Here is a 144,179-nt window from a genome sequence, read left to right as displayed (position 1 = left end):
AATACACTAGCCCTCCTAAGAGCAATTCTGTATTTTGTTTATATAGATGTATAAATCAACCTTAACGTGTGCACGCATGTGGACACAAGCACATAGACAGACACACACCAGGGGTGTTATCACTCACTGTCCCAGCTGCAAATGAAATCTCATTCTCTCTAACAATCTGAGAGGCCCACTCTAAAACATCTCTCTCTTCTGTCTCCCTGCCCCCCCTCCTCTTCTTCTTCTCAGTCTTCACTAAATCACACCTACTTTTTCTTTACCAATCTGCACACCTGTTAAATATATTTATAGAAAACAGATGCTGAGCAGCAACCCTCACACACATGACCACATGACCTGCACTCGTGCACTTTGTGTTTTCTTCAGTTTCATCAAATATTTATTTATCCCTACATTTTGCACACAGGTTAACACTAAGCTGCCCTATCACTGAGCTTTGTCCTGCATCCACGCATGTAACAATAACAGCTGCTGCTCTCGGGTTGTAACGTTTCCTCCCTTGCATTGTTGTCTTCCTCTCATCATATTACTCCACATCACCTGCTTGCATAGCCTGGAACCTCGCCCAGGAAACTGGGGAAGTGGGAAGTGATTTGGAAAAATGAGGGCAATAAAAAAAATACAGGGATGAATGGAGAAATGTGATATAAGATAATATGCTAACCCAATCAGCAGGCTGCTGTTTGCCGACAGTATAATCAACATATCGGCCTAATGTCATTACTGCTATATGAGAAATAATATTGCGTGAAATGATATTGCGCAGCGCGTGCATGCTTGTGCGGTGCACACATGAGCAAGCTCATACGTCCAAATGTATGTATTCCCCTACTACTTTCCCAGCACAGGCAGGCCTGCACACACATATACACACATATACACAAGGGGGACAAAGATTCAAAATACTGCATAGATGCACACACAAAAATAAATTACACTATTATTCATGTATAAAGACTTTCAGTTTTATTTTGCTTACATTGTAAAAAAAAAAAAAATAATTATAATAATAAAGAGTAAAGTAAAAAAGTCAAATAGGTTGAGAGGATTTCACTCGCTTATAGGAGGATTAATTGATTAGTTATTTGATTGGATAAGAAAAGTAATCCAGGTCATCTGTTTTAAGATAAAGTAAAACTAGATTTACTGTGATGTGTTATTGGTTACATCATTTAAAATTGATACTTTTCACTCCTCTGCACATGCACACACATACATCTGCATATTCACACACACACACACACACAAATGGCCCAATGGCTCTGACACAAGAGGATATTAGTTAGTGTGTGACTTCCATATCCTGAATGCATAAGGCTGTTGATGGCCTCTGTTGATGGACACTGGCGTGAAGCCATCACTCAAGTTATGGAGCTTTAATTGGAGACAGCATAAAACGATAAACCAAGAAACATGCATGGCTGAACAGCCCAATGTAAACCATTAATCATAGCACAGGCAAAGACAAGTGGCTGCCACATACACAAGAGGGTGCACACAGCTGCAGAACCACACACATGCTGCCCTTGCACCACACACCTTGCATTTGTGTGCATATTTGCACACACGCACACGCACGCACTCACACACATAACACTGTGCATGGTAGAGACAAGCGTCCCAGTCACATATTCTCATGATAGATGACCCATTTAACTTTGATTTCTGAGAGAAATGAGCTTGCCAGTGATACAGGGTTACCACACACCCATACACTTACACATACACACATACTTACTGACTCATTCGTAACACACATATAGGTGCTATAAATGGGCTACATATATGAACTCACAGAGTGCATTTAGTTTATATGTAAATAACAGCTTGCATTATTTTGTAGACACATGTATTCATGCCCCCTCTCTCTCTCTCTTCCTCCCTCACACTCCTTCTTACATACACACACCCAGACACACACAAACATTGCCACTTATTTGCATGAGAAGGGTTATAATATGGGAATGATTTGTGATATAAGCAATCAGAAGTGAAGTAATTCATCAGTAGCTGTGTCTAACACACATCTCCACTGGTCATAAATACAAATCTACACACACGCGCGCGCACACACATACACTCAACACACACACATACACCTGCTTGTAAAATCTGTGCAATCCCACAGAGGAGAGAATAAATCAGAAGCACAAAAAGTTGGCATGAAGGAAAAGCCGTTAATAACACAAATGCACACAAATGTGCTCCCACACACATCACGTCCTGCTAAAATACTTGGAATAAAAAAACCTGAGAGGTATAATATGATATATGCTTTTTGGAAAGTTGGAGTCTGTGTAGCCCACTTCAGTTCTGTCTGGAAAATGACTCATAGTTGCCAATATGAATTTGTTTTACATGTTGTCACACAACTGTTGGTGTGCCTTGATTAAGTTACAGTGATTTTTGTAAATGCTTGTATCGCATTCTGTTGCTTGAATACTGTATGTTATAAATGGTGACACTGAAGTATAAAATTCAGCGGTGCATACACAGTCGAGTAGATAAAAGAAAGGTTTACCCCGTGGCCTGAAAATTATTGAGAGACAAGATCATATCATGTTATGTCTGCGATGGCACGTAAGCTGTAAACGGCGGTTAAATGCTCAACAAAACGCGGGGAAATCCGAGGTAAGGGGAGAACTTTGTTTATTAGATGGCAAATAAAGTAGATAGAGATGTGATTGATTTGGAGAGAAGAAGCTGCTGTGAGGAATTTCTTGAAAAGATGAATACTCTCAATAAAAGGGAAGATGAGAAGAGAAGTGACTGCTGCTCAGATTCTTTTCCAATGGCAAGTGGGCAGAAGAGCTGAGAAAGGTCAAAATCTCAGTGACAATGAGTTAAGGTAGGCTGGCATGAGACCATAGCATAAAAAACAGAAATCATACTGTATGCATTTCTGCTTATTTTCTGTTCTGTGCTGCTGCCAAATACACTAATATTTTTAATGATTTAGCTTTAGTGCAAAGAGCAATTAATTTTGTGGAGTGATAATGTTGTGGTCCAGGCCTTTACCGTGTTTGGCCCTTCATTGTAAATGTTAATGCCCAACAACCAACTGCACCCCATCACAGTCACTGTCCAGTGACATATGAAACAGTGTTGATATTTAGACAGATGGGCGGTGCATTAGAAGGACAAAAAATCTTCCAATTACACACAAAAACGTACAACATGCACACACACACGTTCCATACAGCGGTTGCAGCCCCTCAGCGCTCCTCTGTCCTCACATGCTTGGTTTCCCCATCTAATTGCTGCCATTCGTCAGTGTGCGTGTGTCTGCGCGGGTGTGTGTGTCTGTCTGCGCGTTTGCGTGGTGTGTGTATGTCTGTCTGTATGTTGAGCGCTCCTGTACTTTGTGTTTTTGTCCTTCTTTCGTGATTCTGTCACTGTGCATTTACAAACAACTGTGGTGAAATGAGAGAGAAAGTAACAAATAATCAGACAGACAGGTAAGAGTGGGAAGAGTAAGAGACAGGGGGACAGAAAGATGCGGAGACAGACGCAAACGCATACACACAGACACACACACTCACTCACAGAGCTGTCACAGTGCCATAGGGCATACTAAACCTGTCAGCATTTAAACCTGCTGGCTTGTACTCTGACTTGCCAAGTGGAATTAGTCTCACATAATATGCCAGACTCTTTATTGAAAACAACAAACACCTACTTTGGTGATTGTGTTTCACTCTATCAGTGTAACAGTTTCAATCAAAATACCCCAATCTCTTCACCTGTATAATGAAAGTCTCTTGTTATTCAGTCATGCTCCCTGTGGTGCGGTTATTATGGATGTGATTATCAGAGAAGGGGTTAAATATCAGGTACTGTGAACAGCGAGTAGGCGTGTCCAAAAAACATATATATCCCTGATGACTGGCGCAGCAGACACCTTTAAATAATTCCTCATCATGGAGTAAATGAAAATTCTAAACTCATAAAGCGAGTTAATTGCAACTTGACTTATATCTGATATAGAATATGTAAACAAATGAGACTGATTACACTTCCGCTGGGCAATCATGAAAATGTGACCGTGCTGATGAGAAAAGCTCTAAGTTCTTTGTGGTTGGTGTGTGTCTGCTCAATTACATTTATATGAAGGTGTGTCTGTGTGTATTTAATAAGAGCGACCATGTTATTACTTTTTTTTTTTTTTAATTCATGTGTGTGTGTGTGCGCGTCTGTGCATGTGTGTGTGTGTTCAACATGATAATTTGTCAGTTTATGTTGTGAGGGGGCTAAACAGATAAACAGATAAGCAATCCACAGCTCAATCCTTCATCCTGCTCTGATTATAAATCAGCTGGAGCTCTCAGAAGCAATCAGCAAGAGCAATCTGCAGTCGGCACAGACACCCTATCAATCAGAGGGGACCATCACACTGTCACACACACATATACACATATTCTTAAGAAATACACACTCGCATATTTGCGCGGTCCTGCACACACACACACCCGCATGCACACACCCTTACTTACAGAGAAGCAGGTATGTCGCAATTGTTATTCTATATTCCCGCCCTGCAGCCTCTTTCTTCCTTTTAAAACTTCCTTCTCTTCTCTTTTCTTTTTTTTTTTTTTTGTCTTGTGAAACAGGATCACACCAAAGTCACAACAACAGTTTCATCCAGCTAGCTGCCTGGCGGCCATGGAACAGCGCAGAGCGAGACACATCACTCCTAATTACAGTCTGATATTAATAACAGAGAAAAATATTAATCTTGGAGGTAAACACTAAGCCGCTTAAAGGAAAATTGCAAATAAATCAGATTATCTTATAGGAATATCCTCTGAATGGGCCGAGGGGGTAATGAGAAACCTGGGCCCAACCTATCTCTATCTCTCTCCCTCTCTCTCTTGCTCCTTCTCTTCCTCTCCCTCTCTGTCATTTCCCACTCCCCGTTCTACTGCAGGATTGAAAAAGGTGTGACTGTGTGTACATGTCTGGGTGTGTGTTTGTGAGCACATCTGTGTATTTATAAAAACTGCAGTGTGAACCCCCCTCCCTCCGCCTCCACCGGCATTACCTCCCTCCTTCTCTCTCTCTCTCTCTCTCTCTGCTGCTGTATTCATTTTTCACCTCCAATTTTATTTTTTCATCAGTCGGGGGGGCGCCGCCGAGCAGATTCAATTAGGTTCTGTGATTGGGCCGCTGGCATTCACCGGGGTCATGGAAAGGTTAAAGAATTCAGTGGCACAAACATGATTATGGCTCTGTAGCATTTGATCAGAAGTAAGGTTTGTCACGGCAAAGTGGAGCCCCTCTGTTTCTTACAACGGGACCACCGGTTTGGCCTGAGTGTGATGTGAGGTGTTCCACGTGTTGGTTTAGTTGATTCTTCCATTGAATGGCAATTACATGCTGAAGATACAGCAGCCATGGAAAGATATACAGAGATATGCACAAGTGCATGTGTGTGCACAGGTGAGGCATGTTGCTACAGCAGCGAGCATGAAAACCCACAAATATATATGCACAGAAACATTAATTCTCCCTCACCTCCTCTCTCGCTCTCCCATCCACACGCGCATACACACTCTCGCATACACACATTCGGAGAGTAGCAGAGTAATAAAGCCCACCCTTGCAGTGAAATTAAAGCTAGTCAATGACACTGCGTGCTGAGCACACACTAAATCATTTTTATACCCAGATGAAACAGCCAACATAATACCAGCTCTGCACATGTATCCAATATCACCTGGAGACCATGGGAAAAAAACAACAACTAATCAAATATCATATTGGAAGTGTCAGATTCATGTCAGAACAAGAGATTAATACTAAATATAGAAAATATGGTACAATAACAGTGTGAGATCTTTTTATATTCAAAATGACCAGGCAGAGTGCACATTATGAGATATTGGATTGATAAACAGGCTGGGATGCTGTTGTTCGGTGAGTATAATAGAACAATAACGTTGCTCCTGGGTTAGCAAAGATTGCATTATGATTTTAATGTGCTTTACAGACACGAGCCCTTCACTGAGAGGAAATGATGTCAATAAATAAGCTGCCTCACATTTTAAAACAAAGAGAATCACGCTTTGTGGGGGGAAAAATGTGCAAATACACAATGATGTTTGGTTACTATCAAATATCTTACATGACACAGCCATACATACTCGCACACTATTGTATTCTGTGAGTTAATAAACATAGCTGCAGGTTCTGCCTGGCTTCCTCTTGAACAAACTGTTTTCATTTTTTTGTTTGTGTGTATTTCTACAGATGAATGTGTGGATGTTCAGTTCAGTTCAGTATATGAAATATTACAAATACTTAGACAGGTTGCATGTGAAATCTTTACTGGTCAGCATCTCAGCATTATATATCACCAAGGCTATAATGTTTAACCCATATCTCTGCGTATTTGTGCGCACACATTTCATACTTACACCTGCATTCGCCCATGAGCAGATTCATTCTGACAGTGCATGTCAATCATCTCATTTTGGGAGTGCCTGTCACTCATCTCCTTCCCTCAAATCACCAGAAGCCATAGCCATCAGGGAGCATTTCCATCTGCCACTATCTGCCTCCTCAGGTGTGGAACACCAGCAACCAGTCAATAGAGCTGTTCGCTGCTCCGGTCCCTCGCTGCGATCTAATTGCCGGTGCAACACTCAAATATGTCCTACACTTCCCCGATTCTTGTGAAGCTCATCCCCGCCACCACCTCCACCAAGCAATCCCCATTCCATACTCAAGATGGGTATTTACATGCCCCACACCGCAGAGAGCAAACAAGCTCATTTAAAAGTTCATATGCTAATGTGTGACATTTAATCCAAACTTTACACGGGGAAAAGGACACGCAACAATAGATTTTGATTCCTTTCTTGTCCATGAATCTCATCATTCCTCGCCTTCCATATTTATGAGTTGAAAAGGGGGGACACCTTAGAGGGGTGTGAGGGAAAGGGACAGGGAGTTTACTATTTGAAAATTGGGCTGATATTTGCACTCATTCTTTGTTGATATTGTTGATATTCGCAAATTGCTGACTATTCCTTTCATCTGCAGCCACATGGCAGAAATCCACTAAATAGTTAGCCCACTTCAAATGTGGTATTTATTGACTATGATATCATCAATTTATTGTCTACTTTAAACAAATGCAGACTTCTCATTTTCAGCTGGCGACTGTCGGTTACCACAGCTGAAATGACAACTGTCTGCAATATCAGATGTAGCTAATTAGTGTAGTTAATTCCATGAGTTGGCCAAAACCACAAAGTGAAACTCTGAGGAGCAGTCTGGTAAATGTACGCTCAAAGGCAGTGGCTGCACACTCGGCCAAAGACAATTTCCTAGAGATACACCACGCGAGATCGTTTTGATGTTTCAGAGGAGTGGAAAGAATGGAAAGTGGAAAAACCGAAAAGTCAGCCAAAGGGGTTGTGGTTGGGCAGGGTTGTTGGCTCTGTGTGTGTGTGTGTGTGTGTGTGTGTGTGTGTGTGTGTGTGTGTGTGTGTGTGTGTGTGTGTGTGTGTGTGTGTGTGTGTGTGTGTGTGTGTGTGTGTGTGTGTGTGTGTGTGTGTACTGGCTGACACAGACACATGCACTGCACTGCATATAATATTCCTGTGCAGATTTATGTTTAATCTAGATGTTATTTGTAGGTGCTGGGTATCAGGGGTAATTTTGTTTCTTAAATCCTCACTCCTGGGTTACTTGTATGATCACTTCCAGTAAGTATTTCTGGTGTATATGTTTTATTTTGTAATTTATTTCCCTGTTGGATGTGGTCTGGTGGGAATGCAGTCAGTGTTTTTTATTTTATTTTTGTCTTGTGTTTTATGTACCTCAGAGGGAAACATCTCCTCCTTCGGGTAAAACTGTGACAGCTCCCTGCTCTGTCTCCAACCACAGAGTGCAAAAGGAAACAGCTCTATTATAGTAATAATGATAATAACAATAATAATAATAATAATATGTTTTAAAAATTCCATATTCAGCATACTTTTAACCTTAATTAGATGCAGGCTGGGTACATCTCCCATCTGTCTACTAATAGTGAATTTCATATAACGTATAAATATTCATAAGAAAACGTATATTCTGTGGCACATGTGGAGATTTGATCAAAGATCAAATGGTGGCTAATTAAAGTTGGGTTGGAGTTGGAATAGAAAGACAGAGAAACACAAAACTAGTGCCACAGTGTGAATTTTTGTGCCAAGGAAAAAAAGGTTTGAATGAATAGACAGGGGTTTTTTTTCTCTTTTTCTCTCTCTCTTTCACACACACGCACTCGCTCACTCACTCGCTCACATGCACCCTCACAGATCGACCAGGACAGGCCAGGGATGAGCACACCCCATCTGATCTGTGGCCCGTTCATTCATTAGACCCATGCTCTCCCCTATTGATTTCAGCTTAAGTAATGAGAAAGCTTATCCAAAAATCTTTAGCATTTGGGCTCCAACTTAAGGGAATCGATGGGGCCATTTCCCATTTTGAACAGCACATATGCAGGGGTTTTATGTACAGTGAACGGGACAAATCCCGATGCTGATAAATCAATAGGCCTTTTTGTCGATGGACAGGCACGCTTGCACACACACACACATATGCGCACATGGACACACATGGCTGATAAATGGTATTTTTGAGGCAATTAAAGTGAGCTGTAAACATATGAAGGCCAATCAATTGGTCAGTGAGGTCTATTATCAAGGCTTTAACACTGATTTAGAAGGGGCTTTAAGGAGGCAGCGGCTTTAAGTGTGGCACAGTCACTTATGCAGATCAGCAGCAGCTAGAGACCTGAACAGATCAGTGCTACACTGTGCAAAGCTGCTCACACAACAAGATAGTATAGCATGTCACCACTACGAAGCCTGAGATCTGCTGCATGCATTGAAATATGGAGGCCTTTTATAACTGTTGGCACTGAGTGACATGTGAAATGAAAAAAAGAAATTTGTTTATGTTAGGTTCAAATGTTCTATTATTCAACCAAGCTTCATATAGAAAAAAAAAGAAAAAAAACGTACACGTTCGTGCAAACAATTCATAAATGATGTTCTTGTTGTTTTTCAGATCTAAAAGAAAAAAAAAACACAGACAACACCATGGAGCACGGTGCCAATAATAACTCCCACTTAGCCATAGGCATTGTTAAAGAATTGTATTTAGGTGAAAAAGGCAGAATGGGGGTGGGGAGGTGCTGCATGGTGGACATTTCTATTTTAGCAGGCGCAGACAAGCTTGTTAAGACAGAAACGAATACATCAGTGCAACCACTTCCCAGGACCCCCCACCTACTGACCTACTGCTTCCACTTTGCTAAAGTGAGACGCATGCATTAGCAGTGCTAACCTACAGACAACATCTCCCTCAGGTAATTGGTTCTGCATTAATATTCATCTGATTCTGCATTCGGCTGCTATGACAAGCCGCTCTGCTTTGATGCTTTGCGCTATAAGGTCCTCCCTGTCCTACACATAATGTTAACCCTGTAACTTTAACTTCAGATATAAATACGCAGACACTTATTGAAACAACCTTTTCTCACTAAGTGAAAGTACAGTGATAAAAAAAAAAGAAGAAAAAACTCAATCAAAACCTTTCTCCCCTCTAAGTGTGTTACTTTTGTCTCTGGTTTCTTTCAGTCAGACTTGTACAATGTGCCCTGCTCTTTCATCCCACAGCTTCAGTCTGGTTGATCTGGTGCGTGTGCATGTGTGTTGCTGAGGCATGACATTTCAATTGTGCGTCCAATCAAATTGGCAGAGAGGCAGTAAGGAAGGCCGGGGAGTGATGAGGGGAGTGGGGGTGTTCTGAGGGTTGCCGACTAACCGTTACCATGGTGAACCACTTCTGTCAAAACCACCAAGGTCACAACAGCTGACCTGCAGTGTTATCAGACTTCTGAATAGCGTACTGTATATGGACATGAGGATTTCTCTTTTTTTTTTTTTTCCTCATTTCTTTTTTCTTTGCACGCTTTTACCCTTTGCTCTCTATATTTCGCTTCTGTCCTCATACTTGTGATCATTTTTCTCCACTCATCTTTGTTTATTTCCTTCCTTTTTGCTTTTCTTCCCCTCCGTGTATAATCACATTCCCTTCATTTGGCCTTTCACTCTTTCTTTCATATTTAAGATGACTAATTGTACCATTATGAGGCCTGTGGTGTTGCTGAATCCATTATGTAGGCCTGTTCTGGCAGTGAGTCTGAACACAGCCTGTTTTGAGTCATTATAATTCAGTTTGCTAACACACAGCCATTGTGTTAGTGTGGGGTTAGGGGAGATGGTATGATAAAATATTGAGGGCGAGCAAGGCAGCTGCAGATGCTAGCTGTCATGTGTGAGCGAATGAATGTTATGACAAGCATGTTTAAACATTCATGCGGGGAGGAGAGTTTAGGAGGGCTTTTCATTAACACCAATCTGTCTTCGTCTCCCTGGTGCAGACACTACTGGTGGAAGCATGACAACAACAGGGAGGAGAGGAATTAACATCTCGAGAGGAAACTGTCACAGATACACACGTGGAGAGAGGTAGAAACTATCAATCCTTTGCATGAGCACACACAAATGTATACATTTTACATTGGCTGAATGCTCTCTTCAGTACTTCGCGCCCAACATGAAAAGAGCTAAGTGAAATTGACACTTCACTTTCAAACTCCAACAGACAGCAAAACAACTTTCTCTTGTTTACCAGGGAAAAAAACTATCTGAAAGTGTAACATCGTGTTCTGAGCTGATCAAATATCTCACAGCAGAACTGAGCAACGCATTCAAAGAGGAAGAAACAAGAGTGCAATGGGTTCTCACATCAACCACAACAATGACATAATAGAAATGATTTTTCAAAGGAAGAATAGGGATGTGGGAGGTTTCTAGGACAAACGTATATCACCCACCATGCTGTTAGGTTGCCAGGAGATTTGACCTGGTAGCAACAGTGCAATCTCTTGACAAGTACACTTTCTGGAGACTATAGAGAAGAAGTAGCTATTTGTGGCATTTGTTGGGAGCAGAGCAATGGCCAATCTGTTTATATAACCTTGACAAAGCAAGATGAAGAGAGACTTTAACAGGCTGGCATAACAGCGTCGTGGTAAATGGATAAACACTGCGCTCACGTAAAGATGCTCACATTCTTTTAATCCCTTACCTAAGTATTACCGACATTTGTGTACCTGTACTTTAGAAGGAAAAGTACATGACATCCCCATTACAGTAGCGCGATAACGGAAAGATACACTAAGAACAAGGTGTACACATTTTATCTCACTAAAACCTCAGCGCAAAATCGATACCTACTGTACAGTATGCTGATGTTCTCACGAAGTCGACAAGGCAAAGGAGAAAAAAGGAGCATCAAGTATTCTCAACGTAAGTGGCTCTGACTTGCTAAATGTGTTTGAATAACATGAGCTTTAGCTAATGTCATAAATGGCTTTAAATGCTTTAAGGTGCATTAAAAAAATATGCCCAGTCATCTGTTTTACCTACACCTTGATGCAAACATTTTGAATTAATCTAGTTTTCACTGGTCAAGCAATTCCATTTTGATATTCAAATTTGGTGTGTATGTGTGTATGCATGCCGGTGCACGATCGCGCAAGACTGATCTAATCAGTCTTAAATCAGTTAATAAGCCAAGGACACAGAGGAGATGACTCAGCTGATGTGAGCATGAGCTAATATTAGCATCTCACTCATTCAAGACCTGTTCCGCACAGAGTAGCATCAAGTCTTCCCATTACAAAAGTGCAGGCCTTGGACGTTAAGCCCCGCAGATTAGCTCACCACAGTGAATTCCATTAGCACATTAGTAAAGGTGTCATGACCTAATGCTAATGTTGGGTGCAGCATTTTATACTGTATTCATTTCTTAAGTCAATTTAAGGGTAGCCCTTCAGATTCTTCTTCTAAAAAAAAAAAAAACCAAGTGTCATCTAAATGACGGCATGGTTGTCACTCGTTAGGCACTTGTGTGTCTAACACATTGTCTAACACATTGTAAATTATCATCATGACAAATCATAGTGACAAATGTGTTTTAATTGAAGCTCTCCCACTGTCAGCAATGCAGTCCAAACCAGAGGACTAAGATGACTACTCCCCTGTCAAAACTAATTCTCATCTACAAACTGTGCATGATAAACTGCATGTCTAAATGTTGCAAGCACAGGCACATGGGATCATCCCACTGAGGCAAACAGATACACAAATTAATGAATAGTCAATACACGCAAACATACACTTGAGCGCGCACACAGAAACTTAAACAGGCTGGTAATTAAAAGCCAGAGCATGCCGTTGACTGGGGTTGGGCGGTTGGGAACACCACAACTCTAGAAGACTTCCTGTAAGACATAAATCTGTTGTGTTCTCTCTCTCGCTCGCTCTCCCTCTGTTGCACAGGCCCAACAAAGACAGTCTTGTATAGATGTCTCCCTCCCTCCTCTCCTCGCCATTCATTAGAAGCACAAGCAGCTGTGGTCAGGTTCAAAGACAATCTACATTCTCTCTCTTCCAGTCACTCATTCATTCCCACTGTCTTTTACTTTCTGGTTTGCTCTCACTTTTATTCCCCCACCCTGCCGTGTCCCTCCAAGTCTCTCTCTTTCTCTCTCTTCTCTAAACACTGTCTCTTCCACATGGCCCGGATAATGAGTGGTGAAGCTAAATGAGAGGAAACACGGCTCACTATTAGGAGGGGAACGCTGACTGAAGGCTTTAAATAAACGGAGAGAACTTGAGGCCAAATTGTATTTCCAAGGACATAAACTAATGGAACAGGCAGACATTCTCTGAACAAATACACACTCTGTTTAAACTACTATAATAGTTGTGAAAATATACATGTCCGTGTGGATCTAACTGAGACACAGACTAGACGAAGGCAGACAGAAAGACGTGTAAATGCATTTATCCTCACATATGCAAGGGAAGACTGTTTGCATGGTTTCAATACCTCTTATTCCCTTTGCTGTGAAAAAGCCTATTACCTTGCATTCAAAGGCAGAACAATACAGACATGAAAAAAACATAAATGCTTGTCTTAGTCATTGGAAACTAATTAGGCAAATGTGTTTTCTTAAGTGTCTCTGATACGCTCTCAGGCATAAAAATCCACACCCACATATAAACACACAGAGGAGCCCCCCCCCCCCTCCCTACGCCTCTCTTGATGAGGTTAATTGGGTTATCTAGGATGATTAGCATAACTAATTAGGAAGCTTGTTAACGGATAAGTATTATTTATGCAATTAGCGCTCTGTGTGTACGTATGAGGCTCTGCATGTGTACAGATCCCCTTCATCATTGGCACAAGTTCAAATGAAAATGTAGCAAAGCTAAGTGGGCATGAAGTGAGACCTGTGGGTGTCTGCGTGTGTGTTCACTTCATCATTTATCTGCTCAACACACACACAGATGTTCACCATCAGGTGCCAGACACCCCACCCTCACACCCCTCGTCAGGGTAACGCACACACACACACACGCACACACGCACGTACGCGCACACAAGCTGGCTATGCCGTAGCTCTTAAATCCCTCACCATCATCATTAGTCTGCTCATTTGCATAATTAGCATTGTTAACCACACAAGCTAAGTCGAGCCAGGCTGTGCCAGTCACAACAGCTGACTTGTGTCACCCTCCGGGCACCTTTCCAAGCTGTTGAAGAGCATACTTGTCCCCATCAGGTGGGTTTGTGGCACATTTGCATATTTTCACTGATTGCTGACTGTTAATGTAGCAGCTGATGGTCACAGAGCGTTCTGATGCAATAAGTGCAAAAATGTCCAAAAGGTGCTTTCTTTTCTTGTCTTTTCTTTTTTTTTTAAGGCAAGCAGCTTGTAAAGTGACACAGCTCCTGCAGTTATATCAGCTAATAGAACAATACTGAGCTCATCTCACCAATTTATTCATTCATGTTTGCAAATGCAGATCGCTGCCTTTTGTTTGTGATGCTTAACATGTGCTTCAAGCTGACAGTAAACATGAAAAAAGCAAATCAACAACACTCCTCTGGTCTTCAGCTCGCAAGTGAAAACTCACAAACACACTCACAAATAACCAGAGAGGGAAAATGAAAGAGAGAGAAAGAGAGGGAGCGCTACATTTACTGAAATTAAACATTTTCTCATCAGCCTGAGGGTGCAGCAGGCCCACTAATGTATTATTCATCCCCACTTCACAAAGGAACATTAATCAATTATGAAGATATGAGGATCTTAAAGTATAGAGGAGAGACGAAGAGCGGCCCGTTCGTATTAATATGCGGCCGCAATCGTGTGCCCCCACCCCCCCACCCCCTTGCTCCTCAAATCAATATTTTGCAGATTAATTTGGAGCGGTTGTGGCGAGATGACAGGATGGAAGGAAGGAGGAGGTGGGGGGGTAGAGGGGAGGAGAGTGTCTGAGGTCTGAATTAAGGTGAAGTGCTTTGTTGTTGTTTTTTTTTACGAGTCTGTGTAAGTGCACGGACATGCACGCATGTAAATATGTTGTCAACCGCACTGCTGGAAGTAAACATAACCACTCGCTTATGGAACTCGTTATGACTTAAAGTTGACTGAGTTGAGCTCTATGAAGACAAAAAAGATATTAAAAGTATAAAAAAAAAGAAGGATTATCATTTTACTCATGTGACCTGTGTGAATAATTAATTGTGGATGGAGGTGTTATTGTGTGTAATAGTTTGACTTGATATTTGAATCCATGATGAGTTCTCTTGGTTTTGCAAATTGTTTTTGTTTGTTTTTTTAATTGGATAGAATTATCCATTTCTCCTTCAGTTTCTATTGCAGTTAGTTATTTTTACGATTTTCAAAAGAAGCATAATTTCACACAAGATAATTAAAATGAGGGAGCACAATGGAGAGAATGAATTCTCTTATTGGCAGCCTAGTTTACACATAATCACCCATTGTTGAGTTGTCTGGTTAGATACAATAGACCTTCTTAGTGCGTTAATACACTCACCTCAGAACTCAAAATATTTGCACTTTTCCTAACAGCATGAGCTTGGTCTTTTCTCTCCTCAATCCTTCTCTTCCACTCCTCTTCTCCTCCTCCACTCCCCTAACTCACTCTTCTTCTGTTGCTCCTGCCTTCTCCTCTCCTCTCCTGCTCCTGTTTATATTTCCTCTTTCTCTTCTTTGCCCCCATTCCTCCTCTTTTCTCATCAACTCCTCCTGTAGCTCCCTCACTCCCACATTCAACTGCTGAAGTCAGACAGAAGAAAGGGGACACATGTAAGTGGTCACATCCCTGCACTCTGTGAAACAAATGACATAACAGTCGCCTAATCTAAAAGCTAATGTGAAAAATCAAAAGGCCCCAAGGCAGCATCCTGTGAGGAGAAAATAGGTTACGGGAAAGATGTTTGAAGCAACTCACAGTGAGTGAGTGTATTCATGCCTGCATTATTAGCTATTTCCACATCTGCAGTATCTACTGCACAGTGTGCAAATTCAAGTCTCTGCACACCTGAGCATGTGTCTGTGCTGTTTGGTTGCAGCAGCTGAACATCAGCTTGCAGCTTGGTGATCCAGGTGTCTTTCTCAGTGTCTCGGCAACATGTTTCATATCATATCATATCATATCATCTTTGTGGATCTGCTGCAGACCAGTCAGCACACTGCAGGTGTCTGAGACAAATTTGGAAAACTTAGGGGTATAAAGTCATTTGAGAGTGATACTTGTTTTCAGAAATATTGTTGATTATCTCCTCACAAATTACGTTCAATAATCTAAAACATATACATTTTTATGTGGATCATTAATACCCGAGATGCAAATCTAGATTCAATACCTATAAGATTTTAATGTTTTGAAGCTGATGTCAAACTGTAAAAAGCAGAGCAATTCAAAGCACAGACTGCTAAATAATCTTTGATATATGGATCATGTAAATGAAACACTACAACCGTGTTAGCAATCCACATGAAAACCTTCTACACTGACAGATACAAAAAGAATGTAATGTATACATGCATATTTCATTGTTAAGGATGTACAGTTGTTTTAATTGGGCCTCACAGGCATCAGATTCCAGTAACGTGTTCAGTTCATACAGATACTGGCTTATTGCTACCAAAGAACTGCAAGGCAATCACCTTTGTGCATGTGTATATGAGTTTGTGTCAATAGATCTATCCATGCATCTGCATTGCAGCCATACCAGAACAGAAACACAAGCAGAATTAAAAAATATATCAACATTTGTTCAAAATATGATTAACAGAGCAAGCTCCAGTTACTCCACTTGTTCCTCTAAGGCTCTGTAATCACACAAACCACTAATTAGCTGCAGTGCAAATGAGTCAACTCACAAGCAGCATAAACAAACAGTAACCAGCCAACACACACATAAACAACCAACAAGTCTGGGTTTACCACAAGCACAAATGTATGGTGTGTGTGTGTGTGTGTCTGTGCTCTGCTGCTAGCCTGTGTGTGTTTACGTGTGTCTTAACCATAAGCCACAGAAGACAGTAAAACAGCAGTGGGTATAATTTAGTGACACCCTGTAAGGAGGTGTGGGGAGACCGTAAAAAACTCTCCCTTTTAATCCCGACCGGCATCGCCATGTTTGTTACCAAGGGCTCTGAGATATGCTGGTAATTCATCACACACGCCTCGGCTTCCTGTTAAACCTGGCTGCACATGGAGAGCTTCTCGCACAGCTGCCAGAGCAATATCGTAAAAAAAAAAAAAAAAAAAAAAAAAAAAAAGAAGAATTTCTCCTCCTCTCAGACAGGCTTCTAAACAATAACAAGCACGCTGCAGAAATTCACCTTAACAAGTTATTTAATTATGTAGGTTTTCTTAGTACTGTTGTGAAAACATGAGATTCAGCTTCCTTTTTGCACATTGCAGGTTTAATTATTTCAGGAATTGCCTTGAAACCTGTGACAAGACCTTGGAATAAAACATGCCAATCCAAATGTATGTAGATTGTATTCAATTTACTGCATTCTGTGAAACATGAGAAAGAGTTACAATTTTCAAAGGATGAAATTATCTCAACCAACAGGTAGTCAAGTTCACAAATAAGCTTTGCTTGGGTATAATACCTTAACAACCGTGTTTGTCACACAATTCTGTATTTTGATTCTTTTCCAGATCAGAACAAGTTGAATCAACCTTTTGCTTTTTAATTCTCTCTGGGCTCCCTCTCAAGATCTGAGATGACCATCAATGTCATATTTTGGTTTGCAAGTGGATTTTCACGTCTTCAGTCGGGACCAATGCAACAGGGGGAGGAGACAGCGAGACAGAAGACGTGGAGTTTCACGAAAAGTGGTGAAATGTAAACTGCTGAGAGTAAAACAAACTTGTGGAATCAAAGTGTACAACTGGGCAGGTTGTGATATGTGTTATATGTCCTCTTGTTTCAGGAATTGTAATATTTCAGTACATAAGTCGTAATTAGTAGTATAAATTCCAGTATGTGTGATCTGAATCAGAGTGGGGACGGACTAATGGTCATTATGGCAGCTAACCCTGATGAAAACATATTATGAAATCTTAACACAGTACATTCAGCATCAGTCTTTGCACCTGGTTACTGTATTACATAAAATTATGTAAATGTGACAAATGACAAACATTGACCGCAAATTAACCTAATCAAATCAACGTAAGGTTTCTGTAAAATATGAAATTAATTTCTAAGCAATATGAGTATATCATGCAATGTGTGTATCAAGTGTAATATGTGATTCATAAAAAGCGGCAAAGAGTTGCTGAGCCTGGTGAAATTTGAGTTAGGTGACAGCAACTGGAGCTGATGTGTCTGTGTGTGTGTGTTTGTTTCCCAGCGGTGAAAATACGTTAGCTCTGCCCAGACACCTCTCTGAGTCACCAGTGACAGCTGTCACACACCCAAGATGGAAGGAGAGAGAGACAGAAAAAAAATCAGATCACACAGTATTGTGCAGTACTGTTCACAAATACACAGGCACGTACAAACACACACACAATTTCATATTTACCAGCCTCATGAGATGAGTTATTCTGATGAAACTTTGCGCAGATTAAAAATGTTAAACTCACATTTGATCAAGCGTGTCTAACACATTCACACCAAGCAGGGGAGGAAAGGCAAGACTTGACAAAAGTGACATGTGAGTGGATAGAGAATGCTGAGAGTTAAATCTTTCACTTCACAAAAAAACAACTTTTCAGTCAAATGGAGTAAAAGCCACAGAGGAGTGAGGAAAAACTGACTTTAAATTATAGTCTGTTTCTGTCTCTAGAAGAAAATGGGGGAAATGTGTGAGCTGCTGTGCTATTAATTCATTTGATTCTTTTATACCACCCAAACCACGGTGTTGCCTTTGCTGTGAATTATCACTTAACTGAGCATTTCCCAACAAATATTTGTTTAAAAAAAGAATTTACAAAAACTCTATGTGCACCTAACGATGCACAGATGCCTAGTCACACAAAGACTGTAAGAAAAAGATATGCGCACATTTCAATCCTCAACTTTTACAAAGGACAAAACCCTCAACTGCTGCATTATAACATGATTTTTCCAATTATTTTAGGGCCTTTTAGAAAGAGGGCAAAAGCTTGGTCTAAATATTAGCAATTTCTAAACTTATTTCCCTATCAGTATGGTGGAAAAATACTTAAATAACCCCAAATTTAGGAGAGACACTTTAGAGACGAATAGCCCGAAATGGGAACAAGTTGAAAATCGAAAGAGGGTTTTGAATGAAAAGTAACTGCAGCCAATTTCATCCCTATTTTCACCTGCACAGTAGGGTGGTAGGCTTAGAGTGCTCTCTCTGTCTCTGTGTGTGTGCGTACATGTATCTGTGTACAATAGAAAACACTCACTGGCTGTGACCAGGAACATCATTTTGTCTTAGCCAAGGATTCCTTTTGAAAAAAAAACACACACACACCCACACCAGGCTAATATGCAGTCAACAAAGGAGGCAAAATAAAACAAGTGTAGTTTGCACTAATGGTACATAAGGTTTTATTTTATGCACTATTAATGGATGAAGTGAAATTTAATACAGTAGAAGCCCTGTTTTGTACTTTTTGCGTCTATTTATCATTACAAATATGAAAACATTCAACACATTCTGATCTGCAACAAGTCAAATATTCATGCGATCCACAGTGTGTGTGCGCGCGCTTGTGTGTGTGTGTGTCATTATAGGTCATGATTATGCATATAATAAATGAGGCTATATGATGTACTATATTGTTATATACAATAAAATAATTGTGCTAAACAAATGATACGATGTCAAACCAACAGATGAACAAGGAATTCCTATTTAGAGCCCTAAGTGTTGTTATGATTACTGTGTGGACAGAGAGAGCAGGGTGAATGAATGTGAGTGAAGAGGGTGTGTGTGTGCGTGCACCACCGTGAGTGTGTGTGTGATATGGAAGCAGCCTCTCGATTTCTCAAGCTGTCACTCAGGCCTATTAGGCAAGGCTAACAAAATTAGTCATGAATATGCAGTAATAACATGCAAATTGCCACCCCGTCCCCCTGCCCCGTGTGCGTGTGCATGCATGTGTGTGTGTGTGTGTGTGTTTGCCCTCAGGACTATAGACATTGGCTCTGTAAACCTAATTCTTTCTACATCATTACAGAAACAAGGCATAATTCATAAGAATAATACAAACATGCATGTAGCGTGGCATACATGCACGAGCACACACACACACACACACACACGCACAGACAAGACAAGGTCCTCCAACACCATGAACCCCTCTTTGAATTACGGGCTATTTTCAAACAATTTTTGTGCTCTGAAAAAAAGTTTTGGTGTTTACGGTGCCACGTTTTATGCTTAAATACACACATTTGTGCGTGTGCATACACAAACATGTAGGCCGTCTGTTGCCTCCATGTCCCCAGGGTGATGTTTGACACAGCCTGGGTGCTGCCACAGCAATTAACCTCTCTGTTAATGAGAAGAGCTCTGTCAAGCAGCCAGATGGCACCACCTGGCATGCTGCCATGTGCTGCCACACACACACACACATACACACATGTGCATTGATACAGACGTTCACGGAGACACACACACACACACACAAATACACATTTATTCACATGCACACTCACAATCCCGCCTCATGCTGCTGTACACCTAACTGTTGCTGGTTGTCAGCACCCCTCGCCCCTCCCATGGACAACCCCTCCCTTGTCACTCCTCTCCTGCATTGTCCTCTATAGCTCTCCATCCTCTCTCTCTTCCCTCCCTCCCTCCCTCCTCCCTCCCTCTCTTCCCTCCCTCCCTCACTCCGTCTCTGGCAGCTGCTTATCCATGTCGCAGTACTGCAGATGTCACAACTCACCAGCTGGGAAAACAGCAGGGGAGGAGAAGAGAGGAAAAGATTGGAGAGGAGAGGAGGAGTTTGTTGGATCTCTGTATTTGACAGCAAAACAACCAAGTGGATGAGGTTTTATAGTTTCATGCATGCATGATTGATTGATTGATTGATTGATTGACTAACTAATTGATTGACATAAGTATTAGATTAGTGGGTCATGATTTGCCAGTTTTTGTTACACATTATGTTAGTTATGTTTCTAGCCAGTTGCATCACTATAAATAAACACAGTATACAATTATGAGCATTTGAGATTGGGTAGACAAGTGTTTGCACTACTGCTCTCTTTTTGTATGTGTGTGTGTTTGTTTGTGTGTGTGTGTGTGTCACTGGGCCATGGCACGGCCTGCTGCATGTGCCTGTCTGCATGTCCACACAGCAGCCCACCAGACCCGTGTATTGATCAGTTAGCTTGGCCTAATAGGAGAAGAGGAGCCTGACCTGGAAAGTCAATATGGAGAAAAAGAGACATATCCTCCTCCAGTCCTGAGAGAGACGCGGGAGAGAGAGGGAGGGAGAGAAAGAAAGAGAGAGGGGAGCGTGAGAGAGAGAGACAGAGACAGAGAGATGGAAAGTAATGCATCTACTACTGTCCTTGCAGAGAAGAAAATGTTATGGGGAGAGTCAGGAGACTGTCAGGGAAACAGCTGGACAATAGCAAAACAAGCCGAGCCGTGAGGAAAATAATAATGTAAGAATAATGAAGCTCCAGTCTCCTAAGCCTAAATGTCTTATCACTTTTGTTAACAAAGAAAAGTTTGGAGTTTTGAATTAGAACACTTACACTGAGGGATAGTGTCAGAGTTAAGTTCCTACCTTTCCCAAATGAGAATCAGGATATTCTGTCAAAGCTTTTTTTTTTTTTTTTACCTAACTAACTTTCAGCATTTGACTGCTTTTGGCAAAGAAAAACAGCACTCAAACTAACTGTAACTCAAGTGTAAAAAAAAAAAAAAAAAAAAAAAAAAACTCTGCAGGAGATTATACCAAGGGAAAATAATTAAAAAATTGGAGGGAGATGGAAAATAAAAAAACTGACACCCACTCACACATCAATACATCGATAGATCAATGTGTGTGTGTGTGTGTGTGTGTGTGTGTGTGTTCTGTACACCATTTCAGCAGAAATATATAAATAAATCTGTAGATAAACAAAAAACCAGAGGAAATGGAAAAGTAGATAAAAGACTTAGGTTTCACCATGCACACGCATATACACACACACACCCACACTCATACACACACACACCTGGCTGAGTGATGCTACCCTGGAGGGTGGCTTCAATCTGATGTGTTTAATGTTGACGCTGGTGGCAAGAAACGCACACACTCACCCGCTGTTTCAACCTGCCTGTCATTTCATTTCATGAGACCTGATTTACTCATTTCATTTATTTCATTTTTTTATTATCATATGTGCAGCCATTTAAAATGCTCAAGGTGTGATGCAAATCCCTGCATCTCTGACAGCGAGTAGATGGCTGTGACTGAGGATCCATCATACCCCTCCGTGTGTTTCGCGGGGAATGGCAAAGAAACCCTGTGCAGCCACAAACTCAATTGTGCCACAATGTGCCAGACCACCGATTCCTGCTTGGCTGGCTGCTTTAATTGGCTGCACAGCGGGCTGTCAAACTACTGACTGGTTACTTCCAACCATATTTGGATGTGTTCTTATTTTTCTTATGACAACTTCTGTGGGGGGAAAAAAACAAATATTGACTGAATATTATCCTTGTGTGTGGAAATCAGTTGATTTGTTTGATAGCATCACAGTAAACATTACAATGTCAAATTCTATAAAGTATTTGACAGATTTGTGTTTCTGGTCAGCACAAGTAGACGTTTGAAAATTGACGTGAAGGAGCTGTATTACAGTGTGTGGTAGTTTAAGAAGGCCAATTTATTTTAAACATTTATTTGCAAGGCATTTTTTACTGAGAAAGAAAACACAGGAGGTGTCTGATTCTGTCTGAGCTACAAACACACTTACTACACAACCAAAGCTAAACATAATACTGAAAACTGCCGCTAGGTGACTTTGGCTTCAGCACATGATGGATAATCAAACCTCACCCTGGTCTGGTGAGTTCAGGTGTCTTACTAGTGATAAAAAAAAAAAACCTCTGGAAAATGTATGAGCATGAAGATATAGATTCAGAAAATAATACTTTCATTAGTTTTGTTAAAAGGTATAAAAACTTGAAATGACAAGAGATGTCTTTCCCAAATGGGCTTTAGTAGTCTTCAGGGGTTTTGGGAGCACTGCATGGTGGGAAATATCATATAGGGATTTGCATATTGCCATGGGGACAGTGGTGTTGCGACGACTCCCTGAGGAGAGCAACCTCCCTGAGGAGAGACAGCATCCCCGAGGCCAACTCTACCTTACCGTTACCTTTTTCTAAACGGGCAGACCTGTGTACGCGGATGAGTGTGTGTGGTCGATTCATTTAAGACAAAGTTATTAGCTGTCTGAGTCAAGAGTAAACTTTTCCTTCGATAAAGCTGCTTTGTTGATAAAGGAAGCTGAGTAACTAATCATTAGACTTAGTCATACAGCATGTATACATATACCTGGGTATTATATTCTGATTATTTAGTCACATGGGGAATTTTTTGCAGTGATTTGTTATGGCAGAGAGGAGACGTGTGTTATTTGCACCTGGAAGTGAATAACTATTAATCTTCATTACATAATAAAATAGTCTTTTAATTGATAAGAATAGCACTGAGAGAACACTTGAAATAACTACCTGACATTGAAAGAGCTCATTTTCACCTCATACAACTGTGACTTCTATTTATTAATGAGACGCTGCTTCATAGAGAGAAAGTTATGGAAAGTGATTTTTTTTTCCTGCTGCTGTAAACCCTGATCAAGGTTGACAGCACACAGAAACAGACGTGTGAAGTCTGTCACCTTAGAATTTGCATCTCGATGACCATGGCAGCATGACGATAGTGTCATGGGGAGAGAAAAAAATGGAAATGAAATTAAAAGACAAAGTGTAAACTGTGTAAACCAGAAAGGAAAAAAGAGAAAAAATCTCTTCTTTCTGATTTGCTCATTTTCAAAACAAGGCCAGCGAAACACAAATCACCTAAATTAAATCACAAAAGCTGACAAAATCAAATATAGAGGGAAGAATTGAAGCTGAAATGTGAAATATGATTACTCTAATACCTTCATAATTTGGCTTTCCTCTTTGGGGATTTAAGAAGGAAAAAAAAAAAGAATTTGACGCAATAGTAGCACAGGAAGCCTTTTGCTGGAAAAAGGAGGACACCGAGTTGAAGAAACAGTACATTCATAGATGAAAGTGTGCACACAAGACACAAACAGAAACAGTCCTCTGTTCATTCTCAGATACAGTGCAACTCCTTGGACTCAAATGACCCCAGCCATTAGGGGGGTCTGTCTGCCTGCCTCTGCCTGTCTCCTTTTCTAACTGAACACTGGTCTGTATGAGGACGGCTGGGAAATAAGTGTCAGCATTGTTGTTGTGAGGTCAATTCACACTGCATGCACAAAAAGGGAAGATAAAGAAAAACACAAATGAACTGAGCTCTAAAGCAAAGTCACAGTAAACGGAGAAGTAACATTGGCCCAGCTTTTTAATTACGCATGACTTAAAAAGAGGAAAAATTAACACATGGGCCAAAGGAAAAGAAGGATGAACAAGGAGCTGAGAAGAGAAATCGAGGTAGTAGAGAGAGAGGTAAAGGAAAATACTTCAAGAAAGAGAGTGGGACAGGGGGGCTAACTGGAGACCCAGCAGTACTGGTGAAATATCGGCCACTCTATCGCTTTGGTGACAGGGGTCACTCTGGGAAAAGGAAATCAATGATGACAGCGATGACTCACAGGTCAACACATAGCCCTGTGTGTGTGAGCGTATGTGCATCTGTTTGCGTCTGTGCTTTTAGTATGAGCGTGTGTGTGTGTTTCAATTATGCATATGCTCATGTTAAGTACGTGCGCAACTGTGTGTTTGTGCCTATGCAGATAGTGGGTAGTGAAATACTAATCAAAATATACTCACACGGACACATGCAGGCATTCAAGAGAGGAGGTGGTGTGGACCAAACAGATGAGATTCAACCCATTAAATGTGAAGTTTATATTTAATGCAAGATGCAGGCAGACATGAATGACTGCTACATTGCACACGTTATAATATTGTAAACAACAAATAATATGCACAGCCAGACTTGCTACCTCACTCCACTGTATAATGAACTTAATAAAAACCCATCTATTTTGTATTTAAGCCTCTTAAACTGTATCTTTAATGAATAAGAGAAAAAGTGTTTAATCATTTGTTATATCACCAATTTGCTAATTTACTAACTCAATTAAATAAACCAATTTTAGTATGAAGATTATTTTTTAAACAGTAATTTGTACAGCACACTGGATTTTTTTCTTCCTCTCTATGAAAAGAAATATTAAAAGCCAAAGTAAGAGTGAGCATGGACCAGTTGTGTGTCTATCAATCTGGTCACTGAGCAAAGATGCACAATAAAAAACAAAAAGACAAACAACAATTTCTCCTCCAATCATAAAGCATTCATGAAGTAATGCAACTGCAATGTGACAATGAGAACACCTGGCACACATAGAGGTCAGAAGCTAATATAGGTAGGCTGTGTGTGTGTGTGTTTGGGAGTCCCAGAGTGTGTGTGCATGCCTTATATACCCTTGGGTTAGCAGGAGCTACGACCTGCTTACATTATTAAGGTGAGTAGTAGGCCGTGTTATGTATGCCTAAACAGCCAGTCAATTCATTACAGATGCAATCCCCTAAGTACATGAATAAGCACATGGCTTCCTCTCATTCTCTGCCTCTCTGAACTGTAAAGGAGAGAAAATACTGGTGTGCTGCCGAACGCTTTAGATAAATCAAAAACAGGAGCAAATTAATAATAAGGAATAAAACAACATTAGCTGATTAAGTATGTATGGCAGAGTGGCAGCTGTAATTTACAGGCAGCGGGGTTGGGTGTCCGGAATAAGGTCTCATTACGGATCACAATATGTGTGTGTGTGTATTTGTGTATGTGTCCGACCTGTTAGTAATCCGTCACCAGTGGTCTCAGCTTTATGAAAAGACCTGCAATCTATGATAATGAGCCCTGTGAAGGTTATGACCACGGTAAACTCATTTGTTAGAACGAGGGCTTAGCTTTAGTGTGTGTAACTTTCTCCCTGTCTTTGTGTGTGTGTGTTACATGCAATACGATCACACCATTAAAGCGTGGTGAGAAAATACAGTGTTAAAGTGGTAATGGACAAAATCAGCAGAGTGCATGAGTGAGAGAAGCAGGAGAGTGAGAGAAACAGAGAGCACATTACATGGATGTTGCATCACATCAGTTAGCTTTTTCACTCCGTTTTAGGACAAACAGAACAAGCATATGTTACACACTCTCGTAGAAGGTGCTCTGTCTATAACAAGCAAGTACTGACGCTTCCGAACTGATCGCATCTCAGTCTCCAGTGGAGAAGGCAAGGAGGAGGATAACAGTCAAACAAATCCAGTCGCTGGGGATGTGTTCACTATTAGACACCAGGAAGAAGACAGTAATAGCATATATTGTATAGTGGTCATTATCAGTAGATGGAGACATAGCAGTAATGGTAATATTAAAAGTAGAAATAGAAGGACTTCCAATGTGAGAAAGAAAAAAACTTATTAAGGCAAAAGTCATTCATAGAATCTGTTCACTCCTCCCCTACTCTGTCCCTGTTCCCCTCTCTCTCTCTCTTTCTCTCACTCTCTTTCCTTTCCCCTCTTTTTCTTTTCTTTTGTTTCCAGCCTCCAACCTCATCACATTCTCTTGTCTCCCTCTGTCTCATTCACTTGCCCCTCACCCACGTCTCCTCTTCCCTGCTCTTTTTTTCTTCCTCACTCACTTTCCCTTTTCTTGTTTCTTTTCTATCTGAAAATAGCCATCCATTTACGCAATCATTACATTTTTCCACTACCCTCCATTCCTTTTGTCTGGAGCTAGGTCAACTGAAAGCAACAGAGGAGAAAAAACAAAAGCAGGAATGTGTGTGCGTGAGTCACCAGATCACAACAGTATAAGCGAGGGATGGGAAAAAAAAATAGGATAATGCAACTCATGGTGACGGTGACTGGAAGGGACACAACAGTGTCTTGTTTTACCATGTCAAAGCCTACATGTTTAGAGTGAATGTGTACTAAAAAAGTGGACTTTAATTTTGTCCAGAGTGAGCTTGATGTAAGTGTAAAGTGATGCAACTATGATGATAGCCTACAGGAGAAAAAAACAAACAACCGCTGCATTACATTCAGGGCTTTCTTGAGCGCTACATTAAAAAGATACTATACGGCATCAAATGTACGGGATGAGTCTATATATAAATCTACAGCAGAGAAGGTCATTCCATTTTTAATTTAGCAATCTCCCACTTTCTTATGATATCTTCTGGGGATCTATTTGTCCCGTCCACTCTGTACAGTCTACAGAGCAAGTGTCATATTTACAGCAGTAATGTTAGACTTGATTATACCGGGACATAAGTGGTCATCATGTTTCCAATTCTATTGGCAGCAGCTTTGAAAATATAAAATTTACTATTGCTCCAATATATTGCAGGATGATAGTGAGGATGTATATAAACCTTACTTATGACCTACCCCACTGTGGCATACGCTGGCTGGTTTAGAGATTATGCAAAACATTCGCAAAATGATGTGTTTTTTATGAACTTTATATGAGCTCAATGTCTATTGGTAGAGGAAGCATTTTTACACTCTGCAAATGGTACTTGGTACTCAGTTCACGGGATATTGCACAATGCTTAAAACGTTCACATGATAATAACTGGCAAATATCTTTAATATTTTCATGATCAATTACCTTAGAATGTACCCAGTGGAAAATACCTAACACGATTTTGCTGCTCTTGTTTAGTTGTAATTATGTCAAATCAACAGTCCATATCAAATATTCAGATTTAAAACAGAGGAAAGCTGCAAATCCTCACAAATTCCGGGTTAAATGTAAATACATTTTATGTCATTTGAGTAAACAACTAATTGCTTAATCGACTAACTGCTTCAATTCTACACTGGAGCAAATCTAACTGATCACAGATGGTGCGTTTCATTTTTCTGTTAAAGTTCTGTCCACTTTACTTTTGTGTTCCTAAAATTAAACAAAATGATTACCATACAGGTTTGTGAGCCTCTGTAATCCCAGCGTATCAGATGGACTGGTTACAGTTCCATCCTGTGGCTGATATATTAACAAAGGTTTACAAGGGCAGAGCACTACATATGTAAGTTTGGCCTTATGGCTGACCTTACAATGCACTTAGTATCCTGCACAGGGAGTAATGCTGCAGCCACTCCTACAAGCCATTTATTCCAGCTAACGACCGTCAAGCACTCATAAATCAGCATTAGGAACCTCTTTGGCCCTCTCTCTCTCATTTAGTTTCTTTGGCTCCCTCCTTTCCTCTGATATTTTTTCTCTCTTTGTCTCGTGCCTTCTTGTCTTTGCCCTTGTCCACCAATTTTTACATTTTACCCCTGACATTTTACAATCTTTAAACTTACAGTTGCTCTCGTCCCAACTTACTCCCTCCATCTGTTTGTATGAACCCATCTCCCTCTATTTCTGTTGGTTTCATTGCGTTTGAAAAAAGAGGTTTTAAAGTTTCCTTTTCTTCTGTTTCTTCCCTTTCATTGCTTACCCTCACTCTTTTTCCACCCTTCCCTCTCCTCTAACCCCCTGCCATCCATCCTCTCTCACTCTCTACTGAAAATTCCTTTGCCTGCAGATAGAGACCGTGTCCCTGAAATGTCTAACCTGGTATTGGCACCTCTATTGATTTTAATTAAGCTAATTAGTTCATTATTCCAAGGATCAAACGGGGGCATCCATTACTGCATAGAGGGAGACTGGGGGCTCGGTGGGGGTATAGGATGGGTGGGGGCAGTGGAGTTAATATGGTAATGAAGACGATCAATTATCACTCACAGCAAAGTCATTAACAACAGCATTAGCATAGTCAACCATCGCAACCCTCTGACCTCCCTGCACTCTCTTTCTCACACTCCCGCTCTCCCTCCAAGCAGCTGCTACACAAGCAAATGTGAGTGTGAGCAAGGGAGGGAGAGGGGGAAAGAGAGGGAGAGGTCGCAAAGTTCAGAGATGGTTTTAATGCAGACCCACATTGAGTTTACACATTTCCTCACTGACCAGAAGACTCACTACAGAGGGTCATGCAGGTTTGCCTAATTATGTCAAAAACATGGACTTAGTCAGGAATACCAAACAACTTTTATGAATAATGCAATTGCTAAGAAGATAGATAAACATGTATTTTAGGGATGCAAATCATTGCGCTTAAACTTAAATCATGCAATAAAATGTACAAAAGAACATTGCTACACGCCTACCCCAACCTCAACTGGGCCTTGTCTGCCTCACTAATGTTCTGCATGCCGGACAAGAGTCACACAGAGTCTCTTTCTCATCAAGGATTAGCTTGTGTGGTAATCGTGGTAATGCGGTCACAAAATACTTTCATGAAAATAATATGCAAAAATAGATAGATAGCTTAGATTTTAAATGTTCAAACATACAGTACATGTTCAAAAGAAAGTCAAGCTATTCATCTTTATGAATTCACAAAGTTTTGGTCATTTTCAAAAGGGGGCTGTTTAATCCAAAATGTGTCTCTTGCATATCAAGAGGTTTTCATCCAACAGCTACAACATGACTTACACACTTCCTCTTTTATGTACTGTACTGTACTGTTTTGCTAAACTACAGTCAGGGAGGCGAAATGGGTCTTCAGAGTGCTACTACAGAGGGTGCTCCACATGACAGAAAAAATTATGTTCTTATTAGCATGAATTAAGTCATGAGACCAATTTTCTCATTTGGTTCCCGAGCCTTAAGATTTTAATAGCCTCTGCTTTGTGGTTTATGGGGAACGTCATAAATAGTCGCTGGAATCACACAAAAAATTTAGACTCTTCACAGCTGGAGACATTCCCAGTATTCAGTTTGCAAATTTGTAGTTTGACACTTGTTGTAACCTATTTGTTCTTTTCTCAGATATAAATAAAACAAAATAAATTAGGTCTTATTGCTCAGTCTTTTCTAAGGATAGCTAACAAGCATAGCAAACGGGATATTTCCACTTTAATGCGCAGCACAGCAGATTAACACATCTCTCAAAAATATGTTTACCAATCTGCGGTTGTTTTGACTACACCAAGTATGGTAATGATTTGAAAATTGTGTGGGAATGGTGAGATGACAGGTCGAGTGGATCAAAGAGAAGGTCAGTGATCCCAAATGATCCCTACTGATCTGTTCTGATCTACACTGATCCCCCTCAGGCCTTCACAGTCCCCGTACTGCCCTGCAGGCCAGGGGCTAAACTCTTGGAATTAAACCATGTACCGCATAGACAAACACAAAGATTTACACAGTATGCATATAATGCATGAACAAAGTGTACCAAATTGCTCATTAAAGACAGATCAACTGAAGAGAGACAAAGTCACGACAGCAGAAAAAAAGGAATAAGCCTCAAATCCAGGCTGTAAATGCGTCCAGTTTGCTGGTTGAGCTGTGTAAAGAGGTTCATGTCTCTCTGTTGATTAGGGTCCTGAAGAAATCATTGAGAGACAATAAATTAGAGCCACGGGACTGACAATGAGGGAAAAATGAGAAAAAAGATCAAATCCATGAATCCATTTTATCCTCCACTCTGCCTTAAAAGACTTAAGGCTCGGTTATAAAACCTGATTGGTATTCATTTTTTCAGAAAGCTTGATCTGTTATCTTTTGATCTAATAGACAAAAGGTCAGGCTGTGACTAAAAAACTGAATTCATTACAGGAGGCCAAAATAGTGTGCAAATTCCTTAGTTGAGAAATCTTGGACTCTGGACAAACTCTAATCTGTGCAACTATTGAGCAATCTATCCATACCATCAGCAGCCTACAATAAGTGGAGCAAAATACGGTGAGATAAACTGACAGCAGTTTGACCCTGGTCATTTGCGTTTTCCTAATTATATGTCTCAAATTAAGAGTAAGTGCTATATCCATCCTCCAACTGTCATTGAAACCTAAAATTGGCAACCATCTACTTAATAAAAGTGTTTTTAAGCAAGATACTGAAACCCTGCCAGCTCGAGAAGTTGTTCTATAGCTGCCCTTGTGCCTTTGACCTGCCTGGAATAAAGCTAGAGGAAAAAAACATTTCTACAGGGATCAATAAAGTGCCAGTTTTATTGCATTATATGATTACTAATCCTTATGCTGCCAAAAGCTGCCAAAATGACTGTCCAACAAGCGTATCACCCAGAAGATTGAAGGAAATGACTAAATAGGAAGTTTCCCCTTAAGTTTTCCAAACAGTCCTCACTGCTAGTAATAATGCTTTTTATTGTAACTGAATGACACAAAGAAAGTTCAGCATTTTCCATAATTTTTTTTCCTCCTCGCTGAAAATCTAGCTAACCATAGAAAACTCATGCTGGCAGAGCACCCAAGGACTGGGAGTCTCCATCTAAATACAGATTCTCAATATTGTCCATCCTCCACTGGAACAACTAAATATACAGTATGGCTACGTACTTCAGTGTCCATAATAACCATCGTCAGTGAACACTACTACTAGTAGAGAGGAGAAAATAGAGCTTGCTGCTGCAACTTACTGAATATCTATATAAAGACCTTGGCCATGAAGTATCTGTACAGTATAAATGCAAGCTTTAACCTGGATGGAATATCTGGAGCTCCAACTCACTGAAGTTGGCCAAGTAAGGTCAATGATGTCACATGAGTTATTGATAGTACAGAGTGTAAAGGGATTCATACATTTTTCTCAAAAGAGAGTGCTTACCTTCATGTGTTAAAGAACTTGTCCTATAACCGACTTAAAGGGCACTGCATTTTGAGACAGATGTTCTGTCTCATTGAGAGTACTGTTTGATCACATGACGTCTGGATGACAAATAGAAAACAGGCTAATTGCAGCAGTCTACAACAGAGAAAACAAGCCTTGGATTTCATGACATTATGACCACAAAACTAACTCTGTTTAGTGTCCATTACAGTTCAACCCTATTGTGCATCAACAAGGCCATACACTACGATTCAATCAGACGTTAGCCAAGCTCCCATTACAGAGCTCACTGCATCGTTTACATGGTGGAACGGTCCATAAGTAGTTCTAAATGCTCTTCATTTGATTGGATTTCACATTATGGACATCAGAGCAGAAACACACTATTGTCCCCTGACTACTCTAATAGACTGTTGAGTGAGGCAGCCCATTTGTTTGTATTTGTTTACCAATCTGGACCTTGAAAACATACAAAGTAGCATAAACAGATATTGAGAGCATCGTTCAAGAAGGGTGAAAATGGAGATTCGAAAGCTCAGAAGATGGGTCAATAGCACGGCAGCAAACTATTATGTTCCGTAATGTTGTGTCTCTTTGGCTGCAAAAAGAAGTTGCTGTCATCACGAAGGGTTAGTCAGTTTGACAAATCCTTTGTCACCTATTTCTCTTCAACTTATTATAACACAAATGAAAACTGATGAAAAACTGGCCCTGGATCTTTTTTCAGCAGGCATTTAACATATAGCTAAAAAGTAAAAACATATATAATATATATGTATATTGCACAGCCTCAATAAAGGCATCTCAGAGAGCAGTGTGGAGGAGAAAGTGTGGAGGTGCTGGTATTTTTGTTGCTAAGGCGATGCCACTGCCAGGAAAATTTTGAATTGATGAAAAGTTAAAAATGGATAGCTTTTAACGGTGAGAAATGCAAAGTATTGTATTGCAATGACCTTTGTGACCTGAGTAGAGAGCACACAAAACTAACCCTCTGACCTTACCCATAATAGCAGATAAGTACTTTGATGTATAATGTGGGATAATTACTTTTCTGTGTGCAGAACCCACTCAGAAGAAAGCATATTGATAGAAGCCTGGCTGGAACTGAAATGGAACAATACCTTAAGGTCACTACATCAAGTGGTGATGATGTCTTTATTATCCTGCCTTGCACTTATTCAAACTTGGGAAGAAAAAAAACACTTTGTTGGAGGATTTTCACTCACAGCTTTCCACTTCCAGTCTATAAAGATGAGTCCTAATTTGTAGGTTCCTCTAGAAAACGTTTGGTGCCAAAAACTTAAAAAGATAATTACAGTGGACGTTCTCTACTCCCTACTCCTTTTTCAGTTTACTATCCTGAAGACTTCACTGTACAGTATATTTTAGGTCTTCTGAAAGAAACCGATCCACAACAGAGCGATATTATTCTGTCTAAGCAATGAATTACGTTTCATTGACTTAACTGTTGCCCATGTTCAGTGTGATATCAACTGATTAGATTCTATAAAGTTGAAGAGACCTTGGCAGTGAGTACTGTACACATATAAAGGATTCTGGAGACAATGGCCCTGCAGTATGGAGAAGTAGTATAGCAGTATATCTGTCTTTATTTTGCTCTTGTTTTCTCACTTTTGAAAAAGTGATTACCACTGTTGCATTCATGTTTGGTTGATGTTTGTTTAGAGTCTTTATGTTTGGACATTTCATTCCATTGATATGTGCTGCGTCACCTATTATAGAGCGCTGAATACATGTCCCTGGTTCAACAGCAAGGAAATATGAAGGCATGCATGTAATTATATAAATTCAAAAGAAAATAAGGCTTCAAATCTTTTATGAGCATCACCTGTATACAGCCTGGTTTTTGTTTTTGTTTGTTCTTATACATTTACTTTCATGTATACACAGGAGGAGCAATTATATTCCCGCAGATGTATTGTATGTATTACAATAAGAAATTTGTTTTATCAGCCACGATTTCAAAATCATGTTTTTCCTGCATGTAACACTTTTTCCATGGCGGGTATATTGTGAAATATGTCACTCAAAATATTCTACGTTTCTTTATGTACTGAAAACCATTGTCATGAGACTTTTTTCTGAACACACAAATGTCGATGTTTATATGAAGGAAATTAATACTATAAAGACAAGTCAATTTGTTTAAAATATAGAAATAACAAATGAAACGATGACAGTGTATCTAGGCTAACAATCTGACTAAAGGGAAATACTATGAAAACATTTACAAAACCTTACATCCACGGTGCAATCCGAAGTATGTAGCTTCATTCCCAGTTTGTGGTCAACTTCCATCTGTAGATCCTCAATGGTCTGAACCAGGACCTGGTTCTGGTCTGTGAGGTCATTCACATAAGACCACAGGAAATCCTCTTTCTTCTGAAAGAATAACAACACAGCAGGATCAAACAGTGGTTTATTTGCTGTGTTTTAACAAGACGACAGTCAAACCAAGCAGTGTTTTTCTCTGATACAAATTGTTTTTCTGTGTTAAGTCAGTCAAATAAATGAAAATCAAAATCCATGTTTAAAGCGAAAGCGAAGTAGACACATAATTTGTGCATCACAAATTATGTTCAATCATATGGGCCACTGACTGACAAAAAACAGTTGTTTTTCTTAATGATTGCATTTATATACAACTGTTTTGCATTAGTTTGATATGCTTTGAGGGAAACATAATTACATTTTGTATTAACGTATCAACAGAATATTAAAAGGAAACATATCTGTAAAATGATTGCAGACAAAGTTTTCCTGTTTGTTTTTCACAGCAACTAGATCACGATAGATCATGATGATACCAATTTATAGCTATGTTTGTGCATTTTTAATACAGTATGATTATTAATTCAAAAAATAATCTTAATTTAGAGCATAGTAGACACACAAATCTGAGACAACATTGTTTGAAGTGAACCAGTGTATAAACACACCATCCCACTGCCTCCTAACTTCCTCCCTGCAATCTTTCAGTGCACAATCATTCTTCTGCTTGTATCATGACCAAAATTATGGGGGATCACAATCTCTATTGCAAATTAATTGCAGTATAAACACAGTTCATTAGAGATTAAGATGCAAAGGCAGTATGTCATCTTCTCTGACCTATGGATGTAGTACTCCTACCAGCAAATCACTGACTGAATGAAGAGAAAAACAGGGAGTTAAACGCTTCTAATGATGGCCTCACAAGGGAAACATGACAGATCCCTTGACCATCGGGATAATAGAATGTGATAATCTCTGTTTTCTTACATTGGGAGGAGAGTCGATATAGTCCACAGCGCAGGTTGTGATTCTTTTACTGTGGGACAAAAATACACATCTAGGCAGACCGAGCTGTAATTGTGGTGGTGAAATTCACTAACAGCTGATCATACATCAAATTTACCCCAGCTTTATTGTCTGTCACTCGCTCTATTACCATTTAGTTAATTACACACTATTATAACCATAGGTTTATTCTTGACTTCAATTTCGTGTGTAAATCACTGAGGGATGATGAAATGGTTTTGAAATTGAAAATATTGTTTTACTTTCCAAAACCCTGATCTTGCCAGACGAGGAGATCAGATACTCTTGGCTTTCCACATTGCAGTCCACCTGGGATTCACAGCAGATGACCTCTGAACTGAATTATTAGAGAAGAATTCTTCATGAGCAGGAAAGTGTGGGTAGCTTGTCAGGGGTTAGGACCAGCTTGCTTTGTGGTTGGAAGAATGTATGTATTTCTTAGTTCAAATGTTTTGTTCAAATGTAGTTCAGGTCATCTAAACATGCTCCACTGCTGACATGTATATATCAAATCCTTTCGGTACAGTCTCTCGGGTCAGTGTTTCATCTCAATTAAAAAAAAACATGTTTGTGTTTTTGTTCCTTTAAAAAAAAAAGGGTTATACAGTTAGCCACATACCCAACACATGCAATGTGCATCTTTCTTAAAGGGAAGAGCCATCGAAATTTCTGAATTCTTTTGTTTTGGAAAAGCACCTCTGCATCTGTGTTCATGAACAGCTGTCCCCTAAAGCCAGAAAAAGTCAACGAGCAGCTTATACCATCCCCTGACACACAATATAACACCACTGTATAGCTTCAGGGAGAGTAAGCTTGCAAAGATGGTAGACGTGACAGTATCTAAGACAAAATTCCAGAGTTAATTTTTTTTTATTTTAAGACATCTAAAACTGAAAATTTAATCTTGCCATTATATTAAACTCAATGTTGGTTTAATATTTTGTAGCTTTTGAACAAAAAGGAATTCCTGTTCATGGTCACTACACCAAGACAGTAGACAAAAAAATATTTGTATGATGTCCTTAATTGGGAGCTTGTTTGAGTGTTTTAACATCATAAACCCAGAGAGGGTTCATGGATGAATGGGCACCGTGTATTCAATGGACAAGCTTTATGATTAACTGTCCACATCAACCTTTTGGACTTGGGAGCTCCTGGGTTCTAAACACATAACCTTATTAAGCGGTACCTCAACTGGGGCTGGCTAACTGAAACCCATCTCCGAAACCTTGTTACACTTGCTTTGATGCAAAGCTCAGCTCACACAGGCTACATTCTGTGCCTAAATGATGTCACATGACAATCCCGATGATTAGAAACCTCTCTTTTTTAAATATGAGTGTGGATCTGTGTTCCTGATCTCTGCCGCTCAGATGGAAACATAATGCAATTTGCCACCTGTTACAAGTGCTGCGGCTTTATGAAAGCACCCCTGTGCTTCCTACTGTCATTTGTCTGACAGGACAGAGGTCATCTTCTGATGCCGGAGTCACATTGAACAGGATGCTCTTTGATTTGTATTGGATGGATGTTAACCTAATGACAATAGATGTCCGTAGAAGACTACACATCCTGTAAAGACTTTGGATCTAAATGCGTTCCTCAATAATGCAGTTTTTTTTTTTTTTTAAGATTTATGTTGTTGACTGCACCCATGAATGCAGTCTAGGATCTGAAACCCTGTAGAGTTTTCTAACAGAGGCTGCAGTTTTCCCAATAAAACCGTCTTTGATCTCAGTGTTATTTTAGTCACTACGAGATACAGTATTTTTATTTGATCATGTGACTTGATAATTCAAGTCACTGAACATGACCTTAATGGGAACAGACATAAGAAGAATACAGTGTTTCCCACTGGTTTGGGAATTCACTTATGCTGATGAGTGGCCCAGCATGTAGCCTATATGCAGCCTATATGCAAGCAGAGACCACAGACCTTAAATAAAGATGGACGTAGCCTCTGCGGCATTACCCATAGGTTTCTGAAGAGCGGTTTTGAGGCTAAGAGTTAGCTGCTCCGCCATCTCCATCTTGGCAATGCCTGTCTCTTTGGTCCATGCTAGTTTAGTAACTGTGGTAAGAATTTGCTCCCTTTAGTTATCTAACCCGAGGATGATTTATTTGCTTTCCTTAAATAAATAAATGTAAAGCAGTTGGATATTAGCTACAGAGACCGGGCCATCCTTTGTTGCAGGCTGTTATGGTGATTTTGTTTTACTCTTTTTTGAGGCTATTTTCTGTATTTGCCAATGCTCTCTAACCTCCCTCTGCACACAGAAGCATTTTCTCCCAAGCACACAGCTCAAACAGGTGTTTGAAAGAGCGTGTATTTGTGAGCGAATGTAAGATTTTATAATGGTCAAAGCATATTTCTTCACCTCCCTCTACACCATAGACTGTAAAAAGAAGCTCTACACAAGTAAAGGCTATGTAAGGGAAATGCAGAGGTTAGATCAACGTTACTATGTGGACATGGCTGTTTACAAAGGTCACACGTTGGGGTTACACAGGGTCAGAGAGACGTTTCAATGTTTTTGATTCGGTAAATTACAGTTTTAGCTATAATGGCAGCGGTGGGATTCGAACCCACGCCTCCAGAGAGACTGGAGCCTAAATCCAGCGCCTTAGACCGCTCGGCCACGCTACCGTGGAAACATGTACACAGTCCGCACTGCTTTTCCTCACCCGCAGTTGCTCTTCTCGGGTCATTCTGGGGTCCAGCTCCAGCCATCTCAGCCTCTGCTCGTACAGTCCGTTGAACTCGTTCAGGAGCTGTTTCATGTTGCATGCGTCAGCCCCAGGACTCCGGGAGGTTTCCCTCTGCTCTGTCTCTCCTGAGGGAAATGGCAGGTTCAAAGTTTCACTTCCCTGTCCCGTCTGCTTCCAGTTTCCCTCCGGCTCTGGCGTTGTAGTGCTCTGGTGGTGCATACTTGCATCGTATGTGAATATTCAGCATTAAACTGCCTGAATTAAGTGCTGGCGCCGTTTATGAAAACAAACAGCAGAACTGACAAGCTAGCTAAGACACTCATAATCACAGCTCTCCACTCTGGTTGAACTTTCCCACAGCCCTGTTGTTTACATTATCAGCCGGGGACAGAACTGTGCAGCAACCCGCACAGAGTCCATGTGTAGCATCTTGGTTGCATGTAAGGCGTTGTCTGTGTTACTTCGTGTGAATTACCGTAGCTCCACCGATAATTTGGTCGCTATGTACCGTTACTACAACGGAGGATTGTGATGCCATTACTTCCAGACGTTTGACTCTGCAGTTTCGCGCGGCTTCGGCGCTGCGAGATCCCATTGGCTAAATCTGACCACATGTGTCGTCATCGTGACGTTACCGCACGCCATTTGTGGGTTTTCCGTAGGAGGCGGGACGGAGTGTTACAACCCGGAAATAATGTTTGTTGTCGTTGCATCAGGGAGGACTGGGTTGCATTGAATTCGCCTCTCCCCTGAAAAGCAATGGGTAAATATCTATTCATCGCGTTGCCTAGAAAACATTAATGTTTATTTTATTTTCTGCCACACACTCGTGTTTCTGCAGTAAGCTCAAACGCGGCACGGCTGCTTCGTTTAAACGGTGTAAGCTTCATTTCATCACCTCCTCGCTTGTGTGACTGTCAGTGCTGCTCTTCTAAAGCGCTGTCTGTTCATTTTCCCCCTGCACGTTTCTATTTAGAATCAACTCTATCACTGATGTTTATCGATGTGCATGGTGGGTACAGTTCAAACGACCAGCTAGCTACTGTAAATTAGTATTCAACGTGAGTCTGGTCCAGATATATTTACCAACTGCAAGTTTAGACGGTAACCTTGTGGCTGTGTGTTGCTTCAAGAGTATGTTCCACTGCTCTGCACATAATTCCATTATTCCCCTAAATAATCAGTGCCAGAGATCAAAACCTTCCACACTGAGATTCAAGGCAAAGTTGATCTTATTGATTTTCAAGTGACTACTCACTTCATTTCTCTCATCCCAATCATACCCCCTGTTCTCTTATCTGCCTCTTGGTTATATCTCTCTTTTCCAGTGGCTTTGACTGCAGCGCTTTCACACACTCTGCCAAAACCTAATCCCCACTGTGATTATCACATAATGCTCTTGCCTTATTATCAAAATGGAGCAGATTTGGGGGTTTGTTGTTGTTAAAAGACTGATGGGCACAAGCTAAAAAATTAAGAGACAAATGCATTATGAAGAGATCGTAGACCATCTGATTGCATGAGATTGAAGTGTAGTCATGTGCATCTGGAGCGAAACACTTAGTGTAATGAGTATGTTTTTAAGGGAGTCACTGAAGTTAGATTGGGCTGTGATGTCACTCTGGGGTCATAAGGTCATTTTATACAGTTTCCAGATGAAGGCGAGCGATAAAGGCAGAGGGGTTATCTGTACACTCAGAAAGAATTCCAGCCCCGGGCTGCCACTAAGTGTTTTTCTTTTCTTTCCATCAATGTCAAAGATATTCAGCTTGAATTGAAAATTATCTAATATATTGGAGATTGTGTTTCCGTTGTTGTTGTTTTTTTGTGTATTCTCTTTTTATTTAGTTGCCAGGTCAGATAATCTACTGGAACTGGCAGACATAAAACTGTTAAACGGATGGGCACTGTAACATATTTGTTGAGCATCTAGTATGCAAAATTAATTTTGATAAAGTACACACATCATGTACATGTTTTCTCTCTAGAATCACTGTTTTTTTCCATGTTTGTGTTGGACTAGCTGTACTTTGCCAGAAGGCACATTATTTTCTTTTTCTTTTTTTACAGGAAATCAATGCATTAAACTTCCAAATTAAGATGAAAGTATAACATGTCAAAAATGTCATTAGGGCTACAATTTGCAGCAGTCCAGTTCTTCAAATTGATTCACAGATGTATATCAAAGAGAAATTCCTAAAACTAGCATCAGTGGATTTTATCTGTTCTAGCAAATGCTTAAATCTCTCATCCTACATGTTCTCACATATTTTGTAGGGAACAAAAAAGCAGCATAGTTTTGAATTTGCCACCTATGCACACAATTTAATTGCTACACAGATTTAAAAAAAAAAAAAAAAGAGCAGACAAAATGTTTCCTCTTTTATTAACGCTATGTTATTCATGCATAAAGAAAAGCGAAGAAATGTGCTGATCAAATATTCCTGCAGGATAACACATTTTATTTGCATGAGGTGAGGCCCCAGTGCTTTCTCATTGACTCCTAAGAAAGACACAACTTCAGTTCTCTCATTTATTAGTTCCGCTTTTTATTCCACGTTCATTGTGCCTCTCTGGCCTCTAAATGTTTCATGACTTTTTAAGTTGTTTTTTGCAAACCCCTGTACTTATTACTTATACAGCCTTAGCATACTCAACCTTCGTACTCATGAAATCAATTAATTCTCTTAAATAATTTACCTTCTGAGCAAACCAGATTAAGCAGAGCAGATTTTTGTGTGTCACATGTGGTGTTCTAACTGATGTGTATTTTTTTTTTTTTTTTTTTTTTTTTTTTGTTCAGGCATTAACTTGGCCCTTACCCCATGGCTCGGAGGAGTCTTGGGTGATTAGAGAGAGAGGAGAGCCTTGATAAAGCATTAGTGTGTGACACACATACACACACACAGCCTGAAGACCCCTCTGTGCATTTGCACACATTCATTTTTCATGAAACAGACTCATAACAATTAGTCTGGTTACCGCCTGGGTAATCTTAGCGTCCCTGTAATGCCTGTGGTCTGCTGTATGACATCACTGTCTTAAAAGTTCTAAATCTGACATTCTCATCCGTTTTCATGGTGAGGACATTAGCAGGCCTTGGCTAATAGGCTCGCACTCGTTCCAGGCGAAAGAAGGGCAATAAAGTGAGGGGGCGGAAGAGAGAAAAAAACTAGACTGGACCGCTCAGAGAAATAGGTTTTATCCACCACAGCTTTTACACAAATTAATTTACATGAGCAAGAGAAGAAAATGTAAAGTTGTAATCCAGCATGCTTTGCCAGTGCATTGCCCATTTCTCACTACAAGCATCATAGAAACCCAAGTGAACGTTTATGCATTATTTCAGCAAATATATTATGCTAACTACCATAGATAAGTGCTCAGGAATTTGAGCGCTACACCATGCCAGGAGCTAAATCGAGACTTTTTTTGCAACACAGTATCCAACTGCCAACTTCCAATAGCGTGGCGAGCAGCTTCAGAGCATTTCTCCGCAGCAGAAAAAGCAAAATGCAATCCCCCAGAGACGGTCCACCTTTGCTGCATCCCCCAGTCTTTAGTCCCTTGCCCGAAACACCTTCATCCCATCCCTAGACACCAAAGCCAAGGTCAAGAAGACAGTGCAGCCTTCGTCTGTCTATTCTATAGGCTATTCCCTGGATGCCCGCACCTCAGTATAGCTGAGACGCGTATGCTTCAGGAATGTTCCCTCCTCCTTTACTGTGACCGTTAGTCTGAAGGTCAGTTCCTAGGGAGAGGTTTGTGCTTATCTGTTTTTTCCCTTCCTGCATTTTTTTTTTCTCGGCAGCTATCTTTGCCCCCTAGTATTTTTCCCTCACTGTATCAGTAGACAGTAGCTCAGAGCTCCTAGCTGGGGGCTTCATGACGTGTCGTCTGACGTGTCTGCCTTCTTTTTGTCGGACCGTCTTTCTATTGAGTGGTTGCCGTTACAGCCCCTTATTCTAGTTTTCAGACGACCCGGTACAGCTGCAAGGCTTCAGCCTGATGCTCTGTATACTTTTTGTTGCCTCGTCTCCTCTTTCTCACACTGGTCATGGCCCCCATTTGCCTTGAAGCAATGTAACAGTGTGTTCCCACTTAGATTGGATATTGTTGTTGTCGTTGTCGTTGTCATTGTTGTTGTTGTTGTTGTAGTCTGTAAGCTGTGGCAGTCAGCCTTGAGTCAGTGTGCTATCTTTGTCTGAACAAGATGCACAGGTTAAAGGAACAAGGGGACGGAGAAAAAAAAAACGTATCTGACCTGAATCAAAATACCCTTTAATATTCCAAGGAAGATGTTTTTAAACTATTTTATACAGTTCTGCTTGAAAAGCAAGACCCTAGATATTTCAGGTGGATTTTCTGTTGATTTTCAGTGAACTCCTCTAACCTGCTTTCTGCCTCTGTTAGTTGTCACTTGGCCGATTCGCCAAGAGAGGGCATTTGGTCTCTGGGTCAGTCGGTTGGCTGACCCATGAGAGAATTATCAAGTCAGTGTATGAGGTGTCAGTGTGCGTGTCTGTGTGTGTGCGTGTGCATACATCAGAGAAACCCTTGGTCTGCCTGTATCTCTCTATACATTTTGTGTGTAAATGCTACACTGTCTGTCCTCAGACACACACCATGTCAGTACTCTGTAAACACTGGCATTGACTGTGACTTTTGACTATTACATAAGAAACATGGATTTCCAGCTGTCCACGGTAAAAGCCCTGTAAATTCAAATGCTTAATTTTTATAGGCAGCCCAGCATTGACTGAAGTGTCTGCTTGTTATATATTTGCCAAGTGCTGCAAGTCTGAAGGGAAGCTGTCAATAGCAATCCCAGCTATTGATATGGCAGTGGGCAGGAGATGTTACTTGGCCCCCGACTCCGGCATCCCTCTGATCCCTCTACATCATAATTACATTAATATTGACAGACCCTTGACAATAGTCACATTACTATTGATAGGTGGCTGTCAATACTGTGTTTGCCCAAATAAAACATATTCATTCATAACTTGTAAACTGCTCGATAAAAGGCTTTGAAAAGAATATTGGACCCGGCCGGGTTTACTTTCCCGAGAGGGCTGCTGCTGTGACGGGGATTTCCACCACCTGGCTGTATGTGTGTGCGTGTATGTGTGTGTGTGTGTGACTATGGACTGATAGATTAACTTAGCTCTGTATTAGAGCTCTGCATAGATCAAGGCTACCCTTGACATACACAGAGTCGCACACACACACACACTCAGAAACACATACACCCTCACACAGGCACATAATCTGCACATTTTCTCCCATCAAGTAAAAACTTTCAGATTAAGCTAAACAAATGGAGCCTGTTTATTGGTTAGCATACACATTTCGACTACCTCTCTCTCTTTTTTTTAAAATCCAAACTCTACTTCCATCACAGGCGAGGTTCTAGTCACTAAACATGGCAGCATTTCAAATGCAGCTCAATGAATTTGTCACACCTGCTTACTTCGGCGTGAATTCACTCTTTTTTCATTCATTTGCTAATTCTAACTTAGTTGGTCGGTGTACCCTGGCTCTATTGAAACATCATGAATACACAGATGGTCCTGTGCACCACAATAAGCCCAAGCACCGCCACCATATATATATTAGAATGTTTTTTTTTCTACCTCCTCGAGAAACGTCTGAAGTGACCATCATCTTTCTCTCTTTATGTCAAAACTGCCATATTTACCAAGCTGAAATCTCTTTTAAAGCCTCGTGACAAATCCTGTTCAGCGAGACACTCAAGCCACTGTCAAAATAGGGCCTCTCTGTGGCCCTCTTGCTCTGTCTCTCCTTGTGTTAGTTAGTCTTCCCACTTCTTAAGCGTTTCATTTGAGGAAAGGGCAGATAAAACTGGGGGAACTGTGAGCAGTTTTGGAAAACGTATGCGGCACAAAATAGTCCAGACGTCGCAATGGTGAGATCTCATATGTAGTCAACTCTGGGGGGGAAAGAAAATTGTTCCACATTTGGCAGATGTTTACGGTGTTCCAGAGACTGTGCCGTTAGCCTAATCCCTAGTGATGTGATTTGTACACACACCCCTATCTCCAGAGGGAGCAGGCACCAAGAGCCCCTGGGCTTCGCCTCCTCTCAGTGTGTGTGTGTGTGTGTGTCTGTGTGTGTTGGATTGTGTGTGTTTATACACTGGAGAGAGCAGTCTAAGACCCCCTGCTCCTCTGCATTGCGCCGCTCAAAGGTTGCATTAAGGACGGGTTTTACATGTGAAAAGTGATTTCCGTTCCTATGTATAAAGAAAAAATAACCTTCCTAACAGGATGGGCTTCACCTCCAGGGCCCCATTCCTCCAACAACCAAGCTGTCCTTTTAATGGCTCTGCCTCTGTCTACATTTTGCTAATGTTCATAACTTTATAGGCAAAGTTGCCTATGTTTTAATCAAACTTTTATCTTATATTGCCTGTTTTATCATTTAAAACTTGTCTCAGTTGTGCACTGGAGGTTGTTTTTTTAATCAACATAGAGAAAAATAAGATTTAGTCTGTAAGAGGCGCTCTGTGGCTTTTTGTCTGTGCATAATATATAAACGAAAATTAATGCATACATTTTTTTATATTTTTCCAGCAGGTTTGGAAAAGCAGGACAACCAAAAGGGAATAGCCAAACGTGCCAGTCCAGACCCCGATGCAGCGCTGCAGACCCCGGTGCTGCGCATCAGCCAGCTGGACGCCCTGGAGCTGGACTCGGCCCTGGAGCAGCTGGTATGGACCCAGTTCTCCCAGTGCTTCCAGAACTGCCGCCCCGGTTTCCTCACTCCTCTGGAGCCTGAGCTGAGGGCGCTGCTCCAGCTGCTTCTGTGGAGGTTCACACTCTATTCCAGCAGCGCCACAGTGGGCCAGTCATTACTGAGCCTGCGCTACCACAACACTCTGACCTCCTCTCCCCGTTACAGAGCTCTGTCCCGCAGGCAGAAGTTGGGACTGGCCCTGCTCACCACAGGCCCACGCTGGCTCCAGGAGCGTTCCCATAGCCTGCTTCTGTGCTTAGGTCTAAGTACAGGAGGGCCAGCGTCTGAAGGAGACAGTGGTTTGCTCCAAAAGAGCGTCCGTAGTTGCCTCAACCTCGTTTCTTGTGTTGCCCAGCCCGCCAGTCTCATCAACTTCCTCGTGTTCCTAAGGAAAGGTCGCCACCCTGTCGTGGCTGAAAGGATTGTGGGAGCTCAGGCAGTTTTCAGCAAGCCGAATGTGGTGCGGGACATAACTTACCAGTACATGAACCGGGAGCTGCTGTGGCACGGCTTTGCAGAGTTCCTCATCTTCCTGTTACCACTGATCAATACGAGGAAACTGAAGGCGACAGTGTGTTCGATTGTTTTTGGGGGAGGAAGAGCTGCTGGGGAGGGAGGGACGGACGTGCACGGGCTGTGGAAGGAGTGCGGGCTGTGCGGAGAGTGGCCGACCATGCCTCACGCGGTCGGTTGCCAACATGTTTTCTGCTACTACTGCATCAAAAGCTACAGCATTGCAGACGCTTGCCTCACCTGTCCCAAATGCGGCGCGGAGGCAGGACAACCTGAGCCAGTCAAGATGGATGTGGAGCTGATTGGCAGGCGATGATACGAAGAAGTGACTGAGTTCATTTTGAAATTGCACGGACTTGTTGTAATTAAAGCGGAGGTTTATAATTTTATAGCTGTACAAATTGAACACAAGCAGTGAGAGATCATGCTCATGACTAACCACTCATGTTATTATGCTAATTTATTTATGCTAATTTTGATAAATTAATCACAGGACAGGAAGATATAAAAACACGAAGAGGAGGATTTAACAGTGCCTGTGTGGTGAGCAGCCCTCCTTTTTGAGGAGACTGCTGTGTGAGTTTATGACTGGACTTCAGTCTTTATGATGTCTGTGTCTTTTCTGAACACACATCGACCTGCTATGTTTAATGTATGTGCACATATATTGACAATCCTCTGCCCCTTCTGTTTCTCCAGCTGGACTTTGGACAGAACTATTTGTCTTTGGTGCACTGGACAGACTACAGAGAACCACACAGAGCATATATTTGATGAGCGAACGTGTTGATTTATGCTTCAAATTGGCTCTGTGTTAGCGCGTGTATGTGTGTGTGTGTTTGTTGAAATGGGAATATTTGTTCTGATGAAAAATGCAGAAAGTCAGCTGAATAAATAATGGGAGGAATTTCTGATGCCTCTCATCATTGCCAAATTAGCATTTGTTGTGTATTTTGTGCCTAAATTGTATTTCAACATCATTAAAATTGATAGAGTGCTACCTCTTGGGTGTTTATTTAGTTAAGTGGAGGAGAGAGATGAGGGAAAGTTATAACAATCAGCACACTTCTCTCTAGACAGGCCTGGTCGTTCTAACTCCCATTATCCATTTTCACAGCACCCCAACATGCTCAAGATCAAGGGGGCAGCCGGGGGCTTGGATTGACTCACACACACACGCACAGACTTGACAGCCAGCCTCTCTTTTCCCTTGGCCTTTCTCTCTTTTGCTGCCTTTCCATCTCTCTCCCTCTGTAATCTCTAGGGCCCTCGCCCCTATAAGACTGTAGTAAACTGTACCAAAACCCTGGCAGTCGTCTCCTTCCTCGCAGGCGAATTACTCTCTAATCCCTGTAATGAGTCCAAAGATGCTTATTTATGCTGGAGTTAACCTCCACCAGTGAGCCCAGCCCCAGGCCAAACACACCCCAGCTGAGTGAAGCCTTTCCTGGGCTGACAAGAGAGGAGCGGGGTAGGGTGGGGGCGGGGGTGGGCTACCTCCCACCTCTCCTCCCCTCCCCCTTCCACCCCTCTCCCGCTCTCATCACTAGGGTTTAATTGCTGATTGCTGAGACGATCAATCGGAACTGCAGGCGTGATAGAAAGCCTATTGCGGAGAGCCGGTCTCAGATCTACTGGCTCAGAAAGACATGCACACGTTTTCACTCAAGACGAGGTTAATGTTTCCGTTGAGCAGAGAGAGAGGATAAAGCATGAAATATTTGTCCTCATTAGGTGCACGAATGCCCTGAAGAATACTGGGTAGTTGGACTGGCAGAGCTGACCGTTGTTATCTTTATTTCTCCAACAACTTCCACAGGTCTGCAAAGTATATGTGCAAGATTATATGCCCTTGGAGGTAATGTTAAAGTTCAGAACTGATGAATTGCATGGTTTAAAGCACATAAAGAAATACTGAATCAACCCTTAGTTGGATTAAAATAAATATACACCTTCTGGTGGAGTTTTCAGTCCGAGATGATGATGGGTTTGACGTTTCGTAAAAAAAAAAACACAAAGCTGATCACGTGTATAGTCAGAGCTCCTCTCTCACACCAAGGACATTTTGACTAATGAATCCCAGAGCAATGCATATAAAGGCTGAGATGGAAAAGACTGGTTGTCAATATTTTATGCACTACATTACATTAATGTACGGTGAGTCACATAAAGCAAGATTAAGGAGATGTTTGAGATTAGGGATGCATATATGATCAACCTTAATGCCACCAGGACATGTCATTGTCTTAACATTCAGACAGACTTACAATCCCAACCTTTCTGCAGATATTACTCGACAACCTCCGTCCCCAATCCCCATGAAAGAGAATAGATAAAGAAGAAACAGTGCATTAAAGTCTATTAATTGAGTTAGGCCATGGATTGAATTAGTTGGAAGTTGGAACAGGGCTGTGGACTTAAGGAAGGTAGCTAGGGCTCCGTTAAGCCTATCTGTCTTTGGATCTTTTCTAATTCACTGGCTCCGTGTGGAGAAGAAAAAGAGGAAGAAGCCCAGATTCCCAGCGGCTATGCAAAGCAATCTGCACATTCACACGCAGCCATTTAGGGAGCAAATTGGCCCTGTGCCCCCTCTGACGAAGGTTTTAAGAGAAAGGGAATTAGGGCGTTGAATCCCTAACTAGATCTCCTTCTTTGATGAGCCTCTTTATCCGCCTGTCCCTCATCTCCATTTCTTTGATGTGAGGCATTGATTTTCCTGATTAAATAGTTTTTAAAGTAAAAAGCTCTTCTCTGGGCTCTGTAATACTGGGTACTTTACTGTACCTATTGTAGGTTCGTTTGTGTGCATGCTTGTTGAATAGTCCATCTGTAGTATTCTTTAATTGGAACAGAGCCTTTGGCTTGCAGATACTAATAAGGATAGTACAATAGCTTTGATTCGTATATGCATATTTTTTCTCTGAGAAAGAATGTTATCATTTAAGCTTATGCCTGGCTTTTACCTCTTCATTTGAAATGGCTAGAAGGACACAGGAAGCCCTGTGCATCTCTAATGAAATTAAAGAGTAAAAACACCCATTTCACTTCACTCTCTGGTACCTGCTCTGCTGTTCGGGTGTAAGCTTTTACCTACTTTTCAACAGGTAAGGGAATTGTATCCCTCTTGTAATGGGAGATATTTCCAACAACTGACATCACTTTCAAAGAGCGAATGACATTATTTTCATGCCAAGAAAACATGAAACAAAAAATGCACCAGCTATTTGTTGACACCTCAGAGGATTTTTGACACCTGTACATGTTTTTCTTGTGGCATGTCCAATATGTCAATAGGAGTTACAAGTATCTCTCATATTTCATCTATTCAATAAAAAATGTGCCAAACACAAAACACCAAAATTCCTCCAAGGTAGTGAAATCCTAGGTGTGCTTGAGTTCAGGGCTGCAGCCTCTGCAGGTACCTGCGTTATGAGAGTTCTTTCAACACCTGCCGGGCTTTGGATACCACCGGGCCCAATTATCTTAGTCTGCCTCCTCTTTTTAACCACCTCTTCAGTCTAACAGGTCAGGGGGACAATCAATCACACCTAAAATAAGGAAGTAATTTCCTGAGATTTTATCATGGTGTTGAGGTTTTGTCTGGTTGCATTTCACAACTTGAGAAAGATGAAGCGACACCAGTTTGGGAATTTTTGGCCTTTTCTTTTTTGTTCTCTAGACCCAGAATAATTTGAGATCTATGTGATCTACAGTCTGTGTGCACCTCGATACATGTAGTTTGAAAGAGAAAATACAAAGATCAAGACAATGCACACAAAAAAGTCCTATTTGCTTTCACTTTATAGCCTAAATAGGTTTCAGTGTTGGCTGTATCCTTTTCACATATAATGTGTATACTCTATATCTGGTATTTATCCATATTGAAACCAGTGTCAAAATTTGCTTCTTTTTTTTAAACATACAAGAGTTAATCCAATTTGAAAAGGTTTACATATGGGTGTTTCTATTGGATGCATTTTAAATCTACCTGGTCTGAACAGTCCATTACATTTTTTTCGCCCTGAAGCAACTTGAACACAGTTTTTTTTATTTTATGCCAGGATCCCAAGAATGTACTCTGACTGAACAATAAATTGCGGTGTTGTTTTGCAAGTGTGCTTTTCCGTCATCTTTTATATTTCACATTCTCTCACTTTAGCACAGGGCTAAAGAGTTGGAAGCAAACTTTACCTGACCTGTCCTCTGATTGGTTGAGCCAGGACAGGAGTAGCGAGGGCATGATGGGGGATTATATACAGGTGTGTTGTGGTGTGCCTGAGGTAAGATCGACCAAAGCCAAGCCTGTTTGTGTGTGCGCATCTTCCAGTCTGTGCGTGTGTTTAGCAATCTCAGTCCTCTTCCTACTGATGTCTAGAACAGACTAAATGAGCAATAATCTGCACACATCCCTCCAGATGTCCCAGTGAATTTCCTGTGGCTTAAGGCGCCAGCTGAGCTCTTTGAAAGTTTTGATAACTTCTGCAAATGTGATTGAACCTCTGCTTGTTCAGGAATGTCGTGCAGGACACAATGTGCTTATTCCTATTTCCCCTCAAAGAGATGAAAAGTGAGGCACGCGCGTTCTCCGGTACTTGTGCACCTACTGGTACAATACAGTCATATGCACTTTTTAAGATGAATGTTAGAAAAATGTGTTTTATGTGTGGTTTAAAAGCTGAGAATTAAAATTTTAATAGCATTATTCTGATACTTTTTTTTTTGTTGCACCACCTTATTCAGCTTTGGTCATTGTCTATTCAAGGTTACTAAAAGATGAACGTGCCAGTGTGGTTTGTATCCAATTTTATGAAGCACAAATTAGATGTGCCGTTCAAAAAATAAATAAACAAATAAACGAAAGAAATGATTATTTTGTTTAGCTCTTTCCGTACAAACAATATGGTGCATAGATGTTTAGTCTTTTATTATTGCAGCTGAGGCCACAGCACAGACGCACGGACTCATTTCTAAAAATATGGTTCTGATCATTGTGCAATCAAGCAGAAGTTGTCAGTAACAACAGAGGAAGACAGTGGAGTAGAACAGAGCCTTATTCCCCCTCATCTGTCAATCAATGCTACTACAAGGCCCTCAATCCACACAAGCAACCAAATACAAGCAGGAGCACATGTAAAGTGTCATGAATATTTGATAACGTCCTGCCAATCCGAGTGCCATTATTTCAATTCATTGACAAAATCTAATATAATCAAATCTCAGAGCCAAGCTGAGAACAAAAAAAATATGTAAGAATGTAAAACACAAATGTAATAATGGCCATGGATGGAATTTTCAATAAAGCAGCCTCTCATGGGCATCGACAGAAGTATCAACCTTGTATGTAAGGATAATATAGACTTTCTGTCTGGAAAATGTAACAAGAGGAATTTCTAAATTACATGTGTAGGCAACACACGGAACAATGAGAACAGCAGGCAGAAAAAGCCTAACCCTGTTAAGTATGAGGCTGCCGGGTAATGACAATGTATTTGTGCATTTCAGCATCTTGGAATCTATGGCTTGCCGGGGAAGGAATAAACATATTTTTTTGTGGTTGCCATGGCTACCTGTCTGTGAAGGTTTTGCTGTGAGTCTCGACTCCTCTAGGAGATCAGTGAACCGCATGTGTCAACCAACATTAACCTGCTCAGTCCAACAGATGCGCAGAGACACACATGCACAAGAAAGAATAATAAGTACACACAAACATAGACATTAACCTCCTCATGTCAACATGGAGTACTACAGTGCAAACTGAACGCCGGCTTCTGAACACACAAATGCACAGTTGCGAGCAGAGTTATGCATCGTCAGAGCTGATACACTCCTGAGTAAACATGGAGCTGCAATCTGAAGGAAAACTTTCTTCTGTTCGTGAGGTTTAAACACGGTATAGACTCTGTACCCGGTGTGGTGGGCTGGCTCCTGAATTTTCCCAATGTTTTTTTTTTTTTTTTTTTTTAACCTTGCTTGCTCTCTCTGCCAATTGATATGTGGCACTTTTACCTTAACATGCAGAGTATGCCCTCATGGTTATATAATTGTTCCTGCTGGGACCATATCAACTACATTATTCATTTATATTCCTTCAGCACCAACAAATTAATATATATGCATACTATAACTGACCCTGTTATAGAGCAGGGTCAAGTATAATGTGGCAAAATATAGAAAACACAGCCTGTGCCAGTGTCTGTCTCCCATTATTGTACGATATAGTATCTTTTTTTTTCTTTACATAACTTCAACCAAATCATAGAAATAAAACCAATTTCTGTAAAGATCAGTTTTCCAAGATTAAAACTTCTGTGGTTTGGCCACAGCGCAACGCCCTCCTCTGGGAAGTCATGCTAGACTATTTAATAACTAGAGACATTTATAGAAAAAAAGAGGACATAAATTGGGGCCCCAGATTTTCTGAAATTCTAATTTAGAATCAGCTCTCTGGCATTTTCAGTGTCTCTGTTTTCATCCTCTTCACAAACATGCCAGACTTTTCTCTGTAGGGCCCCTAACTGACACTCTGGGCTCGCTGTCAAGTATTATGTTCTCAAGTGTTTGTGCTTGTCTTCTGCGCCAAGCTGCTGGAGTCCTCTCTGCCCCATCCACAAAGGCTTACACAACATTCAGCAGTCATATCTCTGATTGTCTATCTAGGAGCCCGGCGTGTTTTCTCTCAAAGTCAAATTAAAAAGGTATGCCAGAAAAGAGACTGTATCTGCAATTCAGAACACATTTTTCTATCAGACAGGAGATATATTGCCGGCTAAGTATTGTCAGATGTTGGCAAATTCCACATATTTTTCATATCCGGCCCCCTGAAACTTGGGGCCGCTTCAAGACTCAAGGCACATCATCGACAAAGACTCTGTTTGACCTTAGGAGCACAGGCAGAAATGAACCAAATATCCATTCTGTTTTCTACAAAAATATTTTCTCTGATATAAATGCAATATCACTGGCTATAAATCATTTAGTAAATCATTTGAAAATCATTTGAAAAACACATTTATTTGGGGGGTGTTCATCAATAAATGTGGCTCCTGTGGAAGGTTTTATTTATATATTCATGCATTCAATAGATTCAGTTATTCATGTATTCACTCATTCACAAGGCCTAGTCAGTGGCTATGCGTCAGGCCCCTGTGTGTGCGCGCGTGTGTGTGTGTGTGTGTGTGTGTGACCTGCGGCGTAGCCCTGCTATGCTGCGGGCTAGTGCTGTTCCCCAGGGGGCTCTCATCTTTTACTGAGCCCTGACAGAAGATGGAGGCTGGGAGAGGGGTCCGCTGCATTAAAAAGCCTTTACCTAGCTCTGATTTATCACCCCTGCCTCACACATACACACCAGCACTCACACACACACACACACACACACACACACAACACACAAACCTGCCTGCCAACTCTACGCCATCTCGCCATTCCTCGCCGCAGCTAGACTCTACACTCTATCAAACACACAGACATATAGATGCATGCGTGCGCACACACACATGGAATCAAATGGACACACATTCACACACCATCAAACACATACTCGTTCCATCATAAGATGGCTGCCTCAGAGAAAGAGTGAGGGAGCGAGGTGCCGCACTCTGCACCACAGTGGTGATTTTGCATTTTAATGGCACCTCTCCTCCGCTCTCCTTCCTTTAGCCCTGATTCTGGTGAGCAGCGAGCAGCAGGTCACCTGCAAATGGCTGCGTTTGAATTTACCAGCCACTGTGAAGGTGAGGTGTCATTATGCCACAACAAGCTGCATGGTGTGTTAAGGACGGCCTCTAAACACACTCTGGTTGAACCTCTAATTGCACATGAACACCTACATACACTCACGCACACACACAAGCAAGTAAAAGTACATCAAAATTCAAATTTTTCAAAGCCAAATGCATTCACCCTAAACTGAGACATGGACAAAGGTGAACATTGGTTCTAAAATGCGCTACAACAAACACAAGATACACACGTACAAATAGACTCGGGCACACACACACACTTACACACATAAGACTTTGTCCTTGAGAGGGTCCAAGACTTAGTAATCATATTCATTCATTCATTCATACATATGGGTGGAATACATTTGCTCCATCTCCGCTCGAGTTATTGCATGAGCGCTGATAAAAACTGGGAACAAAAAAAAAAAAAAAATAGAAAAGAAACAGAGGGAATGAATTTAATCTCTGAATAAAACCCCTTTTCCCCACCACACATTAATACAAGTTGACTGCACAAGACGTTATCTGCATTAGTTATTAGCATTACTAATTTTTGTGATTTTTTTTCAACCATTGTCCAGCGTTGTCCAGGTAAAGTCAAGAATCTCTTTCAATACTCCTTCACTTTAGAGGCCGACCAAAACAAAACACAACTTTATCACAGGAATATTCATTCATATTTTTCTCTTATGTTATATGTCTGTGTATCATCTTATATTATGCTACGCTCAGACCAACAGACATTGTAAAACTAACAAAATTAAACTTTAACCACAGGACAACCTTAATTTCAACACCCAAACCGGTTTATAGCATTTTCTCCATTACACTGCAAGCTTTGTTGTGTTCACTTTATTACCCCTATGTATATCATTATTACAGGCATTTATATGGCATTTGTAAAAAAAGAAGAAAAAAAATCAATGATTTTGTGCTTTTGATGTGTGTATCAGTGCTGAAGGGCATCAATTTTCTTTGGAGAGCAATAACCAGAGCAGTACATAAAACATTTGGGGAATTGCAAAGCAGTGACGGGGTCAGGAGAGAGCACTGCAACATAAAAACAGAAATGGCAAAAATGAAATCTTCTCTATTTTCTCGCAAGTTTGGTCTTGTAGATGCTTGTAAATTAGTGGAGAGTGTCTCTTACAGTTTATGTGCATGTGCATGTGATAGAAGCCGGCATCTGAAATCTAAACCTTTTGTGTGTGCATGTTAGCCAGTGCTACCTTAGATGTTGGAAAGAATAATAAGAGTGCTTCTCCTCCATCATTCACAGTATGTGTGTGTGCGAAGCCCTGAATGTGTGTGTTTGTGAAAGAGGAAGAGGAGGAGGAGGAGGAGGAGGAGGAGAGATCGCTGGTAATGGAATAATTTCTCACTTGTTGTAAAGAAGATTGCTGGTGTTAAAGAAATAGTGATAATAACACTGTTCAGGCTGAAAATGGGGATAAATCTTTCATTTAACTTCTAATTCTATTTCTTTTTTTCTTTGAAACAGTGCATTTTCAAAACAGGTGAACACAGACACATACAGAGACACTCAAATTCAAAAATCCTTTTTCTATTGTCCTAAAGATTACTACCATGTAATCCATGATGAGATGATACAGGTGTTTTAACTTGTGTTAGTTATTTTTGTGTGTTTTTGTGCTTGTGTATTACAGCAGGAGAAATTCACAGTTGCAGATCAGCTGCCTGTCACCACCACTCACGAGTGTACAGTTAGATGTTCATGATCTGTGGTGTGTGTGTGTATGGCTGTGCTGAATTTGTCACCATAAGTCATTTGTTCTTAAGAGCAGTAACATTTTGCTGCTAATGTGTGTGTTTGCTTGTGTGTGCATGTGTTGTGGAAATGGGCGGGTGAGAGGAAGGATGCTGCAGCTGTTGCCTCCAAATCCATAATTTATTGTTGGGAATGCCACAATCTAGATTACATATCTTGCATCTTAAAAGTGTATTTTCCCATATACAGCAATCTGAAGCTCATCAAAATTCATTCTGCTTCAGCATAAACAATCCTCCTGTCCTCTTACCCCTGCATGTGTGCGTGTGTGTGACTGTGTGTGTGTGTATACATGTATTTGTCCGTATGGCATAAACAATCCCCTACTCCTGTCAGGAACACAGAGTGATCCATCAGTTTCTCCACAGAAAACCAATTTCACTGGAGATGTTCAGTTTTTCACAGACACAAACCACCTCTCCTTGCAGAGAGAGCAAAAGGGGGAAAAGAGAGAAAGACACACACATACAAAGAATAGAGGGAGATAAAGAAAGGGGGAAAAGAATGGCAAAGGAAAAGAACAGGGAAGCGAAGGAGATGTGGAGCAAAATTGAAAGAGAAAGATGGGAAGAATAAGAGGAAATAAAAAAGGACCAATCTTGCTATGTTTAATAGGACACACTGTTATTTGCTATCTCATCAGTTCAATATAGTACGTAAAAACCGTTCATCTGTTGCCCCATGCTCATATGCATTGGGAGTTGACACATAGCGCCTGTCAAGTAGGCTTTATGTGACTGCTCGAAAAAAAAAAAGAGCCACAGTTCCAGTCTCTACACAGTGGTGTTTGTAATAAAAAAAGAAGGAATAAAGATGAAAGACTGAAAGAAAAAAAAGAGAATTTCTCGCTTTTGACCGTTAAAGCTTGAAGTGTGGAATTATGAGCGAGGAGCAAAGCATGCCGTGGCGGCCCAGTTTTGCCGTGTTGAAGCGGGCAGATGACAACATAATTACAGATTCATCTTATAACACGTGATTAAACAAACAATGCATGTCGTCTCCTCCTAAGGTCCCCATTTCCAGCATCTTTTATTTTCATGCATGTGTTTGCTGAATAGTGGCATTGTATGTGTTGGCTCACAGGACGGAGAAGAAGAAAAAAAGGAGGTGAATCCATGCATATTTGTGAACATACATGGGCACCCCCAGACATAGCCAGACGGGAATATTGTATGCAGACAAACAGGCAATGGACAGCAGGCTAATGTATCTTTGTTGTAATGGGCTTAAGTTAAAACAAGATGAGAAAGGCCTTCATTTTAGAGGAGCTGCGTTGCTACTAATGACTAGAGGGCCCCCAACTGCCATCTCAGCCTATTATAACTTCGAGATAGCTCTTCTGTGTTTTTAAAGATGAATGCAAATTAAAAAGCATTAGGCTACATTCATTTGCAGTCTTTGGCATATAGGCCACTTTTGGTCTGAGGGCCACTTAAGACTGCCTTATTTCTTCAAATGACCTTGAAATCAAAGAAAGAGCAAGTTTTAATGATTTAGAGGGCTCTTAAAGACTCGAAAGGAAAAGCAACACAGGGCCTCATTAAAATTTTCATTTAAACATTAAAAAAGCTTTTTGTTACAAATGTTCCTGCCAGGATGCTGAGTTGATATACAAAGAAAACCATAAGAAGGCTGGGCATCTGAGCCAATTTGATGCCAGTGCATCTCCTCATCCCTTCATCAGTGATTCTATAAATTACAAGGCATACTTATTTGGCTGCTTTATAATTTTCTTTGTGAGACTCGGGCCTGTGTGTATGATAAACGACGATCTGTGGAGTGTTGTGATTTGGTGCAGGGCCTGTGAATGACCTAGGGAATGCATCGTGTCACTTTATATTTAGCTTCTATTTCCTCACAGCCTGGTCTTCTGCTACACATGGTATGATTTCAGTTTGTGAGTGTATGTGTGTGTGTATGTGAACAAAGAGTGAGACATATCCCATCACCCCCTAAAATTCCTTCATTCCCTCCTCCATTGCTTCTTTATTTCCCCAACGACTCAACTTGCCTTGTAAAAACCTTAGCCTGGCTGCTCAGCGCCCTTTAAAATGTAAAGCAATATTAGTGCCTGACACGTTGATCTCTGTTACTATGGTATTGTTTCAGGAGTCCAGTGAATGTAAAAGAAGCTGTGACGGTTCAGACCGGAGTGGGTGGGTGTGAAAATGTTCACTTTAAATCCTGTTTTCGCTCTGGAGTAAGATATGTAAGAAGCTGATGAGAGCGCTGTAACGCCGTGTGTTTGTTACAGGTGGTGAGGTATCAGAAATGCCAAAGGAGAGAAAATGTGCCAAATATTTCCCAGTTTTTTTGGCATGTGGAGCCAGCCCCTCCATAACTTCACCTCTCGCACGTTTAGTTATTTACAGCCCTGACAACAAAAAAAGCATTGAACTGTTCAGCAAACTACACAGCACCCTTTGTGTCACAGGCAAAACAGGAAATCAGGCTTTTGTCCGCTCAAGATGGCATCAAAAAACACCGTGTTTCATCTGTCTTAAGCAATCCCATCTTGACGACTTCACACGTCCCCATGCGGGGCTGTGCTGCTCCTCAGAACAGATTGGGAAACAGCACAAACGATCTGCCGGGGAAGTCCCAGCGGGCTGCCATAACATGCTCGTTTGCCGACGTACCTCTGTTGCACAGAGCCTATGTTTGATTCCTCTCAGGTTGCCCCTCCCTTTCTTTCTCACTCTCACTTCACTTCTATCACTTGCTCATTTCGCTGTCTGTATCACCTACTTCCTTTCTTTCTCTCTTTCACTCTGTCCCTGACACTGAGTCTCTGTCAGCCTGTTGGCCTGTCTGTCTGCGTCTCCTTTTTCTTTTCCTCTCGGGCCTCCCTCCCTCCCTCCCTCTCTCCCATCACACCTCCTCCTCCTTCTCTTTTTGCTTTAAAATATGTGTTAGTTGGCTGTGCGTCATGTAGAAATGCCAGCAGTGATTGTATCCTTCATCCACAATGCAGTAATGAGGCAGGTGTACCTCCCCCTCCATTTCCCTCACCTTCCTCCCTTCTTTTTGTACCTCAGAAATGAAACGTCTTGCAGCGGTAAATACTCAAAGCAGGAAGGCCGAGAGAAAGATATATTTTTTTTAAAAAAAGAAAGAAAAGAAGATAAGATCGCCTTTTCATATGTTAGACTGTGTGCAGCTTTTATTGACACTTGAGTTAATACACAGAAACGGCTGTTAATGTCTATTTTCCATCTGAAAGGACGAATCACAACAAGAATCGCGTTTCTCACTGCCTACATGTCCTCATGCAGCACTTGTGCTTGTGTAAAGTGCTGCACAAACAACATTCATCTCCTCATTTACTAAAAAAGCACACTGAATGTAATCCTGAGGGGAAAAAAAGTTTTACAGAAATCAGTTGTTGGATGAGTCTAAAAGTTGCATTACACCTGTTAGCGGAAAAACAACAGGTTCTGTTTTGGTGCATACCTCCAAATACAGCCAGCAATAAATAATAAGATTTCATGTTGAGTATTTGTTCACGGGGGACAATGGCTTCCTGATTTCTCAGGTGTAATGCTTTGGTGGATGAAACACAGGTGTAGGAGATACCGTGTGGTGGATGGAACCCAGGTGCCGGAGTTATTTGCAGTCTCTGCCGTTAATCACCAGGCTGACGGTGAAATATGGCTTGCAATTTAGTGGTTTTAAAATAGAGTTCCCTTGACTGAATATACTTAGGTTGGGAAATAATAACAAGGGCAAGATAAAGTCAAGAGACTGTGAGAATGTTTCTTATGAACGCGTGCCGCAAAATCCGTTGCGTTTTATCAGCAAACGTGGGCACAAAGTCTGGGGGATAATAGAAACTAAAAAGGATCTGATGCTGTGTGACTGATAACAATAATTTGACAGTTTCAATTCCTATAGAGCATCGCATCTTTGATGTAAGGAGCTGATTAATAACTAACTTCCCCAATCCTTGTTAAAGGATTTTGTGTGCAAATGCAGCCCTCTAAATAAGAAGAACAAATTAGCAACAACATGTCAATTCTTTTTTTTTTTTTTGTTGGGCCACGAAAATAAACAACATAGAAACATGGAGAGTGTGTATTTGCACCTGCGCTATTGATTTGAATTCCATAGATGAACCCACATTTGAACGAATCGTCAATAAACACAACACAAGACTATGGGTGCATTTGTTTTAAAATGAGCTCTCTCTCTTCCTTTTTTGTCCTGTTCCTGTTCTCTTATGGCTTGTGCAGGAGTCAGAAAGTGACAAAGGTTTACATCAGAGACAGACTGTCTAAATATCTGATTATAAGCTGTTTATCCTCGTTAAACGATGACAACATAGTAACGCCAATACGCAAGAGGCCTCAGATGTGAAGCTGGTCAATATCTATTGACAGACAAATCATTGTTGTTGTTCTTTCGTTTTGTCATTGTCCAGGCCCAATGCATGCGGGGCTAAACTGGGAGTGAATGTGATTGGATTTTCAGTCTCCGTCATTAAATTCCCATGCGGGGAATACTAATTCCAGTATTTAGTGCGGTGATGCTAGGGCTTGCTTTCATCTTAAACTGATTCCAGTCTAATTAGATTGGGCATGTGGGGGGTGGTGGATGTACGTCTGGACTAATCCCTGCCTCTCTCTCCCAAACATTGTATTATCCAGAGAAAATCCATTGGCTGCAGGCTATTCAAAGCCAGATCTGCCTCCACTGCAGCCTCTGTACTGTATCATCTGGAAAGCTGTGGCTAGAAGGGTGCACGGAGCAGTGAGGGTGGAACCTAATGGTCATGAGTGATGTATGGGTTGCAGAAAACGCCATTTAGAATTTACAGTAAACCTTTTATCGTGTATTCAGGGCAAGACCGCTCACTGCTGTGGCCTCTTTAGCAAAGCTGTGTCTGAACTACTATGAACTACTCTTCTCTTCAGAGGGCCCTTTTTTATTCTAGGACAGTGCAGTTAAGTAGTGGAATTGCGTGGCCACCAAAATAACATCAAAATGGTTCTTTCTTTTTAAGGTTATATATTTTATTCAAACCCTAAACAGTAATTTCAGAACATATGAGTCAGAATTGGCAAACAATACCCTTGCACACGCACTTTTTGTGGACAGATCAGCCTGTCACCCTGCTTGTGAATTACTGACTGACTACAGTGAATACACAGTGTAAAGAGCTCCTTCTTCTAAGCGCTGAGAAGGCCAGAAAAATGAAAGGCCTTCAGCCATTATTCTCCACAAAGGTCAAGCGCAATTCAATCCCATAGTATGGTTTGGGAGGGAGGGGGGGGCTACCTCGGCAACCGCCTACACTTTAAGGGTGAGCAACAGGAAAGGACAATTCAGCAGCACATTTGTCAAGGGCGAGGGGTGAAGTCAGAAGGGGGGGGAAAGCTGTTTTTGTGGCTTTTACATGTCGCGGCTGTTTCACTCCACGCTCAAGTGTTTGAGCAAAACAATAAAGGCCGCAACCAATTCTGGCAGAGTGAAAAGATCCTCATCTCTCCCCTTCGTTTTTGATGTCCTTGTGAAATTTCATTAGGTGGGTTTAACGACTGGAGAATGTTGGCTTTCTCCGTGACCCTGACACTGGTGGCGGACATGTCTCGCTGGCAGGGTGATGTATTGTGCTGAGGTCTTCCTGAGGTGCAATTTTTGATGTGACAGCATCTGTTAACCTCAGATCTTAAAAGTCACCCTGCTGTCTCACATTCACATCAATTATCTATCTATCTATCTATCTATCTATCTATCTATCTATCTATCTATCTATCTATCTATCTATCTATCTATCTATCTATCTATCTATGTAACTAATTCATTATTGTGGACTTTTCTGTTATAATGGGACGGGTCTAGAGCTGCACCTGATCAGATCCAGATTAGCAGACACTTCCAGACATAATCCCAGCATCGGTTTAGAGTCAGATTACCACAAATAGCATAATGACAGGAAACACCCATTATATGATTTGGAATTTTACTCTGTCAGTGTCTGGCATGATAATTATCAGAAGGATGTTGACACAATACATATCATGTTAACAGTGTGACATAGGTCTACCTTAGAATTTGGGAAAACGCTGTGCCTTAATTTAAGTGTAATGATAGTGGAAACCATATTAAAAAAAACCTAAACATAAGACTTTTTTCAAAATGTGTGGTGCTGTCCAGTTCAACATGCTACACTCATCTAGACCTGAAATTTCAGTGACACCCTAATATAATATAATGAAACAACGATAATATTTATGGACATGAAAATGTAAAGCATTGCATTGTGTGTAGATGTGGTGGTTTTGGTTTTGTATACAATTTAACATGATGCAAATAATTATGAATGAGATGTATGGCAAAACAAGCTGATGAAACGTCTTCCCAGTAAGATAAAATGAAGGTTAAAGACTGAAAATGAAATAAAGAACATTTGATGCGACCAAACTGGTTTGCAGATACAGTTTTTAATGTATCACAACAATGAGCAACAAACATACTTGATGAACTATTTCCAGAAGTTGTTCAAATACCATCTACAATAAACGTCATTTCAACTATGACAACAGGTCTGTGACAAAATAAAAAAACGGTTTCAAAACCATGTTATTACCGTGATACGGTACAGTTGAGACCTCAAACAGTACAGTAACAAAAACTAATGCGACTACTCTCTATATATAAAACATCAATAACATTTTTGGTTTAGTTTATTTAAAGTTTTAGCCATAGGGGCTTCTTCTTATTAAAACCTCAGGGTGCATTTCCTATGTAACCCAGATGTTGAAGAGTACATATTGTGTAGGATATGATTGCGCCATGAAAATCCCTTTGACATCCAGAAGAACAATTCCAATTTCAACCTTTTGAAGGCTGTCCCCATAAACATGACACAATCCATCCATTTGTTTTTAAAAAGTTCTTTTTTTTTTCTTTTTGGCTGCTGTGCAGTTGCAATATCTATGTACAGTTATATTGTTGGACCATCCTTTTTGTTGGTTTGTTAGCTTTTACCAGTCCTTGGTGTGGAAAGCGTCCTGTCTGATGCTAACATCTTAGCACATGATGCTAGCTGACAGTTCAGTCTTATAATGCTGAGCCACAGAGTGGGGAAAGGCAAAAAGCCAGAGTTGTGAAAGCCTTTGGAATCAGGACAGTCGCTCATGTTTGTACAATGGCAGAATTGCACCTTGGGAGGCCAGGATGTCTCTTATGAAACACAATCGAAAAGTGTCTTCAGGATTAAAGTAAATGTTGAAATACTAAAAATCCAAAAAATGACATTTAAAAAGCTCACGCAGAAAATTAAAAACTGACATTGCGTTAAAACTTTGAGGAAAAAAAACCACCTTTACAATAATAAAACATAAAAGGAAATGTTACTTGATTTCATTGTTTGAAACAATAACTAAGCATGATTTGATTTAACCTGTCAAACAGTTGCATTACATGCTACTTGCTCATCTCAGAATAGGAAATACCAAAAGCAATACATTTTTGCATTTCTTCATATTAATAAATTTGTACCATGCACAGCCAACTACGAATATGTACAACAGCTTAGCTTTCTTTGTTCACAAGCCTTTTCTTTCATACAAATAGCCTTCTGTTACTTTGGAATGAATCACGTTGGTTTCAATTACCAAACTAGAAAGTGATTCGTAAAAAATTGAACACCCTTTGACAGCTTTCACATTCTTAGTTCCACAGCAAAATAACAAAATAACATAAAATAAAAAGTAGCAAAGCAAAGCAATTAATGGATCAGTATTTTGTCTGGTAGAAAGTTGAGAGAATTTATGGCAAGCAAAATAACATTACACAGTAGCAGCAAACTTTGTAAGGTAATACTTTGCAATGTTGAAATCACTAAATGTGGAAAATCAAAATATTGACTTTAACTGTAGATCATCAGAAGTGCCCAGAGAATTGATGGGAGGACGTCAACCTATGCAATAAATGGCTGCGTATACGTGTAACACTGTTTTAAGTCCTACAAGTACATGAAAATGTTTTAATATACAACACAAATGCTGTTGTCCCCCTTTTAAAGCAGCATATTTGCAAACGTATAGCAAATGATCATACCTTTTTTAACAATGTGACCAACTTGTACCTTAACAGTTTCAAGTATACAGTACTGCTTTCATGGATGCACCAATTCTTAAATAGGTCTCTAGATTGTTAGGCATCAATCCTGTAACAAATATGGACCAATATGCTGCTGCAATAGACACAAATAATAATTAAAATACAAACATACATACATACAAACAGAAAAAAATTCTATTAAATTAACAAATGGGCTACTCAAATAATAAAAAGACAAACAAAAACAAAATAAGTGCACTATAGTCCAGACACAAGCAGGTACCGTAACAGTACAGCAATTCACAAATGAAAAATGTTATATTCACATAATCCGAGAGAGTCTATCAAAACTAGAGTTATTACCTCTTCAGAAAAGGGTGTGAGCAGAGGTAAAAGTGAGAAGGTAAGAGTTGGCACAGATTAGTATATACTACAAGAAAAAAAGGAAAAAAGGGGGTGGGAAATAGATACAGCTTGTTGTAATACAAACTGGCAAACACAGGGGCATCATACACATTTATTTCACCATTCTAAATTCCCTCAGTGGCAAAACCATACTGTCTTTGTAGGGCAAAACTAAAAGGATATGCACATCGTCCATTGTAACAGTAATATTGTCTCTTGGTACTCTATACACATCAAGGAAATGCGTCCGATAAAGCTTGACATGTTTTGGTTATAAGCCAAGTGTACCCAGGCTTGTTGCTGCTTTAACAAATGAGAAATGTTATGTTCTGACCTGAGAATTTAAAGCTACTGAATTACACCTATCTAAACTAAGAGAGATTCTCTTTGAGGGTTCTGGATCGTCATCCCATACAGTACATGCTAGCATTTGGAAAACAATCCAGCTGAGGTGCAATTTGCTATCGTGAGAGTTTTTGGCTTGAAACAAGCCCCCCCAAGGGAGCCTGTGGGATTTTTTCCTACTCCATGTTTTTGTATACAATATAAGCTCAGTCAAGCATCTGCAACAGTTCTGTCCATAACAAAAATCAATCAATATCTTGCCAGCATATCAATATGGGAAAAACAATCCTGAGTCAATCATTTGGTACTGTAATTTTTTGGGTTAAGAGAGACTTTGGAACTGCAGTTTAAAAAGTCTTATTTTTTTCTTTAAGCAAGGGATCCTTTTGTCACTCCTACACACTGAACATATCCATTCTCATACTACTGAAGCTCGCGTCTAGGCCAGAGGCCGGCTTAGCCTTGACTTCCAACGCGTTTTCTAAATCATCCAGCTTCTGGCTTAGCTCATTGTCAGACTCATCTGAACAACTCTCGGTGGGTAGTGAGGTTGGAACCCCTGAGGTGCTGCAGGAAGTTGAGGTAACCGTTGAAGGTGAGGAGAGGGGAGGGGGAGGAGAGGCAGACGGGGAGGAGGAAGCAGCTTTCCGGGCTGTGGTGGCCTGGAACAGGACATTTGGCCAGGACTTCATGGACAAGCGAGAGAGATGAGGAAAGGTGTTATTAGAAGAAGCTGCAGACTGCGAGGTAGATGTGGTGTTAGGAGTAGGGGAGCAGACAGAGTGAGGTAATAATCTAGTATGCTCTTTGGCATTTCTCATTGCTTGTTTGATTGTTTTCTCTTTGTGCAAGCTCGACTGAAGGTGTTGGCCAAGCGCTTCATTCCCATTAACAACCACATTGCAGACAACACAAGTGTAGTTGCTCACTGCCTTTCGAAGCACTGTCTCTTGCGGGTCAGTAAAAGGATGTCCGAAGTAACAGAAGGACTTCTGATGATGTACCACTGAATCTTCGTCAGCAAAAATCATCTGGCACTTCCTGCATATAAACTCATGCTTGACGGACGGTACAATAAAAGCGTCTGGAAAATCCATGGTACTTTTGGTATCTGTTTTGGGTTCTTCTTTTGTGCTTTCTGTTGAAGAGCCTTTGTTGGTGTCATCCTTAGCATCCATAGCATCTTTTGGTTTGAACGAGTTGGTGGTCGTGCTCTGTATGCTCTGGGGTGTCTTCACAGGGGTTGGTTTCTGTTGCTGCTGCTGCTGCTGCTGCTGCTGTTGTTGTTGTTGTTGTCTCTGCTGTTTCTCAAATTGCTTCAACTGCTGCTGTTGTTGCTTCTGCAGTGAATCCTGGAGCGACTGCTGGTACTGCTGGTACTGCTGCAGGAGGGCAGTTGGGGAGAGGCCAGTTGCCATAGCAGCTTGTGGGACTGCTGCTGGGCCATATGGAAACAGGTTTTCCATTCCACACAGTGGTGGGAAGTAGCCCCCTGGCTGGACCCCTCTCGGAAGCTGGGGTGAGAAGCAATTGGGAAATCCAGGAAGGAAGTAGGGCAGGAACTGCCCCCCCAAGAAAGAGGTGGGATCACTTGCCGCTAGAGCATTCTGGAGTGCCTGAAGCTGTGCGGCGTCCAGTTGAGTCTCATTTCCTTGTTTCCCTGGAGTTGGACTTGGTTTCTCCCTTTTCTTGGCCAAACTGGGGGTTTCAGGGCGTGAACTGCTCTCATTTTCCCGTTCCTTCACCTTCATCTGAGGTGGCTTGTCTCCTGGTTTCTTGCTGCTGTCTCTCTCGGAGTCTTTGCCTCGCTGCTCTGTATGATTTACTGCTGCCAAGGGTGTGGAGGGAACAGGAGGAGGAGGAGGAGGTGGAGGAGGAGGAGGAGGAGGAGTCTGCAGAAGAGTCTTGGTTGGGGTAGTGTTGAGAGACATGGCAGGAGAGGGGGTGGCTGGTGTAGGGAACCCAAGCATGCCAGCACCGGGAGACGCTAAAGCTGAAATACAGTGGTATATAAATATGGAAATATTCAATATTTATATATTCAATCCCAAATCACTATGGAAATTTTGACAAGATAAAGATGCTTAATTTGTCACTGGCTGACATTTTCATTAAGATTTTGTTATGGATCAAAACTGTCACATGCGCTCTATGATAATTTCAACCTGCCAATATATTACGATATAAATATACCAAACATACATTAAGGGGAAAAACAAACACAAACAAAAGCCATGATATAGATACATTTGTTGTAAAAAAATCTCTGAATTATCAATTAGCAGGTCAACTCTGATGCTGACATTATGCATGCACTAACTCCCACCATTTTTTATTTTAAAATAGTTTTAAAAAATAAGACTTTTTGACAAACACCACTGTGATACAGAATAACCAGTAGTATAGTAGAATAAAATAGTGCATGATAAAGCTCAGTTCATAAAGCTTCTAGTCAATTAAATTTTTTTCATTGTTCGTCATACTAACTCACCAGGTGTGTTGGGTGGGAAAACAGGAAGTGACGATGGCCCGTTAACCCCAGGAAGTAGCACCGGCGGAAGGCCAGATAGCCCTGGGTAGCCTGAGGGTAGGCTGAGACCATGAAGTGCATTATTGTTGTCCATTGCAGTCTGTTGCTGCTGGCCAGGCAGACCGAGTCCCTCACCAACTTTCTTCATGCGGTCCAGCTCTTGCTGGGCCATCAGCTGACGGACAGTGGTCGGTGCTAGGTAGTCCTTTTCTCTATCCACCTGGTTACCCAGGGTTTCTTGCACTTTGGCGATGTGCTGTCTGGAGAAAATGTGGTCTCGGACGGACATCCGGGCAGTGTACTTTACACCACACAAAGTACACTCAGGCCTGGGCCCCTCTGGTGAACCTTGACTTATCATGAATGGCTTTCCAATGTTAATCTTGAACTTCTTTTCTTTAGCTCGGGCGTTCTGGAACCAAACCTGGACAACACGCTTGGGGAGTCCAATCTCATTGCCAAGCATCTCACACTCTTGCATTGTAGGAGTGCGGTAGTCACTAAAACAGGCTTTGAGGACTTTCAGTTGCAGGTTACTCATCTGGGTCCTGAATCGCTTGTGGCCTGGCCTGTCCCCAGAATTGCTACCTTTTCCAGACTTGGAGAAAGGGTTGCCTGCCCCAAAGGGACTAGGGGAACTGGGATCAGCTAGACTTGATGATTCACTCCTGTCGTATTCATCCATGTCATCATCTCTGGAGCTATAATAAGAGTCACAGTCTTTTCCAGAGAAGCTGAGTGCAGGGCTCACCATGCTGAATTGGAACCTTTCGTTTCCCACTTCAGAATTTGCCCCCATCAGGCCACTCTTGTCGCTCATCTTGTCGCCTCCATTGGCAGTGAGGTTCTCAACCTCATTGTTATTACCCTCATCTCCGGTTGTAGCATCACTAATGGCTGTGTTAATTGATGATGTCTCATCAAAGTCCATTTTAGTGAGATCGTAAGATGAAGCTTCTGCTGAATTCATATTGGGCCCGTCAGTTTCATCACAGTTTTCAGCTTTTAAGGATGAAGGGCTTAAGAAGTTTTTTATCTGGGCCTCTGTTGGTTTGAGTGGAGTTGAGGATGCAGCAGGCAGCTCGTACTCATTTGGCTCAGTCTTGGTAGGCAGCTGTGGGAAGTCAAAAAAATTATACTTATTTGGACTTTCTCCTCTTTCATTGTCTTGATTCATCATTGGGCTTGGTGGCAAGCTAAAGCCTGCCTGCTTAGCCTCATGCCAGTGTCTGGATCGTATGTGGCTATCTAAAGCCGATTTAGCCTTAAACAGTGCTCTGCAAAAGGGACATTTCTTGTGGGACTGAGAGGGCCCAATAGCCCTAAACTGTCCCTTTCTCTCTCTTGCACGAGTGTTTTGGAACCAAACTTGCACAACTCTCTTCTTCAAGCCAACCTCTCGTGCAATGTGGTCTAACATCTTCCTTGTTGGGTTAGAGTCAAGTAGGTATTTGTCATAGAGAATCTCCAGTTGTTCTGGTGTAATTGTGGTTCGCAAACGTTTATCTCTATGTTGCTCTTCACTACTGTTTCCACCATCTTTATCATTAACACTTTCATCCTTGTCATCCAGTTTCCTCTTCATTGATCCAGAGCCTGCTGCTGAGGCCAAACCAGAGCTACCCTGAGAGGGGATTTGAGAAAGGCCTCCAGATAACAGCTGGCTTGCCATTAGGGGGTTGTTGGGGTCAAATATCATATAGGGCATATCAATGGGCCTTTCAAGAAACTGAGAGTGAAGGAATTGGTTTTGGGCAGCCAAGAAATGCATGTGCTGGTGCTCCTGCCATAGCTCCACAGTGGGGAATGCAATCTTACACTGGTCACACTGGTACTGAAGCATTTGGTGGGGAAGGCTGTTTGTGAGTGAGGAAAGGGCCAAAGACAGTGGGCTTGAGGGCACTGTGGCTGCCTGTGGCTGGGAATGGGGTCTTGACATTTGTGGCTGGGGAGCTTTCTGGGGAGGTGGCTGAGGTGTGCAAGCCTTAGATGGTCTGGGTTCTGGTAGTGTCTTGATCACTGGTGAGGGGGCAGTCTCAGTTTGTTTAACTTCAGTTTCAGGGCCAATTTCTGGCTTGGGGGAGGTTTTACCCATGCTGGCACGAGGGGAGGCCATCACAGGGGAGCTTGAGCCAGAACTGGTTGCAGTTCCTGGTTGGGATTGTTTAGGTGGCTCCATAGGTTGATGGATAATCCTAGCTGGAATTTGCTCACAAGATTCGTAGTCCTCGTTGTTTTCGTCATTAATCTCCTCATCTTCATCCTTATAACACAGCTTTTTCTGGTGAGTGATAAGGTCAAAGATGCGTGGGAACACAATGTTGCACTTCTTACACTGGTACTGCATGTTGCTGGTTCTGATGTATCTCTCGTTGGTCAGTTCTTTTTTCTCGCTGTCTTTACAATCTGCCTGGTTCTCATAGCTCTTGCGAGCTTTCTGGCGGGCATTCTGGAACCACACCACAATCACTCGGCTTGGTAGGTTGAGCACGGTGGAGAGCTGCTCAATCTCATCATCCTTCGGATAAGCATTAGTGTCGAAGAAATCTTGAAGTACTCTTAACTGGTAATCAGTGAATCTGGTCCTGGAGGACCTCTTGTTCATGGCTGACTCAGTTCTGTAGTATTCATGTGCACTGAGTTGGGGCTCCATTCGAATATCTTCCAATGTAGTGATAGGAGGAATATTAAAATTGTAGGGAGAATCTTTACTCCTCTGCCTCTCTTTGAAGAGAGTGTTACGGAACCAGTGCTTTATGACTTTTTGAGGCAAGCCAGACTTCTCTGACATCTCTTGGATTTGCTCTTCGTTGGGGGAATTGTTGATGTCAAAGTTGGCACGGAGGATCTTCAGCTGGTCATCAGTGATACGAGTGCGAGGCCGCTTAAACTGAGACTGGCGGAGGAAGTTTGGATCAAGACCCAGTTGTTGCTGACAGAGCTGTGTAAGATCTGTGGAAAGTGAATCCATAGAGGGCAGTTGGAGGGCAAGCTGAGGGGGCAGGCCTGGGTGCTGGACGGACTGCATCATTAGAGGTGGGAAAAGGGGCAGATCCAAGGGAACAGGAAGCTGCACTTGGGGTGGTGCAGGAGGGGCAGACGGTGGTGGAGGAGGGGGTGGTGGCTGGGTTGGTGGTGCCTGGTGAGAGGGTTGGTGTGGGGCCTGATGGGTAACAGGAACTGGAGGAGGTACTGGTGTTTGAGGCTTAGCCATTGATGTAGAGGGGGGCTGAGGAGCTGTGACTGGGGCTGGGGCAGGAGGGGGCGGAGGAGGCGGAGGGGGTGGTGGTGGAGTCTCAGGTGAAGCCGGGTTAATTGGATAGAGTTTGTCATAGGCCTCTCTGTATTGCTGGGCAAACTTCTCAAGCTCCACATATGGGAAAAAGTGGCTGTGCACATGCTCCTGGTGGCTCTTGAGAATAAGCATGTTGGAGAAGAGCTTTCCACACATCCCACACTCAAGTTTATCTGTGCTCATTTCCACTTGTTCGATTCCTTCTTTGTTTTTCTTTTGGTTTTTCTGTCTGTTTTCATTATATTGGATAACTAATTCAAATCCAAAGTTCTCTAGCAGTGCTTTGGCTGCATTGCCCCTTGCTCCTGACACAATACGTGGAGGGGGAATCAATGGCTCTGAGAACTTGGACTTTTTAGAGTCTTTGTTGTCTTTTCCTCCATCACTTAAAGCATCACCTCCATTTTCCATCTTTGCTCTGTTTTCTTGTTTTTCTAAGTGGTTCTCTGCCTCTCTTGACATCTGAATTTCTGAAACCGACACAGTGTTGGACTCCATTTTAGGTTTGTGATTCTGCATTTGCTGGTTTTTCTGTTGCTGAATTTGTGACTGTGTCTGGGAGGCTTGTTGCTGCTGCTGCTGCTGCTGTTGCTGTGCCTGTTGCTGAGCCTGAGCCTGCTGCAGCTGGTGCTGCTGTTGCATCTGCTGCTTCAGGTCCTCTAGGAATGATCCAGTAAGGCCAGGCATTCCAAAAGCTGCTGCTGAGTGCAGAGCAAGCTCTGGGCTGAGGTTAAACTCAGCTCCTGGGATGTAGAAGGGGAAGAGGAACTGTGGCTGTTGAAACTGCAGCAGTGCTTCTGGGGTCATTGGAAAATGGGGGAAAAAAGCTGGATTAAGAAATTGAGGCTGGAAGAAGGCAGCTTGTTGCTGGAGTTCATGTTGAAGCTGCAACTGCAATTGGGCCGAGGACTGGGCTGACTGGTGGCTGCTAGCCTGTGCTGAAACATGGTCAGTAGTTGTTTGCTTTGAATTGTTGCCACTGGTAGCTTCTTTGGGTTCCACAGTGTTTTCTTTGTTAGCAGAGGGCGTTCCACTTCTAGCAGTGTCTGAGTTACTGTTGTTCCCTTGTGTGCTTGGTGCTGGACTTTTTGCAGCTACTGGACCACTAGTTCCAGAGACACTGCTGCTGCTGCTTCCGCTGCTGCTGCCCATTTCAGATTTGGCTGTTCTTGCTTTGGTCTGGTGGAGTACTGACCTCATGTGAATTTCAAGTGTTGAACTTTGGCTGTAAGCAACATTGCAAATATTGCATTTGAATGGTTTGTTGTCAGTGCTGTTGCTTGTCTCCTGTGGGACTGGGCTTGATGCTTCTTGAAGGACCTTCTTCAATTTATGCAAGTGGGAAACTGAATTATAGTGGACTAGTAAGATGTTCTTCTGGGTGAAGGACTCCTTACATACTGTGCACTTGTAAGGCCGAGAGGGGTCCAAAAATTTCTCCATTGTAAAGTTGGGCCCTTTCCTAAATGGTAGGGTCCGTTTTGGCTCTGCTCCCATATCATCAAGGAGAGAGCTGCTGTCACTTCCTGTAGGACTGGGTTTCTCTTCCTGGTCCATCTCATCATCTTTGTCCAAGTCATGTTCAAAGGCCTGAGCTTCCTCCAAGGCCCTGGCCTCACTCTCAGTGATATCGCCATTCATTGGGAGATTTCCTATGAGTTGCTGCACCTCAGCTTCACTTAGTTCAGGATGTCCATTTTCCAAATGCTTCCTGAGGGCCAGGAATGTCCTGAAGCTGCGCTGGCAAAGGCTGCACATTGTGGCTGCTCTGATGGCATGGTACTGGGAATGTATCTGAAGCTTCTGCATTGTCTTGAAGGCCAGGCTGCAGTGGTTGCAACGATACTTGTAGACATGACGATCAGATACTGAGAGCTGCTGTTGCTGCTGCTGGAGCCTTTGGAGCTCACTGAGATGGTCCTGTAGAGTATCAGGGGACTTTCTATCATGTCCTAATCCACTGGCTCTCTTCCAGTCAGGGGCCTCTGAGGCCTCCTTTGGGGGCTTGAGCTCATCACCCTGTGGATCCAATTCCATCTTCTCTTGACTGGTCAGCTCATCCTTTGAGATGTTTCCTAGACAAATTTGAAGAATAGAAATACAAATTGAAGAATAATGCAGTGCATCATTTGCTATTGACTGATAAATGACCAACAATCATGATAAATACATCTAGGAATGTAGACTGTATACAGCCATATAAAATTATTCCTGACTTCTGACAACAAATTTATGTCTGTACAAATTAAGTATATTCTGCTCACCTTGAGATTTCCCAGACCCATCAGAAAGAGAGGTAGTGGAATCCATTACAGATAGACCTTTGTCTTGTCCAGTTTGTGGATGCATTATATTATTTGGTGTTGCTGTGTCAGGTCCAACAACCTATCAAAGACCAAAACAATTTCCTCATTATTATATCAATTTCCAAAAAAAGTAAAACATGTTGAGGAAGTATTTAATGCTTATTCTAAAGAGCAGAGGGAGAACTGGGTAGTTGTGATGAATGATTCCCATTTTTGTTTGTATCTATCATGTAAAATTATAACATTCTATAGTTGCATTAAGTCATTGCAAATTGCTTGAATTAAACGCATATTATTTGCTGACACACACACAATTCTTATTCATGATGATTACATCAACATACAGTCAGAATCAGCTTTTCCACGCAGTCCGGCGCCACACTATGAAGGTGTGTGAGATGCAGCTGCAGGTGAATCTTGTTGCTCAGGACATCCTGGCACAGAGGGCAGCGGATCACAGGCTGCATGGAATGCTGGGACATCACATGGAGCTGCATGCGGTTGGCATCTTTACTGCTGTAGTTGCAGTATGGACACTGCTGAACCTAAAAGAAAAACAAAAAATGATTTGATATAATAACTATCTGGCTGTGAGTAGAGAAATAATTAAACGATATTCAATAAGTATGGCATCCTTTGCAATGTAGAAATTCAGGGCAGGAATATTTTTTCTACTCCTTAGTGGGTATCATTCTTGCTCTCCACAGTCATTAGCATTACCTGCTGTTCACTGTCTGCCTCACCAAAGATACAGCCAGACATCACTTAATAAAAACAAACAAGGGTTTGATGGAAACCTGCAAAAAGCATCCCTCCTGCACTGTTTGGGGTGAAAATAATTGCATATTTGAAAATTCAAATCGAACCTTTACAGGGTTTTTCTACTCTTCACTGCCCACTCACCTCATCTCACCACATTCACCTCTCCCCACCTACCCACATGTCCACCTTAAACAGAAAATGTAGATCAACCATGTTTCATGTAATTCACTTAAGTCTCTCAACTCTGCAATTTTATTAGCAGAAAACACGATTGGCCAGAATTTCTAATCAGGAGATTACAGATGACAAAGGTGTGTACTCTCCCAAGCTATGCCTTGCCCTCATTATAGGGAGTACTCTGAACATAGCTGCCTCCCCACCACCTGTCTTAATAGAATCCATTTCTGAAATGACTAAGTCCTCCCTCCTTGCAGGGCCCAGAACCAGACAAGCTAATACTTCATAATCTAATTTAAAAACACATATAATTTAAAGAGATGCAAAAGGGGGGAAAAGCAAGGGAGGGAGGCCTAAGGCTAGTGCAGGTATTCCACTTAAGAACACAAAGACTGGCCTCCTGTGCTTGATGCTAAAAAGCTCTGTCAGGGAGGGAATGGTGGGCTGCCTGCATTTAACCCTTTGATAGAAAGCTGGCGCCAGCAATTGCTTAATGCTTAGCTTAGCATTTCTGCTTCTTACAGTTCATAAGTATCTTCCCATTAGCTCATCCCACAGTGACAGTGAAGGTTAGATTTCATTAGTGCTTATGACGGAGAACTTGCCTCATTAGCCATTAGCCTCCTGTACATCTAACAACAAATTCAAACATGTATCATGGAATATGAATTACCAGATGTACATCATAAATACACGCCGAAATAAGGTCCAAAATCTATAAATGGATTTTCCTGTGCAAGGTAAAAACAGTTAGTGGTCCATTTTTTAACCCTCCGTCAGTGCACCTCTAACACTTCCAGGGTCAGCCACCTACTCTCAGTTGCTGGGAACTACATCAGTAACACTTTCAGAATTGTTGCTACCACAGCACAATTGGCAGCTTTCTTTTGATATACTGCAAACCCTTACCTGCTCATTGGCAGAGGTCTTCCCTTCAGCAGACTTCGGCCTTTTTGGTGGGCTCTCTATCTGTCGATCCGGCAGGAGGGAATGTTTAACCATAGCATTCGGTCCGGCAACCTCTTTGGATATGGCATTCACTCCTTGCAGGCGGATGGAGAGAAGAGAAAAGACAAAGGATGTTAACCACTGAAAATGAGCACTTATGTGTCTTCAATTAATCATGTATCATTTCTATTTCTATCATAATTTGGTATTTATTGAAAGAAATGTGAATTTATATAATAGATCTCATTTTAGAACAAAGTGCTTCACAATTTGCAATTCTAGCAAAAAGCAAGAATGTAGCAAAATTACAAAATGATTGATGCCTAAACAATAGATTTATCTTGTTTTAAATGAAAGCAGAGCAGTGAAGCAGAATGACATATTAAACAAAAAAGTGAAAACAGAGTAAGAGTAAGAGCGCCCCATGTCATGTTGATATATAGTATCCCATAGATCACACATCCATGCTGTATGGGAAATTGGAATATTAATCTAGAATATACGAAGTATATAAAACTGTCACAAATGAGTAAATAAACTGAACCGTCTGACATCTGGTGGCTCTGATAGATCACACAACTACTGATACACATACGTCATGAGTGATAAACACATGTAACTGATTAATATTCAGCGGGTCAAAGGTGATGATCTGAAAAATGATTTTACAACAGGACAACATGAGCGTGGATGCATGGCCTGTATTATTCACATTCATATACACTGATGTGTTTCTGCCCTGAGGACATTTGAAATGGGGAAAACTCAGGCAGGCTCATTATCACAGCACGACATACATTAAATGTTATGGTAATATTATACACTTCATTAGTTCATATACATTTCCCCAGCTGCCTCAACAACTCCTCTGTCTGTACAAGATGCTAAATTTTCAGGGCTTGGTCACGGCTGGTGGTACAGTAGCAGCACTACTTGTGTGTGTCTGTTTGTATGTATGCGTGTAAGCGTGTGTGACGTTAACAGCAGGGCTCAATGTGGAGAGATCAGCCTCTGGTTGTATAAATGCTGCAGCCGCTGATAAATCTTTCATTAGCCTCATCCTAAGATACAGGCCATGCAGGCCCTGCTTTACTCTGCCACTGCAATTTACCACCAAACACAAAGACACAGCAACAGCAACTCTCCCTCCCTCCTTCCCCTCCTGCGCCCTTGCTCTCTTCCTCCCTCTCTCCCTAAGCCATCACTCCCCCCCCAACCCCTCTTTCGCCCCCCCTTCCCTCTCTTGCCTCCCCTCCCTTGTCTGGTCACTCAAGGCAATATGTGAGCCTCACTCTTGCGAATCAACGCTTCACGCTAGATGCACAAATGGAAAAAAAGGGAAATCAAAGCACTGATACATGGAGAGGGGGTTGAAAAAAACATTTTGTATTTCATATTATTCCGTGGCTCGTGTTTGTATTGGGCGCATATCAATTCCTCCGGCCCGTTCATGCATTTTAATTCTGTTGCATTAAGTAGGCGTTCCACTTATTTTATTTGTAATCCCCTATATCTGGAGCCTGAAATATTGGCCTGTCAAGAAAAGTGACAAGAGAGAGGGAGGGAGGGAAGAAAGGAAGAAAGAGTGAGGGAGGGGGGAGGGGGCTGGAGGGGTGTGTGTGTGTGTGTGCGTGGGGGGGTGGAGGGGTGGAGGGGGGGCACACATGGGCACAATGTGAATTTCCAAGAACATCCGAGAATTGCTCTGCAGCTCAGAATAGCGAGGTAATCTCGTCTTCCACTGCCTGTGATGGCCCCTGCAGGGCTTGTGTGTGTGTGTGTGTCTATGTGCATACATATACGTGTGTGTGTGTGTGTGTATCATGTGCTTCATGACAGGTCTCTGACACTCCATTGGTCAGATTGGTCCAGGCTGGTAGCACCCGTCATATCACCTGACCTTTCCAAAGACTGTGCTCCGCCTCCCGTATTTATTATGACCATTTCTAATTTCAACTTTCAATTTTTGCCTCCGTCTTCCAGTCAATTTGCAACTAAATTACATCCCTGCAAAAAGAGATGAGGCGATTGTCGGACAAGAGGCTGCAAATACATTTACAATGCGGCGGGGGGAAAGAGCCCACACATCACCATTGATTACTGTCATATTGAGTGTAAATGTATGTTTGTGCAGTGTGTGTGTGCGGGTTTGAGTGTATGCACGTGCAACATGAAGATCTGTCCTTCTGGTGTAGCTTCGTCCTCGACCTAGCTCTGCTTTCATCAACACTTATGACACAGGAAGAAAAACTGTTGTTTAACCTTAAATGTTGAGAGAGCATTCCACTCTATGGACACTCGGGAGCTTTAAATGGCAAGTCCTGTCAGCGAATAATAAAGTTGTTTTGAGACGTGGAATTGCATTCAAAATTGTAGAGTGTCCTCCAAGGACATAATCACCTGTAACACAAATTTATTTATTTACAAATTTATGAGAAAATAAGAATATTCCTCGGTCTGTAGTTTGTAACCATATTCATAATCTTGGCCTCAATAGTGTGCGGATAGCAAAAATAACTAAGGTCAGAATTGAGAGCCAGACAGGAGCAGGAGACTATCCTCTCATTTTCCTTTGTCTCTGAGTCTGCACCCCACACTTAATGACTGTGTCCTTTTTCCTCCTCCTCCTCCTCCTCCCTGTTCTTTCCCCTCCCTTCCAACCTTCCCCCCATCCCTTCATCCTTATGTGGGCTCCACCAGCTGCAGCTCAGTGAAGCAGAGTGGCAGAATAAACCTGACACCACCAACCCCACTCCGCCAATGACAAATGTCTGCATGCAGCAGGACCTTGCTTGATTAGATAAATCAAAAGGTGATTTATGACACTCAACCCCTTTTGCATTGCAGGGGGAGAGAGCGGCGCACTCACCACCCATCTTTATTTGCAACTGTCAATGGTGTTTAGGGAGCCTCGTATACACGCACTTATATACATGCAAGCGGGCGCTCAGATGAAGAGAAGTACAGCGCAATGGAGGGAAAAGTGGAGGGATGCAGAGAAACAGAGGGAAGAAGAAAGAAATTGATAGAGGAGGACAGAGAAGTCCATAGCTCTAAACACCTCAGGATATTTCTGTCCCAAATAGTTCCTTAAAAGGCAGGAGGGGTCGACTGTATGGTTGTAGCTAATGCTTTTTACGTGGATCTTTTTGAGAGTCTGCCCTTTGTGTTAGAAAGGGTAAAATGTTTTGTGCAAACTGAAGCAAGCAAATGAGATTTTCACACAAACAAGCATGCCATTGAAATCTCTCCGAGTATGACTTTATATGAAATCAACTACATCATCAGGTTCAAGTCTTGGAGCGGGCTGTCCAAACAATCACACTGTAACTATTGCAATCTTTTTCTCTTTTTTTTCCTCCATCTTTTACAAGCTGCAAAACAATTAAATTCTATTCCTGACATTTCATTTCATGAAAATGAAAAAAAAAAGCCCACAAACACAAGGCAGAGAGTGGGGGAAAAGGCTGTCAATTAAGAGGGAGCAGGCTGGGTGGCGGCAGCTTGGATTTAGTATTCAATTTAGCTGTCCTGAGCCCTGGCAGACTGGCTAAGGTTACGGAGCAGTAAATCTAGGAGGGAGAGATGGCCAAAACGGGCCAGGGTGGGCCGGCCGGCATGATTTACTGGCCTAGTGCTCTGAGGTTACGCATTAGGCTGACCCCTGGTCACCCGATAACATTACAGCAACACACTCTGAACCCCAAACTCCCACTGAAGCACTCAGCGGGTCCAGATCTAGCCGGAGGGAGGTAGAGAGAGAGAGAGAATGAGAAGGGGAGAGGTAGAGATGTAGTCAGATGGAGAGGGAGTGAGAGGAAGGGAAGGCTGTTAAACAACAGCTGTCTTGTAGTTTGTGATTTTTAATGACTAGCCTTCATTGCTCTTCCATCTCCAGCTTGTATTCTAATGAGAGATAAATATGAGCATGGCCTTGTCACATTTGACAAATCGTCTGAGACATTCAACAAGCCGTCATTACACAGATACACACACACATGCACAAAGGAATTGCTGCAGGCTTGTAATTAAACATGCTAATATGTTAAATATATTTTAATCTCTATTTAGAGAGACAGAAAAAGCGCAAAGCCCTCAACTCAGATTGGACAAATTTGCAAGATGCATCCAAAAAAAAACAACAACTTATTTTGAATCATAACTAAGTCATGGAGAATATTTAAACATCACATCTTGTTTGCATGTGATTCTGTTTTATTCCCTCTTATCTACACAATTCAAAACTATGCCAAAAATTGATGAATAAGATTTGTCTCTGGGAATAATGAGTCATTTCTTTGCTAATTTGAAGCAGGTAGAGAGCTGTAATTTCCAATAGGCTGCATCACAGGCTCATTTCCATGTCATATCCTTTGTTTAGTTGGTTATTTATATGAATTGGGCCCCTGAGCCATGGTGGCGACATGCGACATCTACAGTACACACACAGCACAAAGCTATCTGGAAGTAATCCACATAGGGGACATTTGCATGGAGAATGTAACATGGATTATAATTAATCTGAAGTGACATGGGATTAAAAAAGACAATGTAAATGAAGCAAGGGAAAAAGCTCTCTCTGTCTTTCCGTTCCCCCCTCCCTCCCTCCCCCCATTTCTCTCTTTTTCTCTATGTCTCTCTCTCTTCCTCTCTCTATCTATCTACCCCTCTTTGTTTAAAGGATCTTGGTCTTGGAGATGAAGTGCGCAAACACACTGCTCACTTGGTCACACTGTAATCCCTTCCCTGGAGATCCCCATGCAGACACACACACACACACTGAGAGAGAGAGAGATCGGAACATTTCAAGCTTGCCAGAGATTTGGGGCTGAGGAAGGAGATGCTAAATCTTACTACATTAAGCTGGAAAAAGAGAAAAACAAGGCCCTGTCTCTGATGATAACCCTCGTATAACAACACGCTGACACACCAGGCTCCCTTTTGTGTTTTCTGGCATTTGACTTTCAGAAACCTCTTTTAATCCACATGTAAAATAAAACACCAAAAACCCACAAGCAATATTATATCTGTATTCCTGGCAGCGGACCACATGGTGATTCCTACAACAAATTATTCATTAAAATAAAAAAGGCAATACAATTGTGATTCATTAAATAGATTTCTGACATCTGATAAATTACACCACACAATAAAAGTCTCCAGGTCCCTCCTACTTCAAAGTATGCTTACGTATGTGTAGGCCTAAGTGCCTACATATGTAAAGTAGGAGGGACCTGGAGACTTTTTTGCATGTGTGCGGTAGTGTTAAATGATGCTGGTGGTAATATGCGGCAGTAAATGCATGGATGGTGGTTCCCCGCCAGTCCGTCAGACAGGCCTGTCAGAGAGATAGAGCTGAAAGATAGATGACTAGCCAAACTAATAGGCCCCAGCCTCACTCAGCTCTCCTTCTGCCTCATTGAGCCTCACATTATGGAGCTAGGTATGGCATGCTAGGAAGAGGAGGTGGGGAGGGAGCTCGAGATGGATAGAGGTTGGGAGTTGGAAGGTGTGTGTGTGTGCGTATGAGAGAGAGAGAGAGGGAAGGAGAAAGAATGAGAGAGAGAGAGAGAGAGGGAGAGAGAGAACCCCATGCAATGACAGAAAAAAAGAGGAGAGAGACCCAATGCAATATTCATCCCCAGCCATGGATTTCCATCTCATACATAAAAAGATCATATGAATTCTTATTTGGGTAAATCAAATCTAACAAAGCCAGGGCTATCCCGACCACAGCCTGGCAGCAGAAGCATTATGTGCTCCCTACCTCGCCCAAAATAACAAAAGAAAACCAAGCTGTCTTGTACAGATTGTTGCCCCTCCCCACTTACAACATTGCCATTCTTACAAACGAATAAACAGTTTCTTCTTCCCCCCTTTTCTCTCCCCTGCTCTTTTTTCTATCCGAGGTAATGCCTGGTGATAGGGTCACCGATTGGACAACAATTAAGGGATAGACAGAGCCGGAGAAAAATAGGAGAGAAAGAAAAATGAAGGGAGGGTGCAGGGAAAAAAACTAATTTAAGGGTTGCAGGGATGTGGTGCAATATTAGAAAAACATATACACAGGCCCCCCCATCTAATCCTGCGCTTATGAAAAATTAATATGTCATCGGAGAGGGCACAAGAACGAGAAAAGATTAATGCAAGGCGCTTATAAATTACAAGCACGCAAACTGATTTGATTAAAAAATAATCTGGGGCCTGGACATTGCCTGGTAATATCCACAACACTCAACTTATCCCTCTCTCTTCCTCTGTTTTTTTTCTCTCTCCTTCTTTCCCACTCTCTCTTCCCCTGTCTCTCCAATTCTCTTTTTCTCTTTCTGTCAGATGGAAACGATTAAAGCGGGTCACATGGAGGCTAGTCAGCAGCGTTCACATGTTACACACACATGTTAGAACCTTATCTGAGGGAGCGGGAGGGAGATGAACGATAACTCAGAGGAGAAGGGAAGCTTACGGTTCATATGTGTTTGGTACGTGTGCGTGGACTTACGGTCAGTTCTCCTGCTGTCAGTCAAGTCTCGGTCAGTGAGGTTGAGTCCATGCCTGGAGGACGAGCGAGGAGGTCTCTCACCATCCTCAGCAGTCTCTTCTGAAAATGCACAGAGAAAACAACTACATTACCCATGATGCTCTTTCAACAAAAACAAACAGTGTTTGCTGGCTGGGCTACTGAAAAATAAACCTCCCATGGTGATTGACTTGACAAATAGAGCAGATGTTCAGATACTGCTGTATCATATTAAAGTCTTTTGAAAATATTCCTGTTTGTACATGTTCAGTTAATCCTCATAAACCTCTTTTTTTCTGCACAAATGTCAAGTTTACCCCACTGGACTGACCCACAAATAATGCTTCTAGTGACTTGAACACATGTTCTGTTGAAAATAGCCCTGCCCTGCCTCTTCTAGAGGCTGAAACATAATACACGCATGGTATGAATGCAGGGCAGGTGTGTGAAAACAGAATATGTTCTACTGGGAAACTATTTTAGTTATTTTGGTGGCCTCTTCAGAAGTAACTATTCAAAACATTTTTTTTTACAACAAGGTATAATAATGTTTCCTTGTCCATATATTTTCTTTCAAACAAAAATTAAATATATTTTCCTGTTTTTGTTTTTAATCAGTATTTCAAATACGTATATTATAACACAGGGGAAACTGATTTTATCTATTTAAATGTAAAAACATATTTTAATGAAAAATCTATCCACTCTACTTTATTAACAAAATAAAATTTCATTACACTTACCACACTGATTCTAATTAATTAAGTATATATATAAATATTATAAAATATATAATATAGTCATATATAAATTTAAGTATATAGATGTCATATCTATGCATATCTATATATCTCTGTAAGAAATGTGCGTGTATGCACATACACATGCATACACACACACACCCAACACACACGTGCAGTTCTGTACTATTAGCAGATTAGCCTGCCCATCTCTGAGAGTTCAGCCCCTTGTTTGATAATTCTGTGTATCTGCAGTGTTCTGCCAGTGGATTAAAGTGTGTATGTATGTGTGAGTGTGTGTGCTTTGGAGTGTGTGTGTGTAAGTGTGTACGTACGAGTGTGTGTGTGTGTGTGTGTGTGTGTGTGTGTGTACAAGTGTGTATATGTGTCGCCAGCACAAGCTAACACTAATCCTAGCCGAGCCCCAGCGATCCCTTTCATCCAGCCATCATTTGTCTCCGGCTGGGCTGATGTCACTTTGTAATGAATTTTGAGCAGTCTGAGAGAGGCCAGATAACCAGGCATGCACACACACTGCACACACACACAAACATATATACACACACACACACACACACACACATATACACACACACACACACACATATGCGACCCTCCTCCATCTCATGGCTAGCACACACAAATGCAAAATCAAACAGAAGCATTTGCACATAGGTGTCAAATCAGACGCACACAGTATCATACTCACACACACACACATGCACACAGACACAGACACAGACAGAGAGAGAGAAAGAGAGCGAGAGCAAAACCGTTAAAAATTTCATGTCTTCTAAATGGGGGAAAGGGAGGGGGTCTTTTTCACCACAAACCCCTCACTCTGCCAGAGAATGGACCCGGTGTATGTGTCTGTGTGCATGTGTGTTTGTGTGAGTGTGTGTGTGTAAAAGAGCTGTGCTCATCAATCCTGCACTGCCTTAATAACCATATTTTACAACACACACACTCACACAGAGTCATATTCATAGAAATCAGGCAAAGGGTGCATTGAGGTCAGCTCGCATTTGCATACAATCACTTTGGCTATTGTATGATGAGCACGAGCGGACTGCAACCCCCCCGTCCCTCACACACACACACACACACACGGAAACATGATATGATTAACCCTTTCACATACAGTGGGCACCGACAGACACATAGACTAAGCACTGGCGCCGTTGCTTTAAGCGCCAACACATTAAGTGGACATTATATACAGCATGAAATTTTCATGGCAGATGCTGGCATGTGATTGAGGAGGAAAATTGTGGTTGTGTGTCTGTGTGTGTGCGTGTGTGTGTGTGTGTGCGTGTTCATATTCATGAACACTGTTATATTTTTGCATTTCCACATGCGTGTGAGAGCTGCTTGCATTTTTCACACATGTATACTGAGTCTATGTCAAGGTGTATGTATCCATCCTGTGTGTGTGTGTGTGTGTGTGTGTGTGAAATAGGGAGAGACTGGGGCTGCACTCTGCTCCTGATGTTTTATTAATATGTCGGTGACAACGGGGATGAAATATCTCCTGTCAGCCAAGAGAGCCCGGACTGCAGAAATTGCAGTTTTCACTGCTGCTGCTGCTGCTGCTGCTGCGGCGTCCATCTTTGTATTTTAATTCACCCCACCTTCATAGAGAGGGAGAGAGGAAGGATAGATAGATTGTGTGGAGATAGGTGTAAATGTTGTGTGTGTAGTGGGCTCGAAAGTCCTTCACTGCTTTTTTTTTTTTTGTCTATACTTGACTTTTGTTCGATGCCAACAAAAAGCAAATGGCACAAATTGAACAGCGAGTTTCACAGAGGAGTGAGGAAGGAAGAGGAGGGAGAAGGGTCAAAACAGAAATACAGCGGGGGGGAAAACCATCTGATTTACAGCAAGGTCAGGACAATGTCTCAAAAGAAAGACTAAAAAAATATTAAAAACAGTTGGAAAAAAAATCATATTTTCACCTAATCATTATTTTTCTTCATTCCGTGACTGCACGATGTAAAATCTCATAGGCCTGCCTTTGCTTCAAATAACGCACTATAACAGGTTCAAAGTATATTCTTCATCATCATATCATGATTATTTTTATTATAAAATATAGCCCATGTAATAATTGCATACGTTAATTTAATTTCTTTATATACAGCCCGTGACTTTAAACAAAAATATGAGCTTTTAAAAGTTAGTCATCATCATTATTACATACTGCAAATCAGCAGTTTATAATTTGAGAATTATTAATTTGAGTTTTTGTACTTAAAAAGCTCATGTTTATTACTGTCTTCATTTGTTTTATATGATGAATTGATATGAAATGACAAATATTTTTTACATTATTTTTTATTTATCTATCAATGTGAATAAACTGAAATTAAACATTAATTTTCCTGAGGACGGACAGGACGGTGTGAGGAACATGACTGTCATGGTTGCAGCCAGATGATAATGTGACTAACCCATCTTCTTAACTAACCTCTAGGGGGCACTCTACCTGTAGCTAGATAGGACACATGAAAAATGAGAGACAATGAACAGAGGGAAGGAAAGAGAGGAAGGAATGAGGGTGAAGAGTGGGCGAAGAAAGAGAAAAAGACCAAGGAGAGGAGGGGTGATCATCTGGGCCTCATCAGTGTTTTTTTTTTCACTCCTTTCCCCTTCGAGCTGGTTAGATCTGTGGCGAGTTGTGTGTGCGTGCGTGCATACGGGGAATGTGTTTCCACACTGAGGACATTCCCAGACGAGCTCTCTCAATACATCAGCACAGCGTCTGCCCTCTGACTGACCCTGACAGTTACACACCACATCAGTGTGTACGGGAGTGCGTGTGCGCCGGGTGTGTGTGCGCACAATGTTTGAGTGTGTTTGTGTGGATGTGTGCCATTGATCAAGTGAGTGAGACAGTGACTCCATGTGTTTGCATGTGAGTTGTCATGTGCAAGTGCGTGTGTGTGTGTATGTGAGAGAGAGAGAGAGAGAGGGAGAGAGAGTTGTGCGGCAGGGACTCTTAACCATCAACTTAATCGCTACCAGAGGACGCACAGAGCAAAACTTTCTCAGTCACCTTCCACTGCCTCTGTGCGCGCATGTACACACACACACGCGTGCGCGCGCAGAGGGAGTGGGTCAGGCTGTGGAGGGTGTGTGATTTTGGCAGCCTGGTGGGACTCTCTTTGATGTGGGTCGGTCGGAACATTAAAGCTGGCCGGTGAGCTTGAGCTCACCACAGACCATGGGTCCGATTACCGTGTAACCAACACCAGCCTATATTTAACCGTTAAAAAGAAAGAATAATTAAGTGACTCTTGATCAGGGATAGAGGGAAATCAATCTGCTTTCAGATTTAACTATTAATTGGAAGTATAACCATTGGGCTTCCTGCATGAATACATTTTTTTGTCTACCCCACCCCACCCCCATTAAAAAAACAACACCTGAAATCTCCAAACACAACTTATTTTCTGCGCAGGAGCTTGGAAGAAAATAAGATGTTCCCAATTATTTTAAGTAGCAGCAAGATTTTACAGTTATTCACAATCATTACTTAAAATCACAATCAAGAAAATAATAGAGAAATGTGTGGAAGACAGATAGATGCAGGGGGATCAAGAGAATAGAAGAGAAAGAGATGTTTGGAGCAAAAAAAACGGAGGAATAGACATATGGGAGATGGAGGCAATAGAGGATGTATTGAAAGTGTCAGAGCAGTGTGTTTGTGTGTGTGTGTGTGTGTGTGTGTGTGTGTGTGTGTGTGTGTGTGTGTGTGTGCCCCCTAGCTGTATAATGACCTGCTCTGAGATCACTCTCTCCCCCTCCCATCTCCCCCTAAGGGCCCATAACCACCATGCCGGGTCATTATGTGCCCGGTGGAGGACTCAGTTGTACAGCACACAACCGTAGAGCAATGCCACGCTGGGAAACTGGACACGGAGGCTCCAAAATGGCTGAATTCATTAGCTCGGCCGAGCTGCCTCTAATTTGCTTCCTTAGGGCTAGGATGGTGCTCATTAAAGGGGTAAAGGAGTAAAAAAAAAAGAGTATTTTTTCTTACATTATTGTTTATCTTAAATCATGGACACTATGAAAGCAGAACATCGACTGAAACCATAATTGCTGCCAAAGAAAACATCATAAGAAATATATGAGAAATGCTCTAACAACTAGGAAGAAAAACTGTTCCTATATAGCTGTTATGAGTCTGTATGCAACATTATTATCAGTAGTGCTGTGCCATCTGAAGTAACAACAATAATAGAGACTAGATATGGTCTATGTGCGGTGTCTCTGTGGTAGTAATGCGGCCTTAATGTTTTGCGTAACACCCATGACTGCCATGTCTCCACCACTTAGCCGTGATGTTGACGATGATTTCTTCCTACAACTCTGGTCATGTCCCCTGTGAGACCGTGTTTGCATGTGTGCAAGTGTATATGAGCAATAGGGGCCCTGTGATGTCACATTCCTGCGCCGCGCGCGTGGCTCTAGTTTGGCCCGTAGGTTTTAAAGGGGGAAAGCTTTGAAACATTACACCATCCCACACAGTCACAGCCGTGTGCGCACACACACACACACACACAGTCAAGGGCCAGTGGTAATACTGCCAGAGTAATAACCTTACAGACTTACTGATCTCCCTCCCTCCTGTTCTCTCACCCTCAAATCTTTATTTACCCTAGTCTCCCTCTTTACCCCCCCCTCTCTCCCCTCGTTCTCCCTGTACCTTTCCCCCCGAATTTCAGTGCGTTTAACAAGCATTTAGATCTTAACCAGATGTTGTTAATGTAGCATGTCTAAAATACTAAACATCAACCCAGCGGAGAGGGGCTACAGCTCCTGCACAGGGCCTGGGAATAACTGACACACACACGCACACACACATACACACTCACACACACCTACACATGAAAAACCCTCTCTGCACATAACACACATTTACTCCCACACAGCGTTCAACGTATTTCATGCACAGAGGTCCGCAGCCCACATGCTAACATGTAAATACGCACACCAGCACAAGCAAACACACGTGTTTCCATCCACACGCTCCAATCCACCCACACCCACCCGTTTATTGCTTAAAACACATGAGAACTTATTACACCAGCAAAAAATATCTATTGTTTCAGGTTGACTGTGAGAGCCAGACAATAGGATTGTCACATTTAATACGCTCCTGGTGTGAATGTCAATAAGTTGAACTGACAGAATAAGCTGAAAAAATGACTTTTGTATAAAAATGCTTGTATCAGCAGCTCCAAATTTGCTTTGTTGTTGTCAATTACGACTTCCTGAGACACTTCATTGTATTTTCTTTCGCTCAAATTGCCCGCTTCGCTGTCTTGCAGGCGACTAACAAAACACCTATTACTCTTTTGGAAAAAAAAAGAAAAATCATATGAATAAACATAGCCAAGATTAAAGGCTTGCGTGTCTTGCTTGCTGCGCAGACAGAAACTGTTGTTTCGTGTTAAGAGGGGTTTCATTTTCAGTGCTGCGAACACTTGGGGGGATGATGCTAATGATTCTTTAATAGCAAATACAAAAGGTTTTCACAGGACAAAAGTATGGCTTCAAAAGGTTCAGTGGTGGAAAAAAAAATGCTGCAACACCTGGCCTCATACAATGGGCTAGCACACCTACTGTACACCTCCACAAGTGTGCACACACATACACACACAAACACCTGCATCTTACACAACAGCCATATTGCATTTCGGCTGTTTGAATCACCTTAGGCTGAGTAGGTGAATTGAGGAGGCGGCACGGCAAGCTTACTGAGGGATTTAGGAATAATTTGAAAAGAAGATTCCTCTCCTCTGTTTCATCTCCCCCCATCTCTTTCTTTATTTTCTGTTTTTCCTGGTCTTTTATGATTCCTCAGTCCAATATTTATCTAGCCCCTGATTATAAACATCTGGCCGATGGGGCAGTCCGCACAGCGGCAGCCGTAAAACACACACACACACACACACGCACGCACGCGCACTCTCGGGGAGTCGCACACATAGTGGAAATATCACACACGCTCGCAAACGTGACCCTGTCAGGTCCAGAATGAAGGAGGTGGGAGGGAGAAACAGAAAGAGAGAAAGTGAGAGAGTGGAGCAGACACAGAGAACTAGAAGCTGAGGGTTAATGGCCTTCCCATCTCTGTGATAAGAATTCATTCTGTTCTATTACCAGCACTTATCTACAGAGGCTGCTGTCTTTCCCCTCTCTCTTCCTAAAAAAAAACACACACGCAAACACACACAGACACACACACTCATGCACAGCGTGGGTCTGAGATCGATAGATGAACCTAATGAAGAAAGCAGCTGTTTCTCGGCATACCTGCTCAACTCTATCAGCCCAACAGGATCTCCCCGACGCATTCATCTGTCTATCTGGCTATCCATTTGTCTATCCACCTATCTATCCATCTGTCCATTTATTTTTATATCTTTTCACACAGCTATCCATCCATATGCCTAGCCTATCTGTTCCTCTTTGCCTTCATTTATCCCTCTATCTGTCCATCCATCACTACACTGGTAAACAAAGATACCAGCAGGGTAGATATAGTTTCCAATTGACCAGACTGGTCCTTGTCATGTATTCAAGGTTTATCTATTTTTCGGGAACTAATACAAGGCCTGAAAACAGGGAATCTAATAAAATGGCTGCCATGGTTTAAGAGAATGGCTGTGTCTGTGCGCGTGTGTGTGAGTAAGTGTATGTGTGTGTGTGTGTGTGTGTGTGTGTGTGTGTGTGTGTGTGTGTGTCTATGCTTAAAATAGGCCTGTGACGGGCAGTGGCCAAATGGATAATGCTTAAACAGATCTTTATCCTATTGGGCTACTGTCCCGTTTTTAGCTGCATAAAAACCATCTGCTTTCAGCGCCACCAAAAACAAGACTGTAATCCTGGATGGAAATCAAAGGAAAAGATCTGAGCAGATAGAGAGGACAGATAACAATACAGTTATAAGATCAAAAAACATTTTTTATCAACAATTTATTTACTAAAAAATAAAATTTAGCACAAAAGAAAGTTGAATAATCCTTATTTAAAAGAATTACATGTTTATGATTTTTCATTTTTGACATGTTTTGTGTTTGTATTCAGTGACTCACACTTGGCCAGGATAACAGCATGTTTGTTTGAATTACACACACAGACACAAGGCAAAAAGAAAAATTATTCCAGGTCTCCATTCACTCTATTCATTTCCCCTGCTTCTGTGTCACTACATTCCTTATTGATGGTGTCTTCAGTTGAGTCGGTAGCACCACATAGCTGCCATTAGCACATAACAATTTCATATACTGACAATAAGTCCGTGTAACGTGTCCTTTGCCATAGAAGAGTGTGCAAAACAAAAATGTGTGCATCATCAGGGTCTTATTATGTGTTGAGGTTAGCGGAGAGACGGCAGGACTCTTCAACATAAGAAGAATAGAGTCATGGAAGAAAAAGAGAAATATCTTCAAACCCAAATATTCATTAGGTTGCTCAGAATCATCTACAAAATGACCACATGGAACCCGTAATACATGTGCGCATATGTTCACATGCAACACACAAACGAATACACAGACCTGGGGCAACTGCCCTGGAGATGGTATTCACAGACGGGTTACAAATAAGGAGTGTTGGCTTTCCTCTGACTTTCTCAAAAACATGCAAAAAATGTCCATTTCATTACTGGCTAAACAATGTCATATGGGCCCCCACTGGCCCTAATAGAAGCAGACAAAGACAGAGCAGCACACATATGCTTCGAATAAATCAGATTACTGAGGGAGAGTGGGGGAGAGAACGAGTGAGAGAAAGAGGGAAAGAAAGAGAGACACCGCCAGACACTTAGAGGATTGACAATATTCCCTTTTCTTGCTACCTCCACCCCACCCCTCCACCCCCCCATCTCCTTTCCTTCACTTTCTTAACTCCCCCAACCCTCCCAGCGGGATCTGTTTTAGATTTGAGCCAGTGCTAGAGCCATATCTCTACCTTATCTCTGCTAGCCGTCAGAAAACAGAAAGCTCCATGTTTCCATGCATTAGACTCCCGGCCCCTGACACGCCACTTGAAAATCTCACAGCCCCTCAAAATGGCTGAGCAGGAAAATAAAACAGCAAAGATATCATTTAATCAAATGAAATGCAGGTTACCGGGCTGCTTTGATATCATTTTTTTTGGAGTGCGCCGCGATACGGTGTCATATCAAAGGAAATGTCAGCCGTTAAAATTATGGAAATGCATTTTGGGATTGTGACAACAAATGTCACCTCAAAACCCCCAAAATGAGATCAGTGTTTGAGAGCCACAAAGCATCATTAAGTGCATTTGGAAAGCTATCAGAATTTGAGGGGCTGTGACATTTTCTTTTTTTTTTACCCCTTGACCACCCGTGGGTATCGACACCCATCAAACTATCCCTTTGTGTTTTTGGCTCAAATTATGGCCAAAGAACTTCTCTGATGACTGTAAAGGAGGGATTGATTCCTTTTAAAGTTGCAAGAAAAAAGGAGAAAAGTGTAGACAGGCTGAGGAATATGTTAACAATTTGAAGAAAAAGGAAAAATCAATATTCAAATGACTCCCTATATTGATTTATAATTAAGTCTTAATTGCGGCTAGGCTTGGACTTTCAAACTGCCCTGTGACAATACCCGGGAAAGAAGATAGGGGAACATTATTGATACACTTTAACAGTGGTGGTCGCCCAGACATTGATTCAGCCGTTTTGCGGTGCCTTTGGCATGCTCTGAGGATCTAAATGCACATGCATTTGTGGTAACACACACACACACACACACCCACACACCTCAACACACACAACACTGTTGAGAAAAGATGCGCATACACCTGCACACACAAACAAATACACAGCTAAATGAACTAACACAGGACAATTAACCTTCATCCAGGAAAAGTCAGGACTCCCTTATCTGTAAACTTGGCTCTGCTTCTATGTGTGTGTGTGTGTGTGTGTGTGTGTGTGTGTGTGAGCACTTTGCTTATGCATCTGTTGCAATTACACCATTAGGTGTGGAACTGATTGAGTTCAGAATGGTGGGTGGAGGTGTTATTCTTGGCTAAATATTCTATATGTGTGTGTGTGAAATGTATGCTTATTTAAGCTTAAATGCCAATCTTTATTATCCCACTGCATTTATTTGTGATCTGAGTGTGTGTTTGTCGTCTCTTCATGTGCCTCAGCCCATGTGGCAATATGCGATTTTGTGTTCATGATCATATATGTGTGTGTAGGTGTGTGTGTGTGTGTGTGTGTGTGTGTGTGTGTGCATGTCCCCACGGGCCTAATCAAGTATCAGATACCTTTTGTTTTGGGAGCTCATTGATGGATGAAATCTTTATCTGTGCTATTGATCAGGAGGACGCAGGTCCTAAACTGTCTGTCTAGCTGCCTGCCTGCTCCAGCTCTAACAAGATTGCCAGAGCTGAGTATATCAGTTAACATTTAATCAATGGCAGCTTAAGACACTGGGGCTAAGGGAAAGAAGCCCCCCGCTTCAGCCCCCTGCCCCAAACCATTACCCGGGATTGAAGGGGAACTATACGTGTGTGTGTGTGTGGGTTCCAGATGATTACAAGGGATTGGGTCTGGTTGATCACATGTCTTCAGGGGACAGAGGTGTGTGCACGTGTGCGTCAGTGTTTACAGGCATGAGAGTGCTGGCTTGTCGATACATGTTAATATGTCAAAAATGCCAGAGGGGGTGGTATGTGTGTTAGTCCTGCTCGCGCTGCGCGGAAAGAAAATAGGGAGACTGAATGAAGTAGTGAGTGATGTGTTCAAAAAAAAAAAAAAAATCACCATTCAAATCAAGTGAAGGCTTCAAATTGAACATGCCTGTGTGAAAAAAAAACACACACTGCAGTGGAAAGATATGACATATCAGGCAATGTGTGATTTTTTTCTGCCTCGCTTGCAAAAAGCCCCCTGATGGTAAAACGCAAAAAAAGGAGAGTCAGCAAAAAAAGAAACATGATCAGTTAGACTTTTTTTTTCTTGCTTTTAATTTTACCATCAGCTCATCTTCCTGTAAATGAAACCCCATCAGATCTAAGAGGCAGATCCTGCGTCTCCCATCTCCAATTTCTTCTTTCATTTTCTTATTCATGCTATCGCCTGACCTCAGCATCATCAAATCTCATTTTGAGAGAATTAAAGATGTACTTCCATTGGGCTATTGGTCTATGCACTGTGTGTGTGTGTCTGTGTGTGTGTGGGGTTCAGAAAAAGTGTGCTGATGTGTATGTGTGCATCTGTCAGGGGGTTGCTCTGACAGGGGAAACCCCTCTCACGTCGTTGCCTTTCGTCCAAAGCCTGGGAGATTCCCACCACCAAAAATCAATGTGTGTGAGAGCATATGTGCGCCTGTGTGCGAGTGTGTGTGTGTGTCAAGGTTTTGTAAGACAAATCTCTCCAGCATGTGCCGCTTTAGTGCTATTGAACCGGGGCTTCGATCACTCGGCCACTGTGAATAATGCAAGGGAGGCTACTGCTCACTTACAGCACAGGATGCTTGTGTGCGCGCGTTGTGTGTGCGTGTGTGTGACAGGATGGTCCTTTTTCCCCTCTTGCAAATGTAACAGGGCAGTTCTTCGACGTTCCTCCACTTGGCCCTCTTAATCTCGTGTCAGATACAGGAACTCCCACATTGATACTGTCTCTCTTTGAGTGTGTGCGCCACATGTGCGTGTGCGAGTGTGTGTACGCTGGAGGCTTCTACAGTAGACGGAAAGAGCTTAACTCAAGCAGACAGCTCAGGCCTGCACTTTGACACACCCTGACTCATTACATACAGCCGGCACACAGTGGAGTATTGTCATTAAAAAAGACAATTAGATATGAAGTCAAGGGAGCATCACTTACACACACATGGACACACACGCCTGCAAACACACCGCACAGGAAATATAGGTGAACACGCTCTCGTCTTCATATCCCCAGGTATATGAAGCGGAGATATTAATAATAAGGATGTTACAGAGTAATTAAAATGATTCCAAATGATGAGTTTGTGTGTGTGTATGTGTGTGTGTGTGTCTTTTTTGCGTGTGTTTCTGTTAATTAAGCTGAATGATTTGATATGACACAAACCGTAAGGCTTTAATGGTGTCCTATACTTGATGTGGCTGGAGGGGACAGTTGATGGGGCTATAGGGAGAGACAGGGCGACACACACAGACACACACACATGCACGCACAAAAACAGATACAGCTGCTCATTGGCCCTGCCTAAGAGGAACATCTCTTTTTTCGACATAATTATCTGTGTCATCACTTATGAGGCAATTAAACAAACATCAGTTCCTATTTCCTCTCCCTCTGTCTCGTCTCTCTTCTTATTCCACTTCCTCATCCTCTCCTCTCCTGCCATCTGTGCTCCCACCGCCGCTCCTCTGCTCTTTTTATTTAATCTTCTCCTTGCTCCTCTCTTCTCCTCTCCAAAACCCCACAACTCCTCCCACCCTCACCCCCCATCCTCACCACCACCACCACCTCCAGCTCTGCTCCTCTTCCTCCCCTCCTGTGTGACTCCAGACAAGGTTTCAATTTCAGCATGCTGATTGTCTCATTGCCGACTCTATGCATGTCTAACACTTACTGGCACTCTGGGGACCAGCAATACACACCATAGAATGCCTATTACACTCCCACACGTTTCTGGTCGAGTGTGTGTTCATGTTTGCGTGTGTGTGTGTGTTTGTGTGCAAGGGGTGATGAGGGTGTAAAATGCCTATTACGCTGAGAGTCTGGTCTCTCTTACACTGGAGAGAATTCTCTGGCGCCTAAAGAGCAGAAAATTGCAACGCTCCTCTTCCTCACTCTCCATTAACCTGCTTTGGAAACAAAGGCCTGGCCAAGGTGTGTGTGTGTGTGTATGTGTGTGTGTGTGTGTGTGTGTATCCTCGCCCATTAGCCCCGTGCGCCATCATGGGTAAAGCATCTTGTGGACCCAACCGAGCAGAAACACCCGTGTCTTTTCTGCATATACCTTAAATTATTATTGTTTTCTGTTTTATTTAACAGCACTGTACTGTATAGGCTATGTATTTGCAAAGTGCACTTAAACGTAATAACACCCTCTGTTCACCATCTGCCTGCCTCCTTTTTCAGTCACCTTAATTTTATAAAACGCATATTTCTATGCCCCTAAATGAACTTGTCACTCGTCCTTCTTACCTTCCATCCTTCAGAAAAAAAAGGCAAAGGGAGATGGCATCTTATGAAGAGCTTCAAGAGAACTAAAGCAGTGGGCATATTTGTATAATTTGCACAAAGACATCCACATCAAAGCACAAATCGAGACCCAAGCTCATTCAATGGATTTTTATCAGTCTATCCATTTCTTGTTCTTTTTTTTTTTTGCTCAGCATCCTTTTTCCTCTCTCTATCACATTCCTCTTTCTCTCTCAATTTTCTGAACGTTATTAGGACATGATAAAAGCAAAAGGGATGTCATGACACGGGCCCCCCTGTTAGCATTAGGAGGTGGGAGAGAAAACGAACGAGAGAACGAGGGAGAGGGGAGAAGAGGGGGGGAGAAAAGATGAAAGAGATTTGTCTGGAAATGATTGCTCACAAGGCATTGATTCTCTGCTTTAATCTCACACAGTGTGCTCAAATTTCCTATTAGGGAGATGAAGAAAAGGAGAGAGAGGGAGATGGGTCTTATTCACATAGGTGGGGAGGTGAAAGTTAGCGTGTTTCTCAGTGTTTCTCTGGGTGGACAAAACATACATTTCAGTTACTCTGGTAAGAGAAGCAATGTCCAGAATCTTTAGAGTATTTTTTTCTTTTCTTTTTTAACATGTGGTGTTTTGGTTTTAGGCAATTTGTCTGCTGTAAGTAAACACCGGAGTGGAGCAGTTATTGGCACTGAACTGCTGGAGGCTCACATAGACAAGCCACTGACAGCCACTATAGCTGCACAGCTTCCTCCAGGTAGTGACGATTAGCCTCGGCTATAGGTAATCAATAGCTGCTATCAATTCCATACCTCCCATTGATGGATGAAGTAGCTGCTGGAGGGGATGGCAAAAAAATGCTACCTGACAATACTATCTCCTACCGTAGTGTTTCTGCTTTTTTTTCTCCTTTGTGTGAGTGTGTGTGCATAAAGGCTGCCTTAAATGTCCATCTGTGAATTGTATCAATGCAGTCTGAGATTAGTGGCTGCCTGGACCCAGCGAGCGTATTGCCTGGTTACCGTGGCTCCGGCTCCACACAACCCTCCTCCCATCACTGGATTGTTTGTCTTAATGCTGTGTGACACGGCCCATTGTTTTGTCCATCTGTGGTTAAGAGTCAATGGACAGAGGGTGTATGAGGGTATCGAGGAGAGAAAAGAATGGAGGTGAGGGAGAAGAAAAATAAAGAAGAGCAGGGGTGAGGAGAGTGGGGAGGGGAGATGTTGGAGGGGGTGAAAGCAGAAAATAAGGAGAAGACAAGATGGGGACTAGAGCTGAGAGGTGAAAAAATATGGAAAGAGTGGGGCCAAACATGCAACAACCCTGTGATTTCAATATGGACTTTACATCCACCACTTCCTTTTCCAGGAGTTTGCAGCGGCTTTCAGCTCCATATGGAGCAGAGCCTGGAGCTCTTTGTGATATCACAGACGTGAAAGACGTCCTGGCCCTGTGACGCCAGGCCCCTCTTCAAAGGGTTAAGTCATATTTACTATGCGTCCTCAGAGCCCCACGGCTTTGTATTGTAAATAAGACTAATGTGGCATTGGTCAGGTATGCTAATTCAGATAATCAGTGCAATTTCTGTAAATTATAACTGTCAGTGTGGTGGGCACAGAACCTTGGCGGAAAACATGAGGGAACAATTTAGCCCGGGTAATACCCCTCCACCAAAGAGCTGCTCAACTCAAAGAAAAACAATCGGCCTGAGCCCATACCGCCTCGACACACCATTTCAAAAATAGTTCATGGTGAACGAGGCTCATTTTTTTTCAGAGGCACAAGTCAGCCTGCTACCCTTTTTTTTTCTATGTGCACACACAGACCGCAAAGTAATTATAATTTGCTTGGATGGAATTATTCAAAAAATGACCACATCTTTTACTTGCTCAGCCATAGAGAATATGGTTTTGGGAAATTTGGGGTAAATTGCTACTTGCCGAAAATATAATAATATACATATATGAATGTGTCTTATTTTGATATGACAAATGATTTAAAATCCAGTGTATTGTCTCCAGCTAATTGCACAGCAATAAAAAAAACTACATACTTCGCAAAGCTCCTCTTGGGTAAAATCACATTACTCTCATCAGAATAGTTCGCCTCAAGAGCTGCATGTTGGAGACATAAAATAACATTCCAAGATTTTATAATGCGAGGAATGGATCCCGCCTGACTGAAATCCATGGCCTTTACCTTTATATAAGTAACGTCCTGTTTCTCAACAAATGAGAAAGAAAAGGTCACAAATAATTTGCGAACTGTAGGTAATAATCTGTATGTAAGTACATCAATATGCAATATAATTTGCCGCTTTAAGCTATTAAGGCCACTTCTAAACATAGATATCTAATGGATAAATGCATTAGAGGGGAGGGGAGGCATGTACAAGAAAGGCACAGTAACTAAACTAGGTAACTCCAGTCAGCTGGTCTCACCTATTGCTGATATGCTGACTTGAAAAGGAAAATGGCCACCAGTGTGCTAACTTTGGTGGTTCGCTCGATCTGGGTGTGTGTTGCATCCTTTCCCTCACTCCTCCGGCCATCCGTGAATGTTTATGTAATGGCCACAAATTACTGAGACAAACCCTGGAAATAGACTTCTGTCTGAGGAGAGACCTTCTTGAAAAAAGACGAGAACCGCTGGAATGGCAAAACCACCGCCACCACCCAGAGGAAAAAAAAAGTACAAGATGAAGGAGTGAGAGTGAGGGAGGAGGGAAAACCTAATACCTCAAAAGATGCCTTGGTGTCATCACATCGAAATGCTCCCCGAGGAAAGGCAAAGCCCTTTCCCACATTGAAAAGTGAATGATTGTTTCTTGTGTTTTTGGTGCTTTGACTCAGTTTGGGTTTGGTAAATTTGGAAACAGGGAATGTCAGTGGGCTTGGAAACAAGTAACATGGCACACTTATTCTCTGCCCATATTCCATCACTTCCTGTGAGACGTGTGCACACACAAACACACACACACAGAGCCATACACAGCCATACACGGGCCACATATAGGGATCATAAGTGTCCATTAGGCTAAGTTTTTAGCCTACAGCTGCTATGTAAAAGGGTTGCACAGCTACACTAATTTGGCCAGGATCAAAAATGTCCCAGAGCCTTATCACTCAGAGAAAACAAATGGCTCCGGCTACACGCATGCACACGCATTCACATATACATAGACATACACCCATATGCACATGATAAAAGTGTTATTGGTCTCTCTAAGTCAGAAGAGGTCTTTTGTTTAAAAGGGGGACTCAGACAAAGAGGGTCTTCTCCCTCCCTCTTTAATGCATGTTGGGTGGCGGTGGGGGTGTTTAGAGGGATGGAGATGTGTGGGTGGTGGTGTGGCGCAGGGATGGATGACAGGCTGGGCTCTCAGAAATAATTACCTCCATAAGATCCCATCTCCCTTTCCTTTTTGTGAGGGACAGAGGGAATGAAAGGGGAAAAATGACAGAAAGTAAAGTATGCAGAAAAGGCCCTAGTGTTTCTGCTTCGTCTGGCTTACAAGGAGCTTTACACATGATGGAGCACAGGACTAATGGGCAAGGATACGCACGCAGAGAAACACACATTGTACATGCACGCACACACACACACACCAACCCCACAGTGCTCTTCATGGCTAAACAAATGGTCAAATGCTTGAGACAGAGGCGGCAACAGGGAAACAATCAGAGGGAGGAAAATCATGATAACGACTAAACTTCAGAGACTGTTAATGTCTCCAAAAATCCAGCTAAACAAATTGTTCAAATTATAAAATCGATGATGGAATACCCATGACTCGCAAACTGTCATATTTTTCTTTTTCTTCCTGAATTTTACTAAGCAGCTCTATTCAGGGTGTAACTTCATTATAGAACAGAGAAGGGCACAAAAAATCTAATTTCTCTAACAACTTTTGGACGACCCTCAAAGCAAAATGGCCTCTAAGTCCTCCATGTTGAGAGGCAATTCATTTATGCTTGCTCTTCTGATGCAAACTCAAAAACTCAACTCAATTTTCTTTAACACTTCTAATTGTACACAGGGAGAGACAATTTATCTCAGCAATGTGGGCACAGTGGGCTTTTTGTTTCTGAAGGACACAGCTGAAAGATCAGGGTAAAAAGTTTGTGCTGTACAGTCAGTGAGTTAGAGCCGAGCAGACAAGCACACACACACACACACACACACACACACACACACACTGCTTCACTTTCACAATGGCGTTTACCTAGTGTAAAAGATGAGACGCCTGGGCCCAGGTTCGGGGAATTACAGACTCAGAAGGATAACAAAGAGTGAAAGGTTCTCAAATAAACATGCAGCAGCAAACACATGCATCAACATGCACATAATGCAGTCCAGCAGAGGTGTTGTTTGAACACTCCTGTCTTTGTTCAAAACACCTATATACCCTTACGATGCGTCTCAGCAATACAGTATCCTTAATTAGGCCATAAAATCAGCATCAAAATTGTTTAATGAAAGCCATTCACATGTACATAAAGTCCAGAGCATTAGAACTCTTATTCCCAAATGGGCCTATAATTATCTGGCTCGGTGCCAGGTCCCAGGCTTTAAGAGAAAGATACCGGTCAGCACTTAAATTAATCTTTTTCATACCAGTCTCTAATGAACAGAAAGTGCTCGAGTCAGGAGTTGTAGCCCCAGAAAACTAACAGCATGCATACATGCACGTACACACAAACAGAGGGTCCTTAAACTGAACACCGCCTGGAAATGTTGCCTACTATAGAGCCTTTTCCATTGGTGAAAACATTCACATCATCTATCACTATAGCACTCTACAGCGGTTATATATGTATATAAAATACATTTTATTTCTTATAACATAAGCATGAAACGTTAGGGGTCAGCTGGAAAAAAAATCTGAAAAAGAACACGTCTCTTTTTTACGACAAACATATAGAACAAGACTACAAGCTCTATTTATTGCATTAACTTTCTGAGTTTGATCTGGAGTTGACACACTCTTACTCAGCTCTCTGCCTCCACCTGCCAAATGTGTGCAGTCGACAAGGAAACTCCTTTGAAACATTTACCATGTAGCCTGTGAAAGAATACTGTTGTTCACTAAAAATTATATAGAGTGGGCAAAAGGAGGGCATCCAAAAAAGTGGCTTAACATTTTGAACGTTGCCAGCGTCCGCTTAAGCTTTGCTCTAGCTTCCTCATGGAAATTCACCATATGGCATCAAAGCCAAGGTATAAAATGAGCCCGAGCAACAAATATGGTGTGTTTTAAGAGTGGAACATTTGAAATAGGTGCAGTGGGTGAATATTGCTTTTGACAGTTTTAAAACCTGGTTGTGCTCACTGCTTTGAGATGTAAAAAGGACAGGAAAGAAAGAAAGAAAGAAAGAGAGAGAAAAAAGGAAAAGGGGGCTTGAAGCCGTGCTTGTGTTTTTGATGAAAAAACGGACAGGAGCAGGAGAGAGAGGGAGAGGGAAGCAGCGGGACAAAAAAGGAGAGAGAGAGAGAGAGGGAGAGACTAAAAGAGCAGGAGAGGAGAAAGACAGAAAAGTGTGTGTTTGTGTATGTGTGTGTGTGTAGGGGTGGGGGTGGGAGGTGGTGGTAATGATTTATCTAAGCATGCTTTTCTTCTGCTGCACCCCAAATCTCACCGAAACTTTGATCCATGTGTAATTAAAACCAAACGTACACCAGCCATGAGTCTCCATTTCAGGATTGGGAGCTCTTCTACTGGTCATGTATGTGTGTGTGTGCGTGCGTGCTTGTGTGTGTGTGTGTGTGTGTGTGTGTGTGTGTGTGTATTCAGATTCACATATGTTTCTAAGCGCTGGGCCCCCATCTCTTCTGGGAGTACATGTACAGTATAAACAGGACACTTTGAGAGAGCATGGATTCATGTAGAAGTACACACACACACATACACACACAGATGGATGCATGGACAAATGCTATGCTGGAATGCTAATCAAAATGTGTTACCCCCCCCCACCCTCCGCCCCACCCGCTCCTTCAGGTCAAGCAAAGCAAAAACAAGTTAAGCACTCATTTTCTCCCAGCAGCATTAACATAGGGATGACTAAATAATGGACCCTGACTCTCCGTCTTCTGGTTTAAATTACAGCGCGGCCCCCTCCCCTTACACCCTGCAACCCCTCACCAACCATCCAACCCCCACTCAAAGAAAAACGATTAATCTTTTTTTTTTTTTTTTTTTTTTTTTTCTTTCTTTTTTTTTTTTTGTCTCTCTGAATGTTTTACAGTTCTGTTACACTTATTAGCTGCTGGCAGGACGGAGACTCTTAAATGAAAGCCAAATTGCTTTGGTCATGAGAAAGGAAATGAAAGCTCACTCCAGGGAGAGACTGTGTAGCCGTAGCATACGTGTGTGTGTGTGTGTGTGTGTGCGTGTGTGTGTGTGAATAACATATGTGTGTACAGGCCTTTTCACTATGAGATCCTCCCAAGGTGAAATTTCATAAGCTGACTGCTTGCCTGCCTGGGATGTCCCTGTGCACGGGACAGTGTGTGTGTGTGTGTGTGTGTGTGTTGAAGATATAAGCGCGGCAGCCTAATAGGAACAGTATGCTCATTTTGGAGAGATTAGGAGGAATGGACGGGTCTGTATCGAAAGACGTGATCTGGATATGAAGGCTGAAGGAAGGAGGGAGGGAATCAAGTTTGACAGAATAAAGAGGGGGTGGTTCAAGACAAAGAGAAAAAAAGAGATGGGAGGAGTAAAGAAAGATGGATCCGACTTCAAATGAAGAAAAGTGACCACTGTACAACTAACGTCAGCATTCAGCAAAAATCATAAATTGGGGGAAAAAAGCACACACAGAGTAGGCAATAAAAAAGTCAGGGCATGTGTTGGACAGACAGGAAAAAAAGGTGAAACATGAACAACCAAAAATAGCCTTAAAAAAAAGAAAACTCAAATCAACAACATAAGCAAACACACAGAGCAGGTTAAATAAAAACAGACCTTGGCTGGAGTGGCACTCCTTGACGCTGAACACCTCGTGCAGGCTCAGTCCATCCTCGTCTCCTCCCAGGCCTTGCTGGTGCAGCTGGAGTTTCCTCAGCCCTTCGTTCTGGTGGTGGCGAGGCGAGCGAGCGTGCTGCACCAGGTTGAGGCGGGCCTTAGTGGAGTAGTCGCACAGCGTGCAGTAGTAGACACACGACTCCGGGCTGTACGTACTGTCCAGCTTCTGCAAGTGCTGTGGAACAAGAGAGAGGAGGAGAGCACAGATGTTAAGACGACATTCATGCATCTTATGGTGGTTAAAGCTGCAACAACCATTTAAAGTCTCCTAAGCATTTCTATTGTAGTAGTGTGTTCAATAATTGGTATTACCAATGTATTTGGATGAATTTGAACGCAACAAGTGAGCCTTGTCTGTGAAATTAGTCTTACTGTTTTGCGCTTTGTGGCTATAAAACCCTTCCTTTCCCCTCTGCTTCCAGTTTGGTTCCAAAAATCCAGCACCCAGAAATCCCATTTCTCTGGCTTCAAACAAGCCAGCAGAATGTCAGCGGGCAACATCTCAATCACTTGGCTCATTATTTTCCACAATATGTTTGCTAGAGAGCCAGTTTCCTGGAAATCTAACTTCTACGCAAATATATGCTGAAACTATAAATGTACAAATAAAAACAAGACCTCAAACAGTTAAATCCGCTGGACAACATTTATTTTATTTGTGAACTCTAAACAGTGGAAACACTGTAACTCCTGTAGCTTGAAGTTTTTTTTTGTTGTTGTTGTTGTGTTAAGTTTAGGCACTGTGCACCACTTCAAACTCACTGGATGTGTTTTAGGTGACGTAAAGATTACAACCACAGAGAAAGTCAGATAAGGGGTTGAGTTCAGAACACTGTTTTTGTCTTTAACATGCACATTGTCCAGCTCCCCTCATTGTTGGCAGCTGCAGGGGTTTCTCATTCAAAGTCTGCTGTCAGTTGCAAGCCCTTAATTTCCAGTTGCCTCTTTAATGGCATTGCAGCCATGCAAAGCTACCCCCTACCTCTTGCCCTGTCCCAGCGTGTGCATGCACACACACACACACTCAAACACGCACACGCACACACATGCACACCCCCATCCCACCTTGCCCTACTCCCATACACCCAGTCAAACCAAGCATATCAAGTGTGCCTCTGTTGTTGCTGCCGGGCTAATGAACAATGCACAAAAACAAAAGACCAGGCCAAGCTTTTATTATCTGATCCTCTGTGAAGGGAGGGGAGGGAGAGAGGGAGAGAGAGAGAAAAAGACAGAGAGGAAAAGAGAGCAAGGCACAGAGACAGAGACACAGAGGTAGCTCACGAAGGTTAGTTTATGCTTTGTTAAGATTTATTCATACAGCCATGTGAGAAACAGGTGCAGGGTTCTGAGCATGAATTAATGCACATAATGGTGAGCGCACGTGATGTGTGTGTATGTGTGTGTGTGTGTTTGTGTGTGTGTGTGCAAACCCTACACTGTCTCTCTCTCATGGCTCCTATAGGAAGATGTTTCACTCCTGAAGCTCATGTAAAGTTTGAAAGGTAATATTTTCTCCTGAGCGTTGTTGTTACATCATTTTATATGGAGCAGGAAGAGAGAGATTGGAAAAAATGTATGTGTGGGAGGAGTGTGTGTGTGTGTATGTGTGTGTGTGTGTGGGTGTGTGTTGAGGGGGGTGGGGGCACAGTTAGCTGCAGGTGTGTGAGTTCTTACCCCCCACCCCCCCCTTCCTCCTTTGACAAACAGGGATTAGCAACATAGCTACAGCCGCTAACACATCTTTTCTCTCTGTCTCTCCCTCTTTCTTTCTTTTGTAGGAAAGTACAAGGTTTTTCTCACAAGACGGTGGGACGTCCCCTCGCAGTCAGAGGCCCTTTCAGAAGTCTTAAGTTTTAATTAAGTCAGAGTTGTCAGAAGAAAGCTCCTCTAGTCCAGGGCTCAGGGCCATTAATTACAGCTATCTTTGTTTCTCTGTGAAAGGAGGCCTCCCTCGCTCCTTCTCCCTCTCCCTCTCTCTCTTTCTCTCCCTCTTTCTTTAGCTCTTTTCTTTCTTTCTCTCCCTCCCTCACAGGAGAACTGGGCTGCTGAGCCTTACCGTGGAAACCACACACACACACACAGGCAAACAAGCACTATACACACATAATGCACAGGAAAGTTTCAGTTCATGTCTTTTCACTATAAAACATAATTTCTTTCCATTGAAATGATTCCAATCATCTATACATCATAAACAAAAGATTTACATTCATCCACAATGCCATTCATTCTGTAATCAATACTGGAGCGCAAAAACAAGGACACTTGATACTGCTGCGGGACATTTGGTCTTTTTAAATTCAGCCGTGTCCAGATAGAGACGAGGGCCTCTAAGAACTGAACAGGAAGGGAAAAGCAGTGACTGAGAATTGAATGAAAAAACTTAACAGAATCAATGCAATCCTTCCCCAGCAGAAAGGCTCATTGTAAACGTGTGTTTTTTAAGCCAGTGCTGTACGTTCAGAGACAAGACAAACATGATAGTTGAGAGAAAGGATTCACCGGGATCATATTCATGGCCGTTTTTAGGTAACTGTACTGAACTGAAATGAGAATTTTAATATAAATCAGCGACGGCCAGAAACATTACACATCCCTCAATCTCTCAACTTCTGAGATTTTATTTGTTTTTAGGATATGAGGCTTCAGCTAAGAGTAGCTGAATGATATACTTGGGGTTGAAGTGGGCTGCCAGATAGGTTTAGACCTAATATTAATTCTCTCCCCATCAGCACATTCCAGAGGGTTTGTTTAAGACCTAAACTAGAGGCTGTCTGTCGCTCTCTGGCACTCTGCAGGCCTGAAATGCAGGCGGTCTGGTGATCACAGGCCAGAACATCCATGATTTATGAACTTTTAAAGGAGCACTTTGACTCCTGCCAGGCGTGGGCTGTGTAATGCATATTCAAACACACAAACACACTGTTCCTGCTCCTGGGTTTGCGCCTGTGTGTGTCTGCTTGAAACGTGTATGTAATTTATGCCGCAGCTGGTTTGTGTGTGTGTGTGTGTATATGTGTGCTGTACATACACGTTGGTGTTATATGAGTGTCTCTCTGTGCGTGTGGTTGGTGTGTGTGTGTGTGTGTGCAGAACGGGAGAAAGGCACATCCCTGTCAATATGGCACCTCTCCAGAGTGCCTGGTGGTTAATTGTTGGGGATTAGTGTTTGGCAAACAACAAAATAAGCTAACGCTCCCTGTGGGCCAATCAAAATCAGCTAAACAGCGCTCCCTGGGTGGACCTAAACATGGCACCAGACATCTCTGGATGGCGGAGGAGGTGCGTACACACACACACACACACCCACCGTACACAGAAAATGCAAATGATGACAGCCAGGACTTCCTGTTTACCTGTCAAAAACACAGGGTTGTCATCCCTGTCGATGACATCCCCACACACACACACACACACACACACACTGGGACTTGTATTGGGGAAAAGGGAGGAGAGTCAATTTGACAGGTAAGGGGAGCTCCCTTGTGTAGCGGTTTGCTGCTGTGGTGTGTGTGTGTGTGTGTGTGGGTGAGGGGGGGTGTGTGGGTGAGGATGACAGAGGACTGCATTCATTATGCAGAATGAGATGTTTACAAAACACCTTTCTCACACACACACATAAACAGAGAGACACACACACACACACACCTCCCCTCCGCTGGCTCCCTGGGTTTGTGGGGAACATAGCGGCGCTGCTGTCTCATATTCATTTGTTCTATCTGTGGTGACAAAGCTGCCTCATTAACTGAATTCTTAATAAGGCAAGGCAAAAGACATCTCCTCACAACTTCTTTTATCTTTTGGTGGATGTACATGTACGTGAAAGTGTGTGTGTGTGCATGGGTGGGTGTGGGTAGAAATTCAATGCTTCTTTTTTTCCTCCTTCTTACTGTATGTGTGTTTGGTGTTTTCATGCATCAATAATTTTGACTGCAATTTTTTTTTTTTTTTACCTCACAAGAGTGCTTTAGTGTCTTGTCTATAATTTTAATCGTGCATTATTTTTGTCTGTGGCTGTGATTGTGCCGTGTAAACTTGTAACTTGACAAAAATATTTCGAAAGCAGCGCAAAGCAGCGGAGTTGTGTTTTTCCTCCATAAACCAAATGACAAATTAGGGTATTCAGTACAAACATGTCTCTTTCCTGTCTAGAACCAGGCAGCTAATGAACACATACTGAAAATAAGAACCCTCTCTGCCACTGCAGCTATTCCTTAATAACCACTATGTGTGTGTCAGGGCATGTGTGTACATGTTTTATATATATACGTAAAGAATCAGTGTGTTCCTGTTTGTGTCCACTGAGGGTATGTGCACACATCCTACACATTGTGAAAATGAAAACCTCTTTATCTCCTTTCATCAGTGTTTTTTTTGTTTTTTTTCGGGGGAAGCGGGGAGCTTGTTGTTGGGTATACCTTCTTTTTGGAACGTCACCAGCTTCCGGTGCGATCCCCACGGGCCCCTGGGGGCCATCGGAGACAAAAACAGCCCCACTTGGCCCAGCAAACAACAAAAGCGTGTTTTGTTCCTTGAAAGTATTTTAAACACATACCAGTGTTGCCTGGAAGGCTGCCAAGTGTAGAATTCCATCAGTGCTACCACCTCCCTAACACATGTTACTGCTAACCGACACTCAGCCCCCAAGACATAGATGTAACGCAAGATCACTGCCAATGGATTTGCTGGCAGACTGCACAGCTGAAGAGAGATGCTAAGGGCCCAGGTATGTGCCACCTTGCTTCCCCAGATAAAGAGAGTGGTGAATGTAGTGTATAGGGAGACAGATTCAGTGCTGCACACGCACAAAAACAAATATGCAAATAGAAGCCACGTAGTAAAACTGCTGAGTGCACATTGCAAATACACAAATACACACACACACACACACACACACACAATGCACATCTGCCACTTTCTCTCTTTCTCTCTCTCACTCCTACAGGCCACTGTGTGTGATCTAAAGATGCTGGAGACACAAAACAACCCCGAAAAAAGAAATAAAAATCCCCCCTCCGATCCATCTGACCTTCTTTTCTTTTCTCGTGGTTGTCTTTCCCCCTCTTTTCTACCAAGGCGCTCACTTTCATAAACGCAAAGAAAAATATTTCCTCGAGATAAATTGCCTCTCCTGTTTCTCGCGGCTCTGCCTGCTGGCAGTCACATCAGATCGTAGCTCTGAGGCCTGTCCATGAGGTGCAGGACCTGTGGGCGAGCAGAGCTTAGGTCACCCAATAATAATAAGTATCCATCGCATAATGGCCGCCAAGCAAAATAAATGAATTATCACAATGAGTCTTTCATACTAGCTTTCTGCTGCTTCTCTCCACTCCTGTGCTGTCTCTCCCCTCTCCCCCTCTCTCTCTCGTCTCTCTCTATCCCCTCCTACTTGTTCCTCTCTTTCTTCACTCCGTTTCTTTCTTTATTCCTCTTTGCTGTTTGTCAGCAGAAAAAAATGAGGACGTAATAGTGATAGGGCTTTGTGAGAGCGTGGAAAATAATGTAACTCGAAAGTCCGGTTAATAGTCTTGCCTTTCATTTTCCTGACTCCCACACATCATGGATACATGCGCACACACATACACACACACACACACATTTGTGCTGCTACCCTTGTTAGGATATTGCGTTTACTTCCGATTCTCGTGGGCCCTCACCTTCACCTCAGTACCCTACCCCCTAACCTCCAGCTCTGGTCCCCATGAGGACTACTGGTCCAGACAAGGTTGTTGTTCAAACCGGAAAGATTCCCAAAAAAGAACACAAACACACACACACACACACACACACACTTGTGGCAGTGACGTAAATGTGTCTGACGTATGGGGGCAAAGGTCAATCTGAAGTTCACAGCTTCCTGACCTCTGGCCCCTCTCTTGGAAAAAAAAAATCACTTCTGTCTTTCTATCTCTTACTCTCTCTTTTGCCCAGGCTTCCACACACCCACGCATACACGCGCACACACACACTCGCACACAGACAAGTTATGCATGCCAGAGCAGCGAAACAAGCAGAAAACAACTCTGCCGAATTGCAACATGATCCATTTTTTCTTGTCTTAGTCAATGGATGTGTAGGAAATACCGTTCTTGCGTTTCTAAACACGAAAGCCACATATTTTATTTACTGACCCACGGCAACTGGGAATAACAGATTCAAGGAGACAGAGACACCAGGACAAATAGTACTTACTTATCGGTGCATGTGTGTATGTGTGTTAGGTGTCTTGAAAGCCAGCTCACCTCCACCCCCCATGAAAATGGATCAGTATTTACATTAGCATTAGATTTAGACAGCATGGCTCAGCCACTTACTCCCTATTAGCTATCCTGACCTTAGCCCATTAGGGTCTAAAAGCCCCCGCTTGTCTCCATCGCAGCCAGGTGAGACTGACCAGACCTCCCCATTTCCCTAAACCATCCTGCCGCTAAGGTTATCTTTTCCATCGACTCACAATGAGACAGAGATCATAAAATGCTGAGCTCGAGATCATTGAAATGCTAACATACTTGTGGGATTCATCTTTTTCCAATGCTTTGCAAGGGGGAGGGATATTTCTGAAATGCTAACATGCTTTTGGGTAGGGTTCATCATTTTCCATTTTTCCCAACATGCAAAGATGCTTTTGGGAAATTAAGGCAAGGCCTAATCGACGGGATCTATGAAATACAGGGAGAAAAACTAAATAAAAAAAAAATAAAGGGCTTGAAAATCTGGAGCTTGAGCTTATTGGCCAGTAACATCAAAGAGGTTTGCACTACACTGATGTTGTTATATTTAACTAAAACTGAAAGGGAAGAGAAGGGAAAATAATTTTTGGTGCCGAGAGGAGTAGTGATATTTGCCAAGTTTGTTTTTCTGCTCTCTCTTCATAATGGAGACTTACTGCAAAATGTCTATTAGCAAGAGTTAGACAAAAGGACAGAAACTTACAGTGGAAGAGACTAACCAATAGCTTGAGAGGCAAAGAGACCGAGAATCTATGACAGAGGGAACAAAGGAACAAGAGAAGGAAAGAGAGAGAGAATGATGGGGAAGAATCTAGACAAGCATAGTCGGGTTCAAATCACTAATTACACATTCCTGAGTCTGTGAAGGGGAGTATTGTTTTCCAGTTAGCCCCTACCCTGTCGCATGGTTTCACTTAGCACAAAACAAAAGGTACAGGGAACAAAACACAAGCCTAATACCAGGCCTGCTAATGACAGCGAAATGGGAGAAATTATCCCTGGGGTGGATCCTCGTGAGAAAATGGCTGGTGATTACTGGACAAAGGGAGTTAATTTTGAAACTGTCACAAAATGGCAGACTGCTTCTTTCTCTTAAGAGCCGTATTTATGTGTGTGCTATCATGCTGCTTTTTTTTGACAGCTACGTCGGCGCGTACATGACAAACTTTAATCAATACCTTACTTTAGATACGACATATAAACACTATAATACTAGATAGCGTTACAGAATCCAGTAACCAACGACTGCAATGTTATATTTCAACACACTTCATAGAATAAATAGAGACGCTGAGGTCTTGTTGCCAGAAGGCAAAGTGACAATGTGGTTTGTTGTGTGTAGAAGATGTGTAGTACGTGTTTGTGTGTGTGTGTGACTGTGAGGCCACGTTGGAGTGGTACCTCTGCCAGGGAGAGCACAATGAAAGCGCCTCTTCAGTTGCAGCGTTTTGCATATTGCCACAGGAAATAAAATGCCTCGCAGTTGACCTACAAGGTGGCACACTTAATCCCTCCCCACTCCCTTTATAGAGGGGCCCAAGTTTTTTAGTCTGTGCCTCTCCCTTTTTTGTCGGCATTGTGCCTCCGTATCAAAACTCACACAGCGAGATAGTAACGGTCTATCACCGAGCAAACACAGATAACAATTTCTGACACGTCACTGAAATACGGCCGTTCGTGCTCATACAACCTGAGATGTTTCTGTTTACGCCCATAAACCCACAATGATGAGCTCTGTGCTGCTCTGGCATCACACAGGATCCCACCATTTTCTGCATGAGCCAGGGGAATAGGGGTGAGGGGAGGGTGGGTGGGGTGGGTCGGGGGGGTTAACTGATAGCGGTGGCAGCACCGGGCAGAGTCGCCTGGCTGGTAGTGTTTGCCCAGGCCCCGACTGTCTAAAGGAAGGACATTGTTTTCCTCTGAAAAAGCCTCAGCCGCAGTCCGCATACCAGCGTCCACTCAACATACCAATGAGCTCTTTGAAGATTACTCAAATGTTTGCCTTTGTTCCCCCCCCCAGCACCCCCCCTCTACCCCCCATCTGCCCCTATCCCTAGCTCTAACCTACACTCCTGCCAGAAAAAGGAAAAGAGGAGAAAGGACAGAGCGAGAAAAAAAATTAGACTTATATCTTCAGAAAATCTTTCGGAAAGTAATACCACCCCCCACACCCGCCTCCCCCCCCACCTCCAGCTGCACTAAGATCCAAAATGTCCTCCGTAGGGGACGGAGCGACCACTGAAAGGAATAGCCGGACTCTGGCCACCGGCATAGTAATCTAAACATGAGCAATGGAGAAGAGTGGTATATTAAAGCACACAGCTGATATTATACAAGCATAAATGCCAATGCCCCCCCCATCCCCCTCCCCTCCCCCCTCTACCTCTATCTGCTGATAAAGTGAACCATACTCTAAACAGAAACCGCTCCACATCTCAGTGCAGGTTTAAATCCACAATTAAGAGTTGAATATGATAATTCCGGTGGGTTAATTTAACTAAATGTGCTGAAAAACCCAGGACCCCCACCACCACTACCACCCCCCACCCCATCCCATCCCACATTAATCCCGAACAAGTAAGTGGGCTTTCTATCAGGTCTATTTCAAAGCATTAGGGATTACCTCACAGAAACTAAGCTGCTTGAACTCACAGGAGGTCAGCAGTATTGTGGTGCTGCAAGGGTTGGAAGGCCAGTGGTGGAGAAGGATAGACAGCAGGACAGGTCAGTTCCTCTTTCTCCCAACTCTCAAACAACATCCCTCAATCCTTCTCCCTCCCTCTTTTCTCGCTCTTTATTCATCCTCCGTCTCCCTCTTTCACCGTATAATCGAATATCTCCCTCTACTTATCTATTCACTGAGCACCTAATGGTTAAAATCAATTACAGCTGGAATGCTGAAATGCCGAATACTGAGCCACATGCTGATAATGACAGAGAGAGTGTGAGGTGGAGAGAGAGAGAGACTTGGGACTCTTCCAAGGGAGGCACAATTACCTCCAATCGATTGATTATTGATTTGGAAAGGCGTTGAGGAGTATTTCAGTTCAACTTTGTCCATATCAATATCCTGATAGCTTCATGAGAGGGGGGAAGCGTGATTGTGCTATCTAAATACCATTCTTAGGCTGATGTAACATTTCAGACTATTTCGAGAATAGAACACCTACTTATAACATTGTCCCTCATTGACACATACAGTATAAAGGGACCGAGATTTTTTTTTGACAACTTTTATACAAATTAAGCATTAGGCATGTCAGGTGATTTCAAAAGTAAAGCTAATGAACTTACACAAAAATATTTATCTGATCTCGCTGCCATGTGATCTGTCTGAGGCGGCTCTGATCAAATCAAGGCATCAAAAGTGAAGGCAATGTACCCCGAGAGATCATATTTGAGATCATGCGCCTACTTTGATTATTACATTTTTTTTATTTTATTTTGTTGTTTTTTTTGTGTTTAAACACTCGTGTTATCTTTGTCTCAACAAGATGATCAAGACCCAACAGAAAATCAGGGACAGAGGGGAGTTGAAGATGATAAAAAAAAAAACAGGGAGGAGGAGGGAGACAAGTGTGTGAGTAAGGGATGGGGGGGGGGTGAAGCATGTATTGGGGTGGGTGTTGGGGATATAGTGAAGGTGGGAGGGTTGAGAAGAACCAAGGGGGAAAAAGACAAAAAAAAAAAAAAAAAAAAGACAAACTCCTGGCTGTTCCTTTGTTCCCACATCCCAAAGATGTTCCCTTCCTTGCGGTGGTCTGGAAGACACTGACCCCCCCCTCCCTACCTCCCCTCTCCTCTCCACACACTCCAGTCCACAACCGCCCCCCTCACACACACACACACACACACACACCTCCCCAACCCCCCCGTCTGCTATCGTTCCCATACCTGTCAGCCCCGATCTGCTTCACAGTCCCCTGCACATGGACAAATGGCTTGGCCCCGGCCCGGCCAAATAACCCACAGCCCAGAGAGGGGTGGGGATGATTATGAAGAGGATCACATCTGGCTATTAATATGAGAAAACCAGCACTGTCTGTTTCTTTGTCTTATACCCACAGAAAAAACACACCTTGCTAAAGGGAGAATAGGCGTCTACCACCACAGTTAACTAATCCACTGGAGAGTCCAGAAGTAGCGAGGCGGAGGTGGTGGTGGTGGTGGTGGTGGTATTGAGTGGAGGAGGGGGGGGTTGGCTAGGGTAATTAAACATTACATATGAGTGTTAGTCAGGAGCCGGACCAGAGCTGGACATTGTGCGCACACACACACACACATACACACACACACGCTAATGCTGTGCCGACCATCTGGTTAAGGCGTTGGAGGAAGAATGGGCGAAACTCTTATTAATATCTATGAGGATTATTAGGAAGAAAAGGGGGAGGGTGGGGAAGTCCGTCCATTCAAACCACTCTGTCAAACATACAAAGCAACAGCAGCACACAAACATACACACTCACACACACTCACACACACACACACATGCACACACTTGCTTTTATGCTTTAATTAGCCGCCACCCTCCGTCCCCCCACATCACCACCCCCCCGGACCTCTGAAAGATTTCCATTGTAATCTCCATGCAGGTGAAAGAGGAGACGATTTGAATAATCTACTAACTGGCGTCTCTTTACCTCGTGGAGTGAGAGGGAGAGAGAGAGAGAGAGAGGGAGAAAAGAGAGGGAGCAAAAGAACTTGTAGAGACAGACAGACAACCTTCTCTGGCAAAAAAAACATCGGATTGATCATTCGTTTCCATGACAGAACATGAAAATCTATATTTTGCAGTCAAGTAGCATCTAGTGTGAAGTGTATCCGAACATTCCTGAAGAGAATAGAAACTCTTTAAGTCTGTCTGCGAGAGTGAGACAAGGACGTGGTGATGAAGAGTGTGTCTGGAACAAGCGGACATGGGCTCGAGAGGAAAATGGTAACTTGATAACCGAGACTACAATTGTGTGCGAGTGTGTGTTTGCAGTTACAGTACTTGTAAGTGCGCCTCGGAGAACGTATGTAACGTCATACCTCTGTGTGCACATATATACATTTATGGGAGCACGCGTATGTATGTATGTATGTGTGTGTGTGTGTGTGTGTGTGTGTGTGTGTCATACTGTAAACGGTGCCATGCATTTGAAATAGATCCAGTCTCTTTTTCTATTCCAGGGGCTTGCACAATGGCTTTTTATGCAAATCTATGGGAGTCAATCTCCTGTCCATTTTCCCATCACGCAAGTCCAAATGACAGTCCAATAATTTGGGCTGCATATATATAGGGCCATTTGATTTTCAAATGAGAGTGGGCAGGGTTGACCCTTGCTAATAGCCAAGGCACAGCGGTAGACTTAATATCACAGATGCATAAGCATAGCCATCTCCATCTGAGGGATATGGAGGAGAATACAATTTGAGGAAGGGGGGGAAGAGCCAGAAGATTGAAATAAAAAAAGAAAAATGTCCAGTGGTTGATGGAAAAACAAAAACACAAAGGAGATGATGAAAATAAGAAAAGGGAAGAGTTCTTTTGATGCATCCTTTCCTCCTCTTCCTCTTTTCCTTCCATCCCTCCCTTCTCGCATCACTCCCCTCATTTAATCCCCCCACCTCACCCCACAATTCTCGGCAACGGTGTTGCCAAGAGGATCATGGGTAATGAGATGGCCTATCTGTGGCTCCCCAGGGGAGAAACAGAGAGGTAGAGAGAGAGAGAGAATAAAAGAGTCAGAGACAAAACAAAAGAGTGCAGAGACAGACAGAGGCAGTAAACGAGTGTGAGACAGGAGGAAGGAAACACTCTGTCTCTGTTACTGTATGTTCCATCTAAATGTCCTCTCTCCTCCCTCTCTCCCTCCATCTCTGTCATAAAAAGTTGAGCATTTTATGAGCCTACGATTCTGAGTTCAAAGGGGAGCACGGGGGAAGGAAAGAAAGCAGGGGGGGAAATAATGAAAAGAAAAACAGAGATATGGAAATGTCCAGTGGACGTCCATTTCTGCTTGAATTATGATGGAAAGCTGAACAGACAGACACACACCGGGGCGGTGGTGGTTGTGGCTGAGGACAGTTTAAGATTTATTCGGACGGCCATCTGAGAAACAGGTGCCATGGCCTGTGAGACACCGTGAGCGTGTATACGTGTGTGTGTGTGGTCCTTGACCATGCCACATTGACCATGAACATTCTCAACTCCTAATGACCCGGGGGCGAGCACAGTCCAGATCTCAACCTCAAAGCTCTGTAGGGACACACACGCACAAGCACAAGCACACATGCTCAACTACAAACTAAACCCCCTACTTAGCGCTGCAGCACTTGTGAATGGCACTGACAGATTTACTCCTGTCTCCATGTGTATTAAGACCAGTGTTTGTTATTAAAAATCATAACGAAGCCATACATCATCATCTGCAATGCTAAGCTAAACACGGGGCCGGGCCAGCTATGGACACGCTACGCTATGACACCATTTAACGCACAGCTTACCTCACAGGCTGCTAGCGTGTTGAAATATATTCCATTTTGTCATTTTACAATCTTAGGGGATAAAGAGTTGCACTTGGAAGCTGTGATAATACTAAATTGAGGTGTAACACACATTTTATTTGCAACTAAATTCTGTATAATTAGAGGCAATGAGAAAAACATCCCGTGTGGAGGCACTCTCGGGAAAGGAACCAATCAGATTTCCTCCATTTTCTCTCCAATAAGCAGCAAAGTGCCGATCTCCGCTTTTCCCATATAAGGCCCACGACTTCCTGCGCCACCTGCTGTGCCCTGGACACCATATGACTTGATGTGCATGTGCTGCTAATGTCATTTAGCCCTCGCTGTTTCAAAGTCTGGAAAAAAAACACTTTCAAACTCTCAATTCCCTTTAGAAGTACTCCACTGCTGCTACAAAGCAGCCATAAAATCTCCTGAATATGCTTTTTGTTTGTATCTTCAAATGGTTTCCCATGCCATAAAGATATTCTGTGTTTCCAAAAAGCCAGATGGTAAAGTCGTCAACACTTGGATCTTTTATGCGCCCGGCCAAGCTACCTCCATCCCCATGTGCTTTTCACCTCTGCCAATACATAAAAGGAGAGGTGTTTTTCTGGTCAAATAAAGAAATGATTTTTTTTCCTCTGCTCTTGCTCCGCTGCTCTACGCTTTCTCTCCCCCTCTCTCTGCTTTACTACCACATGTCCAAGGGTAAAATAGTGGGACTTCTGCCAGAGGCATTAAAATCGTCATCTGTGGAACAGATTTGTTGAGGCCTGTGGGGTAGGTGGGTGGGTAGATGACGTACAGGGGTGTATGGGTGCACAGAGGGGGCATTGGGATGACCCTCACTTGCCTTGGCTAAACTGGTGCTTTTGGAGGACCCTCCCTCACTCTACTTAACTTTCTTGGAAAGCGAAAGGCGATCTAAATCAGGAATATGTTTGTACAAACCACTTTCTTTCCTTTCTGTGCTGTTGATTGTGTTTTTTGGCTCCGTTCGCTTAATCACAACTGATATAAAAAGCATTGTTAAGCGAGAGTAAATTGTTGCCAATGTTCAGTAACGTAGTTGACTATTGCCTCATATTAAATCAGCTTAAACAGCTGCCAAAAATCACTCAACGTTCGAAAATGCAGACAAAGACACACACACACACACATACACCTATGGTTAAGACTTCCTCTGACAGTAAAGAGCTTGTGATTAGTGTAGACCAATCAAGCTAATCCTATAGTTTAGGGCCTGAGCTAATGTAGGCCAACTACAGAGGCTGTATTTCTGTTAAGAATTTAGAAATTTACAATATTTCAATGCAATTAGTGAACAATCCCGGAGGATAGACATCTCCAAGTCATCTCATGCCAAGTTTAGCCTTTGCCAGACTGTTGGCCAATCCCGTGTCAATATGTACATCCTGTTTAAGTCAACTTCGACTGTTTTAAATAACCCTAAGAATGCCAATGTTCTTAATCCACTCAAGTCTTGGAACTGTGAGAATCAGTCGCAGCTTTGCAAATATATTCGATTCCTTAAATGTTACTGTGCAACAAAGCCACCACACCAAAAAAAAAGACTGAACGTAGAGACTAAAGTCTGTTGTGTAGTAACAGTGGAGTAAAGATCTTTTTTTTTTTTTAAATAAACGTATTGTTGCTGATACAAGTTTTAATTAAAATCTTTGTTGTATCTCATTCTGTCTCATGCTCTATCAACCCTTTGTCAAATACAGCTCAAATTTTAATTATTTAAAAAATTAAAATACCACCTCACACAAATAAGAGCTGAGAGTTGTTACAGGGTCTTATTATATCACAGTATTTGGTAAATTGGGAAAGAAATACAATGAAGAATAAAAACCACGAGTAGAGCCTTTTTTTTATCTTCTCTTACCGCTGCTTCTGCATCTGCATCAAAGACACACACACACACACACACACACACACACACACACACACACACACACACACACACACACACACACACACACACACACACACACACACACACACACACACACACACAAGCAAAACACCTACCACTGCCAAATGTTGCATACAGTTGTAAAGAAATCCTCATTAATGTAATGCACTTGATCCTGGTCTGTAGGTCAAGGCCTCGGAAATGTAACAGCATCCTATTAAGCTGAAGGAGACGTCTGACCAACTAAATCACCTTAAATATATTGGAGGAGAGAAAGATGCAGAGTATTGGCTGTATTGGAATTTCCTTGCAGAAACGCTCTATTTCTCAGGGTGTGAAGAGTTTAATTAGTTAAGTAAGCGACTCCTGTTTCTTTTACTACACGGCTGCTCTGATGGGCAGCTAGTGTGGTCACCCTACGACAAGTCACTACCAAATAATCCCAAGCAATAAATGCTTCACCTATTGGCCTGAATAAAAAAGGAGTGTTTGTCTGATGAGGAGCTGTGTGCATGTGAATATAAATAACAATGTAAATAAGCAGTGTGTGTTTCTGGACACATTGGTTGTGAAATGCACTGCAAAAAAATGTGCGTAATTTCCTAAAAAAAAAATCAAAGCTTTTTTTTTTTAATAATCAAAAACAAAATGAAAAAAAACATTGCATTGTTTTTTTTTAATTCTTACTGCGTGTATCATGTTGAGATCAAATATCAAGACTAATGTGTACAGAGTGTGCCCCTTCATTGTGTCACTGTCAGATGCAAAAACCAAGCTCTTAATACGCGTCTCCAGCCTCATCCTGAAAACAAATTCTTGAATTTTTCCAGAATTATCCACAGCCTGAAAAACAAGCTGGGAAAAAAGAAACAGCTGAGGATAATCAAAACTTTGAAACATGCGAAACTCGCTGACAGTACGTGACTTGTGTATAATTAATGGTGACAGTAGTGCCAGCTGGTCACAAGCAGATAACATACCCATATCTGATGAAAATCATCCTGGGTATTCTAACTGACCTTTTCCATTTCTGTCATTCCATTCTCATGGGAACTTTTTACCCATGTGACACTGCACTTAAGAGGATGGGGCAAATTCTTTATTAAGAATAACATCCGTGCTTTTCCTGAATCTGAACTTAAAATGCAGAGTAGGTCCCCTTGCATGTAAACCAGTGAGGATGATACTGTATTGAGCTGTGTGCTAAACAATACAATAAAATATCAGTGTCCTGCAAAAATCAATCCATTCGTTGTTGTTGTTATAATCTTAATAAAATATGTTTACATTATCGTTGTTGTTGAGACTTTTTTGTGGGATGGGAGAAGTGACACACAACATGTGAGTAAATGTCGTATTTACCTTGTAGAGGCGGATGGCAGCCTCATGCTTCTGGTTGGTGGCATGTAGCCTCAGTTTATCCACGCTGTTGCTGTAGTAGTCACAGGCGTTGCACTTGAGGTGCACCGGGTTGCCAATGGCCACACACTTTAATCTCCACTGGTTGGCCTTGCCGCCTTCCTTGATGTGGGCCACCAGCTGGTGCTTCTGCATGTGCTTGTCTGTCTTGCAGTGCAGCTGAAAGTTGGCCTTGAGTTGCGTGTTGTAGCTGCAGAGCTTGCACTGGTAGACGTCGCCCACCACGCAGCGCCACTCGTCTTCGGGCAAAGCGCGCTCGGCGTTGACGTGGGCGTTGAGAGCCTCCAGGCTGTCCGTGGAGTAGCAGTTGCACACGGCGCACTGGTAGAGGCGCAGAGACGGGTCGCTGATGGGTGGCGACAGGGAGGACAGGGAGGGGTCTGACGAGGACATGCCCCCCATTCCAGCCGCAGACACCAGGGACAGGTCGTCTCCCATCACTTGTCCACCGACAAGGCGCAACTCAGCTGACAGGTCAGTATTCACTATGGAGAGGATGAGGGAAAAATAGGTTAGACAGTGAAAGACAAAGAGGGAGCAATTTGAATGGTAGGGTCTGGAGAAGAATTACATACATGAAAGCACAGAGGGATAACATGTCAGATAGGAGGCACAGCAGGGAGAGTGGTACATAAAAACAAAGAGGTATGACAGAAAGACAAAGCTCTGGTGAAAATGAAAAGCTCACATGCATAGGGAGGGATAAAGGATAGAGAGAAAGAGAAAAGGCTCTTTTTATTAAATGAAATTAAGTGTGGAGAGAAAAGTGAGTCTTCTACGCAGGCCTCTCTCACACAAAAGGATTTGATAAAATAAAGCCTCACAGAGGACTAGGGCTCCTTACAAAGTCTCGTCTATAAAAAACCCTAATAGGATTGAATCAGGATCAATTACAATCATCCTTTTCAACTTGCTAACTCGCTCATCAGGTAGCTTTAATTACTGCTCTCAGCAATGGTGGGACAACGGTTTGAGGGCTCCAGGCTTTTCTCACATCGACACACAGATTTGAAAAGCTGATCAATGCATTACACACATTTTCTTTTTTCTTCTGCCCACCCACCCACCCCAGGACAAAAAAACAGATCTGCTATTCATACAAATGTAATTAACTCTTTCGTTTGATCCCCGCATTGTCTCACTGTGCACGCAACTAAAGCTCATCATGTGTTCTTTTCAGATAATATTTTGTTGTTTGGAGCACAGAGGATTTAACAGTTACATCTACTCTCTTTTTTTTTTTTTTTTTTTTTTTTTTTAGATATTAAATATAATTCCCCTAATTAGTGGATAACTAAAAGTGTGTTTGTGTGTGGTTTTAAAAATGTGAATGCAGATGGCAAATATAAGCAGACACCACTGTGTTTCTGCATGTCAGCATCCATCATCCGTGCATGCATTTTGAGTGTGTATATACATGTGTGAGTATTTGTATATATTAATACCCTGCTCACACCATCTAAACCTATGTACAGCTGCACTCACTATAGGGAGCAGTGTGTTATGAGTGTAATTCACTGAGAGTACATCTGCTGGCTGGGCTGTGACCTCCACACTAGATGAGGGAGTGGGTGTGTAACACTGCAGGGTCATTGTTAAATCTCTCTCACTCCTACGGGAATCCGCTTCCTGCTGTGTGAGAGTGTGTATGTGTGTGCGCGTGTGTGTGTGTGTGTGTGTTCATGTGTGTGTTCTCTCCAGGGTGAGCGAAGGTGGGGTGGGGTGTGTATGGAGGAGGGGGGATTAAGCTGACTTAAGAAAATTACAAATGAAAGATTAAGAATAATTCTCATGTGGCGTCTCATAATCATTTTTTAATCAGTGAGAGGGGTCAAAGAAAGGAGACAATGACAGAGGGACAATATGAGAGCAGAGATAAGAGGGGAAGAGAGAGAAGAGGGTGCAGCACGGGGGGGTTGGGTGAGGGGGGGGGGGTAAGGTAAAAAGAATGGGAGCAGAAAAAGAGAAGGTGAGTGGGCAGGAAGAAAAATGAAGAGCAATGAAGAGAAGGCACAAAGATAAAAACAATACTCAGATATATGTGATAAAACAGATAAAACTGACCAAGTGAAAGATGAACAGAAGAAAAGCAAATAAAAAGCTTGAGGGCAAGAGTGTAAAAAGAGAAAATACTTAGCGCTTTGTCACACACACACACAACAGAAATGCCTTTTTTTTTTTTTTTGCATTTTAATTGCCTAATGCATAAAACTTATCTCCCTGTGTTTCATTTCACTCCTAGTATCACTTACCTAGACCAGATCCGAGAGCAGCCGCGGTAGCCGGGTCTAGCTGGAATGGATTAATCATCATCTGGGCATCTGGGCCACTGCTGCTGGCGGGGTTCTCCAGTTTTACACCTGCCAGGCCCATGTTCTGAGCCAGGTAGTACTGGTAGAGCTCTGCCTCGGCCGGGGCCAGGCCCAGGTGGAGGCTGTGCTGGATCTGCTTCATGTTCTGCTGCAGCAGCATCATGTTGTGCATGTGTTTCTCACTGGTCATATGGATTCGCAGGTTCCGCGCCACGTTGGTCTCGTAGTCACACACCTATCGCAAAACAAGGAGGGATAAAGTCAGTGTTTTAGAGGATCTGATTGTGATAATTTTTACAATAAAATTACATTATTTATTTATTTTTTCAAATCATTCGGCTAATTTTTAATTACAGTCAAAAATTGTTAAAAATGAGAATTGGCAGTAACAGCAGCACAGCCATGAAGCATCCTGAACACCCAATCCATAAAATAATACATGATGCAAGCATTTTTGTAATGCAATCATGATGATGATTTTTTTCTGGTTGTTGCAACACAGATAATGCTCGAATGTTTGAGAAACACTGTTTTTTAATGACCAGGGGTCAGATGATGTGGCCAAGAAAAATAATAGACACAGTGACGCAGAGGGAAATAATTGGCTCATTGTGTAGACAGTGCAACAAGCAAATTGGTATGTTGCTACCACAGCCCGACAATGATGCTCTGTTTGTTTCATTACCTCACAGCGCCAAGTGGGCTTCTGTTTGGGTTTGGATGGCGAGGGTGCGCCACAGCCTCCACCAAGGCTGGCGCTGGGCACAGGGTTGGTGTGGTTGTGGTTGTACTGGGGCTCGGTGCCGCCGTTCTGGAGTGTTTGTACGTTGTTCAGATGCTTGTCCGACTGCATGTGGATGCTAAGGTTGCCTTTGGTGGTGGTTGAGTAGTTGCATACCTACAGGGGAAGAATAAATAAAATTATGCATGAGAAAAAATATGTGCATTTTTAACAAAAAAAGGGCTGATATCTGATGAGTTGGTTTTAAATATCTGACTTTCGAGATAATTACATTAACCTTTAAAGCTGTGATAGATGTTATTACAAAGAGGAAGACAAACATATCTAATTGCCTATTTATGCCTCCTGATACTGAACTAGAGTTTGCAATATTATGATATATATTTGTATTTGCATGAACATCACACTTAATAATCACTTTTGGTTAAATAAAAAAATAAAATAAAAAACAGAGGAAAGAATTATTATAATTTGGAAAAAACAGGGCAGAAATCCATAGAGGTGAATAATCAGATGGACAGACCTCGCAGCGGAAAGGCTTGTATCCACAGGTATAACTCTCGCCTCTGGCTAAACGAGGGTGAGGCTGTCCTGTGCGGCAGTACACACATGATCCACCAGACTCCGGATGTTTCTCCTTCATGTGGGCGTCCAGCGTCTGCTGGTACTTGTAGTGCCAGTTACACTTGGGACACTTTAGCGTCTTGCAGGAGTTGCGCGAATGCATCATCGTCATATGCCCTCCGAGAGACCGCGACGACCCCAGGACCGTGTCACACTTGGGGCACTCCACCCCGCTGCCTGGGGAGCCTTCACCTGGACCAGGCGTACCAGGCGTCCCTGGAGTTCCAGGCGTGCTCGGATTTCCGGCGTGTTGATGCAGAGGCCCGGGACTCTCGTCATCTCTGCGCAACATCATCATGTCAAGGGGGTGGGCGGATGGCGATGACCCCTCCCGTCCTGCCAGGGCTTCGCTGGTTGAGTCGTTGCTGCTCTCCCGCTCTCTGGCAGACGCCAGGGGAGTGGAGAGGCGGCTCTTCTCCATCTCCAGCTTGTCGAAAGCAGCCAGGGAGGAAGAGGAGGTGGATGCAGGGCCTTTGCTGTCACTGTTAAACTTTAGCACACTGTTGGAAAGGGGGGAAATACTTTGGTTTAAGAGAGGGAAATCTTTGCTACTGGTGCTGTCAGCCCGCTGGCCTGTCATTGCCATGTTCATGGCCTGCTCCTCCTCCTCATCTGCCTCCATTTCTACTCCACCACCATTGGAGTAAGCATCGTCATCCTGCTCTGGACTCTCTCCTCCCACTGCACCGGGCTCCCGCTTGATGAGCGGGTACTGGCTCAGGTCTGGCCCATTGGGTTGCAAAGTGCATGTGTCCCTAACCTGGCCTTTGCAGTCACTATTAGAGATACCACCAGTGGCAGCAGCAGCAGAACTCCCGCTGGGGGTCCTGTGGGCACCAGCCCCTCCCCCGAGGTTTGGGTTGGTCTCAGCCTTTGGCATGTTTTGGGTTCTGTGGGTTTGGTCATTGGAGGAGCTGCTGGCACTGCCCTTCAGGAAGGCAAATCCTGCCTGAAGGGAATCTGCATTCTCCCCACTACTGTGGAAAGCGTTCCACAATCCGCGGAGCCCCGTGTCTGGCCCTAGGAAATTGGCAGGTGTAGGAAAGTGGGGTAGCACAGAGTTGGGGGGTTTTTTTGGTTCCAGAAAGCTTATAAGAGGTTCTTTGTCCTTGCCGATGCCCTGGATGATGGCAGAAACGTGCTTGTTGCTCAGCAGCTTCTGCTCCTGATCATTCAGGGACATACGGTGGTCATGGACAGCATGTGTCACGAAGGAGCGGCTGTAGCCAAAAGACAGCTTGCACAGGAAACACATCAGCACAGGCTTCCGCCGCCCATCGGCCACACAGCCCTCGAACTTGGACAAGTCCACATTGTTGGGGACATCTTTGGACACACAGGAGTTTTTGGCTGCACCATCCGCTGTGAGATAGTCTTTGTCATTCTTGTGGCGGAGGTCATAGACACGGAAACTGTGCAACACGGGAGCAGCGCCCGCCAGCCCTCCAGCTGAGGTATTTGGGAAGGAGGGGTGGTCAGCCGCTAGGGTTTTATTCCCCAGGGATGAGGCGATGTGGAAAGTGTTGATGATCTGGGGGTAGAAGGACATGGGTGCAGCGTGCTGCTCCAACCGTTCCGCCGCTGGGCTCAGGCCACTCTGACCACTGCTGGCCTGGACACTGGGGAAGGTCTGGGGGGACAGCAGGCCCCTGAATGGGAGAGACCCAGGGAGCCCCCCCTGGTTGACACGCTGCTCTTTGGAGTCCTCCATGATGAAGGCAGAGCCGTCGGGCTGGTAGATGATCTCACCACACAGGTTCTCCACATCGCTATCTTCTTCCATCTCCACCTCACTGTTCATTTCCACTTCTGCAGCACCCACCTCACGCTCTCCTTCATCGTCGCTCTCCTCCCCTACCATCCCTTCGACCTCCTCACCCTCCTCGTGACCTCCGGTGGTAGGCAGACGAGCATTGGGGCAGTGGTGCTCCATGTATTTTTGTAAACTGGAGAAGGAACTAGAACATTCGTTGCAGGGGATCTCCTTTGCCGGTGCCACGGGAGATGTGGCTGGGGCAGAACAGTCCGAACCCAAAACTGCTCCTCCTCCTCCTACTCCTGGTAAAGTCCCGGTAACACTCCCTTTGTTACCAGTAGTAAAGCTTTCTCGCCGACTCTGCTCGGTGAGAGAGTCGGTAGTTGCACTGACAACGGTGGGGGTAGCAGTGGCCCTCAGCGGGCTCACAGCGGGCTGTCCGAGGCCATTCTCCGGCTCTCCGATGGCGACAGGTGACGGTTGGTTGTTGTTGTTGTTGGCGTTGTTGCTGTTGGCGACACTGGTCTCCATGGCGACGACAGAGTTGTCCTCAGCAGCAGCGTCCAGCCTCTGGCCACCATGTTCCTGCTGCCGTGACGACACCATAGGGGGAGAGTCACAAGTTGCCATAACGACCACTACATAGGGATCTCATCTCATCCAGCCTAACAGGGACCTGGGGGGGAAGAAAACACAGAAATAAAGAAATGAACATCAGACATTCAGTGAATCCAGTTCAACATCGGACGCTGAAGACAACAATTACCTCATTCTAACTGACTCACTCTTTTCCATCAGTACTAAATCAGATCTGATTCAGTCCCGATTGGGCTTTATACTGTTCCTCAGTTGTAGCTTAGAAAAGACAGACTCAGATTGCTTGCCATGACCACATAAAATAAAAAAACTCCATCCTTAAACAAAGGTTTTGACTCCTATTGACCCCAGGGACCGGAGCTTGGAAGCAGGGGAAATGAGGTATAAATGAATGAAGCAGCTCCCATGGCAGCCTGCGTTAGGGAAGTTTATAGGAATAACCCAATTGTCTGGTAAATAGACTCTTTGATCGACATACCACTGTGCAACACTGGAAGCAGGTTTGCTTCTATTGTGTCCTGTGCGTGCTACCACTGTGATAAAAGATTATGATTTCAGGCTATTACAAGCTAGGTTTGCATATCATATAAAGTGCAGTTGTGACACACACACGCAAAAAAAAAAAAAACAATCGCAGGGGTAACATTCAAGTTTGTGAAACAACTTAGATGCAGAAAAGCTAGTGTCTTCTAGCGGAGAGTATTGGACTGGAGTCTTCAATCATTGGCTAAATTGCTCTTGGCATGTTCTCACCAGTCAGGAGTTGCTAATTAGGCAGCACCTATTAACCTATTAATGTCCTGGAGGTATGAGTCGGACTCTGTGTGGACAAAGAAACTAAGACACTGTCATTGTACTGTCATTCTGCTAACTGTGCTTCAACATGTGGAAAAAGTAAAACAATGGCTGTTGGCAAATTTTCCAGAGGAGGGTCACACACGTCAGGAAATTAAAGAATATTTACATCCGTAAGATTCATGTTTTTTCATGCCGGCGCAATGCAGGAAAGGAATAAGAGAAAGAAAGAGACACAAAGAGAGAAAAAGAGAGAGAGAGGGAGAGCTTCCATGAGGAATGATGTTTGGAATACCAGTGAGATGTTATCAATCCTGGGCGGCTTCCCATCTCTCAACCCTCCACTACTTCAATCTCTTGGCTTTTCACAACAAGGCACAAACGTAAAGGCACACACACAAACACACACAGTGCTGAATAAATGCCTCCGCAGCCTGCAAACACACACACATACACACACGTTAACACCCCGAAAATGTCTTTCTTTTTGTCATCACAGGCATAATTTCTCATCACCTGAAGAGAGCAGTGAGAAACAAGTGAGGGAAAAATAGACTAAAAAGCTCAAGAGCTACCTTTGTTGCTACTTAGAAGAAAATGTTTTCTCACTCAGCTAAATGCAACGCATGAGGACCGGTTGTGCATGCCAGTGTCTTTTCGCTTGATACAGTACCAGCGCCTTTCAGATGCTTGCGTGTAAATGAGCTGGCATTAAAAGAAAGCTTTAAAGAGCCATGTTAACCTTTAACCCAATCCACCTGCTGCTTAATTCTCCCTCTCTCTCTTTCTACACTCCCTCTCCATCACAACAAAGCTACAAAGCAATTAGAGGATTAATCCGCAACAATCCAGGGCTAAACAAAGCCAGTGGGAGAGACAGTAAAAGCGTGAGGAATGAAATCAAACATGTGTGTGAGTATGTTTGTGGGTGCATGTGTGTGCACGCGCTATAATCAGGTCTAATCTGACATATCCCGGAGATGATTCCATGGAGACTAGTGATAGATTAAAAGAGAGAAATTATGTTTTTTCTCTTTGTGTCTCACTCAGTTTCCGTCTCTCCATTCGTGAGATTAAAGGAAAATTCACAAGGAGCAGAAAATGAATTTTAATGCTGATCTGTTCAGCTCAGATGTTTCTGAAGGTGGGAGGTGGAAGGTGGATGTGTGGCGTGCACATGACACGACTGTTCTCAGAGCATAACTTTATAGATTAAGGCCTAAAGTAGAACTCTAGTGGAAACATTTTTAAGTCCAGTACTTTAACTACTTTAAAGTCAGTGCTATTTACCACAAGGATTGCAGGATGTATACTGTGTACTTTTGTGTGACCTGTATTGTCCAGGTGAAGTAAACTAAACCCGCCTGGTACAGAGAGAGAGAGGAAGACAAACATGACAGTATATCAGATTTTTTTTACCCAAGATCCTAAAGATATAAAGTACAGTTTCCACCCACATAAACACCTATCTACCACAAACAGAAAACACACACCTGTCTAACATGGTAGCTCAAACTTGTAACTGCAAAGAAAATACAGGTCGAATGGGCTACGATGTTTGCGCAGTGTGAGAAAAAATTATATAAAATAAAGTCTTCTGTACATCCACTCAAATTACAGCTCACTCAGCTGCTTCTTTTTTTTTTTTTTACCGTGAATCAATCATTGCGCTCAACGAGCAGCTAAAACAACACAGTGGGTTTAGCTCCTGCAGTCAAAGCTACACATTTTTCATTTTTTCACAAGTGTCGCTCTCACCGACGCTCACGTTGAACGTGATTGAGGGTAAAACTGTTCAGAAGCAGTGGGGTTCGAGAGGTAATGCGACACACAGGACAGGATTTACTACTTGTCAGCGGTGTCACTTGACTGCTTATTTCATTTGGGAGCAACCCCTTTGAATTGTAGCTCGGACATAAAACACTGAGGGTTTATGAATTATGCATCTCCTAACACTTTAAGTATGGAATTATGCCTTATGGATAAGCCAATGTGTTAAGCACTTGGCACTGACATATCACCCATAATGCTAACAGGTTAGCGGCTGTTTACGTGTGCAGCCTGCCAACAAAAACGTAATTGTCCATTATTTTGTAACCTCTGGTTCTAATTGAATCCAATAATTTTGTCACCAACAGAACACTGACACACTGAGCGAGCAGTGTGTGACTAATGCTTAATGTTGCATTTTCTTTTCTAATTTCCTACCTTTGCAAAGCGAGTCATCCTGATCCATTCAGTGTGTCTTAATTCCCTAATGTCTTGCTATCATCCGAACTCTGAATTCCTGCCTTTCTGAGCTCAAAGTAACATTTTACGCACCGAACTCTTTAGACTTGCACAGATCTATATATGATGACCTATATAATCGTCTCCATGAAACCTGATTACCTGGCGCTTTGTCTCAGGAATAAATAGGTGGAAAGGTTATTTGACTTGCTTCTTTTTGTTTTGCTCCATTCCCCGGGCTTCACACCTCTCACAGCAGTGGTGCCCACTACTGCTTCTTTTAAGGCAGATCATGTTCGCTAAGAAACCTTCCTCTCTCTCTCTCTCTCTCTCTCTCCCCCACTGCTTTCCTTTGCTCTGCTAACCAACCAGACTACTTTCATTTGAGAGAGAGAGAGCGATAGATAGACAGATACATAGAGGGGGAGAGAGAAACTAACAATGAAGCCCAGGTTTTTCCACACTGCAGAAACAGTCCCTTTCTTAGAGCAGAAGAACAAAAGAGATGGCCAGAGCCGCTCCCACCTCTGTTTTTTAATTAAGCATGTCCCCTTGCTTTCACACGCATGCACATGGACACAGCCTCTCTCTCTCTCACCCACCCACACACACACACACACACACACACACACACTAAGGTAATTAAAGTGGCAGATCAGATCCAGTGAGAGGCAAATAATAGCCTAGGAATGCCTGCTTTGGACACTGCTAGTTCTGATGGGAGAAAGGGGCTAAGAGACTCCTTGGCCTATTGTTTTTCTCCCTCCTCCCCTCTACTCTCTCTCTCCCATATCCCTCCATCTGCTTTTCAGTAGCTCCCTGAGAGACAGAGAGGCACTCTAGAGCAGGGGATTTCTCCACTTTTTTTTTCTTTCTTTTTTCAGACTTTTCTGCACTCTCTGACTCGGGTTATTCTTAAAGCATTTCCAGTTTAGTCAGAAGTTGAATCCTGCATAGCGGAAAAGTCAGAGGTTAGGCTACAAACACAAAACGTGCTGCGTGAAAACGACCACGTCAGGGGCCAAATCTGCATTTGCCGGAGGCTCTTGTAAATTTTTCAGCTCGTTCAGTCGTAACAAATGTGCTAATAACACATTATGTGTTACAGAATTGTATCCACAGTGCAGACCTGGACTCCTGGTGATGTGGGAGTCTCCTCCTGCTTTTGTCCTCCCGTCAAGACCATCACACATTAGCCAGAGTCGCAGCCTGTTAAATGCCAAACCTGTAATTGCGATGTCGCCACACTGCCGTCTTTGTTTACATGGGAATCTGTTGGGCCCAGATTCTTCATCCCTAACTGTCCGACACTTTAATGCAAGGGTTGACAGTCGTGTTAATGCTGCTGTGAATATTTAGAAACATCTGTAAACACTGGAATTAGGCAGATCTGTGCTTCAGGAGCTGGTCATCTGAGGTCGAAAATTGTTATTTTCCCTCCACTTGTCAAAGTGTTTGGGGACATATGTGAGCTCAGGTAATAACTGGTGAAATAAAATCCTGAAGGTGACCCGTGAAGCCTAGCAAAGTCAAACAACAAAGTCAGAAGACAGCGTGAGACTATGGCTTTATGTCCATTCCTTGAGGTCTCTTAGAAGGTCATACCTCTCTCAGCATGTGGCCCCTCAGTCTAACACCAAATCTTCTATCAAAATGTCACCAAGCGTTAGCCAAAGACAAAGGCGAAGGGCACTGTGAAAGCCTGTGCATCCATCTCCCACTGTCAGTGCCATGAATAGGCCTACTCCGGTCTAATTAGACCTGTTTATTTGTTGCCATGCAGAAACGGAGGGATGAAAAACGAAGTGGATGAAGGAGGAGGGGAATTATCTCCTTCTTCACAATGCGAGAGGAGCTTTGGCTGCCATCAAAGAGTACTGATGCATGCGTGCACAAACACATACACTCACACGCACAGACCCACCGAGGACCGCCTAATGCTCTCTGTTTAAAGTCTCCAAAGAGAGGACGGGGGAGAAAACTGCGTGACCAACTGTTTTTTTTCTTCACGGCACAAAGAGTTTTCACGTAGCTGTTGTTTGTTGCCTGGAGGTGTAACATTAGACGTTAGATGGCGTGGCTCTCCCCAGTGCCCCCACACCCTTCTTTCTGTCTGGCTGTCCTCTTCCCTGTCTCTCCCTTGTGAGCAAAGGCCTTCATTACCAAAAGACACCTTATCATTACTGCAAGGTGCAGCTCAGACACCTAAAGCAAGCACTACTCCATTTAGCACAGGAATCTTGTTCGACAAATTACCTACTCCGCAAAAATGGCTTTTAGCAAATCAAAATCAAAATTACGCCTACATGAGCAACGATCGCGGTTTGCAGAAGGAAGCGAACGACTGAGAGAGAGGTTTAAAGGAGGAGGAGGAGGGATAGGGATAATGAGGAGGAAGGCAGAGGATGGAAGTGGTCTGTTCTTTCTTTTCCTAGAGCAGGTATGCAGGTTCTATCCCTCAGGTTGATGACAAGTTAATTGGTCTCATTGGTTGCTCAGGTAACATTACACCCAACTGCCCTCAGGTCCGTATACCTGATATTCTATTGTTAGGGAGAAAAAAAAAGAAAAAAGAAGAAGAATTAAAAAAAAAGATCTGGCCAACGTAGAAAATAACAAGCAACATGTGAGATGAGAGCATCAGAAGAAACGAAAGTAGTCAACTATGCAAAAACAAACTTGTTAACCAGATGAGTGAACTGTGAAGCCAGAGGACGTGTTTGCCTTTTTCCCCTCTCTCTCTCAGAGCACAGGGAGAATTATATCACTCAAGCCACAGATGGGTCCTAAAATCTGATTTAGGATCAGATTACACCAGCCCCTATCCCAACTTCAACCAGGTTGAGGTGAAAACATCTCTCATGTCCTCCGGCCCCTCAAAAAAAAAAATCCTACTGAGTGTGGAGCTCAGTAACATTTATTTCCATTGAGTAGGTTTTCATTATGATAATTTGGATGTGGGTCCAAGGCTTGCATGGCTTTATAGAGACAAAGTTTAATGGATTAAAGACAAGTTTGACTGGATTTAACATTTTTACAAATGGACTTTGGGCTTACACAGTCCAGTCTAAATATATGCACAAGTCTCACGCCTTTGAAGAGGCAATATTTCAAACTAAACTCAAACCGAAACATGAAAATAAACAGTCAGACACTGCTGGGTCGCAGTCACCACTTACTGCCCTTGCTAAAGATTTTTCCAGCATCAAAGGCAAAGCCAATCTACATAGCTAATGCCTCCAGTTTTTTTTCCTCCTCTTCCTTGAACTCAAAACAGCAGAGACCAATGGGAGTGAAAAAAAAAGTGGGGATTTTTCTTTTGCCAGCAATCTGGAAACACTCTCTAGTTAATTAGGGTTGATTGGAAATGAACCGCACAAACAAAGGGCAGCCTATGCCCTGACTATTATGACCGTGCACGCGTGCGTACACGTGCACAGGAGGGGTACTATAACCACCTTAGAAGCACACGCTGGTAAAAAAAAAAAAAAAAAAACCTCAACTCTCTAGACTCTTCTCCTCTGTCTCTTTACCCCCTCCACCTCCACCCTCCAGATTAAGGGAATGCACCGCTAAAGAATGTGTGACGACCTCCACTGCCACGGAGCAAAACTTCCAGCCCCTGACGCCACAAAAGGCAAGAAGGTAATTAAGTTTGAAAGAATAGAAGCACTGCCACAAACAATGCGCCAGTGTCCATGGGGAGGGATTGGAGGGGGTGTGTGTGTGCATGTGTGTGTGTGTGTGTGTGTGTGTGTGAGCATGTGGGGGGGTGAGGCAGAAAGGCTATTAACATTCAGTGGCCGGGTGAGAGAGAGGAAGGAGGGCAAAGGGGAACTGAGGATGGCATTCTCTCTCTCTGTGCTTCTCCCTGTCTTTCTCCATCGCAGCATGACTTGTCTGTTCATTCTTTTTATTTATCTCTCTTTTTATTCTCTCTCAATCGCCCTCACATCTGGTTTAACCCCCCCACCCCTCCACCCACCCACTACCACTTTCTTTCCTCCCCATATCGCCCCCTACAACACTGCTACAGCTCTCCAGTGCTCTTTTTTTTTTTTTTTTTTAGTGTTCCTTGTTGTTGCTCCCTATGTGAAGGGTGCCCTCCTACAGACAACACATACTCAGACAGATGCAGCCTTGCACACACACTCACACTTACACACACACACACACCTTTTTCCCCCCCGTTCCAGCTCCAGCTGTTTGTTATCTGTTTAGCAAGACTAAGTTTGACACTCTGCATATGCCAAAGCTAATACCTTACTACAGTAACACACACACAGTATCTGTGGTTACCACCTTAAAGTGTTAAGAGCTAACTGGATTACCACCCTACACACTCAAGTTCACACACGCACAGTCGCACACACACACACACGCACATGCACACACACGCATGGACTCACAACATACAAACACAAAACATACACAGGGAGCTTTCATCTTTTTTGCCACATCTCCAGCAAAGCAGTTTAACTCAATTAGTAAAGAATGTAATTTTATTTGCAGACTCCCAAGTAACTGAAAACACACACACTTGTACACACACACACACAAACACACACACACACACACACACACGAACACACTCATACAGTATAAGCAAACTGTCCCTCTCCCACGTGGTTGGAGCTAAGAAAGAAGTATTCATTGCTCATGCATGTGTGTCAGCCTGTGTGTGTGTGTGTGTGTGTGTGTGTGTGTGTGTGTGTGTGTGTGTGTGTGTGTGTGTGTGTGTGTGTGTGTGTGCGTGCGTGTGTGTGCGTGCCTATGCGTGTGCGTGTGTGCGTGCTCGGACAGTGGAAAGATCATGAGACACTTTTACGTCAGATGAGTGAATCAGACAAACCGCTAATTTCAAAGAGGGATCCTATTGTAGAACGGAGGAGGGTGAGAACCAGAAGTTAAAAGTCAGAGAGACGCAAACAAACGCAGACAACAATAGGAGACGAGTGCAAGAGGCTGTAAAGTTAAACACAACTTTGCAAATGTGCACGTGTGCGCGGACGGACACACTGGACATCTCTTCCTCTGCCCGGGCCGAGGGGGGAAAAAGCAAGTCGCCAACTAATTGTGGTTTTGCGGTGTTATGTGTTTAGTAATCTGCCTCTCTTTGTCTCTGCATCTCACCAGAGACATGGATTAGTGCTAAAATGATGACTGCTTAATCCTTGATTTGCCTGTGCTAAATAAATATTAATCTAGCCTGCTCATCATGCTCTTGTAAGGTACAACATACACAATATGAAAGGGCTTAGCTGTTACATAAATCACAGCCTTATCTTTTGGATGAGGCAAAAGCATGAGACCATGGACGCACACACACACACACACACAGGCGCTGAGGGAGAGAGAGAGAGAGACACACACACCACCACCTCATCACTGCAATAACATAGCAAGTTGAAGGGGGTGGCAGGGTTGGATTATTTTTGCCAAGTGAAATAAATAATCCTGCTAAATACAAAGCATTAAAAAAAAATCTCTAAAATGCATGTTTTTTCTCCCGGGGTGTGTAGATGCAAATCATCATCATCATCCTCATCATACTCGCCCTGAAAAAACATAGGCGAACAAATATCACTCATTTGTGTTGATTCAGACCCTTCTCTATCTCTCACTCTGCCTCTCAGCAGGTTTGTTTAGAAAAAAATACTGCTGGGGACATGAAAAATGAAAGCTACCATTGCTGGACTCTCTCCCTCGCTTACACACACATACACACACACACACTTAAATTGACAAGGCTGTGGTAGTGCTGCGCAGAAGAGGTTAAGCAAACATTGTCCACGTCAGTCAAGGATAGCAGAGGCTCACAGACAGACACAGAGAGCAGTCTCTGACGCAGGCATTTCACATCCACCTGGCAAATATAAACGGCTGGTTATGCTGTATCAACCACCATGAGCCTCAGATTCTCTGCTTATTTTATGCTATGATAACTCAGACACTTGTGAAACAACTTATATGGCAAACTTTATTTTAAGACGTTTAAAAAAAAAAAAGGCAGACTATTTTCTCAAAATACTTCTCCTCCTCGGAGGGCCTCAGCAGGCTCAAATTAAAAAAGAAGCACTCAAATCAGTTTTGTAAGAGCAGCAAGTCCTGCTGATATTTTGGAACCTATTATTAAGCATTACAAACTAATGTAGCAACTCTGGCTACTTGTTGCCAAAAGTTCATTCCTTTTTAGGAAAGGGGGAAAAAAATGTCGCATATGTTGCCCTATTTGGTGAAAAGATGTCTATCAGTATCAAGTGACCAAGAAAACAAGCTGGAGGTACAGCTAATGAATAGTGGCCTATACAGTGGTTGTTAATGCATTGTCACAAAGAGAAGAGAAGAGAAGAGAAGAGAAGAGAAGAGAAGAGAAGAGAAGAGAAGAGAAGAGAAGAGCATTTGCTTTTACAGTCAGTGTAGCGAGGAGACAGAGACACCTTGCTAATTGTGTAGATATTTCTCGTACACGGCAACCGAGGCCTTCCACTTCTTTTCGGGGGTTACAATAAAGTTTAAAGTTCAAACCCCAACTGTTTTCTAAAGACGGTACTCGGCAGGACCCTAGCCCTGTCATTATCTTCATAAACATAATCATAGGGCAGGTATCCTGACTGACGCCACGAGCTATGTGCCCCTCACTTAAACATCTACCGAGCACTTCTGTGACACGCCACAAACACACCATTAATGTCTCGGGCATTTCAAGGGAGGGGGGGTAAAAAAAAAAAAATGTTTTTAAAGTGAGGGCCTTGCATAAGTAAAAAGCAGAGATGAAAACAGTGGAGATGGGAGCAGGCATAAGGGATTTGTGGAAAAACACACAAAACACAAATGCACACATACCTTTTGGTTTTCCAAGAGCTCGAATACTCGTGACAGGTCTAATTTCTAGACCGAGGGAATTACTAATTAACTTAAGCTTTTGGCTCTCTATTTAATTAGAGAGGTCTCCAAATGAACTTTAGACCAAAGCCATTTGCTTTTTAAACAAACCCCCTTTTTCTGACAGCTGTTGTGAGTTTGCCCTCTTCTCACAAAAACCACAAGGAAAGCACAGTTGTTATTTATGCCATCATAGACTCTTTTTCTGGTTACCGTGGGAGGGAAGAAAGAGAATGGGGGGAGGGAAAAAAAATGAGCAATGGAGTTGAAAAGTGTACATTTTAATTGGATTTCACTACAAACAAACAACTGTCAGATGTAATTAGTGTGGTTTTAGATTAGCAGTGCAATATTCCTTTATCAAAAAACCCACTGAGAGGGAACCGGGATGAAATGGACCCATTACCTTACTGTTTGCTGTAGGAAATAACCGCTATTAGATATAAATGACACAATAACATATTGAAATCTAAAACTCCTCAGTGTTCTCACTGTTCAATTATCAACATGAAAGTAAGACGTCTTCCTACATGTGTGTGTATGTGTGTTACACTGCCCATAATGTGACAGGGGAGCATTGGGGTCAATGGCAAAGCAGCTGGGTCAGCAATCTCCCTCTTTTCTTTCACTCGCTCTCCAACACACACACGAACAAATGTTCCTTATTTTTAAAATGACATGTAATATGTGTCGTGAAAAGGAAAATGTTTGTCTTTCCTTTTTACGTTATTACAAAAAAAGCTATAAGAGTGAGTACGTCCAACTGGCCAAAGAGGCCAGTGAATCATCCATCACCACATCGTGACACTTGTTTAGGTATTGTGTTAAGGAAGAGGTCTATTCTTCAGCCGTACTTTGCTTTTTTAACAATTCCTCCAAAGCCCTCCTATATCTGCTCATCTCAGCTGGGATGAAACACGGCAAAACTCCCCTCTTTATTTAGTCTAGAGGCAGAGAGCTGATACATCAGCGAAACCACTGACAAAACCAGCCCTGTTAATACCTACAATTTCATATACAAGAACATTCCTGCTGCGTGCTCTGCTCTTCTTCTTTACTGTCACAGAAAAAGGAGTCTTTTTTTTTTCTTTAAAAGCAAATAATTAAAGATTATTCCACGGCTGGTGCCAGGCCAGAAAAAAAAAGGCATGGTTTGAGCGGGATAGTGTTGGCTGGAGTCTGCTCAAGAAATTTGGGGAGACATATACTTGCTTGCCTATATTAAATCAGAGTGGGAGCTACATTTGAAATAAAAAAGATTTTATTTTTTTAACACTGTGCAAATATTCCTGTGGTACAAAGACAGAGTACAAAGAAATATTCTTATTTAGTCTGGGTGCATGGGCAACTAGTCCAGCACCTGCAGATCATATGTAACATCTGTCTTCTTACTGACTCAAGCTGTTCATTAAGTCAAAGGAATTTCAGTTGAACTATTGTGATTATTTTTATTATTATTATTATTTTAATAATAATAATAATAACAGCACTGAAAAGGTCTCCATGCAACTCGAGACACATTTCTTTGGTAAATGCGTCTCATCTCTTATTACACTGTTTGTTTAAGCCCACAAGTCATGCATAATTAATTAGCCATTTATTCCCCCGAGGAGCTCTGCCAATGGCCTTGATATCCACATGCTATTGCCTTCAGGAATACCACGTGCCAATCATGTCGAGGACATGCAATATACATGCATACGGAGGCCCGTGCAGATGTTGACACATACAAATATTACACATGAGCCGAGGAGAAAGTAAAAGTGATTTGATGCAGATGCTCTGGTGTAGGAGGAAAAAAACACAATAATTTGTTTCTAATCTGCACTGGAAGAGTTTATTAAATTATTTCTACAGATATAGAGAATCACTCACTTCTCCATTTTTCATTAAGGTCTATTAATGTGCATGTGTCATGTGACTGGGCTCTCTGCCTTTTCAATCCCTGCCTTTGTCTTTGGTCAGCACGGGAGAGAATGTATCATTTGTCATGAGACGTCTTGTGCTATTGTGGTGTATCTTTTCTGAAACCTGGAAAAACTTAGTTAGTCATTAACTTTTTTTCCCTCCTCAACTCACAGCTCGTCTTTTTAACTTCTGTTTGAACGAGGTAGTTGGGCATATTTTTTTTGCTGCTTTTTGTTTTTAACCTTGCCAGCTTTTACGGCTATGAAAATACTTCCGAGAGCAATCGATAAAATGTGGCACATAACCTTCTGTGCTGTGCACTATTTGGTTGGTAAGTACAAGAGGGACAAACCTTTCTAAAGGCTGCTGAATGCTTTGTTGAATATGTAAGTTGAGGACTTGGAGGCACTCACATGGACCTGAAGGGCTAAGAAAGTGTCCTTCACGGTGATTGCATCAAGGAGTGCGGAGGACAAACAAATGTCACAGTCTGAATGGTCACTGCAGCATCAAGTCAACACCAATTTACAAGAAAGAAATGAGAATCAACAGAAAGATTCAGCACCAAAGCAAAAGTTTACAGACAGGGCGAACACAGGGAGGGAGAGGAGGGAGTTTCTCTTTGCATTCAAATTGCCCAATCACTGTTTGCTATCAACTCCCCTCCCTACCTGACCACCATGCCTATCAAAAGGCCGAGAAAAAAAAACAAAAAAAAAAAACACAGCAGACGCAAATGAAAGACGAGACAGACAGCAACACGAGATCCAGAGACACCAACAGAGATACACAGAGAAAGCAAATCTGTGAGACAATATGAGAGAAAAGACAGGGCCTCATTTTTCCACCATCCCATTTTATTTGACCTAAACCTGAGAATCCCAGCCACCCCCAGGGCCCACAGGACCCCAGATCAAACAGAAAGAGTCCTCTAACACACGGCCCCGATTGTTCTTTCCCCACCCAGTGGAATCCCCCCACTTCCACTTTGAAATAAAAAGAATAAACATATTATTCTAAATGAAATACCCAGACCCCATGTTTTTTCTTTTTTTTTCTGTGGCTAATATCCTGTACGAGATGGCTCATGCAAAATAGGCAGGAGAGCCTGAGAACGGGACAGAGCACAGAGGGAAGAGAAAAATCCCCCTCTTTCTATTTTCCCTTAAGAGACTGATGAAGGTCTGGCAAGATGAGAGCGAGCGAGCGAGCGAGAGAGAGAGAGACACACGGAGACATGAGAGAGAGAGAGTGAGAGAGAGAGAGGGTAACGCAATCCTAACTGGCGCTGGACCAACAGCAACAAAAACATTTAGATAACCGCGCTCAATAATGAACGATTTCAATGAGGACAAAAATTACATTTCCTACAGATAACATGCCCCCTTCCCATAAGAGAGCCAAAAGAGCGTTGAAACCACGTCATGCTCTACAGTGTGGTGCACTGGAGCATTATGTTAAGGGAGAGTTGTAGTAACTATATTAGTATCCTTTTACCTGACCAGAGACAGTGCTTTACTGGTTGTAATAAGATAGACTTGGCAGAGCTCAGAGAGACGGGGAAAAATATAGACCCCGTATGACAACTTGACTAGCTTCACTGGAAAAGCAACAAATCACTCCTCCACCGACTCTAGCCTGAGCTATAACAGTACCGGCGGCACGGCTCAAACGATTACCGATCTGCAATACCCACTACAAGGGCCACTCAAAATAACAGTCCACATACACATAACCAAGGATCGCTGCAGCGCACTTGATCCTCACAGGTGGTGTGGGTCACAGCAACAACGCCATCCCCACCTTTCCTATCCGCTAAGCACTCACTTCCTTTCATGCCAAAGTCTGTCAAGTTGCTTGAGAGGGGAAGAGGCAAGAAAAGAGAAGATATAGCGTGGAAAGGAGGCAGAGAAAGAGAGAGGAGTCTTTGTCCTCCTCCACTCAGCTCCAGCACGTTTCCTCCTCGGGTCTGGCCGGCATTAGCATATGAAAGGCGAGGGAAGGCGTGCAAAAGGTCAAAGAAAGAGGATCCTGTCCAATGAGAGACAACAAAAACAGGCCACACCAGCCTTTGTGGCGTTCATGTTCTCCACCACCCAATCTCACGCCCCTCCCTCAGCGCTGGATCATTTCCATACACCAGATGCAATAGCAATAATGACGGTTGATCATAAATTACTCACAAAGTCGAGTTGGGTCATATGGAAGTCACCGTGGCAATTTTAAGCTGCGTCACCACCACCCTCGTGTACCCCCCCATTCACCCCCCTCCTCCTCCTGCTGCCACTACTACCAGCGGAGCTCACACAACGCTCAGGCATTCACATAAAACACACCTGCCTGGCGGTTCCACAGTTCGCTACTACCCAGACGAGATCCATCCAAATCCTTCGTAAACATCTCAATAAAGGAAAATGTAAGAACAGTGTAGTTTGATCTGATCCATGAAAGCCGCCCCCTTCCTTCCATGTAAATGCTACCTGAGCCACATCCATCCACTACATAATTGCACACTCCAGTGCTTTAGGGATGCAGTTTAGTATATACGTGGAGGCTTAGGAGAGCCTGGAGTTTACCAGTCTCCACAGTTACTCTATTATCATACATATTGCCTCACATGACAACTTCCATCTGTTGGCATCCGAACAAACAGTCGGAATCTCTGGCCTGGTGTTTCCGGGGTCCTGTCCAGCAAACACACACACACAGCCCTCGACCAGGCAGCAACAGCGGGCCGGAGACAGACGGACTGGAAAGGGGAGAGATGGCAGAGAGAGGGAGGGAGGGAGGGAGAGAACGAAGAGGGGTAGAGCATTTCATCTCTCTTTCATCTCTGTCACCCAGTCAAGCGTTCAATGCCCCATTCAGTGCCTGCCCAGCATTATGCAAAATAATGCTAATCCCCTTTCCCGTGCTTTCACACTTGTATAAACCGCCGTTCCTGCCTCTGAAAAGCAATTATATCAGTTTACGTTCCTGTCAAAAAACAGGATTAGCATGCAAGTACTAGTAGCACCAACTAGGTCCAATCTCCAGCCACCTTTGGCTAGCGGGAAGCACAGAACATTAAATGTTTGTCCACCCCCCCGCGTATCCCCCCTCCTAAAAAATAAAGTCCTAGAGCTCAGTGGGGGGTGGCTATAAAGATGTGTTGAAATTAGATATTTGGATGGAATGAGAAGAAAGGCTGAAGGTAGAACTCCTTGTCCCTGTTATTTAGGCCTCGGCTTCTCTCTGCCAGAATCCCAGTCTTGTACAATAATCAAAAACAAATTCTGCTATGTCGCTACACACAGGGGCCGTATCGGCCTCACAGTCCAAGTCTCGCTTCACTGACAGCAGCGTGTTACACATGTGACACACACACACACACACACACATACTGACACACAGCACACATAAAAACTCAACTGCTGTCATCCCCGCCGACACATTGCCAACACATGCTCGCGGCCGGTGCCAGCGCAGGTGTGCACATGCAAAAACGCCACACACACTGAGCAGACCCGGAAAGATGGCCGAGTATTTTTGAATATGCAAATACTCTTACAAGCGGAACGTGTGCAAATAGGAGTCATTGTGAGCTGGTTTCATCTGGACAGTCGGGCCTCTCTCTCTCTCTCTCACTCTGCTCCTCTCATGTTTTGGGGGCACGGGGACACACACCCATCTCCACTGACGACAGATCAGGGGACATTAGTCAGCACAATTAGCCAAGTCGTCATGGCGACTAATGAAATTTGGCAAAGCGGCCAGCCAGAGACTTAAATGAGCTAGCTGGTTATGTGCTACCATGGGGGGGCTGACTGGCTGGCTGCTGGCTGGTTGCCTTACACACACCCATTATTCTCTTTTCTGCCATGGCGGTACAATAGAGTCACTTGTATCTCAGCCGATACCCACCGGCGGTACAAGCTCTCCGCCTGACAATTTGCATATGTTAATATAATTAAGTGCTAATTACACTAAAACTCGCATATTCACAAGCTCTCTCCCCGGGAGCTACGGAGGGGCTTGATCTCGGTCCAAGTCTTTAACCCTCCTCCGCCTCTCGCTCAGTGTGTGTGATAGAGAGAAAGTGTGTGTTAGCGGTGGTGCCCCAGGGCTGACACAGGAAGCCCCCCCCCCACCCCCTCTTTGAGACATAATGCTGAGCTGCTGTGGACTTCTTAGCTTGTCCCCCTACAGGCCTCCGTGAGCCAGGAGACCCTGACACTACTACTGCAGACCGTCACCCACCCTCCTCCCACCCCCTCTCTCCCTCACACATACACACACACGACATAACCAGGAGAATATTGAACCTTGATCTCTGTAGAAAATTCAGCTGTTAGACACCTCTTTGCATCAAAAACCTCCATGCTTCAAACAGTTGCATAACAGTCGTTGCATAAAACACCATCTATGAAAAAGCGAAAGAATGAGTGTGAAGGAGAGACTCTGAAAAAGACAAGTTGGTCCGTAAGAGTCAAATACTATTGGTGCAACACTGGTTGGGTTTATATGTGACTGTGGTTGGGATTATAGCTGCACTGCCACAGCCTGGAAACCTTCAAATGAAGAATTCGCTATTACTTTGTAAATTCAACCACCAATCATGTGTGTAAGGAGAAGTGCTGGATTGGTTTAATATTGAATCTCCTTAAAGCTGGTGGCCAGAAATGGTAACAGTTATTTGAGCCATAGATATGAAACAAAAAAAAATCTACATGATTCCCCCCTCAGTGAGTGTGTGTGTGTGGATGTGAGAGTGTGTGTTGGCCTGCCGTTTTAATAATGGAGGACAGGCGGTTGTGCTTTTCACATCGTAATGGCCGTGAATCAGGGAGGAAGCCAAGCGGTCGTGCTACAATTAGAGATCTTTTGTGCCTCTTCCTCTGTCTCTTTCTCCCTCTCTTTTCTTGTTTTCACTCGCTGACACTCTCCCTATCAAGAGTATGTTAAAACAGTCTACTCTGTTCTGCTGCTAAGGCTGAATGGGGAAAGAGGGAGGGAGGGGGTGACTGAGACTGAGTTTTTTTTTTTTTTTTTGGGAGGGGAGGGGGGGATTCACACTGTGCTGCTGCCGGACACGCATATACACACGCATGCACACACGCACCAACTGGTGCGGGAAGAGGGATTAAATAAACACACATGCACAGACGCACACCTATTGGCAGACAGACGCCTCTGTGTGCACTGTCCCTTAATGAATGTCTATGGGGAGTCAAAGGGTCCAAGCTCATTTAGTTGACTTTCAATGAGATGCAGCATTATGACTATGGTAATACGCTCCTCCCTTCCCCAATAATCATACATGGGTCATTGTGTCAGAGTGATTCATTTCTATCACACACATACGCCAGATGTTATTACACAGGAGAGTAAATCTCTCCAACGGATGTCAGTGGGCTTCTATGCAAAAAAAAAAAAAAAAAGAGGCGAAAAGTGGAGGAGAAAAAGAAGAAGAAAAAATATATTGTTATAGCAGTCCAGCGTGTAGTAAGCTATACTGTTCACCGAAGCATGACGGCTGGTAATGCAGGTTTGGATGTAGCTCTGTGTGTGTGTGTGTGTGTGTGTCTTTGAGGGGGGAGCTCCTGCTCGCTAATACCTGCTACTCGGATTACCACAGCGTCTTAAGTATTCAACCGGACTCATATTTTCCCTTTCTGCCTTTTTAGCCAAATTGGCTGTCTTTACACTGTAAAGCAGCGATATAGCCCTCCTTACTAAGGGCCTATGGGGGATCCACGAGGAAGAACATTAAAATGCAGCGATAGTCTTGTTGCAAAGCTCCTCTCTATTTCTTTCTCTCTCCCTCTCTCTTTCTGCAGCAAAGGCTTCTAAATCATCCAGCCTCCTCTATTAGACGGGAGACTTATTGAGGTAGAAACCATAAAAAATGAAGAAGGGAAATTTAATCCTTGAAATATTGATTTGCACATTAATATCAGATAGGCAGAGGGCAATCTAGCCGGGTGGAAATGACACATTGTCGACCCCTAGGAGAGGCCCGAGCCAATCTTCTAGCTGCATGTGTCTTGGGCCCAGGAGTTATAGGACAGACTCAGCCCCTGTCTCCCTCTCTCTCTCTCTCTCTCTCTCTCTCCCATCCTCTCCTCCTCCGAGTACCCTCTCATCCCTCTTGTCCCCCCCCCCCAACCACCCACCCACTACCCCCTCCATCCGCACCCTTAATGAAGGCTGCAACGCTGAAAATGCATTAGCTTTTAATAATCAAGGAGCATTTTCAAGCCAACAGCTATTGTCCTCCCAGGGCTATCTGCCCATCTCTCACACTATATGTTTTTTTTATTCCTCCCCTCCACCGCCACGGATAAAAATGAATGTTACAAGCTGCTTAACTAACATGCAGAGAGATATACACACACACACACCCAGCCTTTGATAGTGCTAAGACACAATGAGGAGAAAAACAAAAACAAGGGGCCTGGGCTTCTGCAAACATAAAGCTCAAAAAATTCTCTCATTTGCAAGACAAGAAAAATAACTTAGAGATTCTGTTATTATAGAGTGAGACAATACCATCATTAACTGATGAAATACACTGCAATTAGACAGGACCATCTCTTCTCCTAATTTCACTTTTGGATTTTTTTTTATTATTATTATCACTATTAGGCCTAAGTTGTATTTTTATAATGAAATGTAGGATTTTATGCAGATGCAATTAAATCGTCTGACTAGAGTGGAGATCCATTGAGTCTAAAAAACACACCAGTGTTCAGTGTTTATCCATCTATAAAACTGATCTGATTTAAGATCAGATTTAATTTGACTAAAAAATGGGAAATCTTATTTTAATTCATATTTTTAAATTTAAAAATCAGTTTATGTATATAATAATAATAACCATAATAATACACTCTGATTCTTAAAGCAGTAATAACGTCCCTTACTTGCACTACGAGATTCTACACAAAATCCTGTATTTGTATTAAAAATGTCTGTAGAGTCTATATAGAAAACCCAGTGAGTGTTGTCTAATTCAAACAAATTTAGAAGTGTATGCCACATTTGGAAAAACTGGTTGAAAAGCCTCTTCTTCGCTCTCAGATCCATGCAAAAAGCCAGGAAAGCCGTGTAGAAGAACAGACAGTCCTATAAAAAGGTCGCCTATCCTATACTGGCGCACCGTTTATTTGGAGCCTATACAGTCTCTCTTGGTACTCACACACACTCACTACACCGTTAGCCTACATACCGGGGTTGGAGACAGACTGGCCCCTTGGCCCTGATGTTTTTTTTTTTTTTTTTTTTTTTCCTCCCGTACGATCGATGTCCCCCCTGTCACTGTCGCGTCCCAATCGCAGCCAAGTCTATCTACCTACCTCGAAAAAAACAGCCAACAGGGCGTAAAAAACACTTGAGAACATCTACCTCTGCGCTCTGTTCCCTAAATGAACACAAAACAACACCAAACGACAACTTAGAGAAGGTGTTGCAACCAGCATCTCTGGGATTTAAGGGAACGACAATTTATAGAAGGAAATTAGAGCTAAAGCCACTGACGCGGATGGGGACCGAGGGTGGAAAATGAACTTACTGACTATGCAAGAAAGGAATTTAAAATGTGTTAATAGCCTACCAATAAAGATCATTAGAGTATGAGCTGGATACAGTCTGATCTTTACAAATGCCTGTGCGAAAGCAAAAAGCATCTCTCCAGGAGTTGGCTGGCTCTGAAGGGACTCGCCATGCTATCAGTAGCCCAGCGATCGGTCTCCCTTCCGGACACCGCAGCCACCCACGCCTCGGTAAAGTGAGACTACTTTAAAAGCGCAGCAGGTAAAGATGAAAGATGTGACCGGTGAATGCGGGTCGCTTTTTGTCAAGAATCCTTTAATAAAGATGTTACTTTGTCCGTTTTAGTGATAAACTCTTATTCAGACGAAAGGGGGATCGAGTCGGGAGACTGATCGTGTCACTTTGGTCGTGAATGCCTGGAAGGTGCATGAAAACCGATGTGTTCGGGAAAAAATGGCTTGAGCGCTGCGGTGGAGACACATGATCTCTTCAAATCACATATTTTGGCGGTTGGGGACAGAAGGAGTCGGGTATTGGGGGAAAAACAAGAAGCCGGACCCCTCGACTGGAAAACAAGCTCAAAGCGGACATGTCCGAGGGATCGAGCTCCTGGAAAGACACCGCAAAGCCACTAACGGGGGGGAAAACGCTCGTCTCGTCTCGTTGTATCTAACGCTGAGTGCCCGGTCTGTCCGTCCACCACACAATCTCAGTAACAACCGTATAAACTTTGCAAAAGGCAGGTCCGGACGTGATAACCCACTGTTAACACCGCGGACACATGCGTAAGAACGCCTCCGATCCTGTCAGCCGCTTGTTTTATTGTAGCCGAAGCGCCGGAGTTGCACTAACATCACGATATCCGCCTTTATTCTGGACTAAAAACACCCAGCACCTGTTATCCAAAGAGCCCCGATGTCAAAGATCCGCCAGCGAGATAGATAATCGATACCCGACCCCTAAATTTAACACACACACCCCAAACTACTCAATAAAAGTTAAAGGAAAGGAAAAAACTTACTTTCTTCCCCCTCCAAAGCCGTCACCTCCGCTTCTGTCTCTGCTCTTGGCTTTACAAAACAGTCACATCCAGTGGCTTGCGTAACAGGACAATCAAAACGTGGAAAACAGGTAAAATTACAATAATCCTCCAACTTTATATTGGGAAGAAGGGGTAAAATCACAAATGTCAAGCGTTTTGAGAGCTATCCCTTATTTTGGTTCCGGTGGCGGTGAAACGACGTGTCGACGGGCTGCCTCGCAGTTTCTCTTGTGGACGGGGGTCGGGAAACGGAGGAAAGGAAATGAAAATCCGATATGTCTTTATTCTGCTAATTATTATCGTTTTAGCCCTGTTTAAAAAAATGGCTGATTAAGTTGAGTGCGCATGTCTTTGTGTGTCTATTTCCCGATATGCACTCTGGGAATGGGTAGAGAGACAGAGAGAGAGAGAGGGCGAATGAGAGAGAGAGAAAGAGAGAGAGAGGGAGGGAGCAAAAGAGAGACGGGGAGGGAGGGAGAGAGAGGAGAGAAGTGTAATTAGTGAGTTGATCAACAGTCTCCACATTGCAAATGACGCGCACACGGAGGCCTGGCGGCCGCATAGGTCTATGCGCACAGAAAAATCCTTTTGTACGGTCTCTCTCTCTGAGGGCCGAATCACATGTGGAACAATGGACAACCGCTTCCTGCACAGCAAACAGGCAGGACACTGAATTACTCACAAGTGCTCAGAAGTCATCTTTTCTATATATGTAAAAAACAAAACAAGTTTTGCACATGAATATTTCCGAAGCGTATCACAGAACGCTCCAACACAGCGATGCTTTATTTCCCCATTTAAGAAATATAATAATAACTAAGCGATATTATTCTACACGTGCTGCTTTATTTTTGTTTTACATCTGATTTATTTTCACCGGTTGTGACACTACAGGTGAATTACTTTGTCTCGACGCGCAGAATGAACGATCTTTGCGGATTTCGAGACACGTTAGGATATTAAAAATCCTGGCGTGACTTTCTACGAGGTCTGGGACAATTTCTCAAAATGAATGAAAGAGGTGGACTTTGAATTTCACCTTTTTAAATCAATAATGTGCATAAAAACAGAAAGGGAAAAAAAATAATACACGAGGGAGGAAGATGAAAACTACAAAAACGCCTGTGCCGTATACAAACGGGCTTACACATGGTGTAGAATATATTTTGTAGGAAACAGCTTTTATATGTAGAAAAGCAGAAAGCGGATTCACGCACGTGAGTAATTTACGCTTCACACAGGTGGATTGTTTTGCTGTTTTTGTGTCGCTTTCTCTAATGGTACACAGGATGTTTAAATGCAGGTGAGGAGATCTGTTGCATATCAGCTACACACGTAAACATCCAAGCCTGAAAATGACAGCCACAAAACATCAGAGTAATCCAGCACATGTTGGAAAGTCATCACTGCCCTTTCGGGACCGCTGAGGCCCCGTGTGGGTTCAATAGAGCCAAACTGCAAAATCCAATACAAGGTCACATAAAAATCCCCCTCTCTATTCAAAGCTCCATTCACTGGCGTTTACATTTAGTGTCCTTACAAAGTGCATCGGTGTGTTGGCCCTATACCCTTTCAATGCAAACCGTTTACTGTGTTTCCCCCCCGGTTTTTAATGGTGTCTTTTGGACAAGAGGAAGACTTTACACAGTCTCAGTCGGGGAGAAAATCAAGAGATCTTGTTCGCCTTCATGGAAAAAATCGAAGCTGGGGGTGAATTGAACTGCATGAGCCGGGGCTTGGGATGTGATTATAAGGCTGCTGCTGGCAAGTGAACTACTAGGTCTACTTTGCAGCCACATTGACTGGACTGCACCCATACCAACTGGATCCTTAAGAAGCCAAGAGATCCGAGCCCGACCCGACCCGAGGCTGTTTATTCTGGGTTTAGAGAGGTCTCTGACAAAGGGGGTGGGTGGGTCGAGGTGAGGAACAGAGGCGTCACTTTTCACCCGGATCCAAGGCTCCTGCTGCTGCCGCTACTGCTGCAGCTGCCTCCCTGTCCTCCAGGGGGGTTTTCTAGCCTGTCAGCCTTGGGAGGCGTCGCTCACAGACGGCTTGGAGAGTTTACTCTACCCCGCTGCAGCAGCGGACGCGCGAAAAGTCCACCGGGGCGTGCGTCGATCTACCCTAAGCTTCATGGAGTGGACCTATGTCTCGTTTTCGACTTTAAACATCCAACCGGAGGACTTAAGACCCGAACCACCGTGACATTTCCTCTTTTTTCTCTCTCTCTCTCATACGCGCATCTCCATTTCTGT

At 42.8% G+C, this 144,179-nt stretch overlaps 2 protein-coding genes across 3 annotated transcripts; one reads left to right on the top strand and one right to left on the bottom strand.

Annotated features, from left to right (window-relative positions):
* Positions 1 to 38,022: 38,022 nt before the first annotated feature.
* On the top strand, positions 38,023 to 45,465 carry pex2 (peroxisomal biogenesis factor 2). 2 transcript variants are annotated; one of them, XM_083995500.1, is made up of 2 exons: positions 38,023 to 38,088; positions 43,922 to 45,465. In XM_083995500.1, the coding sequence occupies exons 1-2, from the start codon at positions 38,085 to 38,087 to the stop codon at positions 44,911 to 44,913; spliced, it is 996 nt and encodes a 331-aa protein (XP_083851626.1). In that variant the 5' UTR covers positions 38,023 to 38,084; the 3' UTR covers positions 44,914 to 45,465. The 2 variants fall into 2 exon arrangements, with proteins under 2 accessions (XP_083851626.1, XP_083851627.1); XM_083995501.1 differs by having other exon boundaries at positions 38,048 to 38,088; positions 43,925 to 45,465.
* Positions 45,466 to 61,072: 15,607 nt separating this feature from the next.
* Positions 61,073 to 142,248, bottom strand: zfhx4 (zinc finger homeobox 4). Its single transcript, XM_083995797.1, has 12 exons — positions 141,901 to 142,248; positions 119,076 to 121,608; positions 118,496 to 118,708; positions 117,751 to 118,045; positions 115,442 to 115,983; positions 99,368 to 99,602; positions 79,442 to 79,540; positions 72,904 to 73,037; positions 71,400 to 71,600; positions 71,014 to 71,134; positions 65,416 to 70,824; positions 61,073 to 64,917 (listed from the first exon to the last, which is right to left on the bottom strand). Exons 2-12 carry the CDS (start codon positions 121,560 to 121,562, stop codon positions 63,320 to 63,322), a joined length of 11,334 nt encoding a protein of 3,777 aa, XP_083851923.1. The 5' UTR covers positions 121,563 to 121,608; positions 141,901 to 142,248; the 3' UTR covers positions 61,073 to 63,319.
* Positions 142,249 to 144,179: the final 1,931 nt, after the last annotated feature.

This window comes from Trachurus trachurus, assembly GCF_905171665.1.
Source record: "Trachurus trachurus genome assembly, chromosome: 20".
Lineage (NCBI taxonomy): Eukaryota > Metazoa > Chordata > Actinopteri > Carangiformes > Carangidae > Trachurus > Trachurus trachurus.
The sequence above is the reverse complement of the archived record's forward strand: the minus strand, read 5'-3'. Positions and strand labels throughout refer to the sequence as shown.

Excerpts from the sequence above, each read along its gene's own strand:
- zfhx4 (XM_083995797.1), bottom strand. The coding sequence starts at position 121,562 with ATGGCAACTTGTGACTCTCCCCCTATGGTGTCGTCACGGCAGCAGGAA. Across the intron at positions 71,601-72,903 it reads AGACCTCTGCCAATGAGCAG|GTTCAGCAGTGTCCATACTG; the intron begins GTAAGGGTTTGC and ends TTTTTCTTTTAG. Across the intron at positions 70,825-71,013 it reads TGGGTCTGGGAAATCTCAAG|GAAACATCTCAAAGGATGAG; the intron begins GTGAGCAGAATA and ends AAATTTGTCTAG.